At 53.5% G+C, this 101456-nt stretch overlaps 4 protein-coding genes across 7 annotated transcripts; 2 read left to right on the top strand and 2 right to left on the bottom strand.

The window, feature by feature from the left end:
- Positions 1 to 262: 262 nt before the first annotated feature.
- Positions 263 to 6443, bottom strand: FBXL12 (F-box and leucine rich repeat protein 12). Of its 4 annotated transcripts, none has more exons than XM_012790690.3 (3): positions 6199 to 6443; positions 5990 to 6062; positions 263 to 1825 (listed from the first exon to the last, which is right to left on the bottom strand). In XM_012790690.3, the coding sequence occupies exons 1-3, from the start codon at positions 6396 to 6398 to the stop codon at positions 1004 to 1006; spliced, it is 1095 nt and encodes a 364-aa protein (XP_012646144.1). In that variant the 5' UTR covers positions 6399 to 6443; the 3' UTR covers positions 263 to 1003. The 4 variants fall into 4 exon arrangements, with proteins under 4 accessions (XP_012646144.1, XP_012646146.1, XP_075854393.1 ...); XM_012790692.3 differs by having other exon boundaries at positions 6173 to 6349; XM_075998278.1 differs by lacking the exon at positions 5990 to 6062 and having other exon boundaries at positions 6173 to 6333.
- A 4401-nt stretch (positions 6444 to 10844) lies between these two features.
- Positions 10845 to 12406, top strand: UBL5 (ubiquitin like 5). The gene is made up of 5 exons (XM_012790687.3): positions 10845 to 10985; positions 11300 to 11366; positions 11568 to 11651; positions 11814 to 11851; positions 12254 to 12406. Exons 2-5 carry the CDS (start codon positions 11311 to 11313, stop codon positions 12295 to 12297), a joined length of 222 nt encoding a protein of 73 aa, XP_012646141.1. The 5' UTR covers positions 10845 to 10985; positions 11300 to 11310; the 3' UTR covers positions 12298 to 12406.
- A 5643-nt stretch (positions 12407 to 18049) lies between these two features.
- Positions 18050 to 29211, top strand: PIN1 (peptidylprolyl cis/trans isomerase, NIMA-interacting 1). The gene is made up of 4 exons (XM_012790686.3): positions 18050 to 18208; positions 20177 to 20389; positions 27889 to 27999; positions 28674 to 29211. The coding sequence occupies exons 1-4, from the start codon at positions 18151 to 18153 to the stop codon at positions 28781 to 28783; spliced, it is 492 nt and encodes a 163-aa protein (XP_012646140.1). The 5' UTR covers positions 18050 to 18150; the 3' UTR covers positions 28784 to 29211.
- Positions 29212 to 32851: 3640 nt separating this feature from the next.
- On the bottom strand, positions 32852 to 75535 carry OLFM2 (olfactomedin 2). The gene is made up of 6 exons (XM_012790683.2): positions 75383 to 75535; positions 37726 to 37875; positions 36179 to 36325; positions 35757 to 35976; positions 35377 to 35483; positions 32852 to 33919 (listed from the first exon to the last, which is right to left on the bottom strand). Exons 1-6 carry the CDS (start codon positions 75515 to 75517, stop codon positions 33242 to 33244), a joined length of 1437 nt encoding a protein of 478 aa, XP_012646137.1. The 5' UTR covers positions 75518 to 75535; the 3' UTR covers positions 32852 to 33241.
- Between the last annotated feature and the right edge of the window lie 25921 nt (positions 75536 to 101456).

Genomic DNA, 101456 nt, shown 5'->3' with positions numbered 1-101456 from the left:
GAGCGATCCTCCCGCCTAGGCCTTCCAGAGTGCTAGGATTACAGGCATGAGCCACCATGCCCGGCCCTTGGCTTATTGTCTTAAGAGTCTCCCAAATCATTCAGTTGTGCTTACCTGTTTGTTGTCCTGCCTTCTCCCCTCTGAGCTCTACAAGGGCAGGGTCTTGTCACTTTTGTTCACTGCTGTGGCCCCAGAACCTGGAACAGTGCCTGCAAAATAGGAGGTGCTCAAGAAACATTGCTTGAATGAATAAAATGGATGCTTCTTTGGAAAAAAATGATCTTTTCTTTTAATAGCAAAATAATATATGTTATGGAAAACATGGAAAATACAGAATATAAAATACAGAAAATACAATTGAGAACCTTTATGAACATTTTGATCATCAAAGCCAAGTCTCACTTGCTCTCTCCCTCTGTGTGTAGGTATACAAATGGTGCATAGGTGTGTGGGTGCAGATGCAGAGATAGTCCTTTTAGGCCTCTTAAGGGGGCTTGGCCCTGCAGGTGCCCCTGGCTTATTTTTGGTAGAGACAGGGTCTTGCTGTGTTGCCCAGGCTGGTCTCAAACTCTTGGGCTCAAGTGATTCTCCTGTCTCAGCTTCCCAAAGTGCTAGAATTATAGGCATGAGCCACGGGGCTTGGCTGCCCCTGGCTCTTAACCCCACCCTTCTGCCTCCATGCCATTCCTAAGGACAACCCTGGGAATGACCCTTCATTGAGAGCCTTCTTGGGGTCGGTAGCTGTTCAGAGTAAGGCTTTGCAACATAACCATGAGGTAGCTATGGTCTTCCCTATTTCCAGATGTGAGAACTGGGCCTCCGAGAGGCCACACAGCTGGCAAACAATGATTCCAATGGTCTGGAGGCCCCTGGGCCCCGGTTCTGTCTACCTGGGGCCTTCAGTGCCTTTAAGCTAGATTACCTGCCCTCTTCAAAGTGCTGCGCAGAGGGTCTGGGGCTCAACGGTAAAAGCTGGGCTGGATTCCAAGGACGGATGGAGCAGTCACATCCACCAGTCCATGGACTCTTTGGGGCAGGCCCTGACAATGACCATGCAGTGGGGCAGCCCCTTGCACAGGATCCTCTCGGCTTCCTGACCCTCCCACCCCAGCCCCTGCAGCTCGAGCACTCTGAGCTTGGGCATGGTGAGGCAGGAGGAGAGGATCTCAGTGGGGGAGGGCATTTCTGGGGTGATGAGGGGGCCCAGCAGGCACAGGCTCTCCAGGGCCGGCATTCCTTCCAGGACGGCCAGGCCCGGGGCAGAGAGGCCCCTCACGGTCAGCCGGATCTTGCGCACATCTCGGAGGTGGCGGCTGATGGCCAGCAGGGTGCCGTCGGCTGAGAGGGTGCAGCCTAGCACCTCGAGCCTCTGCAGGTAGCTCATCTCCTGCAGGCTGGCATCCAGCCCCGTCTCGGTCACGCGGTACGTGCCGCCCAGCACGAGCGAGCGCAGGGCACGGAAGCGCGTCAGGCCTTGCAGGTGTTCATCGCGGAAGGCGGGGACGCGGTCCAGCACGATGCACTCGAGCAGGGGCAGCACGGTGGGGTCCTGCTGCTTCATGAGCCAGGCCATGGAGATCTCGCAGCTGTGCAGCTCCAGGGTCCGCAGCGTGGGGGGCAAGCTGGTGATGGGCACCATGCTAAGGTCGGCCACGTGCAGGCAGAGGCGCTTCAGGTTGGGGCACTTCTGGCCCAGGGCCCTCATCAGGGCGGGCGACAACTGCGGGGCCTGGGAGCCCGAGAACAGGTAGCCACCCATCCGCAGGGAGTAGAGGCGGGATGCCATGTACCGGCGAAGGAGGTGCCACATGACTTTCGGCCGCATCTGTAGGAGCCAGAGATTGAGGCGCTGGGTAAGAGGCTGAAGACGGACAGCTCAGGATGGGAGGGTTCTGGTGCCCCCCTGGGCTTCTGCCCTTCCCGACCCAGCCTCCTACCCAGAACAAACGAGACACTTTAACTGCACCATTTTAATTGCTAGGACTCTGAACAAATCCAGTGGGGGAAAGAAAGATCCTAACAGTCTCTTCTGTAGAACCAGAGTGCATCCTCATTATCTGTTTTAGCAAGAAAACAAGCAAAGCAACCCACTGGCATTTTATCTTTCTCTTTCTTTTTTTTTTTTTTTTTTTATTTCTTTTGAGACAGGGTCTCACTCTGTCACCCAGGCAGTGCAGTGGCATCATCATAGCTCCCTGCAGCCTCCAACTCCTGGGCTCAAGCAATCCTCCTGCCTCAGCCTCCCAAGTAGCTGGGACTATAAGCACACACTACCACACCTGGCTAGTTTTTCTTTTCTTTTTTTTTTTTAGAGATGGGGTCTTGCTAAGTTGCTCAGGCTGGTTTTGAACTCCTGATCCTCCTACCTCGGTCTCCCAAAGTGCTCAGATTATTGGCTATCCCTTTCTTAATGACCACCTCTGGCAGAACTAAGCAACACAGACGAAAATTTTAAAAGGCTGAAACTGCCCAGAGTAAATTAGGTTTAGGTTTAAAAAAAAAGAATCACAGCCTGGTAACAGTGAAAACTACAAAAATTAATCTTGGTGAGTTAGACTTAGTAGAAAACAAAGAAAATAAAACTGATAGCACTGGGCATTTCATTGTATGTACATTTTACCTTAAAAAGAAAAAATTAGCTAGGCAGGGTGGCACACGTATGTAATCCCAGCTACTCAGGAGGCTGAGTTGGGAGGATCACTTGAGCCTAGGAGTTCGAGGCCAACCTGCATAACACAGTGAGACCCATTTCAAAAAAAGAAAGGAGCCGGGCGCGGTGGCTCACGCCTGTAATCCTAGCACTTTGGGAGGCTGAGGCGGGCGGATTGCTCAAGGTCAGGAGTTTGAAACCAGCCTGAGCGAGACCCCGTCTCTACCAAAAATAGAAAGAAATTAATTGACCAACTAAAAATATATATACAAAAAATTAGCCGGGCATGGTGGCGCATGCCTGTAATCCCAGCTACTCGGGAGGCTGAGGCAGCAGGATCGCTTGAGCCCAGGAGTTTGAAGTTGCTGTGAGCCAAGCTGACGCCACGGCACTCACTCTAGCCTGGGCAACAAAGTGAGACTCTGTCTCAAAAAAAAAAAAAAAAAAAAGAAAGAGGAAAAAAAAACTGCACAGCATAAATTTTATTACTTTTTAATTATTAATTTTTTGAGACAGGGTGTTCCTCTCTCGCCAAGGGTAGAGTGCAGTTGCACCATCATAGCTCACAGCAACCTCAAACTCCTGGGCTCAAGCGATCCTCCTGCCTCAGACTTGAGTAGCTGGGACTACAGGCATGTACAACACTCAGCTAATTTGTTCTATTATTAGTAGAAAACAGAGTCTCACTCTTGCTCAGGCTGGCCTCAAACTCCTGGGCTTGAGCAATCCTCCGACCTTGGCCTTCCACAGTGCTAGGATTACAGGCACGAGCCACCTCACCTGGCCTGTTGATTACTTTTGCCAAAGGAATCAATTCTTCCTGGCCAAATTTAGACCTGTAAGTCTGGGTTCAGAGAAACTGATTCACTAGAAATGGTGGCCGCTGAAAAGTAACTCACAAAGGTAGAAGCCACAGTTGGTAAAATTTAAAATGGGCACAAAAATCAAGAAATGAATCAACTTCTTGAAACACAACAAACGAGAAGGATGTGAACTCCCAAATTTAGGCTCACGTATCTGATGTGCAGCTTCAAGAATACTCTCTAAGGTTCATAACATCAAATATGGCCAGGGATGTGGAGAAGCAGATTTTTCTCGAACTCTGTTGGGAAGAATTGGTCTGGCTTCTTTGGAAAGCGATGTGGTGGTTTCTGTTGAAATTTAAAATGTGGACACTCACTACCACTTGTTTAGTTTTTAAAGAATATATGTTTATGTTTTTGTTTGTAGAAAATATCCCTAGAAGGATACAAAAGAAAATGGAAGCATTTGCTGTCTCTAGGGAGACAGAAAAGGCTAACTTGGAGGACATAGGAAGGAGGGTTTAGTTAGGGTCTTAATTAAGGAGACCGGAGTTTTACCTTATTTTACATATTTTGAATTTTGAATCCTGCATATGTATTACTATTATTGTTATCATTATTTTTATTCTTTTAGAGACGGGGTCTCACTGTCACCCAGGCTGGAGTGCAGTAGTGTCATTATAGCTCACTGCAGCCTTGAACTCCTGGGCTCAAGTGATCCCCCTGCCTCAGCCTCCCAAGTAGCTGGGACTCCACGCATGCACCACCATGCCTGGCTAATTTTTCTTATTTTTTGTAGAGATGGGGTCTTGCTATGTTGCCCAGGCTGGTCTTGAACTCCTGATCCCAAGTGATCCTGCCACCTTGGTCTCCCAAAGTGCTGGGATTTCCTATCCGTCAATAGGAAAATAGATATACAAATTGTGGTATGTTCAATAAACAGCTATTAAAAGACATGAACTATTTAATAGATTTATATGTGCCCATAAGAATCTCAAAAGCAATGTATGAAAGTGAGGTGTAGATGGATATATACTCACTATCTGCTCAACATCACTAACCATCAGGGAAATGCAAATCAAAACTGTAATGAGATACCAATTACCCTAGACAGAATGGCCATTATTTAAAAGTCAAAAAATAATCGATGTTGGCATGGATGCAGTGACAAGGGAATGCTTAAATACTGTTGGTGGGAATGTAAATTATTAATAGTATAAGCTCTATGGAAAACAGTATGGAGATTTCTCAAAGAACTACCATGCGATCCAGCAGTCTCGCTACTGGGTATCTACCCAAAGGAAAAGAAATCGTTATATCAAAAAGACACCTGCATTTGTATATTAATCACAGCACAACTCACAACTGCAAAGAGAGAAAATCATCCTACGTGTCCATCAACCAATGAGTAGATAAAGAATATATATAATGGTATTATATTATATTATATATAGTGGTATATATAATATATACCATGGAGTACCACTCGGCCATAAAAAAAGAATTAAATAATGTCTTTTGTAGCAACTTGGATGGTGCTAGAAGCCATCATCCTAAGTAACTCAGGCACAGAAAAGCAAATACTGCACGTTCTCACTCGTAAACAAGAGCTAAGCTATGAGTCATACAGAGTGGTATAAAGGACATTAGAGACTCAGAAAGTAGGAGAGTGACAGAGGGGTGAAGAATGAAAACTTAGCTATTGAGTACAATGTACAGTATTCGGGTGCCGAGCACACTAAAAGCCCAGACTCCACCAGCATACAGTACATCCATGTAACAAAACCCACCTGTACCCCCTAAATCTACTGAAAGTGTCAAAAATAGCATTATCTGGATAGAAGAGCATTTTCTAAACTTCAGAAACACATTAACAATACTGTATATTATGTATGGACACACACATATGAAGTTAATACAGCCATAAACGGAAGGATATGAATTCACTTTATAATAGTGGTTCTTTATGAAGAGGATTTCAAAAAAGGCAACGACTGTATCTATAGATGTTTTGTTATATACATTCAGCCCTGACACCCCCTACCCAGGACACCTCTCAATTGAGAAGATAATTTCTGCATCCCACTCCTGGGAGCTCATCCCCCACCCATCAGCAGACTCAATTCCCGAGCCCTTTATTGCCCACCAAACTATCTTTAGAAACCCTTTCTCTCAAATTCTTGGGGAGATGGATTTGAGAAATGACTCCCATCTCTTCACCTGGCGCCTCGCAAAATAAAACTCTTTCCCCGCTGCAAGATCTGCTGTCTCAGTATATTGGCTTTCACTGGGCGGTGGGCAAAGGACCCGGCGGGGCTGTCACAGTATCGTTCTTTATCCCCATTTCGGGGATGGGGAAACTGAGGCCCGGAGGTAGGCAAGGAGCAGGAAGGCGACGGCACCGGGATAGGCCCCGGACTGCCTGGGTCGAAATCCCGAGCCCTGGCCCCGACGCACGGTGCCAGGGTGGGAAGGGTGGTCTTCGGGGTCTGGTCAACCCAAACGCAGCCTAGGCCGCCGGGCCGGCCCCGCCTACCGTGTAGAGCGTCAGGTCGACGTGTCGCCACAGCCACCGGTCGTCCACCAGCCTCTTCCAGCGGTGACAGACCCTGGGGGAGGGGACCCGCGGTTAGAACGACCCCGGCCCCGCGGGGACCGGATCCGCTTCTCCAGGGGCGCCCTCCGCCCAGCCCTTCCACCCCTGGAGGCGGGGCCGCACCTGGAGATGCGGATCCGGTCCCGTACCGGGAGGTAAGAGAAGATCTCCAGCAGGACCGAGTCCGGGAGTTCGGCAAAAGTCGCCATGATCCTGCTGACACGCACTTCCGCTTCCGGCCGAAGCGACACCAGGTCGGGGCTAGCCCTGGGGGGCGCCGAGGCAGCAGGCAGAGAACTTTCCTCTCGCGGGAACGCGGTTGGGTCTTGGGGTTGGACCAGCCCGGCATCCGGACAGGCTCGGAGGCCCCGGCCGGGGACTAGGACCACGCCCCGAAGGCGTGGCCGGGCGTGGCTATGGGCGGGACGAGAACCAAACCCGGAAGACATGGTTGGGGCGGGGCGAGGCCCGGATAGAGGGCGGGGCTGGGGACGGTGATCACGCCCCGAAGGCGGGGCTAGGGCGGGGCGAAGCCCGGGGGTGTGGCCGCGAGCGGAGGACTTGGCTGAGATTTCTACTTTTTTTCTTAATAATGCTTTTCGATGCCTATGCACCATGATAAATTTGCATAAGTGGGATAGCTTGTCCAAAGAGCCTGTTTAATTTTTCGTTTTGATTACTACTACAGAAATTGTTTGAGTTGACATTCCTACCAAATATATATAGCTCATTTTAAAAATAGCAATTCATTAAAGGTAGTTAAAATTTATTCACACATTCCCATACTGATGGGTATTCAAGTTGATTCCAGATTTGTTGCTATCACCAACAATTTTGCAGCTAAGCATTTCTTTATATGTGTATACATATTTGTATATCTATTAAATATACATATGTGTGTATATATATAATCCTATGTTTTTATTTCTATAGATTACATTAGCAGAAGTCCGTTTGATAAGTTAAGAGACATATGAGAGGCCAGGCGCGGTGGCTCACGCCTGTAATCCTAGCACTCTGGGAGGCTGAGGCGGGCGGATTGCTTGAGGTCAGGAGTTTGAGGTTGCTGTGAGCTAGGCTGATGCCACGACACTCATTCTAGCCTGGGCAACAAAAGCAAGACTCTGTCTCAGAAAAAAAGAGAGACATATGAGGTTTAATTTTGAATTGGTTTTGCTAAATTGCATCTCCAAGAACCTATAATGGCAATAAATATATTTTTAACACTCACACACAGAAAAATGGAAATCAGAGACATTAAAACTGTTTAAAAAGAAAAACATGTATGCTCACACTTATCCATAAATAAAAAGTAAACACTGTGGTTTGTCATCTATCAAATTCCAAAAGATTAAGAAATTTGAAAATACCCACATTAGCTTTGGTGTGAAGAAACAGAACCTCTCAAACACTGCAGGAAAGGTTCTTAGGGTAGAATTGATGTGAACTCTTTGAAAACAGTTTGTCTATATCAGAATGTACCCTGTTAGATCCACAATCCCATTTCTAAGATTTCAAGATTTCAAAAAGAATGAGGTAGGTCTTTCTGTGCTGTTTGGAACAATCTCGAGGATATTGTTGCCTTAAAAAGAAATGGAGAGGGCCAGGTGTGGTGGCTCATGCCTGTAATCCTAGCACTCTGGGAGGCTGAGGCAGGCAGATTGCTTGAGGTCAGGAGTTTGAAACCAGCCTGAGCAAGAGCAAGACCCCATCTCTACTATAACTAGAAATAAATTAATTGGCCAACTAATATATATAGAAAAACTTAGCCAGGCATGGTGGTGCATGCCTATAGTCCCAGCTACTCGGGAGGCTGAGGCAGCAGGATCGCTTGAGCCCAGGAGTTTGAGGTTGCTGTGAGCTAGGCTGACGCCAGGGCATTCTGACCCAGAAAACAGAGTGAGATTCTGTCTCAAAAAAAGAACTTACTCTGCTATGTAAAATACCATGGTAAGTGTTTTACCAGCATTAGCTCAGTTAATTTCCACAACCCTAAGTGGTTGATACCACCGTTAGGATCTGAAGCTTGGAGGTCAAGTCACTTGCCAGGGTCACAAGCCCAGAGACTCAGCTGCCAGAGACAGCCATTTGCTCCAAGGCCTGCTGAGAAGCTCAGATGTTGTAGGAAGAGACCTGCCGCGCACCCACCCCTAAGATTATTTCCCCTCTGGTGAACTCTGGGGGTGAGGGGAGACATTGCCTTTAAGTTTGGCTGAACCCAGGTGTCCCTGATCGCCCCCCACCCCGGGGCTCAGTTCCTAAGAACCATGTCTTATACCCCAGCACAAGGGGTAGAGATGAGGGAGGGAGTCAAGTGAGAAAGGGGATCCCACATATAAGCGCCTTCCACTGAGTTAGAAACCCTGGCAACAGTGGGTAGAAAGGACCTGTTCAGTTTGCTCCTTGGGTCATGATCCAGGACTCTAGCTCCTAAGAAGTAACCCCCCCTCCCCGAAAAAGCAGCCCTGACAGCCGATCTTCCAGCTATCCAGACAGAGGAATGGGGCTGCCGTGGTCCCTCAAAGGGTAGTCACTGGGTCCTTTCATGGGCAGCCCAGAATTGTAATCACAGGTTGCAGGAACGGGAAACACAAGGCAAAGTGTCCAGTCTCCTGAGGCCCCACTTGGGGCCAGGGAGGGAAAGGGTGAAGCTGTGGCCGTGGAACTCAGGGACTTCCATTGCCCCCTTCCCCCTCCCCAGGATGGCTCAACCACCCCCAAAATGGACCCCCCAGCCCTCCCCATGGAGCTCAAGCTACCCAACAATCCAGGGCTGCACTTCTCTGGGCAGCACTCCCCACCCCTTCCAATCTCCCCAGCTCAGCATCAAGATCCTGTGCTTCTGCCATCTTTGAATCAAACACTGAGAAATTAGAACTTCCTTTTTTAAAAAAGAAACTAACACTTCCCCACCCCCTAGCCCTGGTTACAAAAGTAACATATGTTCAATGTTGAAAATCTGAAAAAAATACCAAAAAGTACTAAAGGGAAATGCGACTTCCAGCAATTCCACCACCTAGTGGTGACCACAGTCTACGCCTTGTGTGTGACCCAGTGTTCCTACGTGAATGCAAAGATGCGCTGCTTCCAAACTTCTCAGGCAAGGCAGGGCGAGGTGGCAAGGTGGCTCACCCCTGTAATCCTAGCACTCTGGGAGGCCAAGGCGGGTGGATTGCCCAAGGTCAGGAGTTAAAACCAAACTTCTCAGGCACATCAGCTCACCTTTGACCTTCAGCTTATTTGGTCCTATAGCCGGAGTTGCCCCAATAGCAGCAGAATGGGGGTTCCCACAAGGAAATGCCCCAAACCACTGAGATGGGGCTGATTGCAATTTCAAAGAAAGAATCTCTAAAACACCGGGGTGATCAGTCCAAACCATTTATTAGACTGACTTACATAGCAGTGCTGCAGCAATGTTTGAGAAAGACAGCAAGAGAAAAGGAGTTTTCTACCTATGTTCTGAATTAGGAAGTCAGGGTATGGAGTTTATATGAGGGTTTAGGAATGTGGCTCAGGGCCGGGGCCAGTTTCTTTCAGTGTTTTGGGCAACACCCTAGATCCTTTTATCAGTGTCTGAGAATGTTCAAGACCTCAGTTTGGGTTCAAGACTGCTGGGAAAACCCTGCAACTGGCTGGGTCACAGAGTGGTCAGGACACAGAAAGAAAGCACAGACGGGGATCTGGGGGACCCTACACAACCCTCACCCCCGATCTGTTCTGCTGCAAACTCTTAAAGGAGCTGGTCTAAGACCAATACTTACAACAATGCTGCGGTGGGAATTATTGTCCCCTTTCCTCATTATTAGAAAAATAAGCTTCGGAAAGGGGAAGTGTCTCGTTTGAAAGCACAGATTTTAATATTAAGGGATGAGGTTGGGATTTTGACACATGAGGTGTTCATTCGGATTCCCAGTTCTGGAAAACCCAAAGGAACTCTGCGGGGGCCAAAGGAGCGACAGGCTAAAGTTCTGAGGCAGGAAGAAGTCCCCTAAGCCCAGTGTTTGTGGTGGGACCTCTTGGGCCGGCTCCCTAGAGCAGGCAGCCTTGACGGTCACAGGGCATCAGCCCCTTCTCCTCCCTAATCTCACACGCTAGTTTGAGAAGGTAGATTGGGCAGGTAAGAAAGACATGGCGAATCAGGTTAGGCTCACCAAACTGTAAGAATCCTCTCTGCTGAGAAAGAATCATTCAACAGTTCCAGTGGGCAGAAGCGGTTTGTTTGAATTGGGGGTGCGTGGGGCCTGCACACTAGCCCTCGCAAACCTGGAATCTGGTACACAGTGCTCCTTGAAGATATCGAAGGGGATAATTTTTTGCAATTGTGCCATTTCCAGCCTCCTCACGCGGGCATTGCAGGTTGGCGACTAGTAGTTGAGCACGACGTGTAGTCCAAGATCAAGTTTCGTTTACCGACAGGAGTCTGCATCGCTGGTGTCCCGGGGTTGCCGGAGGGCAGGGCAAAATGCTTCCGAGGCCCAGCCCTAAGCGAATGCAGGGAGCCGGACGGGATAACTACGGGGCTCTATGCCCGCTGCTCATAGCCCCGAAGCTGCAGGAAGAGGCTTCGTCGGGCTCAGGAACCGGAGGTCACCGCAACCCCCTCCCCGTAACCTTTGGCGTCCCCACTAACACCCTGGATCTCCCCACGCCGAAGGGGCCTCAACGTCTGGTTGCCAGGTTCTGACCTCCGGTTATCGCTCCATGCCCTTTCCCCAGCCCCGCACGCCTACTGCGGGGTCCCCGGCCCACCCTCGGGACCCCAAAGTCTCGCCCCGGAACCTCAAGCCGGTACCCAGCCGGGTACTGCGAAGAACCGGACCGAGTGCGGACGCTTCCGGTCCTGAACTTCCGCTTCCGGTTCTCTGCGTCGACAGCTGCCGAAGTTTAGCGCTTCAGGCCGGAGATTGTATCGTCTGCGAGTTCGAGGCGATTTGGGGTGAGGAATTCAGGCAGGGAAGCCCGGAATCGGGGAAGGGTGGCGAGGCCCGGCCGCCAAGGGTCCGGTGCTGGCGGGAGGTGAAGCCAGGGAGCTTTCGGGCCGAGCCTTCAGGCGACGAGAAGGTGCGGAGGGGCGGCTGCCTGGGGTCCTCGGTCCTGGGACTCAGGACTCGGGGCCCGGGAGGACTTGGGTCTAGAGGGTTGAACGGAAGACTCAGTAACCGGGGGTCTTACAGGCTGGGACTGGGAAAGTTGTAGGCTGGGGCTTCTGGGGCCTGGGAGACCCCTGAAGTCCTGACACTGCTGCTGTAGCTCCAGCCAGGATGATCGAGGTTGTTTGCAACGACCGTCTGGGGAAGAAGGTCCGCGTTAAATGCAAGTATCCGCTGACAGCCGAGAGTTAGTGATCCCTGGGGGTGCCTGGCGTGAGGCAGGCAACTCGGTTTGTGTTGTTATGATGGTTTTAATTAAACCCAGGAGAGGGGGCGGATGGGGTTCTGGCAGATTGTATTCAGCCCCAGAATGTCCTCTTCCTCGTTGTACTTCTCCCTTCCATTTGCCTTAACTCCTCTGCGCTCAGCACCGATGACACCATCGGGGACCTTAAGAAGCTTATTGCAGCCCAAACTGGTACCCGTTGGAACAAGATTGTCCTGAAGAAATGGTGAGTACAGTGGTAGAGCTTCGGGCTGGACGGGACTAGGCCAAAAGGTTTTGGTTGGGGGAATGCTGCAGGCAGCCATTTGCTTAGGCGAGGCTACCTCAGGCTGCCTCCAGGGTGAAGAGCCCTCCTTAGGCTTCTCTCTGAAAGGTCTCTATCCCATAGGTACACGATTTTTAAGGACCACGTGTCTCTGGGGGACTGTATCCTTTGTATGACTTCTTGAGGAAACACATACATGCCCAGCTTCGGTTCTCTTTGTTCAATATTGACATCTATATGAGATTATACACACAAGCTGTTTAACTTAGTAAGGAGCACTTAGAAATCGGGTGCCATGTTGTTATTTTGTTGGGGGAGGAGGGTGGTTGATTGGTGAAATAGTTTGACTTGGCTTAGAAGACTTTGACACCTCAAGTTCAAAGTATTTATTGTTGAGTTCCACCTGAGTGCTTGGATTATCTCCAAATCAAAATGGCCTGGTTCCAAATGGCTTCATTAGCCCTGGTCTGAGTCCTCAGGCCACCACCCTGAGCCAGCGGTAAATAGATAAGAGGGGTTGGGATGGAGCCCACAATGAGGATTCCTTAACACCTTTACTTCAGATGAAATCCATGATGGGATGAACCTGGAGCTTTATTACCAATAGAGCCGAATTCCTTACCCCTGCCCTATCCTCCTCTCCCTCCCTCACCCCCTACACTGGTATGGATGCTTGTTTTTAAAAACTCACATTAATAAAAACTTAGATGATGTTCTGTCGTTGTCATCTTTGCATGAGAGCTGTCTAATGGTGGGAGGATTGGTATCCGGTTGTCGCTCAAGTTTGACTGGATCCATGAGGGAGAAGTAGACCGGCAGACTGGGAGCCCAGAGCTCTGGGGTTTGCTGTGGGTCTCTGCAGGTCAAGAGACCCCAGGATTATTGCCTTCCTAATAGACCAGGGAGTCTGGGTAGGGGCAGTAGATGTCACAGTTATGTCAGCTCTGCCACCAAGTAACAACCCTGGGCAAGTTATTTAACCTCACTAAGCCTTCATTTCCTTATCCAAACTGGAACAAATCATGTTTACTTCATGTCTACTTCATTGGCATGTTGTGAAGTGTTAGATGAGATAAACCATGCTTAAGCTTTAGCCATAGCTGCCGGGACTTCTTTTCGAGACACAAATGAGATTGTAGTAGACAGAGGGATGCAGTGTGGCACTATAATAAGTGAGGCTGTAAAAGCCAATCCTCAAGGGTCAGACCAATTGGGTTTGAATTTTGACTGATCCTTAGCAATGGGGTTCAGGGAAGTCAGCCTCTGAGACCTTCTGTCTCTTGCTCTAAAAAGGGGTACCACAATGGTATCCTTATCTCAATGAGATAATGCAGTCATTAAAACAGCAGGATGCCTGGCCCATACTGTTATTAGCTATCTTCAGCCTTCTTCCTCCAGATGTAAGTAGATAGGAGACCAAAGGCCCCACCTCTGTTCCCCTGGCCACAGATCCCATTGTCAACTTCGACAATGTCTTCTTGCAGAGCAGGAAAGGGACCTGAGCTCAGCCTCATTGCGGTGTCTGTCTCCGGAGCTCATGCAGTTCCCTCTCCTGTATTGGCCTCGATGATCCTCTATACATAAGTGTGTTCCAGTCTCAGCCACTGTGCCTCCCCTCCCCTGCAAGTTCCGCCCAGCCTTCTGCCTGCCTTTCACCACTGCACTTCTTGGGAGGTGGGCCTGCCCACTGTGCCTGGGGTGCTACTGGCCCTTAGTTTATTAAGGTGGTCTCTCCTTGGTCTCCGTTAGTTACTTCCCTACCCATCCCCATGGCTTCCTTCCCATCTCAAGGACTCTGCTTCCTCCTGACATGTCAGAAATGTCTCTCCTGGGATCTTTGCTCTTCCTACTCTCACACCTGTCTCCCCCTTCCCCATGTATTTAAAAACAATTTTAAATTATACATGGTAGATTTAACAAGGGGATTCCTTAATTTCAAGTCAGCATGGAAGTATTAAGGCTAAAAGTAAAACCCCTCTCTTCATTCTTTCCTGAGGTCAGGCCTTTTTCAATGCATTTATGTTAACTTTAATTTTATTTTTAAAAGATGACTATACTAACATGCTTGTTTTAAAAAATGCAAATGTTTTGTTAAAAATTTAGTTTCTTTTTTTAATTTTATTTTTATTATTTATTTAGTAAGTAAGTAGAGACATACAGATGGCCAGAGCCCATCTCTACAACAAAAATTTTAAAATTAGCTAGGCATGGTGGCATGCACCTGTAGTCTCAGCTACTCAGGAGGCAGAGGCAGGAGGATCTCTTGAGCTCAGGAGTCTGAGGCTGAAGTGAGCTATGAAGACACCACTGCCCTCTAGCTTAGGCAGCAAAGTGAGACCCAATCTGAAAAAAAAAAAAAATTTAGTTTCTTATTTCTTATACCACCTCTACCATCAGTGATGATCATTAATATATTTGAGTGAATCTAGAAATTTTCTGAAATAACCTAGAGTTGGTATCAAATGAGGATAATTATACATTCTGTAATAGTTATATACCATTCAGCAGTTGGCTTTTTTGGGCTTTTATTTTATTTTATTTTATTTATTTTTTGAGACAGAGTCTTACTTCTGTTGCCCGACCTAGAGTGCCGTGGCATCAGCCTAGCTCATGGCAACCTCAAACTCCTGGGCTCAAGCGATCCTCCTGCCTCAGCCTCTCAGGTAGCTGGGACTACAGGCATGCACCACCATGCCCGGTTAATTTTTTCTATTTTTAGTAGAAACGGGGCATCTCGCTCTTGCTCAGGCAGTCTCGAACTCCTGAGCTCAAACAATCCTCCTGCCTCGGCCTCCCAGAGTGCTAAGATTACAGGCATGAGCCACCACACTCAGCCTGGGCTTTATTTTTTATATCTTTCCATATAAATTATTTCTCATTCTTTTTAATAAATATTTGTATTGATTGTTATTTGCCTGTTTTGAGTTTTTACATAAAAGGGCAGTAGTGGGGGCAGTTATGATGGGAACAGTCTGTGGAGTGCTGGCTGTGTAAGTCCGTGTGTCAATATATAGGATATAGGAAGAAAGGTGTGGAATGCAGGCTGTCAAATGAATAGGTGTGTATTACAAATGAATCACATGACCACAGGGAGGGGGACAGGGAAGAAAGGAGCGGACCTAAGTGACTTTGGAAAGTATCTTTTGTCTGAACACTGGAAGGCTAAAGACAAAAAGAATTGTACACAAACACTGTACTCTAGTTGGTAAATATGTTCCAGAGTGATTTAGCAATTCTGAAACTACTTTTGTGCACATGTATGTTTGTATATGTATGTAACACACAAATAGAGTTGAACAAATAAGTAAATATATGTAGATAATGTGAGCCAGGTTGCTCACTGCTGGAGAAAGAAGTTACAAATAAGATAGGAGAAGGGAGAGGTTAGCACGAACCCTGTGAGGCTGGATTAAAGTTGGAGCATCAATGGGAATTCATGGGTTTTGTTTAATATGTGTACAGACACAGAAATAGAGAGGGGTGTGTGTGTGTATTTCCTTGCTTTATTCACTTAGAGGGACCAGAAACAGTGACACACTCTGCTATCAATGAGTATACCTTTTACGCAGATCTTTTTTTTTTTTTTTGGAGACAGAGTCTTGCTGTGTTGCCCATGCTTGAGTGCAGTGGCCTGATCATAGCTCACAGCAACCTCCAACTCCTGGGCTCAAGCAATCCTTCTGCCACAGGCTCTGTAGGAGCTGGGACTACAGGCATGCGCCACCATGCCCGGCTAAGTTTTTCTATGTATTTTTAGTTGTCCAGCTAATTTCTTTCTAATTTTAGTAGAGATGGGGTCTCACTCTTCCTCAGGCTGGTCTCGAACTCCTGAGCTCAAGCAACCACCTGCCTCGGCCTCCCAGAGTGCTAGGATTACAGGCATGAGCTATCGCGCCTGGCCCATTACCTAGATCTTGAAGGGCATGTGGTCTCTGTCAAGTCCTTCCCAGTAACACATGACGTCAGTCTAATGAGAAAATACCAGATAAACCCATACTGGAACATAAAAAGGACATTAGTGGAAAAACTGGGCTGGGGGAATCTATAGTTAATATTATTATACCAATGTTGACTTCTTAGTTTTTTTTTTTTGTTTTTTTTTGAGACAGAGTCTCACTTTGTTGTCCAGGCTAGAGTGAGTGCCGTGGCGTCAGCCTAGCTCACAGCAACCTCAAACTCCTGGGCTCAAGCGATCCTCCTGCCTCAGCCTCCCGAGTAGCTGGGACTACAGGCATGCGCCACCATGCCCGGCTAATTTTTTATATATATATCAGTTGGCCAATTAATTTCTTTCTATTTATAGTAGAGACGGGGTCTCGCTCTTGCTCAGGCTGGTTTTGAACTCCTGACCTTGAGCAATCCGCCCGCCTCGGCCTCCCAAGAGCTAGGATTACAGGCGTGAGCCACAGCGCCCGGCCGACTTCTTAGTTTTGATAATTATTCTGTGACAGGGTTTCTGAGCTTTGGCACTGGTAACACTTTGGGTTAGGTAATTCTTTTTGTAGGGGCTTTGCATTGCAAGATGTTTAGCAGCATCCTTGGCTTCTAATACTAAACACCAATAGCCAGCAGCATTTCCTGCCCCCCATGTGTAACAACCAAAAATGTCTTAAGATACTGTCACATGTCCTCTGGGGAACAACATGGCTCCTGGTTGAGAACTGCTGTTTTATTATTATGTAAGATGCTAATATAAGTGAAGGCTGGGTGAAGGGCACCTGAAAACCCTACTGCTTTTGCAACTCTGCCCTAAGTCTAAAATTATCTTTTAAAAAGAGAGATCATTATTATGCTAATACATGCTTGTAAAAAAGTGAACATATTATATTAAAACTTAAGTTCCTCATTTCTTCCTTCACCTGCATCACCAGTGGTAGTCATTAACAGTATTTGAAGGAATCCAGATGTTTGCTGTGATATAAATTGTGTTTTTACACAATTGAGGTCATTATACATACTCTAATACTCATACTGTTCTGGTAGCTTGCCTTTTTATGCTTTATGTGTTTGCTACCTTTCTATAAGTGATCTATTCATTCTTTTTAATTAGTTTTCTTTGTTGATTTTTGGGTTTTGTTATGTTTTCATACTTACTATCATTGCTGTGCTGTACTAGGACTTGCTTTTTCACCCAGCAAACAATACCAGCTAACATCTACGTGTCCTTGCCATGGGCCAGGTTTTGAGTGTTTATATCGATTCACTCATTTATTTAATCTTCACATCAAACAGAAGAAGTATATATTATTGCTTAACCCCACTTTGCAGATAGAGAAGCTGAAGTGCCCAGGTTAAGGAATGTGTTCAAGGTCATAGCTAGTGGCTGGAGCCAGGCTTTGAACCCAAGTCTGCTCCAGAGTGCTCTTAACCTTCTCCTGCGTCCTACCTGTACTTTGTTGTGTACATGTTTCCCTCTGAGTTCACGTCACTGAGCCTCATTCTTTTTAATTGGCACATAAGGGTCTGTGCTGTAGATGAACTGTAGGTGAACTCTTCCCTGCTGGTGTCTTTGACTGCCGTACCTACCTGCAGCCCACTGTTTCCTGGCCCTGGGTCCCCAGTTACTTCCTCATGTCCCACGAGCTCCGCAAACTGTATTTTAAATTGGCTCAAACTGAGCTCATCCTCCTCCCACCTGCACCTCCTCTCATGTTCTCATGTGAGTGTGAATGCCAGCACCCACCAATCACCCTCATGGGAGGAAGGAGCCAGACTGAGGGGGAATAAGGGAAGTCAGCAGGTTGCAAACGACGTGGAAGGCATTTGGGTCAGTAGCATAGGGGACTGGTTAGCCTTGCAAAAAGTAAAAGGGGCTGGGTTAGCTTTGGACATCTGGAGGAAACAGGTGGGAAGAAGGAGGATGGAGGAGCCAAATTTAGGCTTCGGGCACTTAGGTGCTCATCTCCACGGCAACTGCGTTGCTATGGCAACCGCAAGGGCCCCGCCACCGCTTCCAAGTACCTCATCGGCCGCCGTTACCTCTACACCAGCCAGACGCTTCCGCATAAGGGCCTGGGGGCCTGAGGACCTCCCGGAACGGCGCTGGAAGGCGGGAATCGCTGCCTCCTTAGCCAATCAATAAGTTCTATGGCGCGCGGAAGGGCTCTGCGACGAAGGGCGCCAAGAAGCGGTCGGGACTTTTTTGGCTCTCGCCAAAGGGCGTTGAGAAGGGCGGGCTCGAGTCCCTTCCCCACCACTGAGGAGCCGAGGAGAGCAGGGGGGCGGGGCCGGGGCGAGGCCGGCCGGGGGCGGGGCTCAGCCCAAACGTGGGAGGGTCCGCCCACCCTCGCTTCTGCCCAATATAAGGCCAGAGAGCCAGTCCGGACGGTCGGGACCCCCAATGAGCGTCGCCTCCAGGCCCTGATGCGGGGCTCTCTGAGCCAATAGGCTGCGGCGGCGGGCGGGCGCAGGCGATCCGCGGCGCGACGGAGGCGGAGCGGGCGCTGCGGCAGGAGGGAAGATGGCGGACGAGGAGAAGCTGCCGCCCGGCTGGGAGAAGCGCATGAGCCGCAGCTCAGGTGCCGCGGGGGTCGGGGTTGGGGCGGGGCCGCGCGGGCCCGCGGAAGCGGGGCTCGAGCTCGCCCCTTGGGCGCGGTGGTGCCGCCGCCTCTCTCCCGTGGGGCCTTGGCTTCTCCGCATCATTCCCGGGCTAACGGCCCCGGCCCACCTCTGGGGGGCTGCGAGCCGGAAAGCCCGAGGAAACTGAGGCAGGGGGCTGGGCGGGTGAGGGGTCGGAGAGTCTGCGGCACTCCCCGGGGCGATAGCCCTGGGCCTGCCGGCCCGGCTGACACCTCTCGGCCTAATGCACCTGACGCCCCGGGGGAACGTCCCTGCACCACGCTGGGTCCCGGGGGCACCCCAACACCGTGCAAAGGGCGTGGCCCCAGGGTGTTGCCCGGTCTCGGGTCCACAACCTAGCCCGCTAACACCCGTGCTATCCACACCCAGTGCTGAGTCTGCAGCATCCGCTGGTGACGTGCTGGAGGGTGGCTTCTGTGCTCAAGCCCTATTTAAGGGTTAGCAGCAATAATAGTGCCAGTAACCGAGCACATTTATCTCTGTGCCAAGCATCGTGCTAAGCGTTTAGGTGTTTAAATTCTCTGTGCATTACCACAACTCTGGGAGGTAGGTAGTTATCACTCCCATTTTACCAGTGAGGAAACAGAGACCAGGAAACTTAGGGAACTCATCCAAGATCATTCATTTCAGGGGCTGAGTTAGAACCTAGTCAGTTTGCCTCCAGATCCCCCAGACCGTGTCCTTGCACACTCCTGAGGAGCAGGCCCAGCATCTGTGGTTAGGTCCCTGGTGAACACTTTGCATAAGTTAACTCACCACATTAATCCCGTGAGGTTTGGTCTTCTTGTTCTTTTGTCCCCATTTTTCATATAAGAAAACTGAGGTTAGGGAGATAGAGCCCATTGCCAGGGTTTTAGAGTCAGTCAGTGGCCCAGCTGCATTTGCCCCCAGAACCCATGCTCTTGGCCACCCTGTTCCATCCCTGGCCTATGGCTGGTACCTCCAGCATAAACCTGATGCTCTGCCCAGCTCTGGGCCTATTCCTGCTGTTTCTGCTCAAGTGGACCCTGGCAGCCTTCTTTATGGGTGACACTCCATGTAACCCAGGCAAACTCTCAGCCCTTGGAGTGACACCCGGAATCTTCTGGGTCTTGACTTCAAGCTTCTTATTTGCAGTCTTCACTCCTTTATACTCCTTGCTCCTGAGTAATACGTGGCCTCCAATAATGCTGGTTCCCAGTTCTGCAACACAGTTCCCTGGGTAGTGGTTAAGAGCAGAGTTTTTGGGTGTGACTTACACAAATACAGTTCCTGCCTTCCCCTGTGTGTGCCTGGAACAGAATACACACTCAGGAAGCATGATTGGCTGCTGCTCTTACCAGAGATGCGGAAGGGGAGGCCTCAGTTTTGTGACCTGTACAATGGAGATAATAAAAGCCACCCCACTCTCATTGAGTTTCAGGCTTGTCCTAAGCACTTCCCAGATATGTGAACTCATTCAGTCCTTGCAGTGACCCTCTAGGCAGGTACTGTTATCTGCATTTTACAGGAGAGAAAACTGAGCCCCATGGAAGGTAGTTCATACAGTGAATAAGTGGCAGAACCAGATTTGAGCCCAGGAGGAAGTCTGGCTGCCAAAGTGCCATTTGACACATTCCTCCTGGCTTTCTCTCTTCCATCTCCCCGGGTTATTTCCTCCTTGAAGTTATCAGTGATTGAAGTTATCTTGTCTCATTTGCTTGTTTAGTGCCTGTCTGCCCCCACCTAGAATGTTAGCTCCCTTAGGGTAGGGACTGTGTCCTACGACATTGACCCATGTCTCCAGAGCTTGTGGCACATGGTGGATTTGCTGAATGAAGGCATTTCACAAGCCAGCCCCTTTCCCTGGCTTCCGGCTCTGCACCCAGGGTGGTGTCCTTTGGGCACAGTCCTAACTGAATTCCCACCTGCCCTCCTGTCCCTTCCAGGCCGAGTGTACTACTTCAATCACATCACTAACGCCAGCCAATGGGAGCGGCCCAGTGGCAACAGTACCAGTAGTGGCAAAAACGGGCAGGGGGAGCCCGCCAGGGTCCGCTGCTCACACTTGCTGGTCAAGCACAGTCAGTCAAGGCGGCCCTCGTCCTGGCGGCAGGAGAAGATCACCCGGACCAAGGAGGAGGCCCTGGAGCTGATCAATGGTGAGTGGGACAGGGGACAGGGTCTTAGGAGGGATCTTTTCACAGGTGGGCCTAGAAATTACACCAGACCTGCCAGACCCTCTACTGCAGCTCGCTCAGCTATCAGGTGAGGTGTTGTACAACACAGAAGTACATGTGCGTGACATGACCTTGGTGTACACGCTGCCTCTTTCTTCCCTTTCCATCTGGCATTCTCGGGTGAGCCAGGTAGGCCTGGAGGACCCAGCCTTAGAAGCTGGCAGCCGTGGGTTCAGGTAGTAGCTGTGCCTCTATGACTCCTGCCACCTCCCCAAGACTCAGTTTTCTCCTCTGTAAAATGGGCATCATGATATTCCAGCTTCCAAGGGCCATTGTGCAAATTCAGTGAGGTAAGGCAGTGCATGGCACACAGTGGGCTCTCAGCCAGTGGGACCTGTTGTCAATGGTAATGTCATCATCAGGGACCTGAGTCAACTACTTGGGTAGGTCCAGAGATGGGTCAGAAAGGTAGTGAGTGCAGTCGTAGCCAGCAGAGCTGGTGAATTAATTCTGACCCCAGGGAAGAGGCCATTCCCTGCTCTGTTCTATGTGTCCTTCATGGTCTGGCACAGGGCTGGCAAACTTAAAATGCCTAGTGGTAAATATTTTAGGTTTTGTGGGCCATACGGTCTCAGTCAGCTCTGCTTTGTAACTTGATGGCACCCATAGACAGTTTGTAAGTGCATGGTCATGGCTTGGTGCCACTAAACCTTTATTTACAAAGGCAGACAGGACCTGGCCTGCAGGCCATAGTTCGCAGACCCCTGCTTTGGAGCTGTCTATTAATGGCTGCCACTACCCGCATGTGGCTATTTCCATGTAAATTGATTAAAATTAAATAATATTAAAAATTGGACAGAGCCGCTTGGGTGATCCCAGGGGAAGTTGCACTGGTCATGCTTTAAGTGTTCGGAAGCCACTCGTAGCTGGCAGCTACCATGTTGGACAGCGAGGATATAAAACATTTCCATTCTAGCAGGAAGTTCTGCCTGACCACGCAAGTGGAGTTTCTTCATCCACTAGGCCTCCTCCACCAGAGCTCCTAGAACCCCTCTGCGCTGTTCCTATTTTATTTAATTTTATTTATTTATTTTGAGACAGTCTCTTGCTTTGTTGCCCAGGCTAGAGTGAGTGCCGTGGCGTCAGCCTAACTCACAGCAACCTCAAACTCCTGGGCTCAAGCGATCCTGCTGTCTCAGTCTCCCAAATAACTGGGACTACAGGCATGCACCACCATGCCCAGCTACTTTTTTCTATATATATTAGTTGGCCAATTAATTTCTTTCTATTTATAGTAGAGACGGGGTCTCACTGTTGCTCAGGCTGGTTTCAAACTCCTGACCTTGAGCGATCCTCCTGCCTCGGCCTCCCAGAGTGCTAGGATTACAGGCGTGAGCCAGCACGCCCGGCCTGTTCCTATTTTAAACAAGCATTCTCTTCCCCTTGCCCAGACAGCCTCGGTTCCCATCTGGTTCTGCCAGGTCCTGGCTGTGTGACCTTGAGCAAGTTACTTAACATCTCTGAGCCGCAGTCTTTTTCACTTGTGCAATTAGTATTATATTAATAGGACCCACCTCCTAGGATGGTTGAGAGGATTCTGACCTAATACAGTAAAGCGTGAATAACAGCACCTGTTTTCTAGCAAATGTTCTGTAATTGCAAGTGGTCACTGACTGTGATTGTCGTCATTATTAGCACAGGGCCCGGCACAGAGTGCACACACATCCCCATGTGGTGTCTAGCACGGTAAATGGCACCTGTTGGCTTTATACATCATAAATGTCATAAAAGAGAAGCCAAGTTCTTGCACAGTCTTGAAGCCAGCCTCTGAGCTCCTCGAGGGCAGGGACTGGATCTCTTTCTCCCTGTGTTCCTGCCCCATAACACAAGCCTGGTGCAGAGTTAGCTCTCAGCCTCGTTTCATGAGCCAGCAGGAAGCTAGAAGGGTTCCCAGCAGGGAACAGGGCAGACATAGAGGCCTGGGGCTGAGATGTAGCCAGGAGTCTGGGGGAAGATGTGCAGGGGGCTGAAAGGGGGTGAGACCCATCAAGGGCAGGTCACAGCCCGATGAGGAGGGCCTTTTGTCCGGTGAAGAGTTTGAGTCCTTTCCAGGTGGCAGCAGGACACATGTGGCTTTGTGGGACCAGGAGAGGAGCCCAGCAGTGCTGTGCTTTCAGGAAGGATCCATGTAGTTCAAACATGAAAGGCCAGGGAAGCCGGAAGGCCCAGAGCCCGGGCTGGCTGAGTTCTAGAGCTAAGTAGTCGGGGGCGGGGGTGGGGTGGGGTCTGGCTGGCCCTGGGGGAGGAGGAAGAAGTGGGAGGGAGCAGCCCAGAAAGACTTGAGAGATGACCTCTTGGGTCCTCCCAGCTCTAGTGGTCCCTGTTCTGAGGCTTCCAGACCCCACAAGAGTGAGCGGGAGGTAATGGGCGTTTGGAGATGGGGTGGCACTCGGTGCCATCACTGGTAGAGGGGACTCAGGAAGAGGCGAGGTCTGGAGGGGACTCGATAAATCTGAGGGGCAACTGGGAGAGGGCCTGGGTGTTGGCAGAGCAGCCAGGCCGGGGGCAGAGCGGCTCAGGGTGATCCTGGAGAAAGCTGGCAGGAGGCTGAGGCATCGGACTCAGGTGTGGGCATGGCAGGTGAGGGTGCCAGCCTGTCTCTGGGTTGGACAGGCGTGTGGCTGGTGGGGCTGACACTGCGGTGGGGGTCTGGGGGCTGCTGAGGGAGGGACGCCGGGGGGGATGTGCCTGGTAGGCAGTGGGCCTATCAGGAATGTTAGCAGGAGTCCCGCCCCCCTGCCTGTGCCAGGGGCCTAGTGGAGGCTGTGGGAGGAATCTCAGCTAAAGGCAGTGTGGCTTGAACTCGGGGCCGGGGGTGGAGGTGGCAGTGAGGGGGAGCAGCCCCGGATGATCAGGTGATGGCTTAGGTGGGTGGGGTGTCGTGGAGAGGGTCAGGTGGGGCAGAACAACAGGGCCTGCCCTGGGGTCGTACAGGGCTGGATTCCAGTGCTAGCTGTGGCTTCAAGCAGCTGTCTTTGTTCTCTGGGCCTCAGTTTCCTCATCTGTAGAATGGGGACAAGGAAGATCCAGGGGTGATGGGCTCAGTGGCTGACACTCGCTCTCCACACAGCAGAGCCTCCACCTGGGTCATCCAGGCGTGGGTGGTGGGGGAGCTGGGGTCAGGGCAGGGCCTCTGATGACCTCAGACCATGCCCTCCCCCTCCTGAGGCAGGCCCCCTCGGGAGTCATTAGGAGGGTGAGGGGAGACGGCCTCCACGTGGTGTGCGCAGTAGCAAGTGCTCACGCGCGGTGTCAGCGAGCATCCGGCACCTGGGCCTCATTTTCTCTTCCATGGAAGTGGATGTTCTGCCCCGGCTTGGGCTCATGCCAGGCGATCCGGAGGTCACGATCTGGGCAGCTCACTCCCCAGCTGGCAGTACCCGTTTAGATCTGGTGCTGCTTCTCTGCCCTGAGGGGACAGACTGCCCGCCGGCAGCCAGAGCCTCCGCATTTTCTGCTGAGGCTCCTTTTCCCAGCATCGGTTCCTCTGCAGCTGCTGGGCTGCAGCCAGAGGCTGGCAGGCATGCAAGGTGTCATTGCCGGTGTCCTTGTCTGAGGAGGGAGGGCCGTGCAGAAGCCCTCCCCACCAGCTCCCTCCACCCTGGCACGCCCAGCGCCTGACGGTCCCTGGGAGGCCCAGGACAGGAGCAGCATCCTCCCCATATACCCACCCCGCGATCGGTGTCCCCAAGGGCGGTGACACCCTTCCAACCTGCTGGCCTCGGGCTAAGTCTCTCTCGGTGCCTCCTGCTAGATCTTGGGTCTTCTGGGACCTCATCCTGTCACCCTTTCTCTGACCAGACCTCTTCCCCTGTCTGTGCCTGGGCAGCTTCAGACTCGGTGAGGCAGAGCAGGGAGTTTGTCTCCAATTTCTTTAAGTCATTATGGTGTATCAGCTGTGGCTGCCATAACAAAATACCGCAGACTTAAATGGCTTAAACAATAGGCATTTATTTTCTCATAGTTCAAGGGGCTAGAAGCCCAAGATCAAGGTTCCAGCCAATTTGGTTCCTGGTGAGATCTCGCTTCCTGCCTTGCAGACAGCTGCCTTTCTTCAGCATATTCACATGGGGACAGAGAGCACAGGCTCTCTGGCATCTCTCATAAGGGTACTAATCCTCTTGGATCGGGGCCCCGGCCTATGACCACATTTAACCCTAATTCCATAAAGTCCCCAGCCACACTGGGGGTTAGAGCTTCCTTGTATTAGTTTAGTGGGGACACAGACATTCAGTCCATAACAGATGGATAGCTCGGATCTGTCCAGGGCCTACTCTGTGCCAGCCATTGCTCGAGTGGTCACTAATTCACCCCTCAGAATAGCCCTCCAAGGTGGGAGCCACTGTTAGCCCATTTTACAGGCCAGTTGAGTGAGGCTCCAAGAGGCAGAGTCCCCTGCCAGACCGGCCTTTTGCAGGAGCAGCAGAGCTGGGTTCTGAACCATGAGCTGGAGTCCGGAGCCGGCCCCATAGCCTGTCTGCGCGTGGCCTGGGGCATATGCCGTGAGCAGGCTGGCCTGGATCTGCCAGCAGAGACCGGCACCGTTCTGGTTTGCATACAATTTCTGCAGCTCCTCAACGCCCTGGAGCGGGTGGAGGCTTCCTACTTCAGACTGAGAGCTCCTGGAGAGGCCGCCCTGGGTCTGAGTGGGTCGAGGCCGGTACCCCCTCGGGTCAGGGTTCCATGGGCACTGTCTCAGTGAGGGGTGTTTGTGGTTGGAAAAGGCCAGGGCATTGTCCCAGAAGAGGCCCAGGAAATGTGACTTCATCGTTGCAACCTGAGGTTCGTGCAGAGAAGGCGTGAGATTCCAGCATGTCTGCCCCTGTTTCCCTCCTTCCCCGTGGCCTATTTCTGTCTCATTTACTCATGAACTCCTGAGCATCCGTGAGCACCTGTTCTGTGCACAGTGCTGGGTTCTGGGGCTGCAGCAGCGAACAAGGCCAGCCCAGCTGCCCCTGTCCTCCCACTGTGAGGCAGACAGGCGACCCAGAACAGGACAGTGGTGAGTGCAGCACCCACGGGGGCTTAGGGAAGGCTTCCCGGGAGACCAGGGAGCAGCAGGTGAGTTTCAGGTTGGAAGAGACACTCATGCAAAGGCCTGGGGTTGGGGGGAGAGCATGGGGGAGGGTGGGAGGGATGTCACTGTGGTGGGGGCAGGCACAGGCTGAAGTGAGGACAGCTCAGGGACACACAGGACCAGACCCCTCAAGGTCAGCCTTGAGGAAGGGGAACTTGGAGAGAAAGCGCTTTTAAAAACAATCATTTCAGTTCCTCAGGAGGTCGAGGCAGGAGGATCGCTTGAGCCCATGACTTGGAGGCCAGCCTGGGCAACACAGGGAGACCCCATCTCCTAAAGAGCCAGCAAGAACAGTCATTTCAGCCTCCTATCAAAGCAGGATGTTTTCTGAGAGCTCTGGCTAGTCAGAGACAGATGTGGGCGATGTGAACTATGAGGGGAGGGCAAGGTGTGGCTTTTGTTCTTTTTGGAATGGCTGTGACTTGCACAGCCCGTGTGTACGAGAACCTCAGGCAGGCTGTCTGGGCTCAGGGATCCCTGCGGCTGCAGCCCTGGCATCAGGGTGCAGCAGGATGACGCTGGTGCAGGGCTTGGGCTGGGCCTGGCTCCGTGGGTGCTCGGTGCCTCCCAGAGACAGGCAGGTACCCAGGGGGAGGGGAGTGGGGGGGCCCAGACAGGAGAGAGGCGGGGGATACCCAGAAGTCCAGGGAGAACAGGAGCCGTCTGGTTTAGGTGGAGTCGCCGATGGATGTGTGCGGCCCAGGGAGACCCCCAGCAGCCCCAGCGGGGGTGGGGGTGTTACAGGCAGAAGCCACAGCAACGCGTAGTCCAAATGGAGGTTGGGGCCTTGCAGGGCATCGGTGTCCCCGTCCGACAGGCACCAGGCAGTGCCTCACAGTGACAGCCAGAGCTGACTGAGACACGGGCCGGGACATTCAGGGACAGACAGAAGCAGGGGCAGCTCCATCCGGGGATGCGTAGTCCACACGGAAGGAGAATGGCGAAGGTCTTGCTCGGGGCTGGGCCCCATGCTGCGTGTCACGGTGGCCTCTGGGCACATAGCTGGGGGTCAGGCTGGGAGGCAGAGTCGGGGTCACTGGCAGGGGTGGCCGGTTCCACATCCTGATGACGTGCAGATCGGACACCAGGACACTGGTTGCTGCCGTGATGTGCAGTGGGACAGCTATGGTGGTGCTCCCACAGTCGCATCGTTTTAACCGGGGTCCCAGGCAGGTGGATCGTGGTGGCATTTAGGTTAGTCTGAGGCCCACGGGCCCGGGGAAGTTTGGATCAGCCCAGTGTCAGGCAGGGGCTCCCAGCACCGGTTACATCAACCAGCAGAGTCCCCAGGGCTCAGACAGGGTCCAGGCGGGTGTGTCACGGCCTGGCCTTGTCTAGGTCGAATGGGTGGAAGTGTCAGGGTGACCCTCACGCGAAGAGAAGAACTGCCACTGGTGGGCTGTGTCCTGGGAGAGCAGCTGCCAGGCCAGGCGGGGAAGTGGGCGGGGCCCCAGCTCACCTGGACGGCTGCTCCAGCTTGCTGGGGCTGTCACCCTGGGGACCCGGGGAGGACAGTGCTAGGGACACTGTGTCACAGCAAGAGGTCTCGAGACGTTGGGGGCTGGGCTTCAGCCCACAGGCACCTGTCTGCCTCAGGGGCTGCCCAGACTCAGGAAGGTGGCCGGTTGCCCCTCCACTTGTGACACGTGACAAGCATGTACACACACTCTCTTGCAGTCACACGTTCACACCACACGTACCACCTGCACACACACGTGCGCACGCGGTCCTCCTGTACTCTGCTCCCCAAATGTGAGTCACAGACGGGGTGGCACCGTGGTTGCTTGCTCCTCTGCTGGGAACTTCCTCAGAGTCATCTTTCACTGTCCCCCCGCCACCCCTGGCCTCCCCCCCCCTGCTGGAGACCCCTAATGGGGCAGGTTTGGGCCACACAGAAGTGGGGTCCATGGGGCTCTGCCAACGCAACGCACCGTGAGGGGAGCCCAGAGAAGAGTCACGTCGCCTGCACCTGGGGCCACGGTCCGTGGCACTGATGCATGTCCCTTGCGGAGCCGCACGGGGCATCTTGGGCCCCAGTGAGTGCTGGGCTGTTCCACCCACTTGCGACGCATGGGACAACTGAGGTCCGAGTGCTAAGGACCCAGCTCTCCCACCTCTGGGGGCCCAGCTCCCTGCCGTGGGGTCCAGGCCCTCCCCGCCTCCTGTCCTCTGCCCCTGGGGTGAGGCAGATTCTCTCAAGCGTGCGTGTGTCGGGAGTCGGGGGCTGGGCTGTGCCCGTGCGTGCATGTGCGTGCACGTGTGGGGGGCGGGCAGGTCGGCTTCCCTCCACCCTGGAGCCTGTGCCCTGCCCTGCCCTGGAACTCTCCCTGTCCTGTGTCCGCAGGCTACATCCAGAAGATCAAGTCGGGAGAGGAGGACTTTGAATCTCTGGCCTCACAGTTCAGCGACTGCAGCTCGGCCAAGGCCAGGGGAGACCTGGGTGCCTTCAGCAGAGGTGCGCAGGGACGGGCGCCGCCGAGCCGCGGCCCTGCCGGGAAGGGCTGGGGGAGGGCCTGTGCCACTCGGCCCTCAGGGTCCACCAGGTGGCAGCACAGTCCCCGCCTCAGGCTGCCGCAGGGCAGGCAGGGCCCGCACAAGGCGGGTGGCTCTCGAACCCTTCTCCCTGGGGTCGGTCTGTGTGTCCCTGCACAGATGTCTCATGGGGGCCCACCAAGGTGGGGGTCCTGTCGTGTGCCTCTCTTGTTGGGGAGCCCCCCAGGCATGTCCCTGAGAATCCTCCACCTGACCCTTGCTGGTGGGAAACCAGACTACCTCCTCCTCCTCCCCAGGATGGGGTGGGGGTGGGGTGTGCAGGCACCTGAGGGGGGGCCAGATGGGGCAGATGGTGTGGGAGGGGCCGGGAACCGGGCCGGGGAGACGAGTTTTCTACCAAAATGTGTCTCAGCGCACAGCAGCGGCTCTGCCTGCCATCCCTCACGCTGTCACCGGCCTCCGGGGCCTCCCTAACGGCGCTGCGCCCCCAGCTGGGCCTCCGCTCAGCTCCGTGACAGGGCCGTAAACCCGGTGACGGATGAGGGACGGGGGTGGACACGCGCAGGCAGCAGCGCCATCTGCCGTCCCCCTGCCGGCCGCCCGGCCCTGACCCCCGGCGTCGCCCACGCTCCCCAGGTCAGATGCAGAAGCCATTCGAAGACGCCTCGTTTGCGCTGCGGACGGGGGAGATGAGCGGGCCGGTGTTCACGGACTCCGGCATCCACATCATCCTGCGCACGGAGTGAGGGGCCCGCGGCGACCCCCGCCCTGCTGCCGTCACACAGTATTTATTGTTCCCAAAATGGCTGGGAGGGGGGCTCTTCCAGTTTGGGGGCTCTGGCACCCCACTCCCTGCCTGCCCCTGCTGGGGCCGCCCCTGCCGGACTCCCCCTCAAGGAATTGACTTCAGAAGGGCAGCGGGGGTGGGCGGGCTCCCAGGCCCAGGGCTAGGGGTGTCCGGAAGAGAAGGCCTGGTCAGCGGAGCCGCCCTGTGTCCCCAGGTCCTGGAGGCAGACGGGGGCCCTGGGTCATGTTTCTAGTTAACTCCACGTTCCTCTGTTCAGCTGCAAAAAGCAAACGCCCTGTGTGGCCCGGCTGCGGGCCCTCGGAGCCCTCCCTGAGCGGTGGCGTGGCGCCCTTTGCAACCCCGATTAAACCTGGAACCGCTGCTCCACCCTGCTGGTCTCGCTTCCTCCCTGGGGTGGGGGGGCAAAGGGGGGCGGTGACATGGAGGGGTCATGGCCCACCACCCCAAGCGACCAGGGTTCGGGCTGCCCCTCCTCCCCCGGGAAGCCTCCCCTCTCCCTGGGCCTGACTCTTGGGGCAGTGGGGTGCCGTCTGGCTGCAGCGGTTCTTGGCTCAGGGGTGCCACGCCGCCCCAGGGTGCCCTCTGCGTGGCCCCCAATGTCCTGCACTCACAGGCCACTCTCCAGTTAGAAGGAATCGGGCCCAGCACTCCGTGCCTGCTTCCTCACTGCCGCAAGTGCTTCTGGAAGGTGGTTCTTGGGTCCGCCAGACCTAGCACCCTCTGCAGATGCTGTTACCATGGCAACAGGGCCCTCCCGGACGGCCACCTCTGGGCGCAGGGATCCTGCGGGGAGGGGCTGGGAACGGGAGGCAGCGTCCAGTGCTGTTGGAAGAAGGGATCCCTGGGGTGGGTGGCAGGCAGGTGGTGGCTCCCTCCTCGGTGGCTGTTGGTGTGGCCCACCTGTCCCCATCGCCTGTGCCAGGATGGGGCTCAGAGTCCAGTCGAGGGGTCGTGGGAGAAGCGGTTATGCCTGCCCCAACCCCCACCTCCCCAACTTGATGGCGACCAGCCCAGCTTGGGGGGCGCCCGGCTGGCAGGGATGGGGACCTGAGGAAAATAAATAAAGCCCGACTCCGAGGGCGCCTCCCCCCTTCCCAGGCCGAGTCTCTAATAAAGGCCCAAGTCTCATAAACAATCACCTGCGCCTGCTCCCATCTGGCCGGTTTCTGGAGCAATCGCTCACTCGCCTGCCGCCTGCCTGCTGGAGCGTTTGTCATTAGGAAGGTTTAATGGGTTTCCGCTCAGCCCTGGAGGGCTGGGGGGCTGGCTGGTTGGCTGCACCTTCAGGCAGAACATTCTGCCGCCTGGGGGTCCACGAGGCAGCAGCCCCAGCGCTGGCACCCATGAGGTGGGGCTGGGGAGGACTGCACCCCTCCTGGTACGACCCAGCGCCCGGGAAGGATCAGAAAGCAGTGACTGGGGACCCGGTGGGTTTGCCGAGTTCTGCCCCCAGGTGAAGAATGGGCATTGTGTCCTGCCAACACTGAGGGCCCAGGGGACAATCTGCCCCAGCAACCAAGAGGCTGCCAGGGAGAGGCATGCCCTGTCACTCGGCTTCCGTGTGTGTGTGTGTGTGTGTGTGTGTGTGTGTGTGTGCGCGCGCGCGCGCGCGCGCACGCCCAAGCATGCACATGGCCACGTGACTCTGGCTATCTCTGTGTGTCCTGTGCAATGCTGGGTGTCCCCCTGTCTGAGTGTGACTGACTCTGCCCCTCTGGGCCTCCCCCTTCCCGAGCATGCACATGGCCACGTGACTCTGGCTATCTGTGTGTCCTGTGCAATGCTGGGTGTCCCCCTGTCTGAGTGTGACTGACTCTGCCCCTCTGGGCCTCCCCCTTCCCTTGTCTGTCTGTGCGGTGGCCAAAACCCAAACAAGAACGTAAACAGGCACCGGCGCCCACTCAGTGTCCAGGTGACTCATTATTAAGCGGCTGTGGTTTGCCTCACCTCCACGTTCCCGCCCACCCGCTCCCGCCTAGGATGGGGTATAAATCCCAGGCCTTTCAGATGGTGACAGTGTAGTCTTCCCTTGGGTCCTCTGTTGCAGGCATCTCCCAGAACAGACCCGCCTCAGAGGGCTGAATTCCGCTCCCAGGCAGTGTGCATCAGCCCTGGCTTCCTTGGCGTCACCAGGCGGGGCCCAGAGCAAGTCCCCCCAGGGCAAAAGGGGTTTCTGTTCCTGAGTGGGGGCTGGCTTCCCCACTGTAGGTACACATCCATGGTGTCCCCGAGTTAGCTGCAGACAGCCGACACACACATACACACGGATCCTGGCATGTTAGTCCTGCCCATCCTAGGTTGGAACAAAAGCCACCAACACAAAGCTACAAGGAGTGCTGAGGTGTGGGTGGGGTGGCGGGGAGCATCTGTTTGAGGACCTGGTGTACAGATGTGACAAGCACGGCCACATCCAGCCCTGATCTGGATGTGACCATGTGGCACCCCAGGTCTGAGTGTACTGGGAACAGACATTGTTGAATTCAGTTCTCAACCTCACTTTGGGGCGATTCGGTATCTGAGACCAGCAAACCCCTCACCCACCCACCTTGCAGATTTGCCTCCAAATAAATGTAAATTGGGGGAGGGGTGTTACAGATGTTCTCAGCATGCCAGCCCTGTGCTGATTTTTCCTTTCTTCCACTTTTTCGGCAGATCCAGAGCAAAGCGCCTCCCCACCTGCTAATGCAGGAATCGATTCTTTCCCCCTCCCCTGTCCAACGTGTTTATTTAAATGGAAATTAATTGCTTTTCCTGAGGATTTCTTTAAAAATTGGTTTTAAATGAGCGCATTAGGCAGCCCCATTTATTATTCATTGGTTTGGTTCCCAATATGGCCCCATATCCGAGTTCCCGGAGAGGAGATGCCAGCACGGAGCGGAGATGATTTAATCGGGGAGGCCATTAATTAGACGTGGGGAGCGTGTCCTCCCAGAGGAACCGAGGCCTCCTCTGCCGGCTCAGCAGGGCGGGGTCTGGGCGCCTGGGGCTCTTTGCATGACATCCCCAGCTCTGGATTCAATAGGGACCATGGGACAGGCCACCATGGGGCTGGGGGGTCAGTCCCTCCTTCACTGCATTCATTCTCAGCCACTCAGCCCCGCGGTGACTCTCGCACCCCTTCCCGCTTGTTCTTTATCCTCCCGACACCCCACTGGCGCCCAGCCTCACCCCTGGGGTAGATCTCGTGCAGATCTGGCTCACATAATGCCCTCATCTCGTCCTAACCCCGCTGAAATCCCCTACTCCGCTTCTAGCTGGATCTAAAGGTTGCTGAGGGGCTAGCCTCTTCCTTCGCCCTTCATCCCTCCGGCCTCCAAGACGTCCTGTCTTTGCCCATCCGTCCCCCCAAGACTGCTGGTCCCCACAGTTAGGGACCATGCCCTGCCCAAGCCCTTTCCAGGTAAGCGGGCTCCAGCTGTGGGATGTGCCTTCACCCAAAGGCACAAGGACCCCTTTAGGCTGTTTCTAGCTTTTTGTTGTTACTCACAGCAGATGTGACTAGTTTAAAAACGGTTTTTGAAATTACAGAGCAGAAAAAAAAAAAAAAGACATGAAAAGGGAAAAATTCAACTGGGCCCTTACCCCTCTCTTACCCAGCTTCTCAGGAGCCAGCCCAATTGTTAAAAACCCATTAAAACATTGCCAGACCACTCAGCAAGGCACCAGCGTGACCCAGGAGTGGAAAGAGAGCCAGTGACGGGAAGAATATTCATTTGAGGCCAGTTTTCATCGTTCTGATAGAATTCTGGGTTGCTTTGATCAAATTGCTTTTAAACAAATTGCTTGCAATCGAAACGGTTCTAGATTGGGTCTCCCCAAAGGGCTTGTCCGGGGCTGCTCGTCACTGTGCCCCTCCCCACCCCCGTGCTGGGTCCCCCCAGTGCACTTAACCCTAAGTTATGGAATAAGGGGGTCCCCATGCGAGTCAGGTGTCCAGGCTTGGACTTGGCCACCGCCTCCGCCTCTGCACCACCTGGGACACAAAGACCCACCGAAGCATCAAATGTCAAAGGTCCCGTTTATTCCGGCAGCCCGGAAAGAAGAAGTGTAAATAAAAAAAGAAACAGATCCATGCATTCAACTCCTGGGGGTGGGGGTGGGAAGCAAAGAGTGGGGGCGGGGAGGGCAGAGAGAGAGAGTGGCAGAGACAGGGAAAGAGAAAGAGACGGAGGGACATCAGTAAAAAGGCAGAAAGACAAAAGTAGAGTATCAAAAGCAGAGATCGGTAAAGGAGAAGAGATGAAATTGAGAAATCGCATGGATAGAAATACGGAGGGCAGAAGGGGGGAGAGAAGGGTGCGACAGAGACAGAAAGATCAACCATAAGGGACACAGGCAGAGTGGAAAAGGCCCCCGGGGAGCCCCCCTCGCCCCCCCACTGTGCGGCAGCCGGGGCCTAGGGGTCCCCGGCGGTGCTAATGACGTGGAACAGCGTGACGTTGTAGAGGACCTGGTGGCCGTTGTTCCAGGTGTACAGGGCCCGCTCGCGGGGGTTGTAGTCCAGCATGGAGATGTGGGAGTACTGGTTGTGGAAGGGCACGTCCGTGTACTCGTAGCTGGACGTGTTGGTGAAGTAGGCGAAGTAGACCTTGGCGCCGGCCAGGTGGGAGTTGGTGACGTAGAGCACGCCGCAGATCATGAAGGCCTCGCCCGCACTGCGCTTGGGGTAGCCGGTGTCCCAGGACCGCACCACCTCGAGGGTGTGCGGGTCCAGCCGGCTGACCACGATGTTGCCCGCGTTCTGGTTGGTGGTGTACACGGCCCAGAGCCCGCTCTCGTCCACCATGAAGTCCATGTCGGAGAAGCCGCCCCAGGAGTAGGGGAAGGTGTTGTTGTAGCCCGCGCCCGGGAGGCTCCGCTGCACCAGCACGGAGCGCGAGCGGAAGTGGTACTTGACCACCACGTTGCTCTGGTACTTGTTGTAGAACAGGGAGCCGTTGTACACCACGTGGCCCGTGCCTGCCCACGGCTGCGGCAGCAGGTGTTGGATAAAGTTCTGGCCTTTGATGAAGTCTCCCAGGGTGCGGAACTCCAGGACCCGGCGGCCTTTGTAATAACCATCCATGTACCAGACCTACGGAAGTAGCCACCGGTCAGTGGGGAAGCCAGGAGTCCCAGCGACCACGCAGGCAGCGGCAGCCAGGGTCACTAGTGGTCGTCATTCAGTTATGGGACTTGCGTTGGCCATTCATGACCAATCGCAGTCTCAGTGGGCACCATTGGTCTCAGACAGACTCTAAGTGGATGATGCTTGATCCCAAAGGATTGGGTGCGGGTGGGGTGGGATTGCAGTCCTTGGGGACTCACTGGGCCCAGGAATTCACTGGTCATTGAGTGGCTAGTGGTCTCTGGACAGCCAGTGGGTGATAAGAGGTCACTAAACTCCAATGGTTACCCCTGAAACCATGAGGTGACCAGGCACGTCATCACTATCTTCTCCATCATCATCATCATCACTCCCCTTCCTCATTTTTTTTTTTTTTTTTGATACAGAGTCTCACTTTGTTGCCCAGGCTAGAGTGAGTGCTGCGGCATCAGCCTAGCTCACAGCAACCTCAAACTCCTGGGCTCAAGCAATCCTCCTGCCTCAGCCTCTCAAGTAGCTGGGACTACAGGCATGCGCCACCATGCCCAGCTAATTTTTTCTATATATTAGTTGGCCAATTAATTTCTTTCTATTTATAGTAGAGACGGGGTCTCGCTCTTGCTCAGGCTGGTTTCGAACTCCTGACCTTGAGCGATCCTCCCACCTCGGCCTCCCAGAGTGCTGGGATTACAGGTGTGAGCCACCGCACCCGGCCCCCCTCCTCATATTAATTAGTGTTCATGAGTGTCCTTGTTACTGAGCTGAGGCTCATAAAAAATTTGAATGCTGATGTTATCGTGATCATTTTAAAGATAAAGGAATTAAAGGTTTCCCTAGCTAAGAAGTGGTGGAACGGGAATGCACATCCAAGTCTGATTCCCAAACCAACCGATGGGTTGAGCCACCATCCTCCCTGGGAGGCCAGCGATAATGGTGGAACGGTGTGTAGTCACCTCCTATCATCTCTGACGCTCAGTGGCCACCCAGGGACCAATGTCAGTCGCTAGGAAGGTCACCACTGCAGGACGGGCACTAGGCAGTTCATGGATGGTCCTTGTGGGTCTAAGGGACGGGCAGTCATGACCACAGAGGGCCTGGAAGTCCAAGGTCATTGAGCAGTGCTGGGAGGGCCACTTGTCCTTGGGAAAGCAGTGTCCACTGGGTAGTTACTTAGAGGTCACTGGTCACCAGACACTGGGCAGTAGCGGCCTATAGTGGCAATAGTGGCAACAGTTGTTGGAGGTCAGCAGACTTTGGGACTCTCAGGGCCGGAGCGTCCTTGGCCAGTGGGTGCCCACTAGATGGTGGGCGGGAGGCCCAGGGAGATGTAGGACATTTGGGGCATGAGAGAGTCACTGGGGTGGGATCCCTGGGCGCCTATGGGCAGTCACAGGCTCTGTCCCCGCCAGGCTCTGACCCCAGAGGAGGAGGGCACAGGCACTCACCCGGCTGTCCGTGCTGGGGGCCATCGTGTCCGTCATCCAGGAGCCGAAGCGGGACCCCATGGCCCGGATGGTGATGGGGTTACTGACCCCGGTCAGCTTCCCACAGCCTGGGAGGCAGGAACGGGCGGGAATGAAGGTGGGGAAGAAAGGGACCGAGAGGGGCAGGACAAGGACGGGATGTTGTGACCCCGGTGGGAAGAGCTAGGGCCAGGGTGGGGGGTGGGGGTGCGTGTGAAGGAGGATTCAAAATCTGGTCCCAATATGGAGTTCGACTGGGGACAAAGGGGGGCGGAAGCCATTCATTTCAAGCATCTGGGCACACAGGTAGGATTGGGATTGGCCGTGGAGGTCAGGGGTCAGGGTCGGGGGTCAAGGCGTACCCAGCTTCTGGGCGCAGGCGTGGAGCCGGGCCTCGAGAGCCATCACGCGCTGCTGCAGGTCCTCGTACCCGAAGGCGCCCATCTCCTCCTGGATGGCCGCCAGGCTGCCCGAGAGGTTGTGCACCTCCTCCCGCAGCCGCACGACGGTCCGCGTGTCTGCCTTGTACTGCTCCAGCACCGCGCTCAGGGGCAGCAGCTCCGCCATCCTGTCCTTCAGCTCCTGCCGGCCAGGGGGGGACCGTCGCCAAGCCTGCCCCCTGGCCTGGGGCCCAGAGGTGACTCCAGCCTCTGTCTTTGATGCACACACCTGGCCTGGGCTGGACCCTGGATTCCCCCGACACGAACCACCCCACTCTGGGAACCGACGGGCACCAAGGCTCCGGCCATTCCCCCGCCGCTGGCCTGAACCCGGAAGGACCCACCTGGAAGCTCTTGGCCGAGAGGGACCCGTCGGCCGCCCGGAGCCGCGCGTCCAGGCTCCGCATGAGGGTCTCCATGCCGCGCACGTACTGCAGGTCACGATACGTCCGCAGCTCAAGGACCTCCATGGACTGGGAGACGTTCTGGACCTGGGAGTGGGGACAGTTCAGGAGACCAGAACTCCCTGCCTGGCCGCACGCTAGAGATGCCACAGACAAGGCCTGGTAGGGCCACAGGCCACACAAACACCCGGCCAACCAGGCCACCCTGTCCCTCCCAGTCACTGCCCCCACCTGCTCCAGCCACCTCCTCCCTGGTCTCCCTGCACCCACCCTCTTCGTCTGCAGTCCACGTTCCACACAGCAGCAGAGGGAACATTTTAAAATGAAGTTTGTTTCTTTAAGAGACAGGGTCTCACTCTGTCGCCCAGGCTGGAGTGCAGTAGTGCAATCATAGCTCACTGCAGCCTCCAACTCCTGGGCTCAAGCGATCCTCCTGCCTCAGCCTCCCAAGTAGCTGGGACTACAGGTGTGCCCCACCACACCTGGCTGACTTTTGTATTTTTTTGTAGAGAGATGGGGGTCTCACTATGTTGCCCAGGCTGGTCTCAAACTCCCAGCCTCAAACAGTTCTCCTGCTTTGGCTTCCCAAAGTGCTGGGTGAGCCTCCACGCCTGGCCTCCCCTCACCCAAGCCCCGTGGATAAACGGCAATACTTTATAGCCATTGTTGAAAATGGGAGGACACCACATGCATGTCCCAAACTATCGGGGAAAGCAGTCTGGGTGTTGTGGGCAGGGTAGGATCCCACTGGGTTGAAGGGTGAGAGATTCTGGCGCTGACAAGCCCCTGTCTCCTGTTTGCCAAGCCCCGGCTTCCTCCCCTACAGAATGACAGGAGGAGGTTGACGGTCCCTTTCATCAATGGCACCAAAGCCAACAATGGGCAGTTGGGCCGAGCAGCGTCAAGGGCCAGCATTCCGGCTATAAGGGGCCCGGAAACATCCTTGGGGGTGTATTGAATGGGGACCATTTTCTATCGACCACAAAGGGGGAAGGAATGTTTTGTTTTGTTTTTTTTTTGAGACAGAGTCTCACTGTGTTGTCTGGGCTGGAGTGAGTGCCGTGGCGTCAGCCTGGCTCACAGCAACCTCAAACTCCCGGGCTCAAGCGATCCTCCTGCCTCAGCCTCCCAAGTAGCTGGGACTAAAGGCATGCGCCACCATGCCTGGCTAATTTTTTCTATACATATTAGTTGGCCAATTAATTTCTCTCTATTTTATAGTAGAGACGGGGTCTCGCTCTTGCTCAGGCTGGTTTCGAACTCCTGACCTCGACCGATCCTCCCGCCTCGGCCTCCCAGAGTGCTGGGATGACAGGCGTGAGCCGCCGCGCCCGGCCGGGAGGGGAGCTTTATTCAAGCCTCTTGGGGTGGAGGTGAGGCCCCTCCCCCGCGGCACAGGCCGTCCGTCTTCCCGGAACAGGAGCGTCTGGCCAGCTGAGGGGCCGAGGGGGGCGCGCCAGGGCGCAGGCCGCCCGGAAGGGCCTCACCTTCTCCATCAGCTGCCGCAGCTCCCGGCTCCTGCCGTCGCGGGCGCAGGCGCTCTGCGCGGGGATCACGGCCGTGCAGATGCATTTGCCGTCGGGGGCCTGGGCCGAGGTGTACAGCTGCCAGCCCTCTTCCGGGCTCTGGAACAGCGTCTGTGTGAAGACGGGGGTCAGGGGGCCCGGGGAAATGACAGGTGCCCTTTGCCAGACGCCTGGCACGTGCCGGGCCATGTGCCCAGTGTCTGTTGGCTGTGATCGCAAGCCCTCCTCGGGAAGGCCCATTTCGCAGATGGCAAGACTGAGGTATGGGGGGGGTTAAGGAACACGTCAAGGAACTGTGGGATTGGAGCCCTGCCCCAAGATAAGGATTCGTTCTTCCACGCACATTCGGGCACACACATTTCACCTCCAAAACCGCCCTTATGACACAGATCCGCTCGCAACAGCCTCCAAACCTTGACCTCCCTCTCGGACTCCCCACCCAGCCCACAGTGACATACGGGCTGCGGAGATATCTCAGGGCCCACTAAGTGCTGTCCCCCCACCTCACCTGGAGACACACGGGCAAGCCCGCATGGGGCTACAATGCTCACTGAGACATTCTAGGTCCTTCCATTTTAAGCCTCACCTCACACGCCTCCTAAATTAAACTTCAGATCAGTTTATGCTGCTCTGATAATCCAGTGATCAGTTATAGCTGTGCTCCCTGAGACGTGCTCCTTGGGACACTGGCAGTCGTACCAGGCGTGCTGGAAAAAGGATGCCCTGTGGTCTAATCAATGTGTGCATGGCTGGGTGAAACAAGTTTCTTTTCTGCAGGACTTATCAGAGCCTTTGAAATGCTAATGTGCATCAGGCAACTCCAGACGGTCATGATTAGCAAACCGATTAGAAAATATCAAGTGAGAGCCTATTCTGTCCCAGGCATAGGATCTGGGATAGGATTGAGGAAGAGAGGGGGTGAAGGAAACATCTGGTCGTTGCCCACGGAGCTAGCGAGAGCGATATCAGACCTATAATCTTATTGACATTTCTAGAAGTTGGGTGTTTTGAAGAAATAGCGCAGGGAGTAACAAGGGATCTTTCCCAGGCTCAGAGAATGCGTGCCACTTGAGATGAACTTGTTGGACAAATGAGCCAGGAGAAGGGGAGAGAAGATGGGACACTTCTGGCACCACAAATCCTGATCAAAATTTGGTCCCGGATATTTTGTTGCTTTTGTTGTTTTAGAGACAGGGTCTCATTCTGTTGCCTAGACCGGAGTGCAGTGGTGCGATCATAGCTCACTGCGATCTCGAACACCTGAGCTCAAGCGATCCTCCTGCCTCAGCCTCCCGAGTAGCTGAGACTACAGGTGCACACCACCATGCCCACCCAGCTGATTTTTAAATCTTTGGTGGAGACGGGATCTTGCTATGTTGCCCAGGCTGGTCTCGAACTCCTGGCCTTGAGCGAACCTCCCAGCTCGGCCTCCCAAAGTGCCTGATCTTTTAAATAAGGTATGATGGTCTTGTTTGTTCAACAAATATTTATTAAGCTCCTCCTGCGGGTCAGGCTTCTATTCTGGATGTGGAAAACACAGCAGTGAACAAAACACACACACACCGCTCCCCGAGGAGCTTTTGATAGAGTGGAGGGCGACAGAAATGAGTACACGTCAAGTATTTAAAGGCAATTAGTATCGCAGAGAGAAGTAATGTGGATTGGAAAGGATTGGGGACATGCAGGCATCAGTGGGGGGTGGCTCAGGGTTGCAACTTTAGGTGTCACTTGAGCAAAGGCCTGAAGGAGGAGCCATTTGGACATCTGGGGAAGGGTGTTCCAGGCAGAAGGAACAGCAAGTGCAAAGGCCCTGAGGCAGGTGTGGCCAGAGCAGAGTGAACAAGGGGCAAGGGGGTAAGTGGAGGGACAGAGTGTGCCTGCTGAGAAGCAGAGAGGGCTTTGGCTTCTGCTCTGACAGAGGTGGGAGCCATGGGGGGTTCTGAGCAGAGGAGGGACATGCCCTGACTTGGATGTTCACAGTGACCTCTGGCTGCTAGGCGGGGCAGGGGCAGGGGAAGGCGTCCCGGGCAGAGGTGACTTTGTGGATCCTGGCAGGTGATGATGGGTAGTGGCCACAGAGCTGGGAAATGGAAGATTCTGGTCTTATCCAGGATGCATCCTCACAAGCACGGGAGGCACTCTGATAAAGCCCCAAGTGTGTCACAGAAACAAAGCACCGTGACATAATCGATCACTCGCACGGCCGTCCCTAGATCACCCACAGCCGCCGTGCCCGGCACAGAGAACGAGCCATCCTGGGGACTCCAGCCCACCTTCCTCTCCCACTCAATAGAGCCTTTTTTTTCTTTAAGCTTATTGCAATGTGAGCAAATGATATAATTGCACAGATGAGTACAACTCCTCCACTAATTTATAAGAAAAATAAACCATTCACAAACACCACCCGAAGCTATTGCGATTAGTCATTTTGGGGCTGTAGGTGCAGGCTTCCTGAACTGGGGGAACCCCCTCGTTAGGAATCCACGTCCCCCTCCTCCTTGGGGAACACATAACTCACACCCCGGCCTTCCTGGCCCCCAGGCAGGCGTTGGGTGGAGGCAATGCTTACCCACTGCAGAAGCGCGGTCCTCCCCAACCTTTTTTTTTTGAGACAGAGTCTCACTTTGTCGCCCAGGCTAGAGTGAGTGCCGTGGCGTCAGCCTAGCTCACAGCAACCTCAAACTCCTGGGCTCAAGCAATCCTCCTGCCTCAGCCTCCCAAGTAGCTGGGACTACAGGCATGCGCCACCATGCCCGGCTAACTTTTTTTTCTATATATATATATTAGTTGGCCAATTAATTTCTTTCTATTTCATAGTAGAGACGGGGTCTCGCTCTTGCTCAGGCTGGTTTCGAACTCCTGACCTCGAGCAATCCACCCGCCTCGGCCTCCCAGAGTGTTAGGATTACAGGCGTGAGCCACCGCGCCCGGCCAGTCCCCAACCTTTTTGGCACCAGGGACTGGTTTCATGGAAGACAATGTTTTCATGGACCGGGGGGTGGGGGAGTGCAAGACCCGTTTCCTAACAGGCCACAGACTGGTACCGGGCTGAGGACCGGGGTTGGGGACCAGAGCTGTAGAGGGCTTTATTCTCCCGTGGGCAAAGCAGGCCCACCTGCTCTTTGAAATGGGCAGGCAGGGGACACAGCCAGCAATCCTCAATAATGGCTTAGAGGTGCAAGTAATAAATACCGGCCCTCCCCCTGGCCTCTCCCGGTGGGAGAACTCAGAGGTTTGTGTTCCACGGGGTCTCCCAGGGTCGCCCACAGGAGCAGCCTGTTTATTAACTCACCCTGCAGAAGTTTCCTTCGCTGCCTCCCTCCTTTCCCACCCCACCCCCACCCACGGGTTCTTCCTGGGATCACCTGGCCTCCCATGGGGCCGGGTGCGGTGGTGGCTCACGCCTGTAATCCCAGCACTCTGGGAGGCCGAGGTGGGAGGATCGCTTGAGGTCAGGAGTTCGAGACCAGCCTGAGCAAGAGCGAGACCCCATCTCTACTAAAAATAAAAAAATTAGCCGGGCATGGTGGCGCATGCCTGTAGTCCCAGCTACTCGGGAGGCTGAGGCGGGAGGATCGCTTGAGCCCAAGAGTTTGAGGTTGCTGTGAGCTAGGCCGGCGCCACGGCACTCACTCTAGCCCAGGCAACAGAGCAAGACTCTGTCTCAACAACAACAACAAAAAATAAAAACCCCAAGACAAGAAGGGTAGCCCAAAAAAACCTTCACCGCTCAGTTCTGGGGGAATCCAGAACTAGCTTCGCCTCCCTTTCATGACAAATCCAATTCTTTCAAAAGAAAACAAAAAAACAAGGAACATGAGCGCAAGCATCCCTGCCCGCCCTCCCCTGGCTCTGATCCTCAGGCAATTTGGACAGAACCCCCAAAGATTCTCATTTGTGCGGGAGCCGCGGAGCAGGCCCAGTTCCACATAATTAACATCTTCCTGCATCTCCCAGCGTGTCCTCCGAAGCAAACAAACCATTTTCTCTCGACATAGGAAATATTGAATTGTAAAAGAGAAGCAAGATTTAAGTGACAGGGAGAGAAGGCCACCGTGGTTTTCCTAAAATAATTGTCTGCGTCGGACGCACCTCACTGGAGTGTTCTCTGCAGCAATGTAATTAAATGCCTGGGGTTTGCCTGCCAAATCGCAGCACGCAGAGATCCTCAGTTCTGCCCGTCGGGTTTAAGTTCAAATGCGCAGTTAAGTTTATGTCCCTAGGCATCGCCTGGGAACTTTCCACGGTTGAGAGTCCAAAGGCTGGCTCTCCCAGACTAGGTCTAGCTTGGAGCCAGCCGCCTTATTGAGGGCTAGAGAGTGTCCCATCCGAAGGCAAATGCTTAGAATGGCAGGAGTGACACAAAAATCTCCATTCAAGGCTGGGCACCGTGGGGCATGCCTGTAATCCCAGCACTCTGGGAGGCCGGGGCAGGAGGATCGCTTAAGCCCAGGAGTTTGAGGTTGCAGTGAGCTATGATGCCACTGCCGTCTACCCAGGGTGACAGAGTAAGACTCTGTCTCAACAAAACAAAACAAAACAAAACAAAACAAAACAAAACAAAACAAAGGAAATTGAGGCCGGGCGCGGTGGCTCACGCCTGTAATCCTAGCACTCTGGGAGGCTGAGGCGGGTGGATTGCTGGAGGTCAGGAGTTTAAAAACCAGCCTGAGCAAGAGCGAGACCCCATCTCTACTATAAATAGAAAGAAATTAATTGGCCAACTAATATATATATAGAAAAAATCAGCAGGGCATGGTGGTGCATTCCTGTAGTCCCAGCTACTTGGGAGGCTGAGGCAGGAGGATCACTTGAGCCCAGGAGTGTGAGGTTGCTGTGAGCTAGGCTGACACCATGGCACTCACTCTAGCCTGGGCAACAAAGTGAGACTCTGTATCAAAAAAAAAAAAAAAAAAAAAGGAAATTGAACCTCAACCACCCCTTATACTAATAAAATTTTTAAAAAGGGAGAAAGAAATCTCCAGTCAAGTACAAATGAGCTAGGGAAGCCAAGCCCCTCTTTCTGCTGAGTTCAGAGAGTTCAGGGTTTAATATTCCGGCTAACGGGCTTCTAAGAGGGTAAGCTATGCACGCAGCTTTTCTGGCTGGGATTTTTCGAACACTTTCACTGAAAATGCTGCTCCGATGAAGATAAAGCCCATTTCCATAACGCAGTCCAGGACGAACCGGGTCTGAGGCACGCAGGGGAAAGTTCTTGCCGAAGGGGCCGAGATCATTGTTTCCTCCAGCTCTGCTGCTTATGTTTTTGGTTGAAAAACAATTCCTGGGGCTTCCGGGGGCAGAGGGACCGCTGGGGACAGGCGTTGAGCACCGGCCGCCGGGAATTAGCCAACAGGATGAAAGCGAACGGCTGCCTCTTAATAAAATGAGGATATTATTGTGTTTGAGGCTGGATAATTGAATCAGAAAGCTGGGCGGCTTGGGGCTTACATATTTATTTGTACCCTGCCTGGTTCCAGCGAGGATTCTAAGTGGTTTACAAGGATATGTAAAATACCGCAAGATAGCGCCAATTAAATGCGAGTGCAGGGATTAGATGTTTCTGGAGGGCAGTTTGCCAATCCACAGCCCCGGCTTTAAGGTTTCCATATTTGCATGTCACCTGGTCACTCCAAAGCTGAGAATTCAGCCCGTGGAAATCGTGCCAACGAGCACTCCACCGCTACAAAGATGCTCATTAAAAAAGGATGCTGTTTAAACTCGAACAACTAGGGTTTCTTTTCCTCCACTTGCCCGACGGTAAGGGGATGGCTTTTAAAAATTTAAGATGCATCCCCAAGATGGAATACTACACAGTCATTAAAATTTCGAGATTAATGGGGATTTTTTTTTTACAAAACTTTTCTTATTTTCCAAGCTTTCTCCAATGAACATGTATTGTTCTTGCAAAGATTTTTTTTTTCCTTAAAGTCCTTTATGCAAGGGAGAAGAAGAAGAGAAACAAAAGCAGAGACATCAGAGCGAGTCAGAAACCGAGGCTAAGAAAAACTCATCCCTTCAAAACCTGAACAATCAGCATATGGCCGGGCCATAAATTTGGTTCCAAGCAACTTAGCAGCCAACTCAAAAAGGGAAAACTGGTCATTTATGCGGTTCTCAATGTCCTGAAACAAAAGTACGCCAGATGCTCAAAAGAAAGTCAACTATTTTTGGCAGGGATTTCTCCCACGGTCCTCCCAAAAAGGATTCCACGTGATGTCAACAGCATCTCTCCGGGCAATATCCTTACGATAGAAATGACTCGTTTCCTCTGATTATTTCTTATTCCTCCCGGAATAATAGAGCAAAGCCAACTGCAAAGGGGAGGGTCTTGGAGTCAGGCCGCTTGGGTTGAAGTCATTTAACCTCTCTATGCCTCAGTTTCCTCATCTATGAAATGGACATGACATCCACCTACCTCATTGGGTTGCTGGGCATGTAGTAAGTGCTATGTAAGTGTTTGCTACTACTATTTTTTAAATTAAATTATTTTTTCCTTAGTGATGGGGTCTTGCTCTGTCACCCAGGCTGGAGTGCAGCGGCCTGATCACAGCTCACTGCAGCCTCGAGCTCCTGGACTCAAGCGATCCTCCTGCCTCAGCCTCCCGAGTAGCTGGGACTACAGGTGTGCACTACTATGCTGGCTAATTTTTTTTCTTTCTTGGAGCCATGGGGTCTTGCTACGTTGCCCAAGCTGGTCTCGAACTCCTGGCCTTGCTACTAATATTATTATTATTACCCTCATAATATTCAAAAGGCCAATTCAGTAACTTCCTGGAGTCAAAATGGTGCCACTTTTGACACTGAATGGAGATGATCTGACAGAATGGATACACCTGGCATCCTTCTAAGTCTTGTGGAGTTGGGGCTGAGGCTGCTGGACCATGAGACAAACAAAATGTAACAAGGGAGAGAAGAAAGTGAGGGAGGGGCTGGGTGCAGTGGCTCACGCCTGTAATCCCAGCACTTTGGGAGGCGGAGGTGGGAGGATCACTTAAGGCCAGGAGTTAGAGACCAGCCTGGGCAGTATAGTGAGACCCCACCTCTACAAAAAGTGAAAAAAAAAAAAAAAAACTAGCCGGGCATGAGTGATGGTACACGCCTGGAGTCCCAGCTACTCGGGAGACAGAGACAGGAGGATTGCCTAAGCCCAGGAGTTCCAGGTTGCAGTGAGCTAGGATGACACCACTGCACTCTAGGCGGGACAACACAGCAAGACCCTGTCTCAAAAAAAAAAAAAAAAGAAAAGAAAAGAAAAAATGAGGGACAGAAGGAGTCACTTGCTCCACCCTAAGCCCCATGCGGCCCAGCCACTTTCCTTTCTTAAAGCATCCCTTTGATATAGCCTGGCAGGGGATGTGTGTTGGGGGGTGTCCTGACCATGTTAACTGGGAGCAAATGAGACTCACGGTGCCCTGTTCTCTCATCTTTCCCTTCCTGGAACACGGGGTGCTTGTCCCCATCTCCAGGCGTTTGCACGGGCCGGGCCCTCTGCCATCACCACACCCCATCACAAGGCTCTTTCCTGTTCCTGGGGCTCAAGTTCAAGGCATCCCGTGCATTTTTCCTAACACTTCTGCTGCTCTCTGGGCGTTAAGCATTGTTCTGAGCAAGTTGCATGTGCTGATTTAATCTTCCTATAACAACGCCCGGAGGCAGGGACTGTCATTATGTCCCTTTGATAGATAAAGAAACTAGGGAAGAGAGAGGTCAAAGCTCTTGGCCAGGCCGGGTGTGGTGGCTCACACCTGTCATCCCAGCACTCTGGGACACCGAGGCGGGAGGATCACTTGAGCTCAGGAGTTCAAGACCAGCCTGAGCAAGAGTGAGACCCTGTCTCTACTAAAAATAGAAAAAATTAGCCAGGCATGGTGGCGCATGCCTGTAGTCCCAGCTACTCAGGAGGCTGAGGCGGGAGGATGGCTTGAGCCCAGGAGTTTGAGGTTGCAGTGAGCTATGGTGACGCCACTGCACTCTGGCCTGGGCAACAGAGTGAGACCCTTTATTAAAAAAAAAATAAATAAATAGAAAGCTTTTGGCCAAAGCGTCACAGCCTGTCAAGTGGTGAGGCTGGGATTTGAACACGGGCTGTAGGGTCCCACAATCTACACTAGCTTGCTGCACCTCCGCTGGCCTTCTTCTCTAAATCCTGATCGAAATGGCCATCAGAACTGCATTGGTGGCCCCCCTGGTTCAGGCCTGCCTCCGCCCCCGGAGGGGAGACGGCGCGGGACGGGGACATTTGTCTGCTCTGCCAGCAACGCATCCCTCAGTCCCCGGAGCTCGGCGCCGTGAACGTTTATTGAACAATCAGACGCTGCTGGCCCTGTGGGACAGACAGCAAACATTTTCCCAGATCTACCGTGGATTTCCCCCTTCTGCCACCGAACTGGCTTCTGTCGCCCCTCCCGAGGAGGGATCGCCCGAGACGAGGCTGCAGACACGCGCCCGGCAGGCTTGGCACAGGCTGCGGCGTTTTCCCTGACTGCTGGATGGCAGAAGGGCTGTGATGAATGATCGGGGACATGCTTGTCTGCCATGTCTGAGCCGTGACGGGGGCCACGTCCCTTTGGAGGGCTTGAGATAATAGCAGGCTGCCCTTGTCAAACCTTGCGGCACTGGGCGAATCTCCCCCGAGTGAGCAGCTCGACAGCCCTTAAAGAAGATGTCAGCTCGCCCGAGCCGTGCTGCAGGCCCCGAGTCGCCAGGGCCTCCCTCAGCCTGAGCGGCTGCGGCTCTGCCCGGGACAGCCTTGTGGCTGGGGGAGGGGTTGGGGGAGAGGGCATCTGCGAGTCCACCCATTCATTCATTCATTCATCCATCTGTCCATCCTTCCATCCATCCATCCATTCATTCATCCATCCATCTATTCATTCATTCCTCTATCCTTCCATCCATCCATTCACTTATCCAATCACCCACTCACTCATTCATTCATCCATCCATCTATCTATCCATCCATCCATCCATCCATTCATTCATCCATCCATCCATTCATTCATCTATCCTTCCATCCATCCATTCACTTATCCAATCACCCATTCATTCATCCATCCATCCATCTATCCACATCCATCCATCCATCCATCCATTCATTCATCCATCCACCCATCCATTCATTCATCCATCTATCTATTCATTCATTCATCTGTCCTTCTATCCATCCATTCACTTATCCAATCACCCATTCACTCATTCATCCATCCATCCATCTATTCATTCATCTGTCCATCCTTCCATCCATCCATTCACTTATCCAATCACCCACTCACTCATTCATTCATCCATCCATCCATCTATCCACATCCATCCATCCATCCATCCATTCATTCATCCATCCATCTATTCATTCATCTATCCTCCCATCCATCCATTCACTTATCCAATCACTCATTCATTCATCCATCCATCCATCTATTCATTCATCTGTCCATTCTTCCATCCATCCATTCACTTATCCAATCACCCATTCAATCATTCATCCATCCATCTGTCCATCCATCCATTAATACATTTATCCAACCACACATCCATCCATCCATCCACCTGTCCATCCATCCATTCATTCATTCACTCCCTCACAACACAGTTAATTGGTCTTGCCATGAGAGTCTATCACAGATAGTAACACGGTACAACCTCTCACTCTCTGAAGCCACCCAGGCTTTCCCAAAATACTCCCTCTGGACCCTAGTTGAGGCCAGTTCTTACATTCAAGGATGTTTAATGCTCTTGTGACCACATTGCTCACAAGGCCAATGTGGACCAAAAATCAACGAACTAAATTTTCTTGGGAAAAGAGGGAAGAGACACAGGTCTCCACGTTTGACTCACTTTCCCCCACCCGGCCTGGAGTCCTCATTTCAGGGAAGGCATGGAGAGAGGATTTCCAAACGCAGACCATGCCCTCTGAGTGTGGCCCAGACCGTGCTGGAACCATCACGGATCCTTGCAGACAGCTGTCAGAGAAGGGCTTATGGACAGAAGTCTGTATCGAGGCTGCAAATTCTCGTGGTGCCAGCCATCAGACACGCTTGCTTTGAGAAAATGCCAAGATGCGCCACCACTCCCAGCACTCAAGCGCACCTCATTTGAGGAGACTCTTCTGGAAGGAAGCAAATTAAGCCTCCTGGGTCTCATGGGCCTTTCGGTTCCTGAAGCTCTTTGTGCCCCCAGGGCCTTTGAATATGCTGTTCCCCCCAGCCCCAGCCATTCAGGTGAAGCATGGTGAGGGCTTGCACCAGGGTGGACATACGGGTACAGACACATGGGGAGACTCCTATGGTTTAGTTTTTAATTTTATCTTTTTTAGAGACGCAGTCTTGCTCTGTTGCCCAGACTAGAGTGCAGTGGCACGATCATAGCTCACTGCAGCCTCAAACTCCTGGGCTTAAGTGATCCTCCTGCCTCAGCCTCCCAAACTGCTGGGACTGCAGGTGCACACCACCACACCCAGATAATGTTTTTCTATTTTTTTGTAGAGATGGGGCCTCGAACTCCTAGCCTCAAGCAAACCTCCCACCTCGGCCTCCCAAAGTGCTGGGATTACAGGCGTGAGCCACCACGCCTGCCTCCACCCCGCATTGGGTTTCGAGGGCAGGAAGTGGGTCCTCATTTCCCCACAACCGCATGTGTCCCCAGCCTGTAGCTCAGCAGCAGTAGCTGCTTAAGGGACACTTCCTGAATGAACGAACAGTTGAATGGCCGTCACTGACGGCTTTGTCTTCCTGCGCCCCATGTTCCGTCGGGCGTCCCTGCCAGAGACCAGAGCTACAGAAGTTCACAGCGAAATAAAAGCTCTTCTCCTTTCAGAAAGATTTGCTTTTGATCCTTTCTCTGTAGACATCAATGATTCATTTCTTTCATATTTAGGGGCCTTTGTACCAAAGAAAAGCAGCCACATTTGCATCGGTCCTCTTGGTTTGTTTTTCTTTCTTTTCTTTCTTTTCTCAAGGCAAGCAGAGAGAGAGAGAGAGATCTTTCTAGCAAGACGGGGTTTCTTCCTTCCTAGAGCTGTTCCTTGATTTCTCTGCTTACCCTTGCCCAGCCTTCAGGCTTCCGGCACGGGGGCGGGGTGGGAGCAAGGGTTCTGGAATTATCCACAGACCCCAAGATCCTCTCTGCCGACAGCCCAGGGAAGCTTAATTAGAACTGTCACCAAGTCGCCGAGACTGAGTCGGCCTCAGGAGCCGGTGCAGGGGCCCAGCGATCATCTGCCACGGGGGGACCCAAAGCCTGCCTTTGGGCACATAGAGCATGTCGCCGTTCTGACATTAGCTGGTTGGAAGTGGGAATTCCCTTTACCCACGCAGGCCTGGTTGCTTTTTCTTTCTCGGCCCCGGGGGGGGCCACGCTGAGGGCAGACGGCGTAAGAAAAATGCTCCCAGCGAGGTCATTTCCCTGCCACCGAGGTCCCCGCTGCAGGAAGACACTGGCCCAGGTTTAATCTCTTGCCTGAAGTTTGTCACAGGTAAAAATGAGCCTGGGTGAACTTTTCAGACACTTCCCTCGACTTACAGGAATTCAATTTCTGGCCTGGGTATAAATCTGCAGCCATCGGCGCCCACGCCGGGGGCGGGGGCCGGGCGCGTTGGCTGGGGATGGATTTCTGAAATCAATCCGGCGGCGCGTGGAAAAGGTCGCCATGGGGGAAATTTATCTTCCGTGGCTGGCTGAGGCATTGCTCGCAGAGAGCAAGGGCCGCCCCTGTGCAAAATGGAAGTGTTTGCTGCAAGGCTTCTGGGCGGGGGTGGGGGTGGGGTGGGGGGAGGAGGGAGGCCTCGAGGGCTGGACAGTGTGGCCAGGGGGTGGCAGGGCTCAACCTGCCGGCTAATAACTCAGCAGGGACAGCCAGGTGCTAGAATTGCCTGCAAACCCACTTCCATGGACTCATTCCCGCTAGGTACCCCGGGGACACATTTGGGGCCCAAACTGTGTGTCACTTGGCTGCACTCTGACACACATTCCAGGCTTTCAAAGAAATGAACGTCCAAGGCATGGGTCTCAAAGGCATTCAATTCTCCCACTGTGGCAAGGCAGCAGAAGACGAGCGTTAAGAGTCCCCTGGGTTCACATCCCAGCTCTGCTGTGTGACTTAGGGCTAATGACTTAACCACCCTGTGCCTCCTTTCCACTAGTTATAACATGTGAGGCTAAGAACAGAACTGACGTCATCCAGTTGTTCATATGTTAAAATGGCTTAACATGGGGCCCTGATTTGAATGTGCCCCCCTTAAAAATCATATGTTGGAAATGTAATCCCCATTGTGACAGTGTTGAGAGGTTGGACCTTTAAGATCATGGGAGTGAGCTCCTGATATAAGGAATGATTTGGGAACGGGCACGGTGGCTCACACCTGGGGGCTTTGGATAAGCCCAAGGTGGGAGGATCACTTGAGGCCAGGAGTTTGAACCCAGCCAGGACAACACAGTGAGACCCCATCTCTAAAAAAAAAAAAAAAAAAAAAAAAAGAAAAATTAGCCAGGCATGGTGGTGCCTGTAGTCCCAGCTACTCAGGAAGCTGAGGGAAGAGGATGGCTTGAGCCCAAGAGTGTGAGGCTGCAGTGAGCTATGATCATGCCACTGTACTCCAACTGGGGCAACAGAATGAGACTCCATCTCCAAAAAAATTTTTTTTAATAAAATAATAATAATAATAAAAAGGATAACTGCAGCCCAATTTCCTCTCTGTGTCTTGTGCACTCACTCCCACTTTCCACGCTTTCTCCATGGGAGGACCCTTGCCAGGTGCTGGCGCCACGCTCTTGGACTTCCCAGCCTCCAGAACTGTGAGAAATAAATCTGTTTTCTTTATAAATGACCCAGTCTGTGGTATTCTGTCATAGCAGCAGAAAATGGACTAAGACACATATGCAGTGTAATAATCAAGCAAATGTAACGTAACTGCTCATGAAATAAAAACAAGCAAATGGGTGCTGGCTGGGAATACAAAAACCTGGGCTGCGTGGTCTGAACTTGAATCCTGGCTCTGTGTTTCCTTGGGCAAGTTACGCTCTCTGGGCCTCAGACTCCTGATTTCTCAAACGGGGAATCTGGCTGTAGGTGGTGACGATGCTGGTGTTCTGAGGATCCGGCGAGCCGATATATTTAAAGCTTTTAAAGCACTGGTTCAGAGGGTGTGCTCGAGAAATGCCAACGGATGTTCTCCTTGCAAAGGAAGACAGGCCAGTGCGGCTTCCCCGTGTTCACAGGTGAGCAAGGAAGAAAGAAAAGTGGGGGGCAACATAATAAAAGAGTGGGACAAATGCCCTGATGGGGGAAGCACAGGACACTACTTGAGCAGAGCTGGCTAAAGAGCCCGGTTTTGAGGGTTATAGAAAGAACCTTCTGGAAAAAGCAATAGCTGAACAGACCGGATGGATGAGTGGGAGTCGGCGGGGGTGGAGGGAGGGGGAGGGGACCATACTGGCAAAGTCCTGGAGGGGCAGGGAGCATCTGTTCATCCCTTACATGTTTATTGAACACCTACTATGTGCCCGGCACTGTTCCAGGCACTGGGGACAGTGCTGTCAACGAGACGGGCAGAGATCTCTGCCCTCATAAAGCTTAGTAGGAAGAGGCACAGTGCACGCAGGTGGCACCTGCAAGCTGTTCAGTGAGGAGTTGCAGCTCGAACTGGGAGTCCAGACCCACCCTCCCCACTTCTCCACCTGTGCTGTGCTCTGGGCGGCTGATGCCTGCAGCCCGCGCCTCCCAGACCGCCCTGCCCGCTGCTTCCGGCAGAGCCTGGCCACCGAGAACCGCCCCAGGGGGCTGGAGGGAGGAGAGAGGGGGGGGGTTTCAGACAGTGGTTCAGCGGTGGTAGGGTTCCCGTCCTGAAGCTGGTGGCTCCTCTGGGTATCCATCCGTGATGGACTGAACTGTGGTCTCCCCACCCCCGGCCAAATTCATATGTTGAAGTCCGAACCACCCCCCTGACCCCCAGTACCTAAGGACATGCCCTTCTGAGGCCTCTTTCCTTGGCTTGCGGACGGCCGCCTTCTAGCTGCTTCACGTGGTCGTCCCTCTGTGCCTGTCTCTGTTCTAGTCTCCTCTTCTTACAGGGACACGAGTCATATTGGATCAAGACCCACCTTGAGGACCTCATTTCAATTTAATTTATTATTTTTTAAATTTTATCTTTTTTTTTCCCTTTTTCAACCCCTTGGTCAATTTGCATGATTTTATCTTTTTGAGACAGGGTCTCACTCTGTTGCCCCAGGTAGAGTGCTATGGCGTCAGCCTAGCTCACAGCAACCTCAAACTCCCGGGCTTAAGCGATCCTCCTGTCTGAGCCTCCCAAGTAGCTGGGACTACAGGCACATGCCACCACCACACCCTGCTAATTTTTTCTATTTTTGGCAGAGACAGGGTCTCTTGCTCAGGCTGGTCTCGAACTCCTGACCTCAAGAGATCCTCCTGCCTGGGCCTCCCAGAGTGCTAGGATGACAGGTGTGAGCCACTGCGCACAGCCCTTAATTACCCATTTAAAGACCCCCCCATCTCCAAATGCAGTCACATTCTGAGGTACTGGGTGTTAAGACTTCAACATATGAAGTTTTATTTATTTAATTATTTACTTAGAGACAGGGTCTCACTTTGTCACTTAGGCTGGAGTGTCAGTGGCATGATCGCAGCCACCTTCAGCCTCCAACTCCTGGGCTCGAGCGATCCTCCCACCTTAGCCTCCTGAGGAGCTAGAATTATTTTATTTAAAAAAATTTTTTTGTAGAGATGGGGGTCTCACTACATTGCCCAGGCTGATCTTGAACTCCCGGCCTCAAGCGATCCTCCTGCCTTGGTTTCTCAATCAAAGTTCTGGGATTACAGGTGTGAGCCACCGTGCCCAGCCAACATATGAATTTGGACGGGGGAGGGGTGGTGGACATAATTCAGCCCATAACCATCTGCGGGGTGGCAGGGGTGGGGGGTGATGGTGGGGGAAACCTGGTGGGGAAATTCGCGGAAGGTGAACCGCCCAGGGCAAAACAGAGGCAGAGAAACGTCTAGTGAATTCCAGGCAAGCGCACCAGGGCTGCTTTGGCCCATCCTATAGCTTATTCCAGGACTTTCAAAGGAATAAATCTCAAAGATAGAAAACACAGCTTCAGCCGGGAGGCATGTCTGTCTCTGCTCGGAGGGGAGGGGGCAGCGATGGCCACCTGGGTCACGGGAGCCCTTTGTTAGCGAGAATGGGCCACTTGAAGGGAAATCGATCCTGGCTAAGCATCGAGCAGCTGCTCCCAGCCGAAGCTGCTGGAGAGAGCCCTTCGCCCCCTCCCCTCCAGGGCCGGGAGAGGAGCCAGAGGAGGCTGAGGATTGTTCTGCCAGGTGGTGGGGCTCAGAAGGGGCCTTCAATCAGCGTGCATTGTGGCCGGCGGCGCCTGCATCTGTCCCCCGTCTGAGGAGCCACCTCCAGCCTCAGCACTCCCCGGAGACCGGCCTCTAGCATGTAACAATCATCATTCTCACCAACCTAGCCAACTCTGCATGCATGATGCACGCAGAAGGGACCTCACAGCACCGCCTGCCTCCTAGCCGCATGACCTTGAACCTCACGGTGCCTCAGTTTCCCCATCTGCAAAACAGTAGCGCCCACCTTTTAGGGTTGTCATGGAGATTAAATGAATGCCTGTGTGTGCAAAGCCTAAAATCACACGTAGTATGGAGCAGCTACTGGTAACATGGTTTCCATTGCCTCGCATGATGGTGGGGATGTCACCACTGAAGGTCAGGGAGGGAAACCAAGTGGCAGAGGCTGCCGCTGTGCCCTCGGAGTCTGTTAGGGGAACAGAGACCATGATAGATGATTCCATGGAGGGAATTTAATACGAGAAGCCAGAAGGCTGAAAGAGACTAATGGGGAAGGCAAAGCAATCAAAAGAGCAGCAACTGCAGGAAGCTGTCACCTCCCCCAAGGGTTGGCGGGGGCAAAGGGAGGAGGCGATGTTACCAGAGCCCAGAGGGAACTTGGAGGAGGAGCTACCCTTGTCTTTTCTCTTTTTCCCGCCTCCAAACTCCCACCGCAGCCTCCCATTGGCTGAGCCCAGCAGAAAGCCTCTGAACAAGGGAACCTGGGAAATGTAGTTTTCAGAGGTCAACTAGCCTCCTCAGGGAAGCCTTCCCAGATCACCTCCTTAAACCAGCCCTAGTCGGCCCCTCTCTCCCTGGCTGGCACTTGCCATGACATAAACCATACTATATATTTGTTGGCTAGCGTCGTGTATCACTTACTAGGAGGGAAGTGTACCATGTTCCCAATGCTTAGAACAGCTCTTGGCACAAAATAGATGCTCAATAAATTTTTTTCTTTTTAAAAAAGAGATAGGGTCTTGCTCTGTCACCCAGGCTGGAGTGCAGTGGCACGATCACAGCTCACTGCAGCCTCCAACACCTAAGCTCAAGCGATCCTCCCACCTTAGCCTCTTGAGTAGCTGGGACTACAGGTACATGCCACCACGATCAGCTACTTTTTAATTTTTTTTTTTATAGAGATGGGGTCTTGCTATGTTGCCCAGGCTGGTCTCAAATAGCTAGCCTCAAGCAATCCTCCCACCTCGGTCTCCCAAAGTGCTGGAATTACAGGCGTGAGCCACCGCACCAGCCTCAATAAATATTTGTACAATATTTTTTTTTTAACCTTGAGGCAATGCTGCTTGCTTTATATATTAAATGGTAGAGCTAGGATTGCAGACCCAGGTCTGCGAGGCTGTAGAAATGCTGGTTTCTATAGCTAGGACTCTGCACATTCTATGCATCCTTCAGGGCTCAGAGCAAATAACACCACCTCCAGGAAGCCTTCTTTCTCTCTGAACACAGATTAGCGTTCCTTGCATGTACCTCCACAGTCCCCTGCACCTTCCCTCTTGTAAGGCTCTTATATTTTATTCTTTTCCTTGCCTGGATTATCTGCATGCTCCATTAGCTTCGAAAGGTCACAGCCTAGTCATTCTTCTGTCCCCAAGTCCAGCAGATGCTGGGCAGAGTCCGCAGGAATCAGGGCATGAATGAATGAATGAATGAATGAATGAATGAATGAATGCCTTCTGTACACTCCAAGTTGTCCACGTGATCTCTTTCTCTCCCCACCTCCCGCACACCCTCCGTCTGCTCTCTCAGCACCCCCTCTTCCTTCCCCCCTCCTAAGGTGGGTAGGGGGCTCTGGGTTTTGAAAGAATCACGGAGTCTAAGACAGTAGAGTACAGCTCTGCAACACATGGACCCCAGAGCCCAACGACTTGAGTTCAAATCCTGGCTCCTCCACTTTCTAGCTGTGTGACCTCGGGCAAGTGATTTAACCTCTCTGGGCCTGACGTTTCCATCTGCAAAATGGGAGTGATGGTCGTGCCTTGCTGCAAGGCCAGGGGAGGATCGAGTGAGCTACCTCCGACCTGCTTGGGGGCAGCATCTCTTCCCCTCAGCTCCCTTCTGCGATCCCCAGGCAGGTCTGGTTAGGTGGAGGGCTGAGTCTCCTGAAACGATCTCAGCTGTGGCAGGGGAGCCGGGTGCCAAGCTGGCCTGAGTTTTCATCCCGAGAGAGCTGAGAAGGGGTTCTGGTGTCAGACCATCCGCGCTGCGACTGGCATAAATGCCTGGTGTTCCTGTGACCGTCCCCACTGCCTCGTTGGGGCCCCCGTGGGACATGCTGGGGGACGGGGATGGGGGGGTGGCTCTGCCTGATCTTGAGACTGGCTGGACCCGCCCACCCGACTAGCAGCTGTGACAGTCCACAGAGACCTGCGCTGGGCTTCTCGGGACACCAGACCCTGAAGACGCGTGGGCGGTGCCCCCCACCCCCAGGGGGACCCCCGGTGACTCACGTAGGGGCACAAAAGCCCGCCTCCTGGTCTCACAGTGGGGTAACTCCACAGCGCCCCCTACCCCCGCGGACCAGTCCAAGCACGTTACCTGCGACCCCATCCTTGCTGAGCCCCTCCCTTCCCGGTCCTGCTCCCCTCACCGCCCCCCTACTCTCCGTTAATCACGTGCTCCAGACCGCTGTCGCTGCTGCTCAGGAACCCAGCCTAGGAGGGTATGGATGAAGGTGTCCCTTCAAACGCACATTCACACCCAGGCACCAGGTTCCGTCACTGCCACCTAAACAGCCCGCCCATCCGCCAACCCCAAGCCGGCTCGCACTTGCAAACGCAGCCAGAGGCCTGCGGCGGTGGCTCACACCTGCAATCCTTCCGCTTTGGGAGGCTGAGTCCAAGAGTTCGAGACCAGCCTGGGCAATAGTGAGATCTCTGCCTCTACAAAATAATTAAAAAATGAGCCAGGCATGGTGGCGCATGCCTGTAGTCCCAGCTACTCAGGAGGCCGAGGAAGGAGGATCGCTTGAACCCAGGAGTTTGAGGTTGTTGTGAGCTATGATGATGCCATTGCACTGCAGCCTGGGCAACAGAGTGAGACCCTGTCTCAAACGAAAAAAAGAAAATGCATCCCAAATCCTGCCCAGTCCACCCCACCTAAAAGCGCAGATCCCATCATGCACCAGGGCCAGCCCTGATGCATTTTTCTGTGTAAAACTTGCTACTCGTCGCACCCCGAACCCTATGTTAAATATACGTTGTTTCTTGTCTGTTGCTTCCATGATGTATGTCAGCTCTCCCACCGGCAGGGATTTTTATTGCTTTGCTTATTGCTCTGTCCTCAAATCAGAACAGTGCCTGGCACATAGTACGTGCTCAATAAACATTTCTGGCATTTAAAGAATGAATCCTGGCCGGGCGCGGTGGCTCACGCCTGTCATCCCAGCACTCTGGGAGGCCGAGGCGGGCGGATTGCTGGAGGTCAGGAGTTCGAAACCAGCCTGAGCAAGAGCGAGACCCCGTCTCTACTATAAATAGAAAGAAATTAATTGGCCAACTAATATATATAGAAAAAATTAGCCAGGCATGGTGGTGCATGCCTGTAGTCCCAGCTACTTGGGAGGCTGAGGCAGGAGGATCGCTTGAGCCCAGGAGTTTGAGGTTGCTGTGAGCTAGGCTGACGCCACGGCACTCACTCTAGCCTGGGCAACAAAGTGAGACTCTGTCTCAAAAAAAAAAATAAATGAATGAATCTGGCCAGGGCCAGGTGAGGTGGCTCTTGCCTGTAGTCCCAGCACTTTGGGAGGCCAAGGATTACTTGCTTGAGCCCGGGAGTTTGAGACCAGCCTGGGCAACACAGTGAGACCCCATGTCTACAAAAAATTTAAAAATTAGCCGTGTGTGGTGGCTCATGCCTGTAGTCCCAGCTACTCAGGAGGCTGAGTTGGGAGGATCACTTGAGCCCAAGGAATTGGAGGTTCAGCTTTCATTTTCTCTTGCTCTTACACCGATGCATCAGTTTCACCTTGAGGATCTACCCATTTCTCCCTCTCCTTACCCTTCGCCTCCAAAGTCTGTCCTCCCCACAGCAGCTAGAGGGTGCCTCTGAACACCTGAGTCACACGGAGTCCCTCCCCTGCTCAGAGGGACTCCGTGGCTCCCACATCACCTGGGGCAAAAGTCCAAGTCCTCCCCGAGGCACATAAGTCCCTATGCGATCTTCCCTGTCATCCCCCTGCCCTCACCTCCTTCCACTTTCCCCCTCACCCACTCTGTTCCAGCCACACTGTTCCTGCAACACTCTGAGCTGCCTCTCCTTCAGGTCTTTGCACTGGCTGTTCCCTCTGCCTAGAATGCCCTTCCCTCCACCTCCTTCCGATCTGTGCTCAAATGTCATTGTTTCAATCAGCTTCCCACATGCTACACCATTTATGCATTAATTTTGCAAATTACCTTTATTCAGAACGTGAGGCAGGAATTTTTTTTTACCTGTTTCTGTTCACTGCTGTGTTGACAGCAACTAGAAGAGGCCACCTTGCATGCCGTCGGCATTTGGTATCCATGCATTATTTTTAAAATGTTGCGCACCCACCCAGCGAGGATCGCTTGAGCCCAGGAGTGGCAGGTAGGGACTCTCAGCGTGCCCCTTAGGCAGATGAGGAAACTGAGGCCCAGAGAGGGGAAGCGGCGTGTTGGATCGTGGGTCAGGGAGCAAGCTGGGGCCGTGGGCCTCCCTAGGGGGCGTGCGATTGTGTGCAACTAGCTGTGAGTTGCACGTGCTGATCGGAGTGTGAGCGCCTGTATCTCCCTGAACGTGGCCGGGCGCTGCGTTCGGGCTGGTTTTGCACAGCGGCGTCTGATTTTGCACGGCGGAAGGGCGGCCGCGGGCCAGACCCTGGCAGGTGTGAACACGTGCCCGTGTGCTCGGCTGGGTGTGAATGTATGTGCATGCATCAGTGGAGGAGTTGTGCATCACGGTGAGCACGTGTGTGTGTGTGTGTGTGTGTGTGTGTGTGTGTGTGTGTGTGTACGGGGGGTGGGGGGAGCTCTAGGAAGCTTGGATGGGGCCGAAGCTGCAGTTGAAGGAATGTTGTGGGTGAAGGAATAACCCCATCAACCATAGCCTGTTATTTATAGACGGATCCTGGTTCATAAATTCCAAATTTTTTTTTTTTTTATCTTCCTCACTGCCAGGCCCTTATAAATATTCATGAGTTTCCTGCCTCGGCATATTTGAGTAGTCAGAAGGAAGGGGGGAGGGGAAGGAGAGGGTTGGGAGGACGGGAGGTGGTCCCTCTGGATTTGCCTTCCCTCCCCTCTGGGCTCCCCTTCCCAGCCGCAGCCTGCGAGATGGGGAAGGTTCTAGGCCGACACAGAGATCTCCCAAGGTCTATTGTTATTCTCCCCGGTGTGTGTGGAAAAATACCGCCCGCTCTGGGTATAGACACAGCAAAGACCGTGTCTGCTGTTCTCTCAGCTCCTGATCAAGCTGCAGTTTGGAAACTTGTTATCCTGGGACCCCCAGCTCCGGCGGGATGGGGCGACCTCTCTGATGTCCCATGCAGCGAAAGGGTACTGGGGACATCGTGGGGAGGGCATTGTGGCCCCCTGTCTTGTCCCAGGGAGGGGAACGGATCATAAAGACTGGTCCGTATGGGAAGAAATAACATGTGTGTACATATCTATGAGAGTAACTCTTGCAAGGCATAAGAAACCACAGTAGTCAATACAAGTGACAAATCTTCCAGATTTTGGCTCTTGGGCACATGATAGGACAGTAAAACTTCCCCACATCGCACGCGTGGCCACGCGACTTCTTTTAGCCAATGTCTTATGAGTGGAAGTGATTTCCGGGTGGACGCCGTAAGAGCCAGTGTGTGAAGTGCCATGTCTTGCCTCAGGAATTGCAGAAGTGTGTGTTGGTGTGACCCCCTCCACCAGCTGGGGTCCCTGAGTGGCGGGACTAGGCAGAGACCCCTACTGACCAGCACGTGGCACGAGAGAAAGCTCACTGGGTTGTACTAACCTTCTGAGACTTGGGGTTGTTTTGTTACGCAGCACAACCTAGCCTACGCTGACTAGCACAGAGCTTGTGAGCGTGTGAGACTGAGCTGTGGCATTTCTGTGTCCATGTGACCAAGAATACACACGAGTGTGTAGCTACTTATAGGTTTATGCATGTGAGCATTAGCAAGTGTATGAAACTGCACCTATGAGCGTATCCAACAGGCTGAGTAAGAATATGTCAGACGGGGGCTGGGCGTGGTGGCTCACGCCTGTAATCCTAGCACTCTGGGAGGCCGAGGCAGGAGGATCGCTTGAGGTTAGGAGTTTGAGACCAGCCTGGGCAAGAGCGAGACCCCGTCTCTACTAAAAATAGAAACAATTAGCTGGACGACTAAAAACATATAGAAAAAATTAGCCGGGCATGGTGGCGCATGCCTGTAGTCCCAGCTACTCGGGAGGCTGAGGCAGGAGGATCGCTTGAGCCCAGGAGTTGGAGGTTGCTGTGAGCCAGGCTGACGCCACGGCACTGTAGCCTGGGGAACAGAATGAGACTGTGTCTCAAAAGAAAAAAAAGAAAAAACAAAGAAAGAATGTGTCAGACGGTGTACATGGGTGAGAAAATGTGAACAGCAAGGCCCTGTACCGCAGACCTCCAGGGACATTGTTCTCAGGGAACACGATGACCCCAGAGTCGTGCACTGTCATAGATGGAAAGCAGCACAGCGTGGGACGCTGTCTCCGAGTGTGCCGGCTGGCTGGCTGGTGGTGTCCTTGTAAGGCCATGATATGGTCCCCGCAGGCGTGTGCGTGAGTTTGTCAGGGCGCATGTCTGTGCACAGCGTGGCCGCGCGTTTGAGCCACGTGCACGGGTTTGCGGGTCTGTGTGCATCAAGCTGGCTCAACCATGGGTCCCAGGATGACCTGGCACTGGAAAATAAAATTCTCTTCCCCCCATCAGTCCTGGGACACTCCAAGTCGTTTGCAAGGCACGCCAGTGCTCAGAGGCGCCCAGCCAGTAAGAGGGCAAACCTGTCCTCCCTCAACTTCCCCAAGCTAAGGCCATTTTCTGGTTCCGTCTTCGCGGGTTCTGCTCTGGGCTGTCTCAGGACGTGGGTTGAGCCGTGGTCTATCTCAGGACTCAGGTTCAACCCTGGTCTATCTCTGGTCTGTAGTGTAGCCCTAACCTACCCAGGACTTGCACTTGGTCCTGGCCTCTTATGTCACCTAGAACTGGGCTCATCTTTGGTCTGGCCTTAGACCCAAGTTCAGCCTTTGTTTGGCCAGAGGCTTGACCCTAGCCTGTCACAGAGCCAACCCGTGCGGCGTCTTAAGACCTCAGGGGTGCATCCCTGTTCCATTCCAGGACTTGCATGCATCGCCACGTGGGGACCGGAGCCGAGCCCGGTGTCCCTTAGGAGCTGGGTCCGCCCTGCCATAGTGGAACTTTCACAGGCGGGCAAGAAGTCCCTCTTCCTGTGTTTCATCTCGCCCCTTCCCCCCAAAATGCTCAGGGCCTCTTGGATGAGCGCCAACGATCGGTGCGTTGCGGGATTAATGAACGTAAAGGGATGTTATCGTCCCAATGCCGTCAGCTAAAATCCATTAAAGTGGATTTTGTGGGTCTCTCTCCAGGATTATTCTAGGGCTTTCTTGATGAGCGATTACACACAGCATTAATCGTCACGGGTTGGGGGCTTTACGACAACTCATCATGACTTACCTCGCGGATACAGGAGTTATGACATCCCTCCAGCCGGGCTCCCCCCGGGCTCAGATGCCCAATCCCGGCCAGGAGCTGAGGGGGAGCTCTGAAGGGGGCTTCCTTCATGGCTGTCCACCGGGGGAAAAGCCAGTGCCCCGTCTCCAGACACCACGTACTCCAGCAGGGCTCGACCTTCCCTCTCCTCCAACCTCCCCGGCCTCACCTCCCAATCTCCCAGAGGAACCAAGAGGCAGAACATGGAATCTCCCTTCTCCCTACTCACAATTTACCAACTTTTCTCTCAGCCGCCCACCCTCCCACACCTCCTGGGGGCATTCTTGCTTAGTCCTCCCCTTCTGCCTTCTTAGGAATCTCAGACAGTCAACATCCCATCTCCATCTGCACATTCAACCTCTCCCTCCCAAGCAGAACTTTCTCATTGGTCATGTGGTTTTATCTATTTATTTATTTACAGACAGGATCTCACTCTGTCGCCCAGGCTAGAGTGCAGTGGCGTCATCATAGCTCACTGCAGCCTCGAACTCCTGGAGCTCAAGCGATCCTCCTGCCTCAGCCTCCTGAGTAGCTGGGATGGCAGGTGCGTGCCACCATGCCTGGCTAATTTTTTTAAACTTTTTTTTTTTGTACAGATGGGGTCTTGCTGGGCTGCCCAGGTTGGTCTCAAATTCCTGGGCTCAAGTGATCCTCCTGCCTCAGCCTCCCAAAGTGTTGGGATTACAGGCGTGAGCCACTGCATCCAGCCCTCCAAGGCCTCTTTTAGTCTGTCATGTCGTCCATGTTTCGTTGCAGCCCAGGGCCTTCGCACAAGAGATTCCTTCTGTCCAGAGCACACTTTCCTCTCTGTGTCAGATCTCAGCTCTTGCTTCTCCTGACTTTTGCCAAACTAGATCAAATCTCCTTGTTGGAAGCTCTCAGAGCACCAAGGTGCTTTTCCTCAAAGCTGTTATTACACTGCCATTGGCATTGACATTTATTTGCAACTCCATGATCATTACCTGTCTCTGAATTTTGCAGGAAGCTCCACCTGCCCGTGTCTGTTTGGTTCACCATCTTTTCTCCCATGATGGGTTCACCATAAGTCCCCCCAAAATACTTGTTGAGCAAATAAATACACGGATGGATGGATGAATGGCTCCACTGTTTTCAGGATCAAGTCTGAGTGACTTGGTTTGGCATTTGAGGCTCTCCATGACCCCAGGGGTGGAGTTCCCTCCTGGTCTCGGTAAAGGTCAGAGCAAAGACCCAAGGGTACAAGATGCCAAGTGAAGAATAATAATTCAGCACAGGCAGGAAGTCAGAAGCAACCTCGACCAAAAGAATATAAGCCCTTCCACGGAGTCACAGAGATCCTGGGGGGACACTGGCTTCCCACAGTGCATGGAAGGGGGTTCAGGCCATTATGATTTCCTAGCTATTAAGAAGCAGGGTGATCTGCCTTATAGCTGGTCTGCCTTGTCTTCTAGAAATTCTCCCTGGCTGGGTGTGGTGGCCCATGCCTGTAGTCCCAGCGCTTTGGGAGGAGGCTGAGGAAGGAGGATTTCTTGAGGCCAGGAGTTCAAGACCAGCCTGGGCAACATAGCGAGATCCCATCTCTACAAAACATAAGAAGAATTAGCCAGGGGTGGTGGCGTGTTGCCTGCAGTTCCCAGCTATTCGGGTGGCTAAAATGGGAGGATCACTTGAGCCCAGGAGTTGGAGGCTGCAGGGAGCTATGATTGTGCCATTCCACTCAGCCTGGGCGACAGAACAAGACCTTGTCTCCAAAAATAAAAGAAAGAAAAGAAATTCTCCCTAGCCTAGACCTCACGATTCTCTGCACTGTTTCCCTGTTCCTCTCTTTCCCCGTTTCCTCCCATCTGATCCAACAGCAAGTCTCGGTGGCTCTACCTCCACGACGGGTGGCAATCTGCCTACTTCTCGCCATCCCAGCCGCCTCTGTCCTGGCCCAGACAACACTGTGTCTCGCTTGGGCTTCTGCAGTCACATCTCCTCCCTGGTCCTCCTGCTTCGACTCTGCTCTTCTGGAATCCGTTCCCCAAGCCGGCGGCTAGAGAGATCTTTAAACAATGTGAATCAGATCCAGGCGTTCCTCCCTGCTGTAAACCAGCCAACAGCTTCTCAGGGCGTTTAGAATAAAAACCAACAACAGCCAGGCTCGGCAGCTCATGCCGATAATCCTGGCACTTTGGGAGGCCGAGGCAGGAGGACCGCTCGAGTACGGGAGTTTGAGACCAGCCTGGGCAACATAGCGAGACCCCATCTCTACAACAAAAATTTATTTTTTTTTTTTTTATTTTTTTTTTTGAGACAGAGTCTCGCTTTGTTGCCCAGGCTAGAGTGAGTGCCGTGGCGGTCAGCCTAGCTCACAGCAACCTCAAACTCCTGGGCTCAAGCGATCCTTCTGTCTCAGCCTCCCAAGTAGCTGGGACTACAGGCATGAGCCACCATGCCCGGCTAATTTTTTCTATATATATTAGTTGGCCAATTAGTTTCTTTCTATTTATAGTAGAGACGGGGTCTCGCTCTTGCTCAGGCTGGTTTCGAACTCCCGACCTGGAGCAATCCGCCCGCCTCGGCCTCCCAGAGAGCTAGGATTACAGGCGTGAGCCACCGCGCCCGGCCTACAACAAAAATTTAAAAATTAGCCGAACATCATGGCGCATGCTTGTAGTCCCAGCTACTTGGGAGGCTGAGGCAGGAGGATCGCTTGAGCACACAACTTAGAGGCTGCAAGGAGCTATGATTGCACCACTGCACTCCAGCCTGGGTGACTGAGGGGGAAATTATCTCAAAAAAAAAAAAAAAAAACCCCAGAAAACCACTAACTCACGGTAGCCTGTGAGGTCTTGAATGTAGTGTGCCCTGCCAACTTCTTCAACCTCGCCCCCTTCCCTCTCTGACCTTCTCTTCCCAAAACACACCAAGCTTGTTCCCACCTCAGGGCCTTTGCACATGCAGTTCCCTCTCCCAGAATGCCTTTCTCCCCTTCTTTCCATGGCCAACTCCCCAGATAGCCTACCCCAATGTCCCGACATAACGAGGCTCCCCAGCTTTACTCTTTCCTATCTGCCTGTTCTTTTCTTTTACCAGCACTTATTTATCCAAAACAAACACGTTTATTTCTTTGTTACGTGTTATTGTATCTCCAGGATAACATACACATTTTTCATTTTTTATAGAGACAAGGTCTTAGGTTTTGTTGCCCAGGCTGGTCTCGAACTCCTAGCCTCAAGCGATCCTCCCACCTCAGCCTCCCAAAGCACTGGGATTACAGGCTTGAGCCACCATACCCGGCGATAATTTCTTGTTTACTTGTTTGCTGTTTGTCTCTTCCCACCAAAATGTCGGCTCCACCGAAAGCAAACATAGGTGTGTAATAAATATTTGTTAACTGTACTGACAAGTGAGGGAATGAATGGATGGACAGATGGACAGAGGGATGGACGATGGCTTTCCAAGTCCCCGGAGCCCCAGCTATGGGTTTTGTGAGATCTTCTGAATTCCTGTAAACCTCAGACTTCCCAGGGCCAGCCAGGAGGGTTTCTGTTGCAAACAGCCTCCCTGCCACCCCCGCACCCCCAGGCCGACAGGAGGCAAATGAGAATGGAGAGAGGTGTCAGGGAAGAGCCAGCTGGTGAGAGAGGAAACCTGGGAAGGGTGGGGGAGGGGACGGTAAAGGATTGACTCTCTCAAGCCCGATCAGGAGAGCAGAGAAAGTGATGAGACACGAGGCCAGGCAAGGGGACCAGACACAAAGAGCCAGGATCTCTGCACTGCAGGGAGACTGTTCGAGACGGTCATAATGACTCTACTCAGTGAAAATACGATCTCGAACGTGGCCGGTCCCTTCCCTGTGCGTCTGCCCCCATAGTTAGCTCTGATGGGAGGGGAGCCTCAAATGGGGGGAAAGGCTGCTGGGTGAGGCTGGGCTCAGGGCTCTGTATTCTGGGTGGCTTTACGAAGCACCCAGACTCTGTCGCCCAGGCTAGAGTGCAGGGGCGTCACCGTAGCTCACTGAGGCCTCGAACTCCTGGGCTCTAGTGATCTTCCCGCCTCAGCCTCCTAAGTAGCTGGGACTACGGGGGAGTGCCACAATGCCTGGCTAATTTTTAAAATTTTTTTTTAGAGATGGAGTCTCACTACGTTGCCCAGGCTGGTCTCGAACTCCTGGCTTCAGGCGATCCTCCTGTCTCAGCCCCGCAAAGACCACACCCAGCCTCCCTGTCCTTGGTTATTCGTGTACATGTGCCACTCTGTTGCCACACACATAGTGCACATGCCTGTACCCATATATGCAAGCCCAGGTGAACATGTCCCCATAAACACGCATGGCTATCTGTGTGCTCTCCTGGACAGCCATGTACACACGTGCATGTGCACATGTGTCCATCCAGAAGCCATAAACATGTCACACATCTGTGTCCCTTCAAGAACACCTGTGCTCTTCCGTGTATAATTCTCCACGTCCACTGGTGCCCACCTGCCTGTGTCCACGAACATTCGTCTCCTCTCAGGAGGAGCCGACATCTGCATACGCCCGTCTCTGCCCTCTGACGTCTCCCCAGCCTCCTCATTAGCATTGCAGTTAGACCTGGAACATTCCTGCCAAGCTTATGCTTTACTAATAAGCCTGGTGTCCTGCTGAGGTCACATGGCATTTACAAGGGCTGATGCAGCCAGTCTCGGCCAGCAGGGCTGGGGGTCCTGGACTCCTGGACTAGCCAAAGAATGCCCTCAGAAGAACAAGCAAATTCCCTGTCATCGCTGCACCAAATCTCCCAGCCAGTGTCTATCTGGAGAACCTAAGTCACATTTCAAGGTATGTTTATGTCCCTGACACTGCCCTGGCATCACACTGATGGCTACATCATCAGATGTGTCATTATACTGAAGGCTGCATCACTCTGGTGGGCACTACACTGAGGGCTGCATCACCAGACTTATCATTATACTGAAGGCTGCATCACTCTGGTGGGCACTACACCGAGGGCTCCATCATCAAACTTGTCATTATACTGAAGGCTGCATCACTCTGGTGGGCACTACACTGAGGGCTGCATCACCAGACTTATCATTATACTGAAGGCTGCATCACTCTGGTGGGCACTACACTGAGGGCTCCATCATCAAACTTGTCATTATACTGAAGGCTGCATCACTGTGATGGGCACTACACTGAGGGCTCCATCATCAAAGTTGTCATTATACTGAAGGCTGCATCACTGTCGTGGGCACTACACCGAGGGCTCTATCATCAAACTTGTCGTTATACCTAAGGCTGCATTACCTTGTTGGACGTGGCACTGAGGGCTGCATCATTAGACCTGTCCTTATGTGAAGACTGAATCGCCCTTTCGGTCACACCCCCTGGGCCCCAATCCCAGGCTGAGCATTATACTGAGGGCTCCATAACTAGGGAGTAAAATTTGAGAAGCGACATTTTCCCTCTGCACCGGTAGCTCCTCTGTGCGGGGTTACGACGTGATCTTAAGGGGCCTGGGAGGGCCAGAACAATGAGGAAATGGGGACCCTGAAGCCATGCACTGGGGGACGGAAGCCACAAAGGACAGAAAAGCAAATATTACACCAAGAGTTGGAACTCGCCCCTCCTGAGTGAGCCTTCCCGGTGCTAACGGGGTGGGAGAAGGTCACTGTGCGCAGGCGGGGACGCCCAGCCAGCGCCTGCTAGAAGCTGTCGATCCTGTCACGTCTCCGCTGTCGCCGCTTGGGGGGCCCTGCCAAGACCTCCCTTGCCATGCCCTTGAGAGGAGCCGCTTTACCTGCAAGCGCTCTGGCAGCCTGGCATGGCAGCGACACCGTGCCACGACCAGCCCTGCCACATGCCACCTGCTCAGATGTCCCCCACACGTCCCCTTGCGCCTCCCGTGCTTGGGTATGCTTCCCCGAGTGGGGACACCCCCCCCCCTCAGGACACAAGCTCCAACCCCTCCAGCATGTCCCAAGGGCTGGGACACACCCAGTGGCTATCGGATTGCATGCCACAAAGACACACTGGAACACACTACGGCGACACGCCCCGACACGCAGGGGCAGCACACACGCACACACGCTCGAACGTGCTTCAGGGGGCCAGGCAGGTCCCCAGCCGTCGCCAGAGCCTATGCGCCCGTGGCCACCTCGCCCTGCCGGATGGATGGATGGGACGGCGGGGAGAAGCTGTTATAAATTAAACATCTAGAAGCTGTCGTCTGGGCGCGGGCTCTGCCAGCCACGCATTGGCTGGTCTGTCCCAGGAGGCTGCGGGAACGCGGGCTGGGGGGAGAGGGCAGGGCAGGTGGCTCGCTTAATTAATTAGTCCTAATTGAGATATCTTTGCAAATATCCCTTTATTAAAGGACGCGGTTCCATCCGTTCCCTGGGAATTCATCACCGCTCTGTGTCTCCAGCCCCTGCGTACACGTTGCAGGGATACGCGACTGCGAGACAGCGCTCCCAGGGGCCCTGGAACCCCAGCGGGGCTTCTCATTGTGACAGGTGGTGGCCAGGCTCAGAGACACACAAAGACCTGGGCGGGGACAGAGAGGGCCAGGCAGGGAGAAAAGGGGACACTGAGATGCACGCAGCAGTTGCAGCCCAACAGGCAACACAGGGGTGACCAAACTGCAGAGTCAGAGACCCGGGCTGCGAAATACAGGGACGGGGAGGCGCAGGCAGAGAAACTTCGAGACAGGGAGGACCAGAAGTAGGGACAGATGGACCCGCGGCTGGGCGGACAAAGCTCCCTCTGCCTTTTCCCGCCTCGCCTGGCCTCCCCTCTCCTGGGCAGGCCACCCGCTGCGGCAGTGGTGGCAGCCACGACAGCAATCAAGGCTGATTCCTCTTTGGCCCCAGCTACCCTCCCCTTCCCGCGCCCTCCCCGATCGCTCCTGCAATCATCGCCCTTGTTCAAAATGAGCTGCCGCAGCTGCAGCCCAGACAGCTGTTCCATCTCGAGCCAGCTCCGGGGCCTGGGTCCTAGAGAGACGCCCTCCCGGGTGGCGGCGGGGAAGCGACACTGGGTGACAAGCAGCGAGGGGCAGGGGATGGCCGGGAGCTCGCTCCCGTGCCCAGCAGCTCCCTGTCCCACCTTTCCCATGGGGGTCCAGACACCCAAGAACCACTCTCTGGGGACCTTCAAGGGCTTGTGTAGTCTCGCTCATTCTGTCTCCCTCACCCAGTCTTGCCCAACCCCCAACATGGTCCTGGCTCGGGAGGCCTCCCGGGTCCCCAAATTCTCGCCTGTTCCCCTGGCTTCTCATCAGGGTCCTGTGGTGACAGGGAGACAGAATCCCAGTGAAAGAGAGAGGACAGACAGACAGACAGGCAGAGACAAAGAGACAGAATGGATGAAAGAGATATGGAAACAGAGAGGCCAAGAGTCAGAGATGACAGAGACAATCAGAAACACAAGAGGCACACAGCGACAGAGAAAAGAACAGAGACACAGGGAGACAAAACAGAGAGACAGAGACAAGACACACAGAGAGAGACAGAGAAGAGACAAAGCATATCTAGACATAGGCAGAGAGAATCACCATTAGTCACTCAACAAACATTTACTGGGTATCTACTATGTATCGTTGATTGTATTCTTTTCTGGCTCCAAGGCTCCCATCCTCTGACGCTCAGGATGAAGTACAAGCACCTCAGGCCAGATTTCGTTGCACCCCGGACCCTGCTGGCCTCTTGGGCCACTTCTGCACTCCTCAGACACTCTGACCACTTGCAGTCTTTCCGCGTCCACAGGGGAGCTGGAACGCTCTTTGCCCCTGAGCCATCCTCCATGTTGTTCCTTCTGCCGGGAATGTCCTTGCTCTGCCTTCATCCCGCCCAATTCCTTCTTGACTTTAAGACTCCGTTTAAGGCCAGCTTGTGATCCTGGCATTTTGGGAGGCCAAGATAGGAGGATCGCTTTCTGAGCTCAGGAGCTCGAGGCCAGCCCGAGCAAGAATGGGACCCCACCTCTACCAAAAAATGGAAAATTAGCCGGGCATGGTGGCTCACGCCTGTGGTCCCAGCTACGTGGAAGGCTGAGGCGGGAGGATCGCTGGAGCCCCAGGCGTTGGAGGTTGCAGTGAGCAATGATGACGCCACTGCACTCCAGCCGGGTGACAGACAGAGCAAGACCCTGTCTCAAAAAAAAAAAAAAAAAAAAAAAAAAGATCCAATTTAGGCGACACCTCCTCCAGGAAACTTGCATCGCGCAGCCTGCCGGGTTTGGGTTCTCCTCTCCGGGCCCCCATGACACTCCGGAAATAGCCCGTCACCATGCCGACCAGGCGTGCCCTAAGGACTGCGATGAGACTGCAATCTACTTGAAGCTGGGGCCCTTATTCAGATACTCCAGATACCACAGCCCAGTCCCCTCCCACTACAAAGTAGGTGCTCAGGAAATACGTCTTCGCTTGTCAAAGTGTTTGAGCAGAAGCCGGAAGTCCACCCTGGGCACAGGCGAAGGCGGCACTATGGGTCCAATACAGACTCTGTGTCTTTCCCTCCCTCCCTCCCTTCCTTCTTTCTCTTTCTTCCTTTTTTTAAGCAAGGAGCATTGAGTGAAATTTCTCTCCACCTCTTCGGCCCTCGCCTGGTGGAGGTTGCATCATTCAGAGTCACCTCCAGCCCTGGCCTCTTGGCTCCCACCCTGGCCCCCATCTCCAACGTGCCCTCCCCACAGGGGCCAGAAGGATGGCTGTGATGTCACCAAGCAACGTCTTGTCCTTCCTGTGCTCGGAACCCTCCATAGCGCCCCTCTGAGTCATCGATCTATTCGTTTAATAAGGATTTATTGAGCACCTACTATGTGCTAAGAACTGGGCAAGGCTTCAGGGCTCTAAGAGTCAATAAAAACCCATTGAGAAAAAAACTCTCTGCTCTCACGGACGTGACATCGTAGTGAGGAGAAAGCATAGGAGATAAATAGGTCAACTCTACAGAGTATACTATAAGGTTAAAAGTGCAACAGACAGAAAAGAGACCATGAAAGGGAGACAGGGAGTGTACGGAGAGTTGCAAGTTAAATCTAAAGTCCCTACAAGATCGACCCCCCACCGTGATGTGGGTCCCTCCGGTCGCCTCCTTACCCTCACCTTCTCGCTCACTCTCTCTCTTCCCCCCTCGGTCACTCTGCTCTGGCCACACGGGCTTCCTCACTGCTCTGGCAACATTTCAAGTCTATTCCTACCTCAGGGCCTTTGCACCTGCTGTCCTGTAACTACCTGTAACTCTCTGCCTCTGGTTTCACTCCCTACTTGCTCCCTCAATTCCTTCAGATCTCTGCAGAAATGTCAACTCCTCAGAGAGGCAATCTAAAATAGTTTCCCCTCCTTCCCCCCTCATTCTGTTCTATGTTCCTTTATAGCGCACTTACCACCACCTGACATAGGACAGATGTCTCTATATACTTGTCTGCTAGTCCCCACCCCTGCCCTAGAATGTCAGTTCCACGAAGACAAGGATTTCCGTCTGTCTTGTTCGCCATCGTAGGCCCGGCACATAGTAGGTGCTCAATGAATATCTGTCGAATGAGTGAGTGAGTGAGTGAATGAATGAATGAATGAATGAATGGAGACACGCTCTCTGGGAATTCCCATCAGTTAGGTAAGAAGATGGAAGATTTGCAGAGTGGGGCGCAGTCACAAATACTTGGCCACCGCTCTTAGGTGGTCCAGGGTGGTAAGACCACTTTTCTCATTGTCTCTGAGGTTAGCATGGTCACGGGGCTTGCTCTGACCCACAAAATGGGAGCAAAAGTGACCTATGCCACTTCCCGGGCAAAGCTTTAAGAACCGGTGGTGGCTTTGCTGTGACCCCCCTTTTCTTGGGATGCCAATGACCATGACTCAATAGAGCCTCCATCATCTTGGGTCCCAGAGTGACCACCATGGGCAGAGCCAGCCCCCCGCCCCCCGCCCCAGCTGCCAGCCAAAGATGGCTACATAGCGGAAGCCAAACCGTAAACTCGTGCTGTGTTAAACCGCTGAGATCCGAGGCGGTTTGTCGCCGCAGTGCTGCTCAGCCGGTCTTGACAGAGGCAGAGTACCTGTGGCCTGCCCTCCCCAGAAAACCGTCAAGAAAAGGCAGGACGCTTCACAGAGAAGTCCTCAGACAGCCTTTTCCTGATAGCTGCTCAGACCCCCTCTCCATCCTCCCCACGAGGAAAAGGGTCCTCCCCCAGTGGAACACCCCCCCCCTGCAGCTCCCCTTCCCTCCAGCCCCCGAGGAGGAGGATGGGTGAGGTCTCACATGCAAGATGCAGGTAACTGGCTCCAGGCTCTCGAACCCCCGGCAACGGGGCTGACAGCTCTTAGTCTAGCTCTGGATTTACGAGCCCCAGGTAAGGAGCTTTTCCGCCCAAGGCCCCATCCCACCGGGATGGTTTATGGCCCAGAGTTGGCCAAAGGTAGTAGCAGCGGTGGCGTCCTTCCTCCTCCTCCCCAGACGCGGTCTGCAATCTCCGAATGGAGGAGGCAGAAGCCAGTGAAAAGCACGGCTGGGTAAGCACGGCTTACCCCGAACACATCATCGAGCTCCTTTTTATTTTTAAAATTGTATTTTGTTTTTCTTCAGAGATGGGGTCTTGCTCTGTCGCCCAGGCTGGAGCACAGTGCTGCGATCACAGCTCACTGTGGCCTCGAACTCCTGTGTTCAAGGGATCCTCCCACCTCAGCCTCCCGAGTAGCTGGGACTACAGGTGCGCAGCCACCACGCCCGGCTAGTTTTTATTTTTTGTAGAGATGGGATCTCACTATGTTGCTCAGGCTGGTCTTGAACTCCTAGCCTCAAGTGATCCTCCCCTGCTTGGCCTCCCAAAGGGCTGGGGCCACAGGAGTGAGTCACTGTACCCAGCTGAGGTCTTTTATTAAGCTAAACATGAGCATCCAACCTTCTGCCTCAGGACTTTGGGAATTCACACTGCTTAGGTTCCTGAACCCCTCAGCCTTCTCCATGTTGGTACACTACACCTTCCTACATTTCCTCCTTACTGAGCACCTACTATGTGCCCAGTCGCTCCCATTTGTTCTCCCCAATCCTTCTTAGGAAGGTGAAATTGACTTAGACACTTGACAAATACTTATTCCAGACTTGGCTACAAGGGTGAACAAAACAACTCCTCCTTACTAAACACCTATTATGTGTCCACCATGTGTTTCCATTGGAAGGTGGAATCCACGAATCCTTATGAAGGTGTGATTGTTGACTCGGCCTCTTGACAAATATTTGTGGTTGTAGACCTACTATGCATCAGGTCTTTGCATTCGGTAGTGAGCAAAACACAAGATGTCCTCATGGATCCCACAGTCTCATGGAGACTCTAAATTCTTCCTGACTAATAAGGAAATTGGAGTTTAGAGATTAAAGAATTTCCCCCAATGTCACAGAGCTAGTAACTTGCAGGGCCAGAATTCAAACCCAGATATGTTTGACTCAAAATCCAATCACTAAATGAGCATCTACTATATCGAGCTCTGAGCTGGGGGCTTTCAAACATCTATGTGCTTGATAGAGAAGGAGGCACTCCATAGTTTTGTGGAATAAATAAGGAGAGATGAATGGATGGGTGGATGGATGGTTAGATAGATGATGGGTGGATGGGTAGATAGATGATGGGTGGATAGATGGATGGATGGATGGATGGATGGATGGATGGATGGATGGGTGGATGAATGGATGGATGGGTGGGCGGATAGATGGGTGGGTGGGTGGGTGGATGGATAAGTGGGTGGGTGGGTGGATGGATAGGTGGGTGGGTGGATGGATGGATAGATGGGCTGGGTGGGTGGATGGGTGGATGGATGGATGGATGGATGGATGGATGGATGGATGGATGGGTAGGTGGGTGGATGGATGGATGGATGGGCTGGGTGGGTGGATGGGTGGGTGGGTGGGTGGGTGGATGGATGTATGTATGGATAGATGGGTAGGTGGGTGGATGGATGGATGGATGGGCTGGGTGGGTGGGTGGGTGGGTGGATGGATGGATGGATGGATGGGCTGGGTGGATGGATGGGCTGGGTGGATGGATGGATAGATGGGTGGGTGGGTGGATGGATGGATGGATGGATGAGCTGGGTGGGTGGATGGATGGGTGGGTGGGTGGATGGATGGATGGATGGATGGATGGGCTGGGTGGATGGATGGATAGATGGGTGGGTGGGTGGATGGATGGGCTGAGTGGGTGGATGGATGGATGGATGGGCTGGGTGGGTGGGTGGATGGATGGATGGATGGGCTGGGTGGGTGGATGGATGAAGAGATGGTAGCTAGAGTCATGGAGGGGTGGAAGGATGGATGCAGAGAGGACAGATAAAGAAATGGCTGGATGATGAATAATGGGTGGATGGGGGATTGGTGGATGCATGGAGGGAGAGATGGATAGAAGGATGAAGAGATGGGTGTATGGAAGAATGGTGTAGAGATGGATGGATACATGAAATAATGGATGGATGAGAATGTAGACAGCAGATCTCTGCTACCCACAACCGTTCTGCGAGGTAACAATTCTCATTCCCATTTTACAGATGAGGAAACTGTAGCTTTCAGCAGGGGGTTTCATGGAAGCACTAGATCAAGGTGCTGTTAGCTACACATGTGCCAGAGTGGAGACCAGGTCTGCTTGGGCACACACACGCACACACTTAGAGAAAACACACAGTACACGCAGGAACCTACCCACATGTGTGCAAAGCGGGGCACATCCACATTCATAAATACACACTTGCACTTACATGCACACACCTACAAAGACATGCATGTCTACACATAGGGACACAAACATGCTTGCACGCACACACGTTTGCACAGACACGCAAGCACACATGAAATCATACCTCAAGACCTGCTTTTACACACTTATGTGCACATTTGCCAGACACACACACACACCTGCCCACATCTCCACAGACTCACACTCCTTAGACGGGCAGGCAGGAGAACCAGAATCAGTCTTCTGACTCAGTGCGGCACCATCTCGCTCCCCACCTCAGACGGCAGGCGCAAGCAGGCTGTGACACAATCGTGCACGCACACTCGCAGGTGCACACGCGATCATGCAACTATGCAAACCGAAAGTCAGGGACATATAATTGCAGACACACACTCAGATGCGTCCACACCCAGACACGCTCAGGGACACGCCCACACTCATTCTGGGCTGCACTGTCACATGCGGGAAGAGGCACTGGGACCCCATGCTGGCCATGCACATAAACTTCCTTCTCACACTCCTCCATACACACATGGAAATGCACGCGCAGACAGACACACCAGCACATACCCAAACAAGACCACCTGATGTGGAAGACACACGGAAACACGCCGTCCGCACGTTGACTGCAAGTCTGAGAATTTGGATGCAAAGCTCTTGCCTGAGTCAAGCTCAATGCCAACTACCCCCAGGGGCTGGACAAGGCACCTGCTACCCCACCCCACCCTGTCTGGGGGATGTCACCTCTCACCACTTGCCTGCAACCCTTGGGAGTAAAGTCCCTCTTGCTCCCAGCCAGGGGAGACAAAGAAACTGGCACGATGGACATTCGGTGCTAAGCAGGGGGCCTTGGTGAAGTTGGGGCAGAAGACAGGGAGCACCACGACTCTAAGCCCCCCCGTTTTGGGAGGAGTCCCGCAAACAGATTGAAGAGGGGAGGGGCTCCCGGAGGGGCGGGAGTGGGGGGCGTTTCTGGAGGAGGCCGAGGGAAGTTTGCAGTGGAGGGAGCCCCCTCCCTTCTCCCCAGGACCGCGAAGATTAACCCCCTGGAGTCCCCCCCTTCTACCCCGGGGGGAGGGAAGCCGCGGACGCGGGCGAGCGGGGAGGGGGGATGGGAAGGGAAGGCTGCAATCTCGGAGCTTCCGGAGGCAGCGCCAGCCCGAGCCCCAGCTGAGCCTCCTCTGCCTCCCAGGGAGGGCGAGTTACGGGTATAAATATTCAGCACATGGTGAGGAAGGGAATGAGGAGGGGGTGCTAGGGAAGGGGGGGTGCAGGGGAGAGAAAAAGGCAGCCAGACGAATAGAGACACAAAGTCAGAGACAGGGACAGGGACAGACAGAAATAGCAAGAGACCCGGAGAAGCGAACCAGAGGGAAAAGAGGGAGAGGGAGACAGGGACGGAACTCCTCAAAGACACCGAGGCGCAGCCAGGCAGCGCCCCTGAAGGTGGGGACACCGGAAGCGCCCGAGACCCTTCCCACCCTTTCGGACGCGGTGCCTCACCGGCCCCGAGTCTCGCCCTCCCACTCCGCCCGACCCGGCTTCATTCCGCAGCCCCTGTCGCCACCGCTGGGCCGGAGCGAGCCCGGTGCGCCGCTGGCGCTCGGACACTGCTCGCCAATCGTCATCATCATCAACAGCGGCAGCAGTGACCACGCTGGACGGCCAGGGGCGGCTGGGGTCCCGGGGGTCCCGGGGGTCCCGGGGTCCCGGGGTCCCTCCGCCTGCCTCCGCGTCCAGCCCGGAGCCCCGGGAGGGCTGCCCCGACCCAGGCGCGCCGGGCAGGTGGGGGCCCGGGCGGGGCCCCCGGAGGCTGCGGCGGCGGCGCGGGCACCACGCCCCCCGGGAGCGCCCCCCGCGCGGCGGCCACTCACGATTTTCTCGGAGGCGCCCGCACGGGACACGGTGCCGTTGAGCCCCACGAGCGAGGGCAGCGTCTGCGACATCCAGTTGGTGACCATGGCCATGGTGCTCAGCACGGCCCCGATCTTGAGCAGCGGCACCGACATCGCGCCCCCGCCTCATGCCCCGCGGCCGCCCGCCGCGCGCGTCCCTCGCCGGCCAGCGCCGGGCGCTCCGTCCCTCGCCGGCCAGCCGCGCCGGGCGGGTGCGAGCCGGGGCCGGGCCGGGCCGGCCGGGCTGGGGGCGCGGGGACGCGGGCTGCGGCTCGGCGCGCCTGGCGGGCTCCGCTTATAAAGCGCCGGCTCGGCCCCCACCCCCTCCCGCGCCTCCGCGCCGGGCACTTCCAGCCGCCGTGACGTCACGGCTCCGGCCCGGAGCCCGGCGGGGGGCGGGGGGCGCCCGGCTGCCCCCCACCCCAGCCCCGCCGGAGGCCACGCGGGCCCCCGGCCCCGGCCCGCCCCAAGGGACCGGGGACCCCCTCCCGCCCCGGGGGCATCCCCAGCCGCCCCGCCCCCGCCGCGGCATCCCCAGCCCCGCCCCCGGCGGCGTCCCCGCCCCCCCGCCCGGCGGTATTCCCGGGCCACCCTCGCGCAGCCCCTCGCGGCCCCGGGCGCCGCACCCGCGTTTAAAGGGAGGGACAGTCGCCCCAGCGCGCCCGGCGAAGCTGGCGGGGGGGGCGCGCAGGTCGCCCCCCTCCTGCTGCGCGGACAGACCCAGCTCCCCGAACCCGGAGACCCGGCGCGGGGCCACCCTCGGGTGCGCTCCCAGAGGTCCGGCCGCCAAGGGCCGGCGGGTCACCTTGTCCTGGGGAAGGGGCTTCCCGGGGACCAGGAGCACTCTGGGGGGGCCCTCGCTCGTTTCGGGACGCGGGGAGCGCGGCGGTAGGGCGAAGGTGCGGGACTGGGGTCACTCGGGCAGCGGGAGGCTCCCCGGTCGCAGCCGCCAGCACCCGGGACCGCGGAGACAGGGGAGACGGCCCCTGCGCGCCGGGTCCCCGCTCGCAACTTGAACTTGGGTGGGGGCGGGGCGCTCACACTTCGCACCGGCCTCGGGGGCCCGGGCACGCACCGCCCGCCCCGGGGCCCGCCCCTCGGGCAGCGGGGAGCGCGGCGCCCGGGCCGCCCGGCCGCCCACCCACGCGCCAGCCCGCGGCGGCCGCGGGGCCGCGGGAGGAGCGCGGGGCGGGCGGGTTTTAATTCCCTCTGTTGGGCCTGCACTCACGCCCCCTCCTGGCGTCCCCGCATCACCTCGCGCCGCCGCCGCCGCCGCGGTCGCCATCAGCCCGCGGCCGCCGCCGTCTGGAGGTGGCGATGACTCAGGCCTTTCCCCGCGGCGGCCGCGCGCGCAGAGCTGGCCTCCGGAGAGGCTCCCGAACTCGGGGTGTTGCGGGGCGGCGGCGGGGGGCGGGGGGCGGGGGGGAAGGAGCAGCAGGGGGGCTCGAGCCGTCTTTTTTCCTGAGCTGGGCAACGCAAAGATGCAGGTTCTGCCCATCCATGTGTGTGACCTCCAGCGATGACTGTTCCTCTCTGCCTCAGTTTCCCCATCTGCAAAATGGGTGGTCGTGGGGACCCCAGGGCCAAATACGTGTAAAGGGGCTCGGGTAGCCCGAGAACCAAGTGATTTATTGAGCAGCTACTATGTCCCAGGCACTGTGAACAGACCAAAGATGCCTGCCCGTGTGACGCTGAGTATTTTACCAGGCTGAGACAGGCAACAAATAGGTGGGAAAAAGTAAAACACGTGGGCTATTAGGAGGAAGGAGGGAGTGAACTTCTAATAGGGTGGTTGGGGCAGGGGACCTTTCAGCAGAGACCTGACAATGTGAAGGAGGCAAGCGACATGTGCATATCTGGGAAAGAGTTCCTGCAACCCCAGCAGCAAGGGCTCTGGCCCTGGGGGCAGGAGGAGGCCACTGTAATTGGAACAGACTGAGCGGGGGACAGTGGGGGGAGATGGTGCTTGTCAAACACTTTCCAGGGTGTCTGGGGCATCCTAAGTTTTTCATAAGCAGTAGCTGCCATGGTGGTTATTATTCACAACTGATAAATGACCCTGAAAAAAAAAATAATAAGATGGGCTCGTACTTCCTACTTGTACTAAAGCTTCATTTATAAGTGCTGGACATTTTGCAAATGGGCTTGCTGGGAGCTCCCGGGAACAGGATGCGACTCCTGTGTTTACAGGTGAGGGAACCGGACAAGAGAGGGAACCTCAGCTCAGGGTGACCCAGCAGGTAAACAGAGGTCCAGGATTTGAACCCAGGTCTGCTCGATTTCAGACCCCAAGACCGCCAGGGCTCCAGGCTTCCTGGCTTAGAGGCTCTGGAACCCAGCGATACTCTTTCTTGCCCTGTCGACATTGGTGCCGAGGGAAACTGCCCTAGCTCTGCACAGCGAAGCTTCTCCCAGGAGTGGTCTACACTCCAGGGAGTGGTCTACACTCACGTTTGCACTTGCTGCGTTTACTTCCTCACCTCGAACCTCCTCTGTGCTTCCAAAACTCCTCTTGCCAAAGGCACCAATGTCCTTCCAATTTGCCAGTCCCACGGCCTCATGTTTGTCCTTTTAGCCATTGTCACAGTAAGTTAGTCTCTACGGAGCATTCCCTTCTTGAAAGTCATTTCTCCTCTGATTTCAGAGACACCTTATTTCCCAGTTCTGCACCACCACCCCACAGCCTCTCTGGCTGCACGGTGGCTACCTCCTGGCTATTCCTTAAATGTCCATATATCCCAGGGCTTTGTCCTAGGGTCCCTGTCCCTCTCATTCTGCACGTTGTGCTTGGGCCATCACACTCACTCTCAAGGTTTTGGTTCCATCTGGCACACTCCTACCTCAGGACCTTTGCACATGCCGTTCCTGCTACCCAAAACACCATGACCACAGATGCCCACATGGCTCGTTCCTTTACATAATTTATATGTCTGCTCTGTCATTGTGCAGGTCAGAGCCATGCCCTGCCCATCTTCAGAAAACTACATTTCCCAGGTTCCATTGCTCACTTGTTTCCTGTTAGATTCCTCCAAGGAGAGGCACTAGAGCAAAACTGGAGGGTAGGAAGGAAAGGAAAAGCCAGGGAGGGTATTTCTCCCCTCTCTTGCTGCTTGGGGTGGAGGGTGTTTTCTGACAGTGGCTACACTCCCTCCAGGGTCCCAGACCCCACCCAAGAGCCCCCTCCCTCATCACACCACCCCTGTGCTGTGTCCCTCCAATGGCTTTGTCTTCTCAACCCTCCCATCTCCCGCTTACCCGATTCCCTGTATGAAATTCCCTCTCTCTGAAACACCTAGAGTGGTTTGTTTCCTTGACTGGACCCGGAGTCAGCTGTACTCTGGGGTCATTTGTGGACATGCACAGAGTCACCCAATGTGCACATTCCCAGCTAAAGTCCAACAAGGCAATGCTTTCCCTTCTTGTCACAGCTTTGATCATCTTATCTGAAGAACCTTCCCTGACCACCTATCTAGAAAGCCCCCTACCACTCTCTTGCCTCTTAACCTACTTTATTAATTTTTAACAGCATTAACCACCCTGTGACATTCTATTGCACTTTTACTTGTTCATAGACTGTGTTTTCACTAGACTGTCAGCTCCATAGACTGTCACCAGAATGTCTGTGTTTTTCCCAGCTGCAACTTCAGAACCTAGGACAGGTCTTGGCACACAGGGGGGAGGCGAGGAAACTAAGTAAATGGATCTATTACCCAAGCACATCTGTAGCCCAGATCCCCCCCTGCAGCTTAGACCCCTGCACCCACCTGCTTCTGGGACATTTCCACTTGTGTGTTGCACAGGGCGAATAGCAGGTCACACCCACTAGGATGGCCCCAATCAAAAAGATCGGCAGTACAAAGTGTTGGTGAAAATGTAGAAAAATCAGAACCCTCCTAGCAAATCCATTGCTAGTAGGAATAGAAAATGTCCCAACCACTTTGAGAAGCAACCTAGCAGTTTCTTTTAAAAAGTTAAACAGAAACTTCCCCTAAAACCCAACAGTTCCATCTATCCAAGAGAAATGAAAGCATATGTCCACGGAAAGACCTGTACACAAATATTCATAGCAGCATTTTTCATGATGAATGAAACAGTCCAAAGGCCCATCAACTGGTGAATGGAAACAACCACGGTGCATCCAGGTGACAGAATGTCATTGAATGATAAAAAGAAACCAGCGACTGATCTATGCTACAATATAGATGAACCTCAAAAGCATTTTGCTAAGTCAAAGAGAACAGGCACAGATGGCCACATAGTTTACGATTCCATTTATACAAAATGTCCAGAAAAAGTAAATCAATATAGACATAAAGTAGATGAGGGATTGCCCGGAATTAGGGGTGGGAGTGGGGAAGGAATGCAAGCGGGCATGAGGGATCTTTGGGGGGGGCGTGGAAATGTCCCCAAACTGGATTTTGGTGATGGCTGTACAACTCTGCACATTTACAAAAAGTCACTGCATTGCAAACTTAAACAGGTGAATTTTATGGCGCGTAATTATACTCTATGAAATTGTTAAAAGGGAAGGAGCATTTTCAAACTTTCCCTGCATGTCCCCTCTTTGAGATGCCCTGTGCTTATTACTAACATGACAGTAAGTGTCTCTTTAAATTTCGTGCCCAAGTTTCCTTGCTTGCCTTGTCCTGGCCCTAGTCCTTATGTGCCCACGATCAGAAACTAGGGATTTCTCCTTCTCCTTCCTCCTTCCTCCTCCTCCTCACTCTGTCGCCCAGGTTGGAGTTCCCTGGCACAATCATAGCTCACTGCAGCTTCAAACCCCTGGACTTGAGTGATCCTCCCACTGCAGCCTCCCAAGTAGCTGGGACTACAAGCACACGCCATGACACCTGGCTAGTTTTTAAATTTTTTGTAGAGACACCATCTTGCTATGTTGCCCAGGCTGTTCTCAAACTCCTGGCCTCAAGCGATCCTCCTGCCTCAGCCTCCCAAAGTGCTGGGATTTCAGGTGTGAGCCAGAATTCCCATTTTTATTTTTATTATTTTTAATTATTCTTTCTTTTGGAGACTTCCTGAGTAATACGAATCCCATTTTTTAAAATGAGGAACTAGAGGCACAGAGATGTCAAGAAACTTTCCCAAAGGCACCCAGCATTCACTCTCAGATAGACAGGCTGTAGAGTGTATATGGTGCTGGGTCAATTGGACCCATTCATAGGGGGAAAGAATGAATGCTGCTCCCTTCCTCACATCATATACATGAATCAATTCCAGATGAATGGCACAGTAGTCGCTCCTTATCCAGGGAAGATACGCTCCTGGAGCCCTGGTGGATGCCTGAAACCATGTACCCTACTGTGCACAAATTTCTTTCTTCACAATTTCACGGATAGAAGATTCATTCTTACCATAGATCTTAGCAACTTAAGCATATGATTTTTTTTCCTTTCCTTATCACACTGGAAAAGTTCTACCTTTTTCCCGGAGACAGGGTGTCTCTCTGTCATCCAGGCTAGAGTGCAGTGGAGTCATCATAGCTCACTGCAGCCTCGAACTCCTGGGCTCAAGCTATCCTCCTGCCTCAGCCTCCCCAGTAGCTAGGACTATAGGCACATGCTATGATGCCCACCTAATTTGTCTATTTATAGTAGAGATGGGGTCTCGCTCTTGCTCGGGCTGGTCTCGAACTCCTGAGCTCAAGCAATCCTCCCACCTCGGCCTCCCAGAGTGCTAGGATGACAGGCGTGAGCCACTGTTTCCGGCCTCTGGTTTCTCGTTGGGGTGTGGCTAAACTCTGGATGGATGAAGTTGTGAGAGAGGCCCTGGGGGTGAAGACATGTTGATGTCCTCAGACAAGAGTTCCCTAAAAGTGGGAACAAAGCGCTCCTGTCGTGACACCCTTCTTCCCAACGCAGGCACACTCAACCCCTCCAGAAAAGCTAAAGCTTCACCCCGCCCCTTGAGAATGCAAATTGTCACCCAGCCCTTGGCGTGCACTATAAGCCGGAAACACGGAGGCCTCGCAATGAATTCTTTCTAGATGAATACACGGATGCAAGAATCAATGAAAACAGCAAGTTACTGCCTCCCAGGCACTGACGCTGATTTCTGGGGAAACAAAGTCATTGCCCACGCCAGCCTCTGGGCTCATCAGAAATCCACACACGTCCACGTGGTTGCCCCACAAGGATACAAAGTCATTGTGTGCACACACCCACGGGTATGATCATGAGATAAGCATGTCCCTGTGCCCAGATAGCCAATGCTGGGTCCATGGTCCCTGAACATTCATGGCCACTGAACATACATATACACACATGGAGCCTACGGACACACTCCTATGGGGCCAGGATTTCAGTGAGGCAAGTGCAGAGCTAGATCCCATCATTAGTTGAAATTTTGATATTTTGCTCATCATAGATTTGTTTACATTAATTTTGATTTTTAAAAATATTGCATTAAAATATTTATCTTGGTTACTGAGTCCTTTGGCATCCTCTGAATTTTGTTTTTTTTTTTTTAGACAGGGTCTTTCTCTGTTGCCCAGGTTAGAATGCAGTGGCGTCATCATTGTTCACTGCAACCTCAAACTCCTGGGCTCTAGCGATCCTCCTGCTTCGACTTCCCAAAGTGCGAGGATTACAGGCCTGAGCCACCACGACTGGCCTAATTTTTTTTTCTTTTTTTTTTTTGAGACAGAGTCTCTCTTTGTTTCCCAGGCTAGAGTGAGTGCCGTGGCGTCAGCCTAGCTCACAGCAACCTCAATCCCCGGGGCTCAAGCGATCCTCCTGCCTCAGCCTCCCGAGTAGCTGGGACTACAGGCATGCGCCATCATGCCTGGCTAACTTTTTCTATATATATTAGTTGGCCAATTAATTTCTTTCTATTTATAGTAGAGACGGGGTCTCACTCTTGCTCAGGCTGGTTTCAAACTCCTGTCCTTGAGCAATCTGCCCGCCTCGGGCTTCCAGAGTGCTAGGATTACAGATGTGAGCCACCACGCCCGGCCCTTGAATGTTCTTAAAATGTTGCATTAAAATAAATATTATTTATCTTGGTTACCGAGTGTTTTGGCATTCCCTTAAATTTTGCACCCAAAAGTGAATGCCTCACTTGCCATACACTGGCCTGGGCCCCTTCATACACGCACAGACACATACACACGCACACACACACACACACACACACACACACACACGAGTGCAAACCCGCGTACCTTCACATGGACACACAGTCCCTGCACAAACCTCATTCCACCACTAGATGTCGCGCAAGCTCCTTGATCGTAGGCCCAGCACCAACCGGGCTCTTCCCCACACTAACGCTGAGACTTCCTTTCATTTCCCTCCATCGGGGCATTTGCATATTCTAAAGGAGCCCGGGGACATCAGCATCTTAAGGACATCAGCGGTGTCCTTATAGGGGTGCAGAATTTAAAGCATAAAGAAGATGGGTTTTCTTGATGTCTCCAGTCCAGGAGCGAGAAGAATCTTACGATTTGAGAAAGAAGCTGTGTGTGTGAGGGAGTCCATCCATCCATCCATGCGTGAATGCGTTCATTCCAAAGATATTTGTTGGACACCTACTGCGTGCCAGGCTCTGTCCTAGGCCCTGGAGAGACCACAGAGCTCGCTGGACTCCGAAAAGCTGCCGCTCTAGTGGGAAGACAGATGATGCATGGATAGACAAATCATAGAAATGTAGCGACAAGCGCTATGATGAAAACAAAGAGTAAGCGCTCAGGGAGTGGCAGTGAAGGGGACTATTTTAGGTGGCTGTTCAGAGCAGGCCTCTTAGAGGAGGTGACTTTTTTTTTGAGACAGAGTCTCACTGTGTTGCCCAGGCTAGAGTGAGTGCCGTGGCGTCAGCCTAGCTCACAGCAACCTCAGACTCCTGGGCTCCAGCGATCCTCCTGCCTCAGCCTCCCAAGTGGCTTGGGACCACAGGCACAAGTCACCATGCCCGGCTAATTTTTTTTCTGTTTTTAGTTGTTTGGCTAATTTCTTTCTATTTATAGTAGAGACGGGGTCTTGCTCTTGCTCAGGCTGGTCTCGAACTCCTGAGCTCAAGCAATCCTCCCGCCTCGGCCGCCCAGTGTGCTGGATCACAGGCGTGAGCCACCGCGCCCGGCCAGAGGAGGTGACATTTAAGCAGAAAAAAGAGAGGGAGTCAAGTAGCTCCCTGGGGAACAGTGTCTCATAGGCAGAGGGAATGGCAAGTGCAAAGGCCCTGAGGCACGTGATCTAAACTGAACTATCTCCCTCCCATCCTGAGGAAAGAGTTGACCCAGATAGTGTCAAAGATGTGGCTAGATCTTAGGGAGGACTTCCCAGTGGTCAGGAAGAGGGCATCTTTCCCACAGGGAAGATGGTGGGGCTTGGAGCTCTCTGGTAGCTTCATGTCACTCTTGGGCCAGAACCCAGAACCTCTTGGGCAGACCCTGGGTGTATGGACAGTGCCTCTGATAGGACCCACTTCCCTGCTCTCCAGGTCAAATCCAAACTCCTGCCCTCGACCCACAGGTTCCTAAGTGGTCTAACCTCTCCTGGCTTCCCCGGTGTCATCTGCCCTCATTGTCCCCCTAACTCACTCTGCTCCGGCCACACCAGCCTCCTCCTCGCTGCTTCTGGAGCACATCAAGCTCGTTCCCACCCCAGGGCCTTTGCACGTGCCGTTCCTCCTGCCTTGAATGCTCTTTCCCCAGACACCCACACGATCCCCTCTCTCACCTCCTTCAGGTGGGATCTCAAATGCCACCTCCTTAGAGACACCTTTCCTGCCCACAACCGCCACCCTGCCTGCATCTCTCTTTAATCCCCTTTATTATGCTCCATGCCCCTTGCACTGTACTATATATTTATTTAGTTGTTGACATTGTATTATACATTTATTTCGTTCTTGTCCGTCTGCTGCCAGAAGGTCAGCTCGAGGAGACCAGGGATTTGGCACCGTGGTTGGTGGCTGTATCCCCAGTGCTTAGGCGAATCTGTGGATTGAATGGATGGATGAATGAATGATTTCTAGGAAGGACCCCTTGGTGGAGCCCAGGGCCCTTCAGCGACCAGGGAGGGGTCTCTGGGAAGGCGGAGCGCGGGCAGAGCATCCTTTCCTTCCATCTTTACCTTCTCCCGGGCCAGGCTGGGGGCTGAGACTGTTTCAGGAGCCTGTAGTGCCCGCGGTGGCCGCGAGGAGGCACTGCAGCCTGTGGCAGGACTCCGCCAGCCCCGCCCTAACTGATTGCCTCACTTAGCCCCGCCCCATCTGCCGTTTAGCCCCGCCCCCAAAGCCTCTCCCTCCCAGCCCTGGGGGCTTTAGGATTCGCCCCTCCCACAGCAGACTGTGACACCCCAGCCAATCTTGGTGAGAAGCCAGGAAATCTAGGGCCCCCTAAGGGCCACCAGGGGTGGGGGGCAAAGTCCAGGTGGTGGTTCCAAGGATCCTTTCTGCAAACCAAATTCCCCTTCATTCCTGGTTCATTTTTTCCAGCAGTTTCTCAAGTGTGTGTCTCTTTGGGGGCGTCCCTCCGCCCTCTCGGGTACCTCTCTTGGCCCGTTTCGGCTTGCATGCCAATGGAGCACCTAGTGGGTGCCCAGCGCTGCGCACACTCCCCATCCTGCCCAGCGCAGGGGTGCTCAGATGGGGAAACTGAGGGGTGAGGGAGGGGTCCCCCACAACCTCTCCTTGTGGCCTGGACGTCCTTCTGTCTGGACTCTAACCTCCATCCCTTCCAACACCCCCCTCTGGGTGAGTACAAGGGTTTGATTCCTTTCTGATCTCGATCAGGAAAGGGAAGGTGCCCAGACCGTTTCTCTCCTGAGTTTCTACCTAAAAACCCCGCTTAGCAATGTCTACACAGGCATTGTCCACACCCATGGAGTGGATTATTTAACAAGAGGCTAAGCGTGCGGGCTCAGGAGCCAGACTGCGCCTGCATTCAATCCTCTCTGACACTCCCAAGCTGTCCGAGCTTGAGCAAGTGACTTAACTTTTCAATGCCTCAGTTTCCCCATCTATAAAATGGGGGTAACGATAGCATGCACTCGTAGGGAGTTGGGAGAATTAAATGCCTAAGCCCGTGATGTGTGCTTCCAACAGCGCCCGCACATAATAAGCATTTAATGAATGTTCGCTGTCACTGTAATGATTGTTTTATTATTTTTGACACCGGCTTCCCTCTGAGCTCCTGCAGATCTGAGAACTTGGGGGTGCTCCCAACCCCCACCCCAAGATGGAGGAGGAAAGAGGTTTCCCAGGAGCCGAAGAAAGCTTGGATGCCCCACATTTTGCAAAGCTCCCCGAGCCTGCCCAGGGGCAGGGGGAGGCTGGGGCGAGAGATGCGCTTCCATAAGGGCATGAATGGGGCGTGCTAGGAGCCAACACGCACGTGCACGGGTGGACACGTCTGCACACGCAGCCTCTGCACACGCACCCCCATTTAGAGCGATGTGCTCAAAGGCACAGAATGGCACACGGTCACCTCAAAGCTCTCGCACGGCTACACACCTGGGCACACACGTATTGTACGACACCCGGGCATGGGGACAGTGTCACACATAGACTCCTCCCGCACGTACAAACACCCTCTCCCCATCACACCCCAACTCAGGCACAGTTGAATAAACACCCACACAGCCACACACACGAACTCGCCTCGGTCACACCCAGCCACGACACAAAGACACACGTTTGCCCTGCCACCCCCCAAGCACCTCGCACGCGTCCCCGCCAGTCGCTCTCACGTGAGTCCCACCCCCCCTTACCCACACTGGGGGTGCAGGCGAGGAGTGGGGGGCTTCAGACGCTGGGCACCTCGGCCGTCACGGGGAAGAGAAGGGTAAGCGACACCCCAAAGCCCCGTGAAGTTTCCCACCCAACCCCACGCCGCTCCAGTGAGATGGCGGGGTGTGGGCTCCGGGTCACTCAGGGGTTAAGAACCCCGAAGCCAGAGTCAGGATGCCCCCCCCAAACCATCCCAGTTTGAGGTCGGATTGGAAGCCCCCCCTCCCTTGTTCGTCCCCAAGCCAGGGTGGATGTCCCAGCCCCTCCCCCGCTGCGACCCCCCCACCCCTCGCCCCTCGCCGCCCTGCAGCCCGGGGTGGGGGGACATCTGGAGCTGCCAACCCCGCTTCTCCGGGACCCCTCTGAGCCCCCCTCCTCTCCGGGAGCCCCCCCGCGCCCGCACCTGCCCGCCGGGCCCCTACCTGTCCCGCGAGGCCTGAACACAGCAGTAGCAGCAGCAGCGGCGGCGGCGGCGGGACCGTGAGCGGCCACATGACGCGCCCCCAGCCCGGCGTCCCGTCCCCCCGCCCGCCCTAGCGGCGCCCGGGCGCGGGGACCGCCACCATGCGCGACCCCGCCCGGCCGGCCGGGGCGACCCTCCGCCGTCGCCGCCTCCCCCGCCTCGCCGGCGGCCGGGATTCCGCCCCGCCCCGCCCCCCTCGCGCGCTCCCAGCCTTTGTTGCCGGCTCCGCCCCCCGCCCCGCCCCCAGCTCCTCTTCGGGCGCAGACCGAGCGGGGTCGCGGGGACAGGCGGGGGGCGGGGAGCTGGCATCGGCGAGGGCAGCTGGGGAGCGAGGGGACAAGACCCGGCAGCGCCACCCCAGGCCAGGCCATTCCGGGAGCGGGTCGCGGAGATGGGGGAGGGGGCGCCCGTCACGTGTTTGTCAATTTCACGCTCCCCCCCCACCCCCCCCCGACATTTCCCACTTCGAGGTGGGAGGGGACTCAGTGCGGCGGGAGGAGGAAGGTCTGTAGCAAAGAAAAGAAATCCGGAGCCCCCCTACCCCTAAAGAACTCAAGAATCCACAGAGAAACTGAGGCACAGTCTGAAATTGGAGGTTGGGAGAGGTGTCAACGCTGGGACGAGGAGAATGGGGCAGAGACGGAGACCGGGAGTGAGAGGGGGGGAAATGGGGGTGGGGGTGGGGAGGCAGGAGACGGACAGACGGACAGTAGGGGACGCAGACGGCCAACTGGGTGAGCCTGGCTTCCAAATAGGGCGTCCCGTTCTCCCTCTCTGCGCGCCCGTTCCCCACCTGCCTCCCGCTGGCGGCCTCCCGCCTCCGCCACACCTGGGACAGTGTCTCCTCGCTCCGGTCTCAATAGCCCGAAATGAGAGACCAGATTCCCCAAAGAGAATCAAAATATTAACACCGCCTCCACGCGAGGCCATTAGCATATGAAGGGCGTCCTCGCCCGTCAGCTTTCTTTGGGGAGGCTCCCCAGCCTCTCTCTGCCTCTCCTCCTTCCAAAAGTGTCCCCGAGTCACCTTCCCTCCGCACAGCTCCTACAATGGCTTTTTGAGGGGGCGGAGGGAGTAAGTCAGTTTATGAAGGAATCAGACGGAAAATATGGGAGACTAGGGAGCCTGGCGTTTTTCTGACCCTACTGCGGGATAAGCACATGTTATTGATGGTTTGGGCAGGTCAAGGAGGAAGAGATCCATGTCTGACAGACCTGGGTTCAAGCCTGGCTCTGTCACTTCTTGGCCATGTGATCTTAGGCAAAGAGTGTTCCTCTTTTAGAAGGCCTGTTTCTGCTAGGCACGGTGGCTCACGCCTGGAATCCCAGCGCTTTGGGAGGCTGAGGTGGGAGGGTCATTTGAGGCCAGGAGTTTGAGACCAGCCTGGGCAACATAGCAAGACCCCGTCTCTGCAAAAAAAAAAATTAGTTGAACGTGGTGGCACACACCTGTAGTCTGAGCTACTTGGAAGGAGGCTGAAGCAGGAGGATCATTTGAGCCCAGGAGTTGGAGGTTACAGTGAGCTATGATGTGCCACTGCACTCTAGCCTGGGTGACCAAATGAGACACCCCCTCTTTAAAAAAAAAAAGAAAAAGGAAGAACATGAAGATGACTCGACTCTGCATAGAGTTGTTGGGAGGCATCTGTGACTCGTGAACAAATAGAGCACCTGGCCAGCACTCGACCCCCAGAATGCACTACCACAGTGACACATAGGGTTGAGCACACTGGCCATGGGATGTGGCCACAAAACAGAACCTGAGCGTGGGAAGACATCCCATCCATTCCGCCACCTCCTTTCCCAAATGGGAGATGGTCTTTGCTGACTCCTTGGGCCAAGCCTGCTGTAGGCATGGGGCAGAAGGAGGATGTTGGTTGGTAGACCATGCAAGCTCTTGATCAAGAGTGGGGCCCTTCATTGGGGCTGCGTTTCAGGACCATGAACAGTGTCCTCCTTGGGCTGTGGTCACCGAGATGGTCGTTGTCCTGGCCAAGCTATGGCCTGTGTTGTATGGCTGGGCTTTGGTCAATATGCTCTCAGATCCATTCCACCCACCTTTCCCCTGCTCCCCTCAGTATCAGGGAAGCATGGCCCCTGCAAACTACATTTCCCAGGCTCCTTTGCCACTGACAAACTACATTTCCCAAGCTTCCTTGCATCTGCTTAGGCTCAGCCAATGGGAGGTCTGGAGGGAGATTGGAGGGTGGGAGGAGAGGAGAAGCCAGGGTGTTTCTCATTTTCCACTTTGAGTGTCTCTAGGAGGCACGGTTGTGACTCCTCTGTGGTCACAGCCCTGCTAGGCAGTCCCCATCATGGCTTAGCTCCTGCTAAGGTTGCTGCAGCCTCTTCATTTCGGCCTTTGGGAAGATGGTGGCTGGCTACTGTGGAGTTGATTCACCGTTTCCAGTGGGCCCTTTCTTATTGTTGTTTGTTTCTTTAGAGACAGGGTCTTGCTCTGTGCCCCAGGCTGGAGTGCAGTGGTGCGATCATAACTCACTGCAGCCTCAAACTCCCGGACTAAAGTGTTCCTCCTACCTCAGCCTTCCGAGTAGCTGGCGTGCGCCACCACACCCAGCTAATTATAGAATTTTTTTGTAGAGACAGGGTCTGGCTATGTTGCCCAGCCTGGGCTTGAGCTTCTGGGCTCAAGTGATCCTCCTCTGCCTCAGCCTCCCAAAGCACTGGGATTACAGGTGTGAGCCACCGCACCTGGCCCAGTTTGCTTTTAAAACCTACCTAATACCTCTGCGACTAATTCCCCATATTAAATTCCCTCTACTGAACTACCTGGCGCAGGCTCTGTTATTCTGACTGGCCCCTAGCCAATACATTCAGTGTCATGGCCATTGACTATTGTGGTCAGTGGGATCTCAGTGTCCCAATCATGCTGTGGCCAGTGTCCTGTTGAACTGAGCTCTGTGCTGCCATCAGCATCCTGGTTCTGCTGGGGACCAGCAGCACTGTGGTCAGTATCGTGGTCACCACTGGTCACCCTTGGCTGTGTTGTGGTCAGTTTCCTGGATATCATGTGCTCAGGGTCACAATCACTGTCCTGGAGCTGTGGTCAATTGTCCTGAGCTTGCTTTGGACAGTGACCTGGCCATGCTATGGTCAAAATTATGATCAGGTTATATTGTGGCCAGGGTCACAATGTGCTCAGAGTCCTGGTTGCCCTGTTGTCAGCTCCAAGCCCAGCATTGCAGTCAGCGTTCTGATGAGCACAGAGTCCTGCAGTGTAGTGGTCAGAATTGGGGACCATCACTGGGGAGAGGTCAGGATCAACTTCTCAAGGATCTCATGCGGCAAAACTGGTAAACCAGGTGTCTCAGAATCTGGCACTAGGCAAAGGCCACTCTCCGTAACATGTAGGAAGCAGAGTGGAGGGGCATTGAATCTCACCATCTGGTTATTGGGTTTTCCTAACTGGTGCTTGGGCAGACGTTGGCTCTGCTCTCCTGGGACCCTTTCGTGTGTCCAGCCGGAGGAAGACGCAGCCCAGGGCTTTGTTTCCCCACACCTAGCACAGAGAAAATGATCAAGAAGTTAATTTTTCTATTTTTAGTAGAGATGGGATCTCCCTCTTGCTCAGGCCGGTCTCGAACCCCTGAGTTCAAGCGACCCTCCCGCCTCGGCCTCCCAGAGTGCTAGGATTACAGGGGTGAGCCACTTGGGAGCTACTTGGGAGGCTGAGGCAGGAGGATCGCTTGAGCCCAGGAGTTGGAGGCTGCAGTGAGCTATGATCCCACCACTGCACTCCAGCCTGGGTGACACAGCGACACTCCCCTCTCTAAAACAAAAAAGGAGCACTGCCCCCCTCCCATGTCCCAGAAGAGGCACCTGAAGGGGACTTGGGGGTCCCCACAGACTGTTCCATGTTGTCACTGTTCAGCCTCACTCTTTCCTTCTCTTGGGCATTTCTCAGGGCAGAACTACTACCCACTGCCCCCCCCAACAGGAGTCGCTTCCCTCCAAGCATGTCACACACAAACACACACACACACACACACACACACAAACGTGCAGACATGCTTAGTGACCCCATTGTCGCTATGGAAACTGGACCCTCAGTTTCCCAGATGTGGCCTCAAGCAACCTGACACACAAACACACGACACAGGCGCACAGCCAGCCTGGGACAACTCACCCGGATACACGGTTCGGGCACAGAGTCACCCACAGTTGCCCAGGAATGGGCACTCAGGAATACGCACAGATCTATGACACGGGGCACCATTTATATAAAGAAATACACAAAACCCACAATTCAGACACACAGCTTACACCCGGATGCCCACTATAGGCACGCTCACACACCAGCACACTCATACACTTGCAGTATAGTCACACAAAAGCACACGCAGGCTGGGCGTGGTGGCTCACGCTTGTAATCCCAGCACTTTGGGAGGCTGAGGTAGGAGGATCGCTTCAACCTAGGAGTTTGCATCCAGCCTGGGCAACATAGCAAGACCCCATCTATAAAAAAAAAAAAAAAAAATTTTTTTTTTTTTTTTTTTTGAGACAGAGTCTCGCTTTCTTGCCTAGGCTAGCGTGAGTGCCATGGTGTCAGCCTAGCTCACAGCAACCTCAAACTCCTGGGCTCAAGCGATCCTCCTGCCTCAGCCTCCCGAGTAGCTGGGACTACAGGCATGCACCACCATGCCTGGCTAATTTTATATATATATATATATATATATATATTAGTTGGCCAATTAATTTCTTTCTATTTTTATGGTAGAGACGGGGTCTCACTCAGGCTGGTTTTGAACTCCTGACCTTGAGCAATCCGCCCTCCTCGGCCTCCCAGAGTGCTAGGATTACAGGCGTGAGCCACAGCGCCCGGCCAAAAAAAAAAAATTTTAATTAGCTTGAGGTCAGGAGTTCCAGACCAGCCTGAGCAAAAGTGAGACCCCTTCTCTACTAACAATAGAAAGAGTTAGCCGGGTGTTGTGGTTCACGCCTGTAGTCCCAGCTGCTCCCAGGAGGCTGAGGCAGGAGGATGGCTTGAGCCCAGGAGTTGGAGGCTGCAGTGAGCTATGATTGGGCCACTGAGCTCCAGCTGGGGTGACAGGGAGAGACCCTGTGCTTAAATAAAAAAAAAAAAAGAGAGAGAGAGAGAGAAGAAAGAAAAAAAAGCACATGCCAGTACATGGGTCACATACACACACATACAGATTCGTAAGACACGTGGTTAATATGTGAACACATGACGGTCACACGGAGCAGGCAGAGAGTTCGCACACGGCGGACCCGCAGGGGCCCACCACGCAGATGTCCTCTGACACGCAAAGCCCGGGCAGCGTGGGAATGAGGCCATGGGCAGGGAGCGAAGTGGCCGGGATGACTCAGGGGGCTCTCCGGGCCGGAGGAGGGGAAGGAGGGGAGGAGGGCACGCGGCCAGCGCATGTGGTTCCTATTAGGGGCCTGGGAATTGAGGGATGAGCTGGCGGGAAAAGGAGACCCAGGATCGCTCCCCAGCTCCGCCAAAGCAGGAAGGAGCAAAGCCCCAAACGAGGTTACGCGGCTGGAACTTGGCTCAGAACCACGGCAGCTCCTGCTGCAGAGTGGCCTGCCCCACGCCAGTCCCAGCCGGGGCTCTTTTCACCCACTGCTACCTCGGTCCTGGGAAGGGTCTCACAGGAGAGGAAAGTGAGTCTCAGAGAGGGGAAGCCACTCGCGTGAAGTCACACAGCGAGGAAGTGGTGGAGCTGGGATTCGAACCCAAGTCTCTGTGCAGCCCCCTCGCCTCTGCCCTGACCCCTGTGGTAGACACAAGGACTCCTCCATTTGAGCCACAAATAAGAGGTCAAGTGCTCACAGCAGGCCCGGCCTGCGCTGGATTTGTGGCTGTCAACATGGCAGCCTCCATCCTCAAACAGCTTAGGGTTAAGAGCATGAGGCGGGGTGCCGTGGCTCCTGCCTGTAATCCCAACACTTTGGGAGGCCAAGCTGGGAGGATCCCTTGAGGCCAGGAGTTTGAGACCAGCCTGGGCAACATAGCAAGACCCCATCTGTACAAAAAAATGAAAAAAAAAAAATTAGCCAGATGTGGTGGTGCATGCCTGTAGTCCCATCTACTAAAGGAGGCTGAGGCAGGAGGATCGCCTGAGCCCAGAAGCTCTCCAGCCTGGGAGGCAGAGTGAGACCCTGTCTCAAGACAAAAATAAAAAGAGAAAGAAAATGTGGTGTGTGGTGCACGCACACTGGGGCAGGGTTCTCTGAGCCGGTGTTTGGAGGGCCTTGATCTAGCCTGCGGTGGTTGCCATCTGCGAGTGACAACGGAGCTGAAACCCGAAGGATGAGTCGGAGCTGGCAGGGTCTGGTGTGCAGAGAGACGAGTCGATGCAAAGGCCCTGAGGCTGCCAGGTGCCAAGGGCTAGGCCACCTGGTGAGGGACGATGACAGGTGTGTCCGAGCCTGCGGGTAGGAGGACTAACTTGGACTTTCTCTTGGGGCCAACAGAGAGTCTTGGAAGAGTGGTGAGAAGAAAGGGACATGGTGACATTTGGGTGGCCAGCACAGAAGACAACTAAACCCGTTCCTTCCCCATAATCCGGAAACTCAACTCTTAGGAATCTGCACACCCTGGTAATGCTTATCCGTGTGCACAAAAGACACATGCCAAGATGGTTAAGCAGAAACGAAATGCAAAGATGGTTCAACACCTAAAAGTTCACGAGTAGTAACTGCGTAGAGGTCAGGTCACCTGCCGCAATTGAGAAGACAGCCTGAGAAATAGTCGTACCTACCAAGAGGAGATGCAGAAATCTCCAGCTGAGCTATCAGAGCAAGTTGCAAAAGAGCGTGTTGAATATTGTACCAGTGAGAGGTCATTTAGAACCCTGCCAAATCATGTGTGTCATTCCTGGATACGGCCCTTCGCATGCAGTCAACATGGAAAAACATTCCCAGACACTAGTTCCAGCAGCGGGGAGTGAGTGTTTAATGGGGATGGAATTTCAGTCTGGGAAGATGAGAAAGTTCCAGAAATGGATGGTGGTTGCACAACACTGGGAGTGTACTTAATGCCACTGAACTGTACACCTAAAAATGGTTAATTTTATGTTAGGTCTATTTTACCACAATAAAAAAAATGTGTCAGGTCCCCATGCTATCCGCATTTGGTGACTAAAACAGATGCAGTGGCAGAAATGTATACAGGAAGCATCAATTGTGTGCGCAAAGCTTTAGTTCTTAGGCAGGGTGGTGAGCACATGAGTATTCACGGTGAAGTTCTCTATATATGTATTTTTTTTATAATAGCAATACTTTTATAGCATTACCAGGCGGCAGACACTGTTTTAACTGTTTGATCTATTTTAACTAATTTAACTCTCACACAAATCAATACCATAGGTGTTTTTGTTGTTTATTTTTAGTTTTTAGAGACAGAGTCCTGCTTTGTCACCCAGGCTACAGTGCAGTGGCGCCATCGTAGGTCACTTTAACCACAAATTCTTGAGCTCAAGCGATCCTCCTGCCTCAGCCTTCCGAGTAGCTGTGACTACAGTTGCATCACTGCGCTCGACGAACTTTTAAAAAATTTTGTTTTGGTGGAGATGGGGGGTCTCGCTATGTTGCCCAGGCTGGTCTCGAACTCCTGGCCTCAAGCGATCCTCCTGCCTCAGCCTCCCAAAGCCCTGGGATTATGGACAAGAGCCACCATGCTTGACCACTGTGGGTGTTATTTTTTGCCCACTTCACTACTTCAGAGGCTCAGAAAGACAATGTCATCTTTTTTTTTTTTTTTTTTTTTTTTTTTGAGACAGAGTCTCACTTTGTTGCCCAGGCTAGAGTGAGTGCCGTGGCGTCAGCCTAGCTCACAGCAACTACAATGCCATCTTTATCATCGTGGAGGGATCTGGGACTTGGACCCGGTGGTCTGGCTCTAACCACTACGCCATACTGCCTCCATACTCTGTCCAGATTTTATCCACCAGTTTTTTTTTTTTTTTTTAGTTTTTTTTTCTTTTTTTCTTTTTTTTTCTTTTTGTTGTTTTTTATTGTTTTTTTTTTTTTGTTTTTTTTTTGAGACAGAGTCTCAGTTTGTTGCCCAGGCTAGAGTGAGTGCCATGGCGTCAGCCTAGCTCACAGCAACCTCAAACTCCTGGGCTCAAGCGATCCTCCTGCCTCAGCCTCCCGAGTAGCTGGGACTACAGGCATGCACCACCATGCCTGGCTGATTTTTTCTATATATATTAGTTGGCCAATTAATTTCTTTCTATTTATAGTAGAGACGGGTCTCGCTCTTGCTCAGGCTGGTTTCGAACTCCTGACCTTGAGCAATCCGCCCGCCTCGGCCTCCCAGAGTGCTGGGATTACAGGCGTGAGCTGCCGCGCCCGGCCTATCCACCAGTTTTGTAAGATTAGGAATATATCTGAGAAGAGGTTTTGCCCTGGAGGGGTGTGGTGTGGTAAGGGGCTCCAAGAACTTTCCAGAGTGCTGGAAAGAGTCTACATCTTGTTTGGGGTGGTGGATACATATGTGTAGACAATTGTTAAAATGTGTCAAATGGAACACTTGAGATTGGTGCATTTTATTATATATAATGTGTACCTCAAGGAAAAAGATTTTGAAAGAATTGTGCCCAATCCAGCAACCCCGCTTCTGAGTACACGGCCAAAAGAATTGAAAGCAGGAGCTGGGAGAGGTATTTGCACGCCCGTGTGCATAGCGGCATTCGTCACGATGGCCAAGGGACGGAAGCGGCCCAGTGTCCATCCACAGGGGAAAGGATGAACAAAAAGATGGTGCATTCAAATAATGAAATGTTATTTGGCCTTTAAAAGGAAGACAATTCTGATCGTCAAACCTTGTTAAGACATTAGCATATCTGATGTAGGGGGGAAAAAAGGAAGGAAGGACAGAAGGGAGGAAGGGAGGAAGAAAACAGAAAGAAAAATAAGGAACGAGGCCTGACACAGGCTACACCATGGATGGACCTTGGGGACATCGTGCTCAGTGACACCAGACACAGAAGGACACATCCTGTGTGATTCCACTCGCAGGAGGTCCCTAGAGTCGTCCAATCCACAGAGACAGGAAGTAGGATGGGGGGTGCCAGGGGCTGGGGAGGGGGTGGGGAGTGAGTGTTCCATGATGGGGACAGAGCATCGGTTTGGGCAGATGAGAAAGTTCTGGAAACCTGTTGCACAGCAATGTAATGTACTTACTATTACCGAACCAGACACTTAAAAATGGTTAAGATTTAAGTAAATCTCATTATGTGTTTTTTGCCACAGTTAAAAATAAAATAAGGCCAGGCGCGGTGGCTCAAGCCTGTAATCCTAGCACTCTGGGAGGCTGAGGCGGGCGGATTGCTCGAGGTCAAGAGTTCGAAACCAGCCTGAGCAAGAGCAAGACCCCGTCTCTACTATAAATAGAAAGAAATTAATTGGCCAACTAATATATATATGTAAAATTAGCCGGGCGTGGTGGCGCATGCCTGTAGTCCCAGCTACTCGGGAGGCTGAGGCAGGAGGATTGTTTGAGCTTGGGAGTTTGAGGTTGCTGTGAGCTATGATGACGCCATGGCACTCACTCTAGCCTGGGCAACAAAGCGAGACTCTGTCTTAAATAAATAAATAAATAAATAAATAAATAAATAAATAAATAAATAAATAAAAATAAGAACCATACCAAGGGGGAGTGGGATGTAGAAAGAAGATGAACCCAGGGTGAGTCCGTCTGCCTGCTCATCTGTTTTTGTCAGGATCCCTCTGGGCGTGGCTATGGGAGACATTTACATGACTACTCCTCTGTATTAACCTCTGCTTCAAGGATGCCTCCTCCAGGAAGTCTTCCCTGACCACCCCTTCTCAAAGAACATCCCTCCCCATCCTCCTCCTCTGCCTTATTTTTCTTCGTAGCACCACCCGATGTGTTATATATGTATTTACTTACTGCCTGTCAGTTACACTAGAGCAGCGGTCCCCAACCTTTTTGGCACCAGGGACCATTTTTATGGGAGATAAGTTTTCCACAGACCGGGGCGGGGGGGAGGGGGGGATGGTTTTAGGATGACTCAAGTGCATTACATTTACTGAGCACTTAGTTTCTATTATTGTTACATTGTCACATATAATGAAATAATTATACAAGTCACCATGGGTTGGGGACCTGTCCAGGACAGTGGTGACTCCACCATGGCAGGGATCTTTGTTTTGTCCACGGCTGTGTGCTCAGAGCCTACCACAGTGCCTGGTGCCTGGTAGGTACTGAATAATTTGCTGAACAAACAAAGAGTGTTTTGGGACAGGACCTCCAATGTGGCCATGAATGAGCTTGACCGGGCCTGTGTATGTCGCTTGATGTGTTGGTGGCGTGTCCCTCTGTGTGGGGTCGTGTGTTCCTCTGCGTGTCTGCATGCCTGGCAGGTCCTAGGCGCCAGGGTGCAGTTGTTCTGTGTGTGTGACAGGAGAGGTCTCTGTCTGTCTCTGTCTCTAGGTGTGGCCGTCTCTGCAAGTGTGGACTGGTGAACACGATTGTGTGTGCGTGTGAAAAGAGACTCTGTGTGTGTGTCCATTCACAACCAGGTGTGTGTAAACACGCGCGTGCCCCGCTGTTCAGCCAGCACGTCTGAATCCGGATGAGGGTGCAGGGATTTGTACACTGGGGGTCTGGGGCGCGCCCTGCAGCTGTGGCCGGGGTGACAAGATGAGGGTGTGCATGCGTGAAGTCCCCTACCAGCGCATCTCTGTGTAAAGCCACAGGCGGCCCCACGCTGGCCGCCCGCCCCGCCCCCATCACGACACTGGGTGTCAGTAATTGCTCCGCAAGCACAAAGCCCCGAGATTAATTACAGCTGCTGAATATGCAAATCAGCTGGGGTTTTCCCCGCAGCCGCCTGGGTGGCCGTGATGTTGCTAAATAAACACAAGCAGCTTAAACGGGACCCAGAATTTCCTTCTTACACCTTTGTCAATTAACCTTTAATTTACAGGGTCGAGTTTCTCATTCATTAACGAGCTTTGGGCTAATTGAAGAGTCCTCGTTAGACTCTTGTTTGCTAATTGTCCCTCCCCAACAAAAATGCCTGCACCGGCATGAGGTTGGAGTTGCAAAACCAAGACAGGCCGGCCTGCATTCAAAGCCAGGGCTGTGTGTCGTGGGTGGTCGCTTCCCCTCTCTGAGCCTCAGTTTTCTGCCTGTCTCATCTGTAAAATGGGAATGGGAAGCCAGACGCGGTGGCTCACGTCTGTCATCCTAGCACTCTGGGAGGCTGAGGCAGGGGGATCATTTGAGGTCAGGAGTTCAAGACCAGCCTGATCAAAAGCAAGATCCTCAGGTGTGGTGGCGTGCGCCTGTAGCCTCAGCTACTCAGGAGGCTGAGGCAGGAGGATTGCTTGAGCCCAGTAATTTGAGGTTGCCGTGAGCTATTATGATGACACTGCACTCGAGCCCAGGTGACAGAGCGAGACTCTGTCTCCAAAAAGGAAAAAAAAAAAATCTCAGTGGCTTGCAACAATCAAGTTATTTCTTGGTCGTATCACCATCTGATGGGGGTCTCCTCCAAAGAGTGACTCAGGGAACCAGGCCCCTTTCAAGTTGCATTTATGGACTTGAACATGCCCATCTTACACATGTGACCCCCAAGGTTACCAGGGAAGGGGAGGGTGGGAAGAGCATGGAGGATCATGCAGGAGGTTTCATCCCATTGGCCAAGAGCCAGTCACGTGGCCTCACCCTAGCTGCAAGAGAGGCTGGGAAATGCGTTCCCAATGATACGTGCCCAGGAACAGGTGGCGCTGGTGTTACCATGTGTGTTCTGGATTTAAGGATGTTTGGAGGAGGAACTATAATAAAAGGAAAGCAGACCCAGGTCTATAATTAGGTTGACAGAAGGAAACACAGGATGGAGAAACCAACAGAAACAACCAATCTAGAGAAGAGTTGACCCAGAGAAACACTAGCCCATCAGGATCCCTTGCCAGTGTTGGAGGATGTCTGGGTTCTTTCCTGAATGTGGGGTTTTTCCTCAAGACCCCTCACATACTTCAAGTTTCTGGTGCAAATGTCACCTCCTCCGTGAAGCCTCCCTGACCACCCTATTTTAAATCACCTCCCCACTCCATCCTTATCCACCCATATCATTTGCTTAACTTCACCTCCCAACAAGTGCCCCTACCTGAAATCACATTAGAGGGGTGTTTATTCATGTATTATCTGCTGCTCTCAGTAGTAAGACCCAAGGGCAGAACCATATTTATCTTCTATCCCCAGCATCTAGAAACTGTGCCTGGAATTCAAGAGAACTGAATGAATGAATGAATGAATGAATGAATGAATGAATGAATGAGGAAGTGAATGAATGAATAAGCTAATCTGTCAACCACTGGGCACCAACACTCTTCATAGGGTCAAGACCTTTAGCAATATGGATTGTATGACGCAGGACAAGTATTCAGGTGGCTTTGGGGTCTGGTGGCAGAAATTGAAGGGCAAGCAAACCTTGGGTTTTGGGGAGGAGACTCGCCCCAACCGGCAACTTTTTCTACCCAGCCAATCTCACCTGACCCAACTCAACCCACACCAGTCCTCCATCCCTCCTAACTAAACTCAACCCAACCGTGTCCATCAGCCGATGAATGGATAAGCAAAATGTGGTCTACAGTGGAACAGCGTTTGATGTTAGAAAGCCATGCAGCGCCCATGCGTGCTGCAACGTGAACTCGAGAGCCACTATGCCGAGTGCATGAAGCCACACACAAAGGGCCATGTGTCGTGTGATTTCATTTATATGAAATGTCCTGAACAGGCAAATCCACAGAGTCAGAAAGCAGATTTGTGGTTTCCTACAGCTGGGAGGTTGGGAAGACATGAGGAATGACCACTAATGGACATGGAATTTCTTTTGGGAGTGGTGAAAACTTTCTAAAATTGATAGTGGTGATGGCTATACAAGTCTGTGTATATATTTAAAAACCATTTAATTACATACTCTAAATGGGTGAATGTAGGGTATGTGAATTATATCTCAATAAATCTGTTAAAAGACAAAAAACTGGCCAGGACTGGTTGCTCACACCTGTAATCCTAGCACCCTGGGAGGCTGAAGTAGGAGGATCACTTGAGCCCAGGAGCTAGAGGCTGCGGTGAGCTGTGATGACGCTACTGCACTCTAGTCTGGGTGACAGAGCAAGACTCTGTCTTAAAAAAAAAAAAAAAAAAAGGCCATGGATGGTGGCTTATGCCTGTAATCCTAGCACTCTGGGAGGCCAATGTAGGAGAATTACTTGATGCTTGAGCTCAGGAGTTCAAGACCAACCTGAGCAAGAGTGAGACCCCGTCTCTATTAAAAATAGAAAAATTAGGCCGGGTGCGGTGGCTCACGCCTGTAATCCTAGCTCTTTGGGAGGCCGAGGCGGGTGGATTGCTGGAGGTCAGGAGTTCCAAACCAGCCTGAGCAAGAGCGAGACCCTGTCTCTACTATAAATAGAAATTAATTGGCCAACTAATATATACAAAAAATTAGCCGGGCATGGTGGCGAATGCCTGTAGTCCCAGCTACTTGGGAGGCTGAGGCAGGAGGATCGCTTGAGCCAGGAGTTTGAGGTTGCTGTGAGCTAGGCTGACGCCACGGCACTCACTCTAGCCTGGGCAACAAAGCGAGACTCTGTCTCAAAAAAAAAAAAAAAAAAATTAGCCAGGTACTGTGGTGTGTGCCTGTAGTCGCAACTACTCGGGAGGCTGAGGCATGAAGATCACTTGGGAGCCTAGGAGTTTAAGGCTGCAGTGAGCTATGATGACACCACTCTGGGGTAACAGAGCCAGACTACTCTTGTCTCAAAAAAAAAAAAAAAAAAAAAAAAGCCTCAACCCAACATCGAATCTGCAATTCAAATCACTCCAAACCAAACTCTCATCTCAATTGATGCCATCTCGACTCATTAAACTGCTGATTCCCACACCCCATTCATGAGATCAGCTCTAGTGTGATTCAACCCAACGGCCAATTCCAAACCCTTTTTTTTTTTGAGACAGTCTCGCTTTGTTGCCCAGGCTAGAGTGAGTGCCGTGGCGTCAGCCTAGCTCACAGCAACCTCAAACTCCTGGGCTCAAGCGATCCTCCTGCCTCAGCCTCCCAAGTAGCTGGGACTACAGGCATGCGCCACCATGCCTGGCTCATTTTTTCTATATATATTAGTTGGCCAATTAATTTCTTTCTATTTATAGTAAAGACAGGGTCTCGTTCTTGCTCAGGTTGGTTTCGAACTCCTGAGCTCAAACGATCCACCCGCCTCGGCCTCCCAGGAAGCTCCCAGAGGATTACAGGCGTGAGCCACCGCGCCTGGCCAATTCCAAACTCTTAACCCACCCGCACCCCAACCTCTAACTCAATGCATGCCGTCATTAATATGCAATCACAAACTCACGCAACTCACCCCAAACCAACCAGAATGGACATTTCATATAAATGAAATCACACGACACGTGGCCCTTTGTGTGTGGCTTCATGCACTCGGCATAGTGGCTCTCGAGTTCACGTGGCAGCAGGCATGGGCGCTGCATGGCTTTCTAACATCAAACGCTGTTCCACTGTAGACCACATTTTGCTTATCCATTCATCGGCTGATGGACACGGTTGGGTTGAGTTTAGTTAGGAGGGATGGAGGATTGGTGTGGGTTGAGTTGGGTCAGGTGAGATTGGTTGGGTAGAGGTTGCCAGCTGGGGCGAGTTTCTTCCCCAAAACCCAGGGTTTGCATGCCCTACGATTCCTGCCACCAGACTCCCAAAGCCACCTGAATACTTGTCCTGGGTTTTCTCATTCATTCAGTCAATGTTGCCAAGGATCTTGGCCCTATGAAGAGTGTTGGCGCCCAATGATTGACAGATTAGCTTATTCATTC

This window comes from Microcebus murinus, chromosome 27 (assembly GCF_040939455.1).
Source record: "Microcebus murinus isolate Inina chromosome 27, M.murinus_Inina_mat1.0, whole genome shotgun sequence".
NCBI classification, from domain to species: domain Eukaryota; kingdom Metazoa; phylum Chordata; class Mammalia; order Primates; family Cheirogaleidae; genus Microcebus; species Microcebus murinus.
The sequence above is the reverse complement of the archived record's forward strand: the minus strand, read 5'-3'. Positions and strand labels throughout refer to the sequence as shown.

Coding starts and splice junctions, on each gene's coding strand:
- FBXL12 (XM_012790690.3), bottom strand. CDS start 6,398: ATGCCGGGCTGGTCCAACCCCAAGACCCAACCGCGTTCCCGCGAGAGG. Junction 6,063..6,198: donor AGATCTTCTCTTACCTCCCG/GTACGGGACCGG, acceptor CCCCTCCCCCAG/GGTCTGTCACCGCTGGAAGA. Junction 1,826..5,989: donor TCGACCTGACGCTCTACACG/GTAGGCGGGGCC, acceptor TGGCTCCTACAG/ATGCGGCCGAAAGTCATGTG.
- UBL5 (XM_012790687.3), top strand. CDS start 11,311: ATGATCGAGGTTGTTTGCAACGACCGTCTGGGGAAGAAGGTCCGCGTT. Junction 11,367..11,567: donor AAGGTCCGCGTTAAATGCAA/GTATCCGCTGAC, acceptor CTCTGCGCTCAG/CACCGATGACACCATCGGGG. Junction 11,652..11,813: donor AAGATTGTCCTGAAGAAATG/GTGAGTACAGTG, acceptor TCTATCCCATAG/GTACACGATTTTTAAGGACC.
- PIN1 (XM_012790686.3), top strand. CDS start 18,151: ATGGCGGACGAGGAGAAGCTGCCGCCCGGCTGGGAGAAGCGCATGAGC. Junction 20,390..27,888: donor GGCCCTGGAGCTGATCAATG/GTGAGTGGGACA, acceptor CTGTGTCCGCAG/GCTACATCCAGAAGATCAAG. Junction 28,000..28,673: donor CCTGGGTGCCTTCAGCAGAG/GTGCGCAGGGAC, acceptor CACGCTCCCCAG/GTCAGATGCAGAAGCCATTC.
- OLFM2 (XM_012790683.2), bottom strand. CDS start 75,517: ATGTCGGTGCCGCTGCTCAAGATCGGGGCCGTGCTGAGCACCATGGCC. Junction 35,977..36,178: donor TCTCGGCCAAGAGCTTCCAG/GTGGGTCCTTCC, acceptor CCTGGCCGGCAG/GAGCTGAAGGACAGGATGGC. Junction 33,920..35,376: donor CCCCCAGCACGGACAGCCGG/GTGAGTGCCTGT, acceptor CTACTTCCGTAG/GTCTGGTACATGGATGGTTA.